Source organism: Orbicella franksi, chromosome 14 (genome assembly GCF_964199315.1).
Source record: "Orbicella franksi chromosome 14, jaOrbFran1.1, whole genome shotgun sequence".
NCBI classification, from domain to species: Eukaryota; Metazoa; Cnidaria; class Anthozoa; order Scleractinia; family Merulinidae; genus Orbicella; species Orbicella franksi.
The window spans coordinates 20,478,026-20,618,329 of record NC_138158.1 but is presented as its reverse complement, the minus strand read 5'-3'; the positions used below and the strand labels follow the sequence as shown (position 1 = coordinate 20,618,329).

General features: G+C 39.2%; 16 protein-coding genes and 1 pseudogene across 18 annotated transcripts in view; 8 read left to right on the top strand and 9 right to left on the bottom strand.

The window, feature by feature from the left end:
• LOC145467510 (coiled-coil domain-containing protein 24-like) overlaps positions 1–2,891 on the top strand; it is a 14,586-nt gene extending 11,695 nt beyond the window's left edge. For both annotated transcript variants that reach the window (XM_081451055.1, XM_081451054.1), the window contains exon 10: positions 731–2,891. In XM_081451055.1, the coding sequence (XP_081307181.1) occupies positions 731–1,079 (349 nt within the window). In that variant the 3' untranslated portion in view covers positions 1,080–2,891. The remainder of the gene's footprint in view (positions 1–730) is intronic.
• A 1,182-nt stretch (positions 2,892–4,073) lies between these two features.
• On the bottom strand, positions 4,074–7,393 carry LOC145467511 (uncharacterized). The gene is made up of 2 exons (XM_081451056.1): positions 6,050–7,393; positions 4,074–5,306 (listed from the first exon to the last, which is right to left on the bottom strand). The coding sequence occupies exons 1-2, from the start codon at positions 7,122–7,124 to the stop codon at positions 4,447–4,449; spliced, it is 1,935 nt and encodes a 644-aa protein (XP_081307182.1). The 5' UTR covers positions 7,125–7,393; the 3' UTR covers positions 4,074–4,446.
• A 20,337-nt stretch (positions 7,394–27,730) lies between these two features.
• LOC145468955 (transcription factor BTF3 homolog 4-like) lies at positions 27,731–36,850 on the bottom strand. Its single transcript, XM_081452673.1, has 9 exons — positions 36,688–36,850; positions 33,914–33,973; positions 33,175–33,288; positions 32,631–32,682; positions 31,267–31,323; positions 30,525–30,562; positions 29,485–29,536; positions 28,954–29,010; positions 27,731–28,013 (listed from the first exon to the last, which is right to left on the bottom strand). Exons 2-9 carry the CDS (start codon positions 33,965–33,967, stop codon positions 27,967–27,969), a joined length of 471 nt encoding a protein of 156 aa, XP_081308799.1. The 5' UTR covers positions 33,968–33,973; positions 36,688–36,850; the 3' UTR covers positions 27,731–27,966.
• Positions 36,851–37,362: 512 nt separating this feature from the next.
• On the top strand, positions 37,363–53,952 carry LOC145467291 (uncharacterized). The gene is made up of 3 exons (XM_081450834.1): positions 37,363–38,994; positions 44,943–45,646; positions 53,127–53,952. Exons 1-3 carry the CDS (start codon positions 38,386–38,388, stop codon positions 53,710–53,712), a joined length of 1,899 nt encoding a protein of 632 aa, XP_081306960.1. The 5' UTR covers positions 37,363–38,385; the 3' UTR covers positions 53,713–53,952.
• Positions 43,067–44,458, top strand: LOC145468954 (uncharacterized). Its single transcript, XM_081452672.1, has one exon. The coding sequence runs from the start codon at positions 43,193–43,195 to the stop codon at positions 43,781–43,783; it is 591 nt and encodes a 196-aa protein (XP_081308798.1). The 5' UTR covers positions 43,067–43,192; the 3' UTR covers positions 43,784–44,458.
• A 610-nt stretch (positions 53,953–54,562) lies between the features above and the next one.
• LOC145467290 (uncharacterized) lies at positions 54,563–56,027 on the top strand. The gene is made up of 3 exons (XM_081450833.1): positions 54,563–54,607; positions 54,708–54,819; positions 55,443–56,027. Exons 1-3 carry the CDS (start codon positions 54,563–54,565, stop codon positions 55,883–55,885), a joined length of 600 nt encoding a protein of 199 aa, XP_081306959.1. The 3' UTR covers positions 55,886–56,027.
• A 32-nt stretch (positions 56,028–56,059) lies between these two features.
• On the bottom strand, positions 56,060–58,934 carry LOC145467788 (uncharacterized). The gene is made up of 8 exons (XM_081451376.1): positions 58,867–58,934; positions 58,671–58,780; positions 58,219–58,314; positions 57,992–58,084; positions 57,705–57,805; positions 57,280–57,432; positions 56,932–57,054; positions 56,060–56,265 (listed from the first exon to the last, which is right to left on the bottom strand). Exons 2-8 carry the CDS (start codon positions 58,735–58,737, stop codon positions 56,119–56,121), a joined length of 780 nt encoding a protein of 259 aa, XP_081307502.1. The 5' UTR covers positions 58,738–58,780; positions 58,867–58,934; the 3' UTR covers positions 56,060–56,118.
• Positions 58,915–60,402, bottom strand: LOC145467787 (uncharacterized; annotated as a pseudogene).
• Positions 60,403–62,036: 1,634 nt separating this feature from the next.
• Positions 62,037–63,418, top strand: LOC145467624 (uncharacterized). The gene is made up of 2 exons (XM_081451199.1): positions 62,037–62,699; positions 62,820–63,418. Exons 1-2 carry the CDS (start codon positions 62,483–62,485, stop codon positions 63,413–63,415), a joined length of 813 nt encoding a protein of 270 aa, XP_081307325.1. The 5' UTR covers positions 62,037–62,482; the 3' UTR covers positions 63,416–63,418.
• Positions 63,419–66,170: 2,752 nt separating this feature from the next.
• On the top strand, positions 66,171–71,442 carry LOC145467623 (uncharacterized). Its single transcript, XM_081451198.1, has 2 exons — positions 66,171–67,768; positions 67,809–71,442. Exon 1 carries the CDS (start codon positions 66,601–66,603, stop codon positions 67,450–67,452), a length of 852 nt encoding a protein of 283 aa, XP_081307324.1. The 5' UTR covers positions 66,171–66,600; the 3' UTR covers positions 67,453–67,768; positions 67,809–71,442.
• Positions 71,443–71,604: 162 nt separating this feature from the next.
• On the bottom strand, positions 71,605–74,240 carry LOC145467146 (uncharacterized). The gene has a single exon (XM_081450684.1). The coding sequence runs from the start codon at positions 73,961–73,963 to the stop codon at positions 73,304–73,306; it is 660 nt and encodes a 219-aa protein (XP_081306810.1). The 5' UTR covers positions 73,964–74,240; the 3' UTR covers positions 71,605–73,303.
• Positions 74,241–74,616: 376 nt separating this feature from the next.
• Positions 74,617–76,656, top strand: LOC145467147 (uncharacterized). Its single transcript, XM_081450685.1, has one exon. It carries the CDS (start codon positions 74,967–74,969, stop codon positions 75,600–75,602), a length of 636 nt encoding a protein of 211 aa, XP_081306811.1. The 5' UTR covers positions 74,617–74,966; the 3' UTR covers positions 75,603–76,656.
• Positions 76,657–78,034: 1,378 nt separating this feature from the next.
• Positions 78,035–91,578, bottom strand: LOC145467144 (histone-arginine methyltransferase CARMER-like). The gene is made up of 17 exons (XM_081450683.1): positions 90,976–91,578; positions 90,760–90,888; positions 89,421–89,527; positions 88,851–88,889; positions 88,628–88,693; positions 88,143–88,170; positions 87,392–87,474; positions 86,663–86,725; positions 86,363–86,477; positions 86,164–86,254; positions 85,559–85,640; positions 84,479–84,564; positions 83,890–83,979; positions 83,022–83,076; positions 82,232–82,314; positions 81,576–81,853; positions 78,035–80,528 (listed from the first exon to the last, which is right to left on the bottom strand). The coding sequence occupies exons 1-17, from the start codon at positions 91,145–91,147 to the stop codon at positions 80,299–80,301; spliced, it is 1,797 nt and encodes a 598-aa protein (XP_081306809.1). The 5' UTR covers positions 91,148–91,578; the 3' UTR covers positions 78,035–80,298.
• Positions 91,579–93,054: 1,476 nt separating this feature from the next.
• Positions 93,055–98,533, bottom strand: LOC145468902 (required for excision 1-B domain-containing protein-like). The gene is made up of 4 exons (XM_081452615.1): positions 98,420–98,533; positions 96,759–96,960; positions 96,303–96,391; positions 93,055–95,276 (listed from the first exon to the last, which is right to left on the bottom strand). Exons 1-4 carry the CDS (start codon positions 98,494–98,496, stop codon positions 95,192–95,194), a joined length of 453 nt encoding a protein of 150 aa, XP_081308741.1. The 5' UTR covers positions 98,497–98,533; the 3' UTR covers positions 93,055–95,191.
• An 18-nt stretch (positions 98,534–98,551) lies between these two features.
• Positions 98,552–103,670, top strand: LOC145468887 (glucosaminyl-phosphatidylinositol-acyltransferase PIGW-like). Its single transcript, XM_081452598.1, has 5 exons — positions 98,552–98,848; positions 99,207–99,768; positions 100,238–100,491; positions 101,241–101,382; positions 102,371–103,670. Exons 1-5 carry the CDS (start codon positions 98,649–98,651, stop codon positions 102,746–102,748), a joined length of 1,536 nt encoding a protein of 511 aa, XP_081308724.1. The 5' UTR covers positions 98,552–98,648; the 3' UTR covers positions 102,749–103,670.
• A 1-nt stretch (position 103,671) lies between these two features.
• Positions 103,672–126,408, bottom strand: LOC145468884 (achacin-like). 2 transcript variants are annotated; one of them, XM_081452596.1, is made up of 8 exons: positions 126,344–126,408; positions 114,120–114,355; positions 108,524–108,592; positions 107,607–107,744; positions 107,195–107,241; positions 105,914–106,665; positions 104,996–105,193; positions 103,672–104,149 (listed from the first exon to the last, which is right to left on the bottom strand). In XM_081452596.1, the coding sequence occupies exons 2-8, from the start codon at positions 114,337–114,339 to the stop codon at positions 103,882–103,884; spliced, it is 1,692 nt and encodes a 563-aa protein (XP_081308722.1). In that variant the 5' UTR covers positions 114,340–114,355; positions 126,344–126,408; the 3' UTR covers positions 103,672–103,881. The 2 variants fall into 2 exon arrangements, with proteins under 2 accessions (XP_081308722.1, XP_081308721.1); XM_081452595.1 differs by lacking the exons at positions 114,120–114,355; positions 126,344–126,408 and adding an exon at positions 110,498–113,262.
• Positions 126,112–139,353, bottom strand: LOC145468918 (uncharacterized). The gene is made up of 14 exons (XM_081452627.1): positions 139,203–139,353; positions 135,318–135,466; positions 134,826–135,077; positions 134,391–134,555; positions 133,901–134,014; positions 131,587–131,712; positions 131,080–131,176; positions 130,425–130,643; positions 129,615–129,991; positions 128,540–128,707; positions 127,957–128,071; positions 127,570–127,679; positions 126,817–126,907; positions 126,112–126,718 (listed from the first exon to the last, which is right to left on the bottom strand). Exons 1-14 carry the CDS (start codon positions 139,285–139,287, stop codon positions 126,270–126,272), a joined length of 2,517 nt encoding a protein of 838 aa, XP_081308753.1. The 5' UTR covers positions 139,288–139,353; the 3' UTR covers positions 126,112–126,269.
• Positions 139,354–140,304: the final 951 nt, after the last annotated feature.

Below are 140,304 nucleotides of genomic sequence, written 5' to 3'. Positions count from 1 at the left end.
TCGATGAACAAGTGTTTTCTCCTCACAAGACCATAACACTGTTCAAAAAACAGGTGATGAGAATAAAGAAACTCATCAATTAGAGGATACTCCCATGATGTGCAGTTGAACCTCTCTAAGCTGACACTTAGTCACTCAGACTTTTTCAAAGTCCTTCGCGATTGTAAGTGGTCCTGTTGCGAAGGTCCTCTCCTCTACCTTACTCTCTTTACACCCCGGGTTTTGACACAAGCCAGGAAATTGTCAAGGAAAAGAATTGGTTTTAAAGTCATGCAGTTTTATTTCGAGTCAGGGAATATAACAAACACCTGATTAATTCAGACACCTTGCTACTTTGGATAGCGATTTTGGTCCTTAGCTTATACCCTCTTTGTAGCAGGGGACACCCTTAATAAAATGAGCCGCCACTCAGCTGTCTTCTACTTGAAATCCACAAATCTGATTGGTTTCTTCATCGTTCATCGTTTTCTTTTCGCTGATAGGCGTACTGAAACTGAGAATTTTTCTTACTTTTAGACTTAAAAATACCCGAAATTGTAGGGTTTGTGCTATAACCCTTTAGAATGTACTAAAACAATTATACTACTCTCCCTCGTTTTCTATGAGCGATAGTTAACTCGGCTACGCCTCGTTGGCTCACAGAAAACTTAGGCCCCGTTAAATAGCGTTTTTTAAGTGTACACTATTGTAATTTCTCATCAAGAGTTACTTTTTTGATGCTCTGTTACAGGCAACCAAGACGAAGACTTTCCGAGTCAAAAAAGCAAGCTTCTTTCGAAGAAAAACCTTCACTCCACAACAGACGAATATCCACAGGAACAGAGGCTCACCCTGTACCCAGACCTCCATCGACTTCGCACGAACGTCATCACCACGGCATGGTACCGAATCGTACACTCACAAGTAAAAGTATTGACGGCAGCAGTCTTCCCAGGGGGAAGTTTTCTCCATCCCCGCCTACATCTGCCAGTCAGAATAGGATTACACCTTCTCCACCCAGCTCGGCGAAAACCGGCCGGCCGAACTCGGCGACGAGGTTTCGGAAAATGGTCGTAGAATGTCGGAACAGCACAAGGTAGATCTTCGGATCGATACAACCGTGACGAAGAAATGAGTTTACACTGGATGAAAATACGACCACGAAGTTTTATCGGCGCTTCCTGTAAATTTACGTTCGTTGTTCGTCTTGGTACTCGAATGTTGATTGTTTGTGGTGTGTGAAGATTTTTGAAGCGTTCGAAAACTTTGAACTGAAAATGAGATTCATTTCACAGTGTGTACTAGAAAATACAATCGTGGACAAAAGTCCTTGGGACACTGGTGTAATGCAACGAATTATCTTTACAACGGAAGTTTAAAAACGCGTTGCTGTTTCCCCTCCCCACCCAATTCCATGATGAAAATTAGGAGAAATTGCAGTTACTAGTTTTAAACAGTGTATGTGGGGTGGGAGGAGAGGTTAGGCAGGTGAAGTTGTATTCGCGTCTGGCGTGTGCGCAAAGGACCAAAAGTGCAAATTTGTCCTAAGACTTTTGTCCATAATTGTAGCTATGCAACAACTTCGAGTGGTATGCCATGGCAGATCCCGAGAGTCACTTGTATTGTTTCGGTATAAAAGCGACAAGTGTAATATTCTATGATATAGCACGCGAAAGTGTAGCATGACTATTTTTATACCATACCATAGAAAAACAGTGACCAGCACAATCAATACAGTGCGTGATGGAAAGATTGTGTTATACCCTCGAATAGAAAACAACTTTACTGTATTCTGATTGGCTGTATTTTCTGTGGCATGGTATAAATCATGATAAAGGCACGAGTGCTTGAAGTAACCGTATGTTTCAAAGAGATTTTAACGTGTCCGCTTGAAATGGAAAATACTTTTATGTATTCCTGCCCTCTCAGGGGAGTGCGACATGCATTTTTGTCGCATTACACAGTATTCCGTGAAGTGTGTAATAATATTGTACGTAGGAAAAAAAACCTGTACATAACATGCTTTATTCACTGGGTATTTATTAAATTTTATTTTATTCACAATGCTGTGCGAAGCTGTGAAAGAGGGTCCGGATAGGCCGGGGATGTGCAAATGTCAGTTTTCAGTTAAGTAAGTGGCTGTTAATAATTAACTTAAAGTCTTAAATGGCCTAACCTCTCCTAATTGACCCCTTTTACAGAAAATATGCATATAGTTAAATACAAAACCCTTATTTTCTTAAAATTCTTTGTTTCCTACATATCATCAATTTACAAAACAAGCATCTCGATTTCTTCTAGTGAAAATTAACGGCCACATTTCATTGTACCTTTAAGGCTCTAAAGTGGTTTGGCTCTTATCAAGTGATCATCAACAAAAGTGTCAGTGGCGAGCTATCTGGAGCGCGTGCTTTTACCTATGGTGCCCCACAGGGAATTCTTCTGGCCCCCTCCTTTTCCTGATTTAATCCTCCTTTTCCTGATTTAATCTCCAGTTTAATCAGCAATAAACACTCAAGTAGCTAACCTTCGTGAATGGCTAAATCTAAATATACTGAGCCTAAATCGGGGTCTAAATATTGCAATATTTAGACCCCCGTCGTCAGTAAGTGGACAGAGCCATGAATTTGTAATTTATGCGATGTGGCAAAGAGCGAGAGCGGACAATTTGTTAAGTTGTTATCGTAAAAAGCAACTTGACTTGAGTTAGCCTGAATAGCACTCTGGTTACCTTGTTTACGGTCAGCTTCCAATGATGGACATGGTAACACAACACACTTAAAAAGTCTGCAGTCTGAAGCCTGCTTTTTACCCCTGGTCTACACTTTGCAGACTGCAATCTGCATTCCACAGTCTTTGTTTTACACTGACCCCTTTTAAAACCAGAAGAAGCAGTTTCCCTTGTGCAATGTTGACCATGGGAATAGTTAAATTCCATTGGCTCCATCAAGGTGTTACTAAACATGTAGTAACGTATAACAAGTAACGAGTAACACAGTAACGAGAAAACGAGTACCGGGAAAAAATTTCAGAGGGTTGGTTTTTTTATTATTGATATATCAATAGTAACTACTTGACCAATTCACGAAGTAAAGCCAACGAGTCGTGGCTTTTCTACGATGCTATTGAATTGACAATCAGGCTTACATAATATGGCGAATTTTTCTCCTATCCTTATTGGTTCTTACTTATGATTAATTGGAAGACAGACGTATGATGACATCATTAACATTTTTTGTTTCCTTATTATATAACAATGTAATAACCTTACGTCTGTTCAGTATTTTACCACAGAAGACATCAAAATGTGGTAAGAACATCAGTGATACTCTCGGCTATCGCCTTATGTGTCACATTTTTGTTCTTAGCGCATTTTGACGCCATCTGTAATCAATTACTGAACAGACACACGACAACATGGAATGCATTTAGTTCGCTTAGAATCTGATTTAACATGAAAGGCAAAACTAGCTTGATTTCATACTGTATTCAAGGCCCGGGGGGTATTCCCAGAAAAATCAGGCGGGGGTGTGCGGCCCATCTCCCAAAACCCTTACACTAGTTAAGACCAAACTCTGTGACTTTCCTTACTCTATTTATGACCTGACCAAAAATTTGATGCCTTATTTAAGACCTGACCCTAAATCAATACCCTGTTTCAGAGCTTTCTTATAATTAGTTTCCTAATTCAGACCGATGTTAAAGGCATTGTAAAGGGCTTTTGTCGATGGTCTCATCGATAATGATGCAAAAGCAGCCTCTTCTACAAGCACACCAAATTCAGGAGAAGAGTGCAAAAACCACACCCTATTTAAGACCAAAATGGCCAAAATCGATCCCCTTTTAATGACCAAAACGGCTCAAAATCATATCTTTTGGGACCACACAAACCTATAAAGTAATTTAAACTAAAATAATTTTTGATGACATTTTTTTTGTCCCTTTAACTATACTTAAATTTGTTGGTGTATGATCGAAACATCTTATCTTCTTTGGAGGTCTTCAGCAATCTTCGGTTATCTTCGGTAATCTTCGGAAACTGTTCGGAAACGTTCGTCTGGCCTTCGGACAAATTTTGGAAAATCTTCGGTAATCTTCGCAGAATCGCCACAAATGTCGTTATCTATCGTGAGTATTTTATATAATAAAAAGACAATTACATTGTCACTTGGAGATACGAAATTTATTTATTTTTCAACGCTCGAAGACAAAATTAATTTCATATCCCCGCGCGGCCATGTAACGTGCCCTATGTAAATCATGATTACAAGACTGATGGGTTCATATCAAACCTTGGCACACGTTTTTCATCAGAGTTACATGCATTGCATTTTTTCTTCCGTTACATGATCGAGAAACAAGAGATTATCAATGTGTAGCGATTGATTTAGCAATAATCTTGGGGTGATCGGTAGGCTGTTCAAAAACAGGCTTTAATCAATGGTGACCTTACTTCCTTCTGGCACTTCAAAAACGATCTGCAGTGTTCAGCATTTCCTTGGGGCCATAAAATTCACAATCTCTCCCCTCATTCGACCCGCAACTCCTAAACCTACCACCTGTAGGACCTTTTTGGTAAAAACAGACAGCCATCTTTTTCCAGGATACGAACACTGTCTTTTCCTCTCCGCAGCAAGGGTCGGGATAGTAACTTACTATCATCACGTTATCTGCTCCTGGCTTTGTGCATTGACCTAAGCGTTTCCCCCTTGGTGCCCTCACATAGGTACTTCCTATCTCATATTTCGTTCTCGCGGGGATTTCCCACGGCAAATTCGTCAACAACTCCTCAGGGGTAGTTATTCCAACCCAATGGCTTTTAATTTTGTTAATTTTCTGATACTGTATTACCAGAGAGTTCCTTTCCTGTCCATCGGAGCCCTTGATCACACACTCATAAGGCCAGTCGTTTACGTTGATGATCCTTTTGCTCAGCCAATCAGTAATGCCTGCCTCATCTTTGGTTATTTGCGTCAAAATTTCATCCTCCAGCTTCAACCGGAGTGCACGACCTGGTTCTGACAACGAAGCTTCCCTAAACACTTCCGCCATCTTCGCAAATTTGTAGAGTTTGGTCATCAAAGCATTGTTGGCTTCATCATCAAGGCCTCTTTTCGAGCCCTTTGTTGCGCCCAAAAGGCTGAGGTAAGTGAAGTGGGATTGCAGACCTGCATAACCATAGTAAATTAACTCTTGTGCAAACTTCTGTACGAGATGTTTTTTGCTACGACAATAAGCCATCATGTACGGTGTGAGAAGAGAGGTTGCTTCTACCAGTTCACCAAGCTCTACGCCGTATAGATCCAAGAGACGGTTATCTACAAAATCTAAAAAGCAAACAAAAATGAGTCTGCATACAAGTCAAGTGGCCCATCAGGCCGAAGCTCATCTCGGTTTCTGCGGCAGCATGAAGCGACTAGGAATATTTCTACTCCCCCCTGGATAGGGATGCTAGTCCATTGCAGGGTTACCCCCAGCATTAAATTCGCCGGTACCCATTTATACACCCGGGTGGAGAGAGAGGCACTGTGAGAGTAAAGTGTCTTGCTCAAGAACACAACACAATGTCCACGGCCAGGGCTCGAACCAGGACCGCTCGATCCGAAGATGAGCGTATTAACCATGAGGCTGCCGCCGCACCTCCACAAGAATAAAACATTGCTTGTTATTTCAACAAAACTTGTGACTAGCCCAATTACAACAATTATTTTTACGTAATACCTTTTTTATGGTTCGTGCCGGCATGACATAGGTTGAAATAAAAGAGCCTTCGTTGCAACAAAAGGCACCTAGCTGGCTACGGCTTAGACGAGCTACGTCACAGTTACGTTTGTGCATCTTGAAGGCTGTAGCCTAAATTTTTCAAGTTCGTCGTTTGTATTCCATATTACTCTTCTCCATCCTTAACCATCCTTGTTCCTTTATTACTTTTATCGCCTTGGGGTTTTTCTATTTAAATAAGCTATTATTTTCAAGTTTCCTTCAATTTAAAAGTATTTTTTTGTGGCCAAAATAGCTCAAAATGCCGAGACTAAGTTCATTTAAGCGATGTTCTTAGTTAAGGACCCACCGTATTGATATTGTCTCATGAACTGCTCTACCTCTGGCGTTTGCGACAATTCTCTTGCTCCACAAACCGGTTTAGCCGAAATGGCATCTACCAAGGCACCATAATTTCTGATGGTATACCGTATCGCGCTAAGTTGATTTGCCATCGCTAACACTCCTCCTTTAGCCTCAATGAGACGGCCCAAGTCAGCTATGTCGGCTTGTATGTCAGTGAGTCGGTTGTTTATCTGTTTGAACTCGTCGTCCAAATATTTTGCTAGCTCATCAAATGGGTTTGGAGTCAGGAACGTTGTCGCGATGGTAGTGATTCCACTGAACACGCTAAACACGGGAGTTATAAAGCTGATGAACGATGTAGCTGTTTCAAAAGCCGCTGCAAATGTGCCCAGTTTTTGCAGAGGGTTAGCCTTCCTGGCCTCTCTGTATTTTTGCCTTGCTGCAGTGATGCTACCAGCGCCCTCAACTAACCCAGCAGCAATGGTAGATGAAGCCTGTAGCATATCGCCTATGATGCCGTATGTGGGAGGCTCGTTTTCCGGTGTTGTTTGTGACCCAGGTTTAATCTGGACGATTTGTTTCTTAAGGAGCAGGTCTTTTAGCTGCTCGGGACAAACAAAAAGTCTTGAAACATCAATTGAGACTCCTAACTGTTTGCAGGGTCGCTCTAAATCTTCGGGGGCCGAGGATGGACAAGTGTTCATGAAATCTGTTGGCTGATCTACCACAATTATCGTGTCAACGACAAGAGCATTGACACAAATTTGATTGGCTGTTGAAGTAACAGTCACAGATTTGATGGTTTTCTGCTCAGATTGGAACTGATATTCACTTCCTTGTAGTAAACTTGCCCCGGGTATTTTCTCCGCGTAGTGTGACTTACTTCCATCTCCATTGATCGTGACCTTCCTACTTTCGTCCTTTTGAGAAACGATGTCGATGGTGATTTGTTTTCCTCCTTGTAAAGGATCACACAAATCAAGAGTTAAAGCTGACTGACGAGTAGACAAGGTTGAGGGAAAAAACCCACTCACCAAGACTAACATCAAAACAGACACGAGAAGATTGCCGTCGGCCATTCTTCCCTCGGCTTTCAGAACGATCTACTTGTGGTTTAAACTGCTTCAAACTAAATTGGAAGCTGTTCTTTTGAAATCTGATGCAAGCGTTGTAGCTACGTTCTTAATTAATGACTTGTTCAAGCTTTTCGTAAAATAGACCAATTAAAATCGGCGCTGCCGTGACCTGAAATGGTTTCATTGACCGCCCTTCGTAGCATTACCTAACATGGTGTTCACTTCTGTCAATGGCTTCGATGCACTTTCACGGACTAATAGCTCAATAAAAACGGACGTTTTATCGATAGAGTAAATGCTTCGCGTTTCTTAAAATGTGTTGCGGCCATGTCCAAGTGCGAGTCGTTGTAGCCAAGCTTTCTGGGCTGTTTCCGGATTGAATAAAGATATGAAAAGGAATTTAAATGCTTTCGAAAAATAGTTAAACAACAGAAGAAAACAATGATTCTGGTATGACTTAAAGAACTCTCCTCTTAGTGCATTATTGATAAAGAAACTTAATTAAGCGTCGACGTCTTTGAGCCGCGAACGGCAGCCTGAATTAAAAAAAAAAATGTTTCTTTTGTTGTTGTTGTTGCTCGACACGTAAACTTTTGAATCCCTTTTAGTTGGCAAATTTCAACTTTGTTAATTAAACTAAATTTTGTATCAAAATTGTGTCAATGACCACCTTTCGTAAATCTGCAATCGTGCTTGATCACATTTCGGAACGCCGCGAAGAGAGTTGCAAATACTACGAGCAGCGGAGTATTTTGACGAACTTGGAGGTGTTTCGAAATATGGTCAAGAACTATCTTTAGTGTTCTCAATCGAAACTAAACTCAAGAAGAAAACAGATAATTAAAATTGTAGAAGTTTGTGCTAATTACGATCAGATATCCAAACAGCGTCACGGTCATGATTTCCTTTGTTTAAACTTGATGAAATAATAATGAGTTTGAGAAGGTACGGGAGAAAAAACTCAAAGCTTTTCGTTCTCGGATTAAGACGATTAAGACGATTAAGAAACTTTTGAACATTGCTTGAACATTGCTAACTTATACCTCTTTTTCTTTAATGGAAGGAAAACGAATAAGTTGAAATTAAGCGTTCCCACTGAATAAGATAAGATAAGAAACTTTGTCACAAAATATCTAGCTTGCCTCAGTGTAAATCACATAATTTGTGAAACGTGATTCTATAACATGTACACTGAATAGAAATAAGAAAACTAGTCAGTAGTGAACGGTGATTAGAGAAATGCGTTCGAACAAAAGGGGCGAGGTACCTTTTACCGGTTAAATTCTGTGGTTTGGTAAGGTGAATTGTTTTATTAAAAAATCTTACATGATCCGTTTAAGAGTTATCTCAGTACCTTTCAGGTTATAAGTTGGAAAATAATATCAGAAAGTATAGTTGTGTTAAATTGGTACCTCTTGGGGTGAAAATGATTTTGAGCCAGACCCACAAAGGGAGATTAACATTAGTTTTCGGTGCCCTTTAAGGATTTCTTTCAAATTTCCGATTATTACTACCGTCAATTTAATATGTGAGTCCTCCCTTACAGGGGTTGGGCAAAAGACGGTCTGCTGAAAACTTGAATTTGTGGAAAGAAAAGTGACAACAAAAACTTGATTTCTTTCCAAGAACAATTTATTAGTTTTAAACAATATAACAATCATTGTTGCTCTCGATATGTGTTAGAGTGTATTAAGAGATTTAATTACAATGGAAAATGAAGTCTTTACGGGTACTTTCATTATCTGTGAAATTTCTACTAATACGCCTCTTCAAAATGGCAACTGGTTCAAGCGATTTTACGAATCGATCGCTTTAATTTGAACCAGATTATAGGACTCAGATAGGTTATGCTGTGTTTGCTGTATGAGACTGCTTCAAACTGCAGTAAAATAATATATGAATTTCTGAATAAATACTGAGTATATTGAACTGGGAATATATCCGCAATATATAGTAGTATAGCGAGGCACCATAAAAAATTCCTAAAACGACACTTCACTACCCAGGACAACAGTCCCTTCAAACCTTCCCTAGACGAGCTAACTCTTCGCTGCTTCTTCGAAAAAGGTTGTCTCGGGGAGTTAGGCGATTTGTCTTATCTCAGCAGGTAGGATAACCCTGACCTGTCAGGCGAAATACTTTTTTCGCAAAATAACACTTTGGTTCGGCTACGCTGAATTCCGACGCGCGGCAACTTACGACTTAGTACAACCAGTGCTGTCCGTTATTTCTTGTACTTATTATAGTTAAACAAAATATGTAAATGCTAGGGTACAAATCAGATTACAAAAAAAGATGTGTTGTTGTTGTTGTGTGTGTGTCGTTGTTGTTGTAATGACTTGCTTTGTGTCACGGTTACAAAATGACTTTTATGTATGTCCGTATTTTAGATTTTAAAGCAGAAATGTGAACTCAAAGAAATAAAATTTAACTCAGAAAAACACACAGTGATCGAATGACCGAAAGAAACTCGTTAGTTGAGGTCTAATCTGCAAACGCAATTAAATATTCGGCCACTGCGACCGCGAGATGATAGATTCTTTTCCAGTGTCATGTGAATGGAATGACATAGGTGGCCGTTACATGAATCAAAAGTATAGCAAAATGCCTTTCCGTGCCTTGTCAAACATGCTTCCTTTACTCTTTGCTTCCATCCAGTTTACGCACTTTTAAAGGATTTTGTAATTTTTAACCCTTTGAAATGTTTACCCGTTATTCGTCTTCTCGTTGCTCTATTGCTCCGTCGCTCTGTTTAGTAACACCTGCTCTTTCATTTAATTCGTTGACATTTGTTGGCTATTCAACCAAGACAAAAACTTCCGTCTGTATCTAGCCAAATTTCAAGTTGTCTGCAATCCTCTAAAGCAGCAGGAGGCAAAAAGCATCAACCCAAGAACTCTCTATTTGCTGACAGAAAAATCTTAACCGAGCGATAAGTAGATTATACCTAATGCGCATTACCGGTTTCTTTAACATTACCATCCACGCAATTGCAAATGTAACTTGGGCCCTTGCCACACTGCACCGGCGGAGTTTGACAACGCAGCTTTATTTCTACGGTTAGGCCTACCGTCCAGACTAATCCGTCACGGAAAACGGAGCTTTCCGAAAAAGCTCTTCAAAACGGAGGAATGTGAAAACGCTAGCTTTGCGGTTTAGTGTTAACGGAAAACAATTTGAAAACGATGACCACTATAATCGTGTGATTTCCCTTCCCGAGAAGCACAAATCCAAAATGACCGGTTACTGTCGCGTTTTTAAATTCCTCCGGCGTAGTGTGGACGGAAAACAGTTCATGCGTTTTCAGAGTGAAATCTTCGTTTTCAATTTCTCCGGCGTAGTGTGGACAGTGCCTCACAGTTTCGAACAGAATATCTAGAGAAATAAACTTTAACTTTACAAACGGTTATGTGTAGCAACCCCACCTAATATCATGAACTAACTCTTTAATATTGCTCTAGTAAAACACTTGAAAAAACTCACAAAACAAATTATAATAAAACCCAACTTGCCACAAGGGCTAAATTTGTTGTTTACTATACCTACGTATTTCACGCCTCTTTATAACAAGATCGTCATACAATTGCAATAATGAACGCTCTTAAATTTTTGCCAATATCTTCCACTTCCGCCAGAAATAGGCGACGGCAAAATCAAGAACTGCAATCGCCCAGGCCGCACGGTTAATAAATTAATTTTCATCCTCTTTTAATGACAGCAGTAAGACCCTCCAGTTCATCAAGTCGACCATCCACTGCACATTCGCCTAGAGATGGAAGGCAAACTCCCATGCGGGCTACGCTATTCAGCTCAGTAGCTACAGTTCCGCGTTAGATTCTGCAACATGACTGTTATATAGAAAAATAAGTTTGTGGTGTCACCCCACCTAGCCTACAAAGCCTATCAGTGCCTACTGACATTTACGATGTAGCTACTTGTGTCTGTAATTTCCACACTGTCCTTCCTACCTTCCTACCCACATATATACCTGCCTACATGTTCTACGTACCTACCTACCTACGGAATGACCAAACCGAGTGACCTACCTACCCACTTATATATAACTACCTACTCCTTCCTACCTCCTTCCATCCTACCTGCCTACCTACACGTACTTTGTTAGTGCCTACCACCCAGCTACTCACATGTACCTACCTACCTCCTTCCTACCTAGCCCCCTACATACTTAATAGTACCACCATTTACCTACCTTTCCACACAGATGTGCCTACTTACCTCCTTTCTCCCTTCCTACCTACTTACCTTCTTACCCGCTGACCGGTACTTAGCCACCCATTCAACTACTTACCAACCAACCAGCCAACCAGGTGGGAACTACCCACTCATTTTACATATACCTCCCTTCCTACTACCTACTTATCTACTCTCTAGCTACCTACTGACCAACCGTTACCTACTCACCCATTCATCTACTTACCTACCTACCTCCCTACTACCTACCTACCTACCAACCAACTGACTGGTACTTACCCACCCATTCAACTTACTACCTTCCCACTACCTACCTATCTACCAACCGACTGACTGGTCACTACCCACCCTTTCAACTACCTACACACCAACCAGTACTTACCCAACCATTCACCTTCCTACTTAACTGACTGACCTACCTACTTTTCCACATGCGGGTACTTACCTCTTAACTACATTCCTACCTACCTACCTACCTACCTTTCTACTGACTGACTGGTACCTACCCACCCATTCACCTACCTACCGACTGACCGACCAACCGACTGGTGCTTAGGCACCCATTCACCTACCTTCCGGCCTAACTATCTAACTAATCCACCCACTCACCTATCTCTTCCTATAACCTTCTGTCTCTTTGTCTGCCTACCTGTCTACCCATCTGTATTTGTTCATCGTGTCTAATGATTTTAACTTGTGATTAAGGTGTACATTTTCTCTCAGTGATCATCTTGGATTCCATGAATGACAAACTGAATGCACTTGAAATTGATAGAATTACTGATCATTTAAGGTATATTGTGCTGCTACACATTTTTCCAATTTATCGCATTTCTCCAAAATGTAACTTCAATCAGGCCATTAAGTAACCAGATCACCAAAAAAAAATTAAAAAAAACTTTTGTATAATTCGCGTGCCTCAGATTTTTGTAAAAAAACTTTTGGAAAAATGCAGATGAAAGAATAATTAGTTGCTTGGCTTCAGAAAGTTTTTGGCAAAAAAAATTATCCTTGGAAGGTATGCAGTGACAGGGTTGCCACAGGCCAGGAAATTGTCAGGGAAAAATTCTTTAAAGTCACGAAATTTTATTTTGAGTCAGGGAATGTTAGAAACACCTGCTTAATTCGGACACCTAGCTACTTCCGTTAGCGATTTTGGTCCCCATCTTATACTCTTTTTATAGCCGGGAACACTCTAAATAGTAATAGCTTATTTTTTAGTGTTCACTATCGTAATCGGTCCTAAGCATTTACTTTTTTCGTGCGCTATCACAGGCAACCAAAACGAAGACTTCCCGAGTCAAAAAAGCAAGGGTCTTTCGAAGAAAAACCTCCACTCCACAACAGACGAATATCCACAGGAACAGAGGCTCACCCTGTAGCCAGACCTCCCTAGACCTCGCACGACCGTCATTACCACGGTATGGTACCGAATCGTACACTCGCAAGTAAAAGTTTTGAGGGAAGCAGTCTTCCCAGGGGGAAGATTTCTCCAAGCCCGCCTACATCTGCCAGTCACAGTAGGATTACACCTTCTCCACCCAGCTCGGCGAAAACCGGTCGGCCGAACTCGGCTACGAGGTTTCGGAAAATGGTTGTAGAATATCGAGACAGCGTAAGGTAGATCTTCGAATCGATATAACTGTAACGAAGAAATGAGTTTACACTGGATGAAAAATACGACCACGAAGTTTTATCGGCGCTTCCTGTGAATTTACGTTCGTTGTTCGTCTTGGTACTCGAATGTCGATTGTTTGTGGTGTGTGAAGTCTTTTGAAACGTTTCAAAACTTTGATCTGAAAACGAGATTCATTTCACAGTGTGTACCAGATAATACAGTCGTGGACAAAAGTCCTTGGGACAGTGATGTAATGCAACGAATTATCTTTACAACTGAATTTAAAAACGCGTTACTTCTACCCCTCCCCAGCTGTTGAAAATCAGGAGAAATTGCAGTTACCAGTTTTCAACATTGTATGTAGGGTGGGGGGCGAGGTTAGGCAGGTGAAGTTGTATTCGCGTCTGGCGTGTGTGCAAAAGCGCTAAAAGTGCCAATTTGTCCCAAGACCTTTGTCCATGATTGTAGCTATGCAACGCTTTCGAGTGGTACACCATGGATTATCCCAGGAGTCACTCGTATTGCGACAAGTGTAATATTCTATGGTATAGCACGCGAAAGTGTAGCATAACTATTTTATACCATGCCGCACGCAATACAGTGGCCGACACACACAATGCAGTGCAGGATGGGAAGGTTGGGTGCCATACCCTCAAGTATACAACAGCTTTCCTGTATTCTGATTGGCTATTACAGTATTTTTTTTTATGGCATGGTATACATCATGATATAAGCACGAGTTCATGAAGAAACGGAATTTTTCAACGAAATTTTAACTTACTTTGAAATCGCCGGACACTGTTTATGTATTTTTGGCCTCTCAGGGGATGAGAGATGCGTTTTTGTCGCATTACACAATATTCCGTGAAGTGTATAATAATATTGTACGTGTGAAAGAAACCCTGTACAAAACAAGCTTTTATTCACTGTGTATTTATTAAATTTTATTTTGTTCACGATGCCTTGATTAGCTGTATAAGAGGGTCTGGATAGGCGGGGGGAGGGGTGCAAATGTCAATTACCAGTTAAAATGTTGTCTATTTGTCAGTTGTCAGTTAAGTAGCTGTTAATAATAAACAGACCTTCATCAAGGGCTATAAAAGCTTTCCTCGTTCAGTCCCCCTGCTCTCCGCTATTCGCAATCCCGCCCATTCCCCCTTGTGTTCCCAGTGAGCTTCCTCTTACCTTCCCCGTGTAATCCCTGTCAGTTCGACGTTTGCCCGCTCATCATTTTACCCCATGCAATGGTCGTAATTTCTGAGTGCGTTCTACCACGGGTATATCCCATGAGTTTCGCTGTAATAAGCAGCGACGTGTGTTTCATCGCGGGTTGCACGTGGCTTTACTACTAACTTGCCCGTGTAATCGCTGTGGTTTCTGCTATTCCTATGCTCTTCTATTACACACTAGGTTCGCTTCATGTTCCCTTTACCCCGCATTTTTTCCAGCTTTTACACTGTGCACCCATTTGAGTTTCCCCGCGGGTTGTCAGTTGATCGCCTACTAAGGTCGTTTCAGCATTCTAAGTCATGCGCCAGTTAGGCGTCCTAATGCGTTTACTCGTCGCTTATGCTTTGACGGTTTAACGAAAAAGCGGACATGGGAGACACAGACTGCGTTGAAAGTGTACTAGTCTGAAATAATTAGGAAGTTAAAAATGTTTGTAAATGTTAAATGGAGGCAAACTATTACTGAGACAAGAAAAATAGTTATTAAAGTATCTTTTCCACTATGTCACCTCACTTTTAAGCACTCGGAGTTGTATTCATGGCACGTTTACCAAAGCAAGATAGGACTGACAATAACCAGCACTACATTGTAAGTGAATATGTGAACCTAATAAACAGATTAGCTCACTAACTTAGTCCCCCGTAGCCCAGTGGTTAGGTAAAGTCTGCATGCGAGCCAAGTGGCCCATCAGGCCGGAGCTTATCCCGGTTTCCGTAGCATGAAGCGACTAGGAGTATTTCTACTCCCCCCTGGATGGGATGCTAGTCCATCGCAGGGTTACCCCCAGCATTAAGTTCGCCGGTACCCATTTATACACCTGGATGGAGAGAGGCCCCTGTGAGAGTAAAGTGTCTTGCCCAGGAACACAACACAATGACCCCGGCCAGGGCTCGAACCCGGACCGCTCGATCCGGAGACGAGCGCACTAACCATGAGGCCACCGCGCCTCCCAGCCCAGTGGTTAACAAGGATCTAAATGAATTTCGAAAGGTCAAGGGTTCAACGTCTCTGGGGAAGCAGAATTTTTTTTTGGCCAATGTTCCTATCAAACTCAATTTTTTTTTTCTTTTTTTGCACTACATCTATCTTTTTTTTCTTCCGTCTGAACTAAGTTAGCAGTAGAAACGCTTTTAAAGAGCAGGGATAAAATCTTAAAGATACCTTTAAAATCTTCAAATGTTTGAAAAATGACCTAATGTGTATATTTGGCTCATACGGGTTCACATAAACAAAGAAAATGCAAAACGCTCTCAGTGCAAAGCGTGCAAAGGATGTTGTCGTTAAAATCTGTGACGTATTTGCTAGCTGATTGGTGTAATCGTATTTTCCATATTCATGATGACTTTTGCTGATTTGAGGTGCTTGTTTGTCATTTTGAGATGTTTGCCGTCGGAGTAAGATGTGTACTGTTCCCTTCTACACGAGAAGCAAATTCTTACTTTGAAGAAGAAATGGCTACCACGTTCGGGAAAGGACAGTCGGTTGACACCTATTTCTGTCAACAGTTAGTACCAATTTCTTTGTATCCTAACTTCGTGAGTAATATATCTATACAAAATACCAGCGCCAAGTCCTACCATGTGCGCTTGACAAGCTCTGTTTATGTTTCGTGTGGACTTGGAACAACCTCATTCTTTTAGTAAAGGAGTTAAACTTACGGAAGAAGCTAGTTCAGGAACCATACGAGACGCTTAAGCTCATAGCGGGTTATTTCGATTACAGTTTGGCTTTCTTCGTAAAAATGGTGTTCCTTTGTCAAACTTTGTCTTGTACCTGTCAACAAGCATTCGCGTTTAATAATTTATTGTTAATTCTTTTATTCCTCGTTTTCTCGTTTGTTTCCACGCTTGGGTTTGTTTCTTACGCAATTTTTATGTATTCTATTTCCAGGGTGTCGACAACTGAAGACAGGAAAGTTATGAAAACACAAGAAGATCAAAAGGATTTAAGCAGGGATGATGAAGACAAAGTTAAGAATACCATTTAAAAATTTGGTTAAATTGAAATCTTTCCGATAAGAAATGGCAGCAACTAGAGAAGATATATTCGAGTCAGTTTGGCTGTTAAAAGTTTTTTTTTTTTTCTTGACTGAAATATTTGCGTTCGAGTGACATTAGGGCGCGGAAAAAAATCAGTTTGCGAGTGAGTGAATGTTGACTAGTTCAGCCATTTTTGTCTGAAGGGTTTCAACCGCTTTCCAGTTATCATTTAGTACATGTTTTCAAATTGTTGGGAGTTTTATTTCTTTGATAGAGCGATCATCAACTTGATTAAATCACATTTTATCGGTCGGCATTTGCATGATTCACTGCATTTATCCTCCCAAAGTCGAGTTTATTTTCTTTTTTTTTTGTCTCAGAATTCCAAATTGTTGTCAATTACTCAATTCTCCCAAGTTTGAAAACATGTTTCTAAGCGATGACATTAGTCGAGTATTTTACGGTGGCGCTGCATGTTGAAATCAAACCGTGTTGGCAACTGACTTTTTTGTAATTGGTTACTGTGATCATGTCAATTATAACAAATTCTGTGAGAATAAAGTTTGGGCAAACAATTCAACATTGAACATTTTACAAAGGCCTAGTTTCAGTTTATTATGTGGTTCTCTGTTGGAGAGCGATGCCTCAAAAACAATATTAAATGACTGGTCGTGGAAAATTGTTTCCGTTTGGAGGCTGATCATACTCGGTTTAGCTATCAAATGCTTTATGTTTTTGAAACTTATTTTTACTTCTCGAATCTTAGCATTTTCAGATATAAAATTAATAAGTCTCGTGATAGATTCTTCCATTTGCAATCAAATATACGAGAACATTTTTAAAATGTTCCTTTATTTCTCATAAAGGTCAATGAGCTTGTACAAGGAGCAATATATTGTGATCTATTTGCGATATGAATTGTGCATATTAAAATAGAACTTTCTTCCTCGAAATTTATTAATGACCCAATTTGCCTGCATGACAATGCAGCTTGAAATTAATTAAAAGTGCTGAGGTCAACTATCAAACAATTGTTATCGTTTCTTCAACGTCGAATAAAATTTTGAAACACTTTAAAACTATTCCACAGACAGGAATCGTTAACAATTCGTTAGTAAATTTAAAATTGTTGGCAACTTCATTCACATTGAATTCCTGAGTATCTGAGAATATTTGTTGACATGATCACAACATATTTATCGCTTGTTTCGTGTTTTTTTTTTCTTTTTTTTCTGTTTTCATACACTACAGTAAAAAGCGCATGCAGAGCCACCTTGATAAATAATTCTAGAAGAGGATATTGGGTTTCTGGATTAAACTTCAAATCCTGAAAATACTCGCTTTGTCGGCATGTATTGTTTCATACATTTCCGTACGGAAAACGGTCGGTTTATATTTCTTCGGAAGGGGACTAAAAGTTTGACAATCAATCAGAAACCAAATATATCCTCTCGTTTAACTTCCAGCGAAGGCTGTATTGAATTATGTCTGGTATCAAGCAACTCTTTCCATTATCACTTTTCAAAAATGTAGGTCTCATTGTGTGATTTTTCAAACTGTTTTGGCTTTCATTTGTACTATCAGATACACTGAGTTTTAGAAATGTAGCTTCAATTGTCTGAATATTCTAATATGTTAAAGCTACTATTTGGATTGATAAACATTTTTACTGAAAATATTAACGAATAGATTTGTTGCTTTTGAAAAATTTGTATAGCTCCAATTGTTTGATTATTTCAAATGAGATTGATTTCGTCCGCAACTGCCCATTTGTACTAAAATTATTCACTATTACCAAATATTTCCTGTTAGTTCTATTTTAAAGCTGTAGTTTCAATTGTCTGATTCTTCCAAAACGTTACTGCTTTCGTTCGCAAATGATTAAAAATATATTTAATAGAAGCCATGGGATATATAGTGATACATTTTGAAGCTCGATAACCAGACACTAATCTTTAACACCTCGCTGGAGGTAATTTCTAGAAGATAACGAAGCAAGCCATGAACACAGTTTTTAAATTGGCCTATAATTTGTCGGGTTTTGCTTTTTCTTCTCGGCTAAAAGTGACAGTAGCTCTAAAAATTTTCAAACGCTAGGACTAAATTGAAGTTTTCGCGAGTTTTTTTATTTCGTAGGAGTATTAAACCGGGTTCATGGCTTGCCTTTCCTATCTTCTTGAAATATATTGCATGATGATATAACGTTAAATATTTATACCGTGAATGACGGCCAGCTAGAATTTATTTACAGAAATGAGACGAGCAAGTTAAAATATCAACAACTGCAATGTTTCTGCACAACATTGAGAAGGTGGCGCCATTTTAGAATCGCTATAGTTAAGAGAGTTCACATAGTTGGGGCGCATGTTACCCGGCTATGTAAACGTTCCTAAATATTTCGATTCAGAAATGTTTCACCTTCTCAATGTTGTGCAGAAACGCAGTAGTTGTAGAAATTTTAACTTGCTCTTCTCATTTTTGTAAATAGGTTTCTAGCTGTTAGTCATTTTTACGGGTGACTATTTTACAAGAAATCATCATTGAATGTACCATCTTGAACACAAACAAATATTTACTGAATTCGAAACCTCTAATCAAATTTTTTTTCGTTAGTCTTTGTTCCAGATGGTATATAATGAAATTTTTTGGCGGGAAAAATTCAAGGGGGTACCCCGTTAAAATTTTTGTCAAAAATGTTGTCAGGGGAAACGCTGTGCAAATTTTTTCCAATTTTCCCGCCAAAAGTCTTAGTATATACAGGGCAAATTTTTTGATGACACCTTTGTAATTAATTTAATTGAATGTCACTTAACTATTGTAAGTAGAAAATTAAAGATGAATAAAACAATTGAAATGAAATACTTGTTGCGAGAACTTTATTGTTTGAAATATTTAATTCACTTGATAAAAGATTACAAGAGAAATACAAACTGGAATAAAATATTGCATTTATTGACTACTAAGTTAGAAATTTAAAATTTTCAAAAAATAATTGGCGCATGCGTATTTAAGGCGCCGTATTTTTTCTAAGTCTTTTGGCGGGAAAATTAAAAATTTTCAAACAGATGTTATCAAGAAGTAATTTTTTTAAAAATAATTGGCGCATGCGTATTTAGGACGCCGTATTTTTTCTAAGTCTTTTGGCGGGAAAATTGAAAATTTTTAAACCTAGTTTAATACGTGAAAGAGCTAAACAAAAAATTTCATCTCAGAGCGAGCAGTAAAAAAAACTACAACTGGTAAAAAAAGGCTGAGTATTTATTGCTCGAAACTTTTTGTATAGATAAATTTATTACAATAAATTCTCTGCAGTTTGCACAGTAATCTTCCAGAAATTCTCTCAATGCTTAATTTTCAAAAGTCTGATGGGAAATTGGCGAATTTTTCCTAACGACATCTTTTAACTAATGTAACTTCTACCTTACGGAAAAATTAATGGTTTGTCTTTGCTTGTCCGTCTTCGATCAATTCTGGCTTGATGGTGCTGAAGAGAAACCCAGGCTCTCTGAAAAAAAAAATAAACAAAGAATAATTAGAACGAGTAGGCTAGATTAGATTGTACAAAAAAGCAGGTTAGCTACGCGAACGGGAAAACGTGAACATTTAAAGCTACAATTAAGGGTAAACAAGAATTTTCACTATACTTATGCTTGTGCTTGCATTTAAACAGTGAAATAAACTTCTCGATTTTAAGTTCCTAATAAATTTCAGCGATGGATGTCAAATGGAAAAGAACATCAATACTAACAATTGCACACTGTTAGACAAAATAATTATTTTCATCCCCGAGTTTCCTTTGTTTACTGTCGACAACTAACTTCTAAATATTATAAACTGAACATTTCAATGTTCGTGCAATCTCCTGAAATCTTCGGAATTTAATTACTATTTCAAAACTCGCTCTTCTTCCCTAAAGAAATTTGTATCCCTTATATCACATTTTGCTGGCAGCTCGAATAAGAAAGAATTGAATTAGCGCGAAAAACAGCGAGAAAAATAGTAAGAAATACTGAGCGAATGATTGCATTGTCGGCCGTGATATGTAAATTGTTTTGTCAACTCAACGGTATTTTGAATTTTACAAAAAGCTTTGACTTCTAAGTCCACTGGTGAATACTAAAAAAAGAGAGTTTTCATGAACTCAATTTGAATTTTCTTCCGATGAAAGTTTTCGGCTTTTACGCGACGTGGAAAACTCGAGCTTTTTTATTCCCCTGCATCACATGTTGGCACTAGTAGCACATCAAATTCGCGTTCTCAAGCTGGAGGGGTATAAATTTAAAAATACATTTGAAAAAACCCTTCCCACTTTTTATTACCTCGCATTTCAATTCTTTCAAGTCAACATTTTGGTGGAGCAATATTTAAATCTAAGCTAGTTTCCAGACACAAACATCACAAAAATCCCCTTGTCAACGACTGAAAAATAAAATAACAATAATATCGTCAAACAAACGGTTTAATGAGCAGAACAATAACCTTGAATCATTATGACAGCTTATCGCACATTTTGACTGACATGCAGAACAACAGATTTTTTATTTTTTCGTGTTTTTATTTTGGTCGAATGAAACGCTATCTTTTGTAGGATAGTAGCGAAAGACTAGTGGAACACATCCAGATAACTACGAGACTCGATCACCGTATAGTGAGTTTTAAGTCCTTTTTATCGGTGTTCTCTGAAGGTTGCCTAGCTAGTAAGAAACTGAACACTGATATGGTCGCAAAATAAATCAGGTTATGATCAATTTGTAATGATCGGCTTGATCAGCTATCGCAACACGAAAATCCCGACCAATCCGTGGCGATCGGTAAATCACGAATAATGACGTATCACCCAGAGATATTTGACGTATAGACCGCTATTATGCATGCAACTAGACTGACGTCAGCTAAGGCCGAAACCATCGTTCAGTATTTGTGTTCATGTGCAGATCATTAAGCAGTAACCTTGAGCACTTAATATTTTTGTAATAAATTCTTGTTTTCTTGAGCATCAAAAACACAAATGATTTTCCAGACTGTCAAATGAGCAGAAAAACGCTTATAAATGTAAAACAAAATCGATCGCACGTGAGAACAATTATTAGTCTTTACTATACACTGCACAAAAAGCTATTTCAGAATTCTTGCCTTGTTTCTGAAGTAATCAAAATTAAAAGAAATATGCAAGCTGTTACAGAAGCTATGTCACAACACTTAGAGTCTTTTTTTCTGGTTTACACAAAATTACTTTCAAAGTGAAGAAATGTCAGGAAAAATTATAAACGGGTAAGACATATTAAAATGGCTACCCCTGAGGGACATAACGACAAATTTCAAATGACTTTTCAAGACACGCCATCTGTAATGCAGTCCCTTTTTACTACTTTAGACCAATTATTTTCACAGGTGTCAATATAACTTGACAGTAGGAGAAACATTTGGTGAATTATCTCAATTCTTAGGTTAGCAAATAAAGTGTATAGGAACAACAATGCTACAGTGTCCTGGATAAACATGTTTCTGGGCCATCATAAAAACGAATCAGTAAATTTTTGTGCTATTTCCTGAGGTAAAAACAGTAACATACTCTACTTCTCACCTAACATTTTATGCTCTCCATGTTCAAACGCTTTATTATATTTTTATGGAGATCAATCAACTTTATCGAATTTTTAGAATTAAGAGTTCTGGTTCGTGATCACCAATTGTTTATCATTTTGTAGCCACCACGTTAGTCTTGTGATTCTAGGATCCGACTGCTCACACGGAGAGTCGTATGACTTTAAGTTGTTTATCTTAGTTTATCAAGAGTACTTAAGCTCCGAACAATACCCCTCGATGGTAATGTTTGGGTTTGTCTACTGGCCTTGGCTCTAAATCTCCCACCAAGATCCTGTTTTTGTTTCTAGTTCACTAAGCTTTAGCTTCTATTGGCTCTTTCAAGAACTTTGTAGTTCGTTTCTGAAAGTCGCGTGAAAGTGTTTGAGTTCGTGTTCTAAAAAAGATGTTTAATCCTCCAAGGTCAGCTCGCGCCGTGTGGCCCACACGTGGCTACCAATAAGATTTTAAGTACGTGTGCATTTGTTAGACAAGTAGTACCAACTTTAGCAGTAGAAGACCGTGCAATAAGTATTAAAGTCCGTGCAATAAAAGCCCCTGAGACCAGAGTCTCGGTACCTCCTCGCTTAGAAGACTGAGAGATATCCAATGATTAAAAACACAACAAAGCTATAATATGGAAGCTTCTTTGTCCCTGCTCTGTAACCTGTAAGATTTCTGATGCTGCTCATGTGAACAAATCACCTTTTGTATCGTTGATGAAACCACCGAAAGAATTAAATTCGCTATTTAGAAAAAAGTCAAACGTGGCATAACCAGAAACAGAAATAATTTACAGATAAATTTTAAACTATTGTCAAAAAAATTTTCAAAAGAGGTCTAAAAACTTCAAAATTTGTAAAGGCTCAGTTATTCTAAATTTCACGAAAAGCTGTGAACGAAATATTTCTTTGCTTCGATCCACCATTCTGAAGCATGAAAAAGAGTTAATCTTACTGAGAAAAACTTACTGAACTATTCGTGGTCTGTAAACTCAAGATAGGCATCATTCAAACTGTTTCTATGCGAGCATTTGATGACTGTAGCGTAGGAAAAAAGTTACTGCCAAGCTTCCAACCGGTATTAAGTGTAATCTTCGTCCGGAGAGGGGATTGGGGGGGGAGGGGGGCGGAAGAAGGGGACGAAAACGCATCCTCCTCTTCTAAATACTTAAGCTATGTCAATGGTACGTAGTGCAAAACATCCAAAGTTGTTCATTTTGAACGACGGCACATTCATTTACGGCATCACAACGAAATTTAAAATCCGCCATCTTAAGCTTCTAAATTATTCAAAGAAGTGCTACAAAAATCGCCAAACTGATTGAAAATTGTAATATAAGAACAGAATGCTAAAACTAGAAATAATGGAGATGCTTTTTCAACTGCTTTCATCAAACCTGAAGACTTCAAATTACCTTTAAAATCAGTTTGAAAAGACCGTATTTTAAAAAATTTAGAAAAGGCAGCTATCGATTTCAAAATGGCAGTTTACAAAATGTGAAAAGCCGTGCACAAGATTTCAAAAACGGCGTCCGCAAGTTTCAACAAAGGAGATACATGCACAAGTTTCCAAAAAGTTGTCTACGCATTTTTGAACAAAAAAAACCAGCACAAATGGGCGAGCTCAAAATTTGAAATAAGTTTCTACAGATCTAACTCAAAAAGACATGAATGAAGTTTAAAGGAGCTCAGTCAGGGTTTGCGCATATTGAAAAGTTTAGCCTCAATTTTTCAAATTCGTCGTTTGTAATCCGTGTTAATCTTCTCCATCCTTAGCCATCCTTGTTCCTTTATGGTTTATCATTATCTCTTTGGTGTTTGTCTGTCTTATTAAACTGTTATTTACAAGTTTCCTACCATTTAAAGGTAATTTTGTATGTGACCAAAATAACCCAGAATACCGTGACTGAGCTCGATCCTTTAAAAACCACACCTACAAATTTCAAACAATGGCTACAGAATTGCGCAAAGATCTCTACCAATTTCAAAATGATGGCAAGAGAATTTCAAAACGACACCTACAAATTTCAATCCGACCTTATAGATTTTAGAAAGTGTCCCCCCCCCCCCCCCAAAAAAAAAAGAAACAGAAAAACCCATCTACATATTCTAATACGCGTCTTCAAGATTTCCTATGAGGCATCTGAAACTTTCCAATCAAACGTGTTAAGAGAGAATCCGCCAGGGGTTCAGTAACGAGCACCAAGATTATTTACATTGTATTGCAAACTTCTGTGCGACTGTTTTAAATATCTTCTCAAAATAAATCATTCCTAACAACACCAAATGTCGAAAAGAAATTTTGACGTTCATATGAAACACTCGAAAGTACTGGCGAAATGAAACTGATGATTTGCACAATTTCTCTGAGCTTTGAAATCGATTTTCTGGAGTTCCCATTGGAAGTTGTTTTTGGTGAAAATTCTCAAGTTTTCAAAAACTTTGCGAGTAGCAAATGCAAAATTATTAAAAGAAGTAATTATGAGTTAATTTATCGCAGGATTGAATTGCTTTGTTGTTCTGGTAAATATATAATCACATTGCCATTGTTCTTTTCTCGAACATCCGAGAGCATTAAACGCACTGTGAACTTCCTGGTGACAATGGTCTCTGATATGACTTCTCAAAATTTACGCAACCGCGTTAATACAGTCTGGTTAAGATTTTAACTCATAGCTGAGAAAATGGCGACAAAAACCCGATAACTGAGATATCAGCAGCCTCTGCCAGGCACTCTTTTTACTATTCTGCTGCATTGAAACAAATCAATCGATCAAACCTACCTATAATTTTCATCATCCAGTTAATGTCATCTTTGTTTCCAATTCTTCAAGCTTTCTGCCCAAAACCGTTCTTCATTTGTCCCTGAAGAAATATAATGTAGTAATTTAAAGATCCGACTGTATATTTGCGGTCTAGTGGAGATAATTGATAAGCAAGTTAAAGCTTAAAGTTGCCTCTTGATATATACTTCGCGTTTTTTTGTATTTTGGTGACCGTTAAATATAGTTGGATGCACGCTCTGGTGCAAATTAGATTTTCCATCCCATTTGTTGACGTTAGATTCTGCATAAGTTTAATTGCGGACGATGGACCTTTTGACTCGGCTTTAATTATTACTTCATCGGGTCATTTAGGCTTTTCAGTTTTTTCTTCACGTTTTTCAAGGTAACTTTCATTGATGATGTGAAACTGTTATACTTCATACTTTTGAAACGAAGCCTTCTCCTTCCAAAGTACCTCCCACTGGGTACAATCCCGCTTCCTACACCCCCTAACCTTCCCTTCTAACACGACGACGGAAAGATCGGTGACAAGAATAAAGAACATAGGTAACTAGAAATAATGTCTTGATGTACCCCCAAAATCTCAGCAATGACATGAACAGAAATGTATGAAACTTAGCAAGGAGAATTTATATTTTAAGGTTGGAACTAAGGATGTTAAAAAGAGCGTTTGATCACAAGTCTGATCGAATGTTGAAGAATTGCCATTTTAATTTAAAAAAATCTCACCATTACCTTGTTTGTGATTGCTTCACACTCAGATGGGGTAGCCAATCTTCGTACAGCGTGTACATCATCCAGGTATCTGAAAATGTAAAGAAAATCGTGGTGAAGTTCTTCATAAATGTCACAAAAAGCTTCTGAAAGATACCCTTAACAAAAAAAACAAATATTCAATCTGAGTTTTTCCTTGAGAAGATTTTTCCAGTCTCAGTTGATAATTTCCCTACAGCAAAGTAAAGTCCTGTTCGATTCCTGTCATTTCTTATGCCAAACTGCAACTTTTGAATGTCTGGAATGAGAAATCCCCCACCTTCCCCGCAAAATTAAAACAGAAAACTAAATGAAGGGATGGTTTCCGAAGTCTAAGAATCAAAATGATTACTCGCCATACATTCCCCTGCAATATATAGACCACTATTGGCAAGGAGATGCTCAGTATAAAAAAAACCTCCAGTCAGGATCAGTAGTGTCTCTATATATATATTATACAGGCTACCAGACATCCTCTATAATATCATTGACAGTCATTCTTACCTCATGGCTGTGAGCTTTTTGCACACAAGTGAGACACAATCCTACTCGGTCCTCTTCAGCCAGTATCAAGAAGCTTAAGATGGTAAATAGTGACATCTTCCTTATAACTGCAAAACAAATCAAGCAGTGACGCTTGAAAACTTCCTTCGTCACCAGTCTCTAAACGTCGACACAAAGCCTTTAACACCCACCTCGCTCCTTCCGCGAAAGACTAACAATAGGAATATGTTACTTACCTATTGGCTTTGAAACTGTTCCATAGATATAGTGAACAATCTTCTTCAGGCTTGAAGAATATAATCAAGAGTGTCATCGCCATGCCAGCTGAAAAAGTAAAATATGTTTCCAAATAACTAAAAGTCCACCCTCGCTTTCCTTTTCCCGTTTCTTAAAACGTCATCCTAAAACACTATAAACTAATGTAAACAATCTGTCTTACCTTACAGCGTTGTGCTTGTTGATACACGAGATACAATCTTGCTTGAGACATCGACAAAATCACTGAAAAAAAGAGATAAATGGATGGTTCGTCAAATTCCTGATAACTTACATCCCCATGCCCGTGCCCCTTGAAATTTTTAAGTCCTAGAAAAATGAACCCAGCTAGAAAGCACGTCAATAATGCACTAGTGAATTATTAACAACTTCTCTGAACAAACACTCATCAATGGGAAAAATCAAGTCACTGTCGGGATATTACATGTTTCACTTGTTGAAAACACTGAATGACTTTAAAATGTAAGAATCTTGCGTCAGATATAGTGAGGAGTGAGAAATTCAGTTTGGGTGATGTAGCAGCTTTCGTAAGGTCTCACATGAATGGCTTGATACCCTTTGAGAGAACAATAGAACAAACAACAGAAACAATGCCCCTAGCCCTAAAACAATAACAGTTGCTAACAATGAAGAGAATTACAAGCTTACGAGAGCCGCTACACTTCTGTTTGTTTTGCGTAACAGTGCAAACCCGATCTTAGAAATGTAACCTTTATGCGGAAAATAATCATTTTAAAGAAATTTATTGTAAAACAAATCTCGTATATGACAGTTTTTCCTTTTTATTACGAGCACAAAATAAAATAAAATAAAAAAACGATTCACCCGAAAATATCAATTCGATTAAATCAGGGTTGTCAAAAAGAACGGAATTATAAATGTACATCTCGCTTCAAGACATTTTCAACCAAGTTATTCCAGGTAAACAACGTTCAAGCATGCAAATATAAACTTCGGTTTCGACGTAGTAGAGAAACCGTTTTGAATTCGCTATTCTATCCGACACGGTGAGAATATTACTGGAGTAAAGAAATAAACCTCTTTAAACAATATGCACAGAGAAGACTAAATGTAAAGAAACTATAGTGAGTTACCTCGACACTGTGGACGGTGCGCTTGAAAGTCTTCATCTCCTCTACCAATAGGTACATTAACCACTTATTCAGGGCCCTTTCAGTGCACGGTAAGACAAAGGCCTCCTTGTTGTCGTTCAAATCAGCCATTTTCAACGCGGGAACTAGTTTCTTGAAGATTATTAACGAAGAATCAACGCAACTTTACTTTCCCTTCACTTGGTAGTTACCGCGTGCGAAGGTGAAGATGAAATATGAATAGTAATGAGTGAACGTGCTTGAATTTCAAAAAAATTCACCAAGCGGCAAATTTGCGGGAAGACTGGAGCTTTTTTTGCTGTTTATCTGATTCCCTTTTTTGAGTGTGTGTGTGATTTTAGAAACCTGCGTTTATGAGTTGTACATGATTCAGACGAATGCGGTTGGATAACTTTTAATTTAGGATTATATTCTCTTTGAGTTTATGGACCTCGACTCCATCTCGGTCCACAAACACGCAAAAAAGAAAAACTTGGCCAAATACAGCCATCTTGACTGAACAAGCTTCGTCAACAACCCATATGTAGCAGAATGTATAACACACTACACATCACAACAAAACAGGAGAAGCAAGTTTCCCATTAGTTTATTGACAACCCAGTAAATTGCTGGTGTATCAAGAACTCAACACCAAAGATCGCACAGGACACCTACAAAATTTGTCTCGTCAACTATGACATATACAATGAAAAAAGGCTACAAGGTTTGTTTATAGTTTTGTAGGCCACAGCACTTGTGTGGTGGCATCAGTAGATGGTGTTGAGTCATCCAAACCACACTCAACGTCTCTTTAAACACCTTCTGCTTTAGAGGGCTCATCAAAATTCTCAACTAATTCTGTGGAAGAGAAAAAGGTTTGAAAATCAGAATACACAGCCAAACCAGTTGAATTACAGCACAAAACAACTATACAAAAACACCGACAATCATGTGCTGTGTGATGTAAACAAAATGATCATTTGGTTTGAATGGAATGGCATTTAACATTTCAATAATGAAACACTCATTTCATGAAGTACAGTGACAGGCTACAGGGTTTCAGAGTCATTTTCTCAGGATATAGACTACGTTCTTAACACTTGAAAGAGTACACATAATCAAAAATGTTTGGTGATTGCTTGAAGAGTCAAGTGTAAAAAAACTTATTTCTCTCTTTTTAATGTTATTCCCTCGCACGAGCCTCCATTGCAAGCTAGTTCCAGCCCAATACCAAAAATACGAATATGGCCTATTTGGTATTTTCCTAAATGTTTCATATAGATTACAATATATTATTTAAGAAATAGAAAACATGTGCCTTGTTGAATCTATTTAGTTACAGAAACACGAGTGGAAGTTTGGGAGAACGAGAAATGCTGTGGGAACACGAGCCGCAGGCGAGTGTTTCTACAGCTTTTTCGAGTTCTCCCAAACTTTCATGAGTGTTTCTATAACTTGATAGAAACATGGAGAACATGTTTTCTATTTCTTTTAGATAACAATGTGATGAAAGAAAGGAAAACAGCTTGTTAACTTTGATTATCAAAGTGTAAATTCTCTTTGCTTGTGCCATCATTACGTCAACAGCTCGTGCTAGTTCCATCGAGTTATAGCAACACAATTTTTAACCAATCAGCGCCAAATTTTCTTAGGACTGTTTTCTAAAATGTATCACAACACACCAAATTAAGTGAAAATACTAAATTTTACCAAGGGTAAAATTGAACCACAAAAAATGGAATGCATGGACATTTTATTGGTTATTTATTGACATGGCTATTTTACAATGCATTATTACCTGGGACGTCATCATCATCAACCTCCTCAGTCAGAGCTGGTACATGGCCAACATCAGCTGTGAAAGAGACAACAATACACCAGTTAAAAGATCAAAACCATTAACAAATTGGTCTTAGAGTGTATTACTTACATTTTATGTACTGTAAATGGAATGTAATAGAGTTGGCCCCTGTTAATCCAAACTTGGTTATTTCAAATTCCTGTTATTTCAAACTCAACCGATTTCCCTTGGATTTGCCCTTGTTTTTTCAGTCACTTACTATCGCTATTTCAAATTGTGTTATTTAAAACTCCCCGCTATTTTCTAACTGTTTTTCTGTTTCCTTGGCCTAACATCACCCTATTTATTTCAAACCGTGAAAAATAAACATTGTCATGATGTCAGACCATGTTAGCAAAATAATACAAAATGTAACTGGAAAACTAAAATTTTGGCTTTTATTTTGGGTGTTCTCAAAAATCCATTCCATCATCTTAACCACTATTTTGAACTATTTTTCTTTCACAGTGGTCACAAGTGTTATCTCACCTGGTGGAAATTTCTCAGCCAGCCGCCTCAAATTGGTCAAGCTATCATTACCCTTAACACAAGAAACAAAACAAGCATTAGTGTCACCTTAAACAAAATAGTTGTACTTTGGGGAGTTGTACTTTTGAGAGAGGGGTGGATGATTTTGAAAAAAAATCCTGAAGCATACTCCCATACCAAAAAATTTCATGCGCACGACCACTGCCAGAAAAAAAATTTACACATGCTTAGTGCGCCAAAAAAAGTAATGCTACATGAAGCACACAATATCATACATAAACAGTAAGAGTAAGAACCTTTGTTCTTACCCACACCTCCCTATATTTTGAGCTTTTTCCTATTAAAGTTTCAGTTACAATTTACAGCATAAATGAGCTCTGGACTGAAAGAATTTGAGCTCTTTACTATTAGTCAGCATTGCAGTTACTTGAAGTAGCCTAATAATGTAAATGTGAACCTTAAAATTTACCCTATTGTAAGTTAGTCAAACTCATTCTCTCTTTTGACGAGGCTGAAACAGTGCTGGAAATAACAGTTGGTTATCAGATACTGTTTGACTAATTTTACAATAAAGTCATGAAGATCTCACTGTACGACCATCTTTGCTTTGAAGCATGACAAAAATTTAACTCATACCATTTTGTGGTTTGTTAAATGCTTTAACAACCTCTCCAGGTTTTTATGAAGTGTGAAACAAATATCAGTTTTGCTTTGAAAATTGCCTCGTAGTGCATTGTTTAAGGTTCTTACTACTTTATGTATAGCTACCGAATGAGTCATCGGATGAGTTGTATACATAAACAATGGGTATGTACCGGTACATGTACATAGAATGCTAATCAATGTCCAACCAAATTTGCGATGTGTCTGAACAAAAGAGAGATTGAATTGACACTTAAGCTGTTACATAATAATAAAAATTATTTCCAGCACTGAAAAGGAACCATGATAAGCTGCAAGCTGCTTTACTGTGCTAAGCAGAAAAGGAAAGTTCATCATCAGTACGTTGAACCACGCATCTTTCAGAACAGAGTACTTACCAACTGATTCAAAATTCCAGGAAGCAATTCAGTGATTGCTAAAAAAAAAAGGACATCACTTGAGTTAGGATACAACAAGCCACACTGCAGTTCAGCCAAACACAGAAATTATTCTATTCTATTGGAATGCTTCTGGTAGAGTGCCCATAGTTCTTAAATAAGTTAGACATCTTTCAGAATAAGACCCCTTTGTCAGGAAGACTGAATACCCACACAATAAAGTTATTTTACCACATGAAACAGGGCTGGAAATAACCACTGGCCACATTGTTGCATTGGGTTGCCTGCATGCCTGGCTGCCATTGCGTTGCATTGCCTAGTCTTTCATTTTGTGACACGATGTGAGATGACACTCAGGTAGAATTTATGTGGCTGGTAATCTTTACAAGCAACCATGTAACCATTATTTCCAGCCCAGAGAGAACAATATGTACAAAAAGATAAAACCTGAAACTAATCACTAATCCTGACTAATCCAATTTGGTGCTTTATAGCCTACTACTTTGGAAATCCTTCCTGCTACAGCAAAATATCTTACAGGGCTGCCTTTCACTTGCCTACATGCAAATTACTGATGCCACTGTGGTTGGGAAGTTAAAATGTCCAACAATAAAAATCTCAATGCCTTAGTAGCTTGATGACAACATGATACTTCTACTTCACAAAAAGATGGAAAGTGTCAAGAAGAAAAAAAGAAGGGCTAATTTTGTTAAAACTATTGAAGTTCGTCCTCATTACTTACATTTATTTTCAGACTGACCAACCACTGCAAAAATGTTAGATCCAAGGGAAGCTTGCACTAAATACAACAGAACAACTCAAAGTTAGGTTAACAGCACAAGGAAGACACATGAAAGTATCACATGAAATGTTAAAACGCTGGAGTGAGAAGTTTGAGGGTTGTGCCATCCCTTATATCTCCTAAAGTGACTTGAAGTATCAAATCTTATCATGTGAGAAGGTAGTCTTGAGGTAAATCAAAGTATTGTAAATCCTTGAATTAGCACCCAGGGTGCTTATTTCAAATTTAGGAGAAGATGGGGGGAGCTTATTTGAGGGGGCACTTAATCGAGGGGGGGCACTTACTTAATTTTTCCCAAATGGTGGCCTGACATAATCATTTTTTTAAAATACATCATCTGCATGTAAACAACATAAGCTGTTTATTGACATAAAAAGTTGATCCTAAAGTTTAAATCGCGACACCATTAGTAAGTAACCTGTTCATTGTGTTCACCTAACCTGTTCGCAAACTGAAACAGTGTACAAATCTAATACTACATGGATAAAACTATACATCCTTTGTTGTCTCAGTACTCGTCCACAAAATGGGGGGAGGGGAGGGGAGGGGGCACTTATTTGAGCGGGGGTGCTTATTTTAAATTTTGGCCGATAGGAGAGGCGCTTATTAGAGGGGGGGGGGGGGCGCTAATTATTCGAGGATTTATGGTATACAGAATGGTTTCTTCTCGGTCAGGATTTTGCCATACAGACCATTTCCAAGGAAACATGTAGTTTTGGTTTTCAAGTGCCATAAAATAGACCACTCCCTGACCTAGTTTGCTCAAGCTGTACTGAGGAATACTGGCCCTCGGTCATGTTTGTATGGACCTTGCAAAGACCTCAGGCCCATATTCCCCAGACTGTACAGCCCTCACAATCAGTTAGTAATAATAATAATAGCCTTGACAATACTGACTAGCACATTTCAATTTTACAAACAGTGTAACAAAATCAAAGAGATGTTAACAATGTACATAACTTGAAGAAGCTGTAAAATAAACTACAAGTCAAATAAAGTGTCTTGCTATCATGTTTCATAACCTTTGTTTCTCTTCCCTGGTGTAATATGACTTAAACCTTCTCAAACTCGTTATAATTCATCACATAAAGGAAACCATGACCATAATGGTGCTTGGATATCTGATCTGAATTAGCATAGATTTTTACGATTTTATTTCCCTGTTTTCTCCTTACAGTTTTAGTTTTGAAGTTCGTCAAAAATACTCTGCTACAGGTCATGTTTTCAACTCTTGTCTCTGTGTTTGGAAATGTGGTCAAACACCATCTTTCCTGTTTGATATATTACTTCTAACAGATACCTACCTTTTGGATTAGTAAAGTGAATGACCGTTCCATCATCCTTGATCATGTTCACCTACAAAAAGAAAGGAAAAAATTATTACTACATTCTGGATGCATGAGCCAGTTGTGTACATGTACTGTTCATAGCTTGTTATAACCTGAATAAAATACAATAATATTACTAAAGAGTTACAAACATGGTTTCAAAGGCCTGTATGAACTTGATTCTACATGTATCACATTTGAATCAAATACCATCGATGAAGATGTGATGAACTGGGGGGAATTGGATAAAAAAAGAAATAAAAAAGCCGCAAGGTTTTATTCAAGAGTTTATGATCAGTTTATGATCAGTTTATGAATGAAATAAAAAAAAATTTTAAATTAAAAAAAAAAGTTCATGATGCCAAACTCTTCTTGGATTCACCAAAATACATGTATCAGTATACGTAATTACCTCTTAGCTCTAGCAAAACAAAATTGTTCCTGTGTTGATACTACGTTTTGCCACCTTTCATAAATGTAACAGGATCAAGAAAAAATCAAAAATAAAAAAATAACTAACCTCTTCAATTCCAGGAATGGTGTTGACTGAGAGCTTCTTAAGAGTGTTCTGCAATTTCTTATCATCTGTTGTTGCTGTTCTGTGAACTACCTTCTTTTTTCTTCTGGGTGTTCCCTGAGATTATTAGAATAACATACAATGAATGACAAGCTACATCCCAAGAGCATTTATAATACTACATGTCAGCACTTTCAAAGAACCTGGGCCAGGTTGTTCAAAGCCCAATTAAGCTAACCCAGGATTGGCAAGAATTGTAATTTATGTTTTGTAACTTTTTGGTGAGGTTTTCTTTTTATATTGTTTTCCCTTCAATTTTGAGTTTGAGTAATCTCAAACTACCCAAAGCATAAGCCGTGAAAAATATTTCTATACCAGAAAAATTAATACTTCTGTTAATACACCTTTCAACCAACCTGCCCCTGAAATCAAATGTGATGCCAGTACTTTCAAAAATCATTTCTCAAAATTGTGTCTAAGATCTCTCCTACAAGAAAATTACTCTTTGGGAGAGAAGATGAATTTGCTTATATTGGTAATGTTAGATTGTGCAGATGTTGGAGTGACAATGTGGGCAGAACACATACTTTTATATCTTAACATCAATTCAAGAATTTCATGAGCTCTCTTCAAACTTCCCAGGCACATCTAATAACTTTTAAATGTATATTATGCACCCTATGCTCAGTCAAAGTACAACTCCAAGTAGAGCTACAGTATAAGCATTAGCAACAAGTCTTACCTTCCCTCCTATTCTAACTTGATTCTGAAGTTTTGATAACTTTTCTTGATTCATAATGATCTGCAACAAGATAGAACAAATTATCTTGATCTGCTAGTAATTGCATTATTTTAGATTATAAATGAAAAATAGGTCAGAGCAACCTAGAGTGTACTGCATTTCAATCATGATTGCGAACACATTTGCAGATAGTGAAACAGAGGTCTAAGCCAAAATGCTTTTTGCTCTCTTCTTTGGAGAGCATAACAGAAAATAAGTTTTTTTTTCTTTCAATGGAAATTAGAACTCAGTCAATCATTCACAAGTGGAGAAAAGGCCAGAAATTCTAAAAACAAAAATCTGTTTTAAAATAAAATAAATGAAACAATCATCAATCTCAGACAACCACTGGCATGGTAAATTGAGTGTTCAAGCCCAGCGCCCTTCACGGTTGGCACTTAATTCCATTTCCATAGCAGGTAGAGACTAGGAGTATTTCTACACCTCCCCCCCCATCACCACCCCCGAATGGGATGCTAGACCATTGCAATGTTACCCTGCCATTAATTTCCCTGGTACCCTCTTATACACCTGGGTGCCCAAGATCACAACACAATGACCCCAGCCAGGGCTGAAGCGTGCGACTACTTCAGGGCTGTCATAAAGTTTTGATTCATCTGTAGCCTAAATCTTCACCCTTGTGACAAATTTGTTACTTTATGGGTGACTTGTATGAACCATAGGCAAGTTCACCAGTAACTTCAAGGACCCATCATGCAGGCTCAGTGGTAACAGTTGCTATGTATTATGGACCTTATCGACAGCCCTACACTTGATTCTGAGTCCAGCGCACTAATTGCCAGGAAACCACACCTCCGCCCCGGCCCCTGACAACCACTGACGCAGGTTAAAATAGCTACCAGGGCTCGAAATTGCAACTCACTGGTCGCCAATGTGACCAAAAATTGAGCACTGGTGACTAAATTTTCAGAACTAGTCGCCAGCCGGCGACTCGCGTTTTGTCCGATAACTAAAGAAAACCACAACACAACTTTTGTTTTTAAATCTTCATATTAGGAAATCAATCGGATATGGTAGCTAGTATACAACTCACCTTTCCGTCCCCAGTAAAATAATGTCTGAATGTTACAAGATAATTGAAAAAATTGAATGTATTTCGACATGTCAATACTGCGCTCACAGCGCGCCATATTGTTTCAGCAGCTTCTTCCAAAACTGGGATCGCAGGTGCACTTCAACACCATGTGCTTTTCATTCGGCGTGAAAATGACGGCACATACCAAGCAGTTGAAGGAATTACGTGAGTTTTTACGTGCGGGGTATCAAGATTCAGCCAAAAGGTCAATCCAAACTTTGAATCCTTCATTAGTTGCTGATGTAGGGAAGGTGGACTTCACCAAACTGTCGACAGCGAAAGGTGCCGAGGAAAGCAAGTAGAAAATAAAGAACGGCACTTCGAAGAAGTAGCAAAGGGAAAATACACAAGGACCCGAGTTTGTCTCACAATGAATACCACGGACTTAAAATGTCTAATGCTTCGCTTCATTTAAAATGACTATAGAGACAACCATCACCTTCGGACCAGAGACATATCACCTGAGAACAATGCTAGCTTTCTAACTAAGTGTTACTCGTGTTGTTTCTGATTGTTTTCGCTCTTCAATTGTGACTTTTGTTGCATGCAAAGTACCGTATCTTGTGTAAGTTATATATAAAATAAGTTGGCGACCAAAATTTACCATCTGGCGACCAAAATTTTTCTGTTAGTCACCAGCTGGCTCCCGAACAAAAAAGTTAATTTCGAGCCCTGGCTACTCTGCATTACACTCAATTACAATCGCAGCCACAATGGAATGCATTTGCATCAAAGCTGGTACTGCATGACCTTTGCCGTGCATCAAAATTGCCATAAATTGCAGCTGTGAGCAAATGCATACATTTCTAAAATCTGGGCATGTTAAACTAGTGTTTATGATCTTCTTTTGGTCTCAAAAAAGTGTTATTTTTGAGGTTAAGCATGAAAATGCCTTAATATATAATTACACCCTGATACTTTTAAAGCGCTGAGAAAAATATTGACAAGGTGTAATTGAAATCGTTAACAAATTTGCCACTTAAAAATTTTCAATATACTATTATTTACATATTTCCAAGTTATAATATTCCAACAGAAGAATTAGCATCCTGATTTCTATAAATCTATAATAATTCATTTATTATGAATGAAAAAATAAAGTAAAACAAGATGCTACTGTAAAGGCGTATTTTCAAGAAATGTCAAAAGAAAACAAGAACTCCTATTTTCAATGCAACGAAATGACATTGTTTCTGATATTGAGTGAAGGTGAAATATGATCAAAGAACAGAAATTAAAATTATTACCCCAAAATGCACCAGCTTATCCAACATCTAGTCATGCCGGTGTTAAATTATAGTATGGAACGCTCCACAAAAAAGAACATTAGAAATTATGTAGGTCTTACCTCCTGATACGATTTCATATATAAGCTTGTTTACATTTTATAGGCATATACACTCTTGGTATTTTCGCTAACAAGGACAATGGTGGAGTTAACAACAAGATTACTCCCATCTAGCAAGAAAGTTTTATCTACATCAGTCCATTCATACTCAACTACCACAAAACGGATACAGCGGGCATGCAGAAACCATGCGTCGACTTCAAGTAAAGTCGCGAGAGTGCTAACTTCGAAACCTGAAGAGATTTTGGACAGTTTAAACGACCTGCGAAAGACAAGTAAACTAAAACTTACCTGTTTGTGATATTTGTAACAACAGAAAAGACAAAGCCCTGCTAAAATGTCATCAAAAGAGTTTTTCCTTCGCTAAACACGAGGATGACTTGATCGGCGCGATGGCGTAAGAGAACGGGACTTCATCGCGCAGGCGCACTATTCCGGACGAAAGAAACTGGGTTGAGTACTTGGAATTCGTACCCAGTCTTCATGATGCCCTCCCTCTTAGCTTTTGTCCCGAGAACGGATTGGACCCTCCTCCCAATGATTAGCAAAGTAATAGACTAGCCACGAGTTGAAAGTAAAAACAATGAAACATAACTAAGTCATATTTTGATGTAGCTCATGAAAACTGTTTATTTCACCACAGAATCATTTATTTTTTATTGATATATTTTTTTGTAGATCTAGAATAAGATAGCAAAGACCATTTTCCCTTCCAAAGACGTATCAGTTAACTCTTTTAAACTGTAATATACGTATTTGATCAAATAATTTTTGCACTATGATACTGATGCCATCATTACAGCGCATAAATTCATTAAAACAAAAAGCAAAAACATGGAAAACCAAAGCAGAGCCTAAAACAGAGCGCCGGCTTTGCCTCGGTCAGGATGCCCAGAAACCTGATAAAACTTTTGCTTCTATTCATCAAGGAGAGACAGTCATACATACATACATACATACATAAATGATTTATTTGATAAAGCAGGTTACAGATCAATTGGCAAGACGTTAAGTCCTGATGTGGACCTGCACTATCTAAGATAATAAATTACAATAAGATCCTACATAATACATGATCCAAAATTTATTTACAATAGCTGAATAAATAATGATAGGTAAAATAGATGAATTGATAACAATGTACAGTAAAAATAAATAAATAAATTAATCAAAAATATTTGAAGTCCAGAGATTTGTTAGTAACGCAGCAGGACGCTTTAGTGAAACTGATAGAATTTAAGAGACTCTTATTTGCCTTAAGTTTTTTCTTGAAAGAATCAAGGTTAGAGCAAGACTTGATGTCATCGGGAAGGAAATTCCAAGATAATGCAGCACGATGTTTAAAAGAAGATCTTCCCACTTCTGTTCTTGGTCTATCCACCTCAAAATTTAAGGATTTTCTAAAGCTATAAGTAGACTCGGGTTGCATCTGTGGAAATGCAACTTTACAACCAGAACCAGCTGACAGGAGATGAGATGATGCTGTTTTGTGGAATAACGCAGTAGATGGATCCAGGAGCGTTGCTCTCCGTGACAAATTCAAATTTACAAAACATCTGGAATGCAATTTCCACACTATTATTGATAATACCATTACACACTCAAGGGGGCTAATTTTAAGTCGCCCCATACCTCCCCCCATTTGAGGCCATATTCTTTGGTATTTCCCCTTCACCGAATCCCACCTAGCTGCTCCCAGCTCCTCCCACCTAATGAAACGGTTAGCAGTTTCTTAATCAAGGTAGGAAGATCTCTACTTACCTATAACTCCAAATATACAAGTAGACTAACAGCTGTGTTACTGATAGACTGATCCCTTTTACCCTTCATTTGTCTCTCGATTTGTGACAATGCCAGACGTTGGGGTGTGTGACGTACGAATGCGTGACGCCGAAACATAAGACTGGTATGAGTTTGGACCCGAGCCAACCACACACACCCTGACAAAGTCTCGTCTCGTCCCACAGTCTCGTCCTCAGGGTTTGAACGATGGCGTCAAAGGCAGAAGTTATTTGCCTTCTCTTCAGCTGTTTCTTTGTGATCGGAAACGCTACATCCTGTATTTTGGACAGTGACTGCGACAAATGGTCGGGAGAAACTTGTTGTTCAGATAGTGTCTGCAGACAAACCTGTTACTACTGTTACTACAGTTACCAATGTGGCACAGGCGAAGTGTGTTGTGATGGCGGCGACTGTAAGTCAGTGTGCACTACTGACATTCCAGGCTATACAACCGTTTGGACCGGAGGTGTTATTGCCGCCGCTATAATCAGCACGGTCGTGTTTTTCGCCATCATTATATCCATTGTGGCTTGCTGTTGTTGTGCGTGTTGCCCGTGCTATCACCATCGTTCGCCAGGGACAGTGATTGTGTCGCAGCCGGCAAACCAGCCGTACGTGACGACAACGCAAATGTCGACGCAGCAGATGCAGCAATACCCTCCGCCAGGGAATTACAACCAGCCCCCACTAGGCTATGCTCAGCCTCCTCCGCCGTATCCAAGCTATCCGCAGCAGCCAGCCCAGTATCCTCCACCTCAAGCACAAGGCCAACCTCCTATGCCTCCACCAGTCAGCGTTGGTGAGCCCGTCAAGTACTAGAATGGACCTTAGGCTGCAGTGCAGGCGTTTTTGTCGGGTGAGCAGTGTTGAATTTTGTTCGGGTATCTGGCGGCCATCTTCGAATCGTAGAACGCAGGACCTCCCCTTGTTTTCCGGGAACGAAGATGACACCCGCCTGATCATACATTCGCTCACTCGCTAAAATACCCCTGCAAATGCAAGTAAATCATAGTTTAGAATGGTCCGAGTAATGTTACGATGTGAACAAGCTAGTGAACTGATCGAATTTGTGTTTTGTGGCGACAACTTAGTTTTTCTAAGTTTTTTAAACTTTGTAATGCGTTTAATTAAAAAAGTAGATTTTCATACTGAGTACAGTTTTAGGAAACTTCGCAAGCTTGATAAGTTTAATCTTCACGTTGACTGCAATAATATAAAACTGAGAAGGATTTTTGTTGTTTTGGAGGTTATTTTTTGCCTGGAAACCTTTACAAATAGTGCACTAAATAATGTACTTTCAGCAAACTTGAGATCATACATCTGGACGAATAACAATTTGCATGCATGAGGGTCAAATAGAATGAACGTGTTCAGTGTCACTTAGAAAGCGAAAGCAAACTTAACTGACGTTACAAAGCTTTCTAAGCGGAACAGTTCTACAGATGTACGCTAGAAACTACCTTTGTTGAGATCGCAATCATTCTTCAGCTGAATTTATTTAGGATTCAAGCTGGCTTTACTCATAATGCATCTGAATTTATTCAGGCTGTACTACTTTCAGCTTTCAAGCTGACTTTAATTTATTCAGCCTTTTGTCAATTGTACCTAAGATGATGCAATCGTGTATTTCATTAGTATATATAGGGTACTCTTATTCTCATAATACGATTTTATCTCGATGTTTTTCGATTTACGACGAAATTGAAGAAAGGAGAATAAACACGTGAAGGTCAAGTTATTTGAGTGTCCTTATTTCAGCAGTTGTAGCAGATCCGACGGTACTTTGGAACCCGTGTCAAGTTCCTCTCCGGATCCCGCAGCAAGCGAGTTGCAGTTGCTATTAGTTACAGTGCGTTTGTAAACGCACTGATTAGGCTCTTCAATGCCTGTTTGCCCCTTTTAGAGTTCAGAGCGGAAAAACCCGTTGTCACAACGGTTATTACCTTAACGCTTCGTACAGTCTTAAATTAATTTTCGCGTCATTGATTAGATGGAGCGTTAATTTCCATTTTTTTATTTTTACGAACATTGTTTGCATCTCTGATTTTTGCACGTTCCTGTTTTCTCGGCATATTCTGTACCTTTGTGTAATAAATCACGTTTATCTCCCTTATTTTGGGATCTTAGTACTTCTTTTGCGTTTTTAATTTCCTTTATTGGGAAGTCGTGTTAATTCAAGTCGCATTAATTTAATTTCCCTATATAATAATTAAATGAACGCGCGCGCTCTGATTGGTCAATCAGCTATGGTTTATTGCGCCAGTAGACTCATGGAAATTTCGCCTGTGTTCTGAATTATTATATAAAACTATCTGTATATAATAAATAAAAATAAATAAAGCTCATCTGATCATGGAGCTCTTTGAAAAAAAAAAAAAAAAAAACCGTCTCCTCCGCTCAACGAAGTTAAGCCGTGTTCGGCGGGCTTGGTACTTGGATGGGTGACCAAATACGAATACCCTGTGTTGTAATAACTTCTTCTTTTTTTCTTTTTTTCTTTCCTTCCCTTTTCAAGGCGATATTAAAGACTGCAGAAATCTCAGCCTTGTGCAATGTCGTTTCTTCTACATCTATTTATCAACTATTTGTTCCTCATTTCGCCATGTTAGTATTTCCGTGTATTTATTTACAATATCGTCAGCGGAGCACGTCTCAGCCTTGTGTAATGTCGTTTCTTCTACATCTATTTATCAACTATTTGTTCCTCATTTCGCCATGTTAGTATTCCCGTGTATCTATTTACAATACCGTCAGCGGAACACGTCGTTCGAATTTTCCTCAATTTTCTTAACTCTTGATCGTCTAAAACATTTAATCACGACTTGAATCATCCGAAAATACATACAGCTCATCAATTTTGTGACTTTCAATGTCTTCTTTTGCGGCAATCGAGTGGAAAATGAACTGTTTATATAAAATGTTTAAGTAAGCAACCGGAACGATGATCCTGCTGGTATACGTTGGACCAATAGTGATCTAATCGGTTTTACATATAAAATGAAGAATACAAAAGCCAACACCGACACAACGTAGGATGATTTTTTGAAGGTGTACTATATTTCGGCTGGCCAAACCAGCCTTCTTCAGGTACAATGAACATTCTACATTGGGACGTGTTTTTATGTAGCCGATATTTACGTAACACCGGCCGGAAATACGTAAAAGTATGTAGTGAATGGACATCAAAACAATTCCTTAAGACCCTATCACTACAGTTCCCAAGAGAGAAATCTTCATTGTTTTACCATTTTTAGGGTTCCAAAGTAAAGTAATTACCCAGCAACTTAAATCTTGTATCTATAAGTTTTATGGTTGTTTTAACGTTAAAATAATTTTCCGAAACACCCGCCGAATTAAATCTTTTTTCCCGTACAAGGACAGGTTCAGCCGTTCTCAGATGTCTAAGGTGGTTTACAAGGCAAGCTGCTGGGACTGTGATGATTTTTATATAGGAAAAACAAAGCGTCGACTACACGATAGAAAAACTGAACATGTTAAGGCCCTTGCTAAAAGCGGTCACACCTCAGCCATTGCGGATCACGTTACTTCCACGGGTCATAATTATTAAATGGGACAATTTTGATATCTTAGCAACTGGTAGGTCAGATATACATTGTAAAATTAAGGAAACATTGTTAATTCGTGATTTAAAGCCAGCCTTGAATGAAAACGTTGGCAGTGAAAAACTTTTTCTTTACTAGCATTTTGTATTGTTATTGTTATTATGGTAATTTTTCTTTTGTTTTGTTTTGTTTTTTTTTTTCTCTCCCACAGACTCATCTGTTTGTTATTAACTATTAGTCTTGTTACATATTATTAGACACCAGTCTTTTTCTTTTTCTTCGCGTTTAAATTTCGATTGTAATCTAGTTAACGGTCACTTCAGAAGATGTATGTTGTACATACGAAACGTCAAGGAAATTAACTTTGTTTAACATGCGTTTTGGTTCCATGTTTATCACCGCGGTTTGTGTTTTGTTTCTACGTAAAAGTAATTGACAGTGTAAATTAATGATAAGCATACGGTAAAAGAACATAATAAAAGAAAACAAATGGAAACAATTAATATGTTTCTTCGCGGATGTTCAGACCATCTGGATCAATTGTTCTGCCTTTTTGGATTAAAAAAGCTTCCCTGGCCTTACGGATAGAGTCTCGGTTCGAAAAGATTTTTTCAATGGGGACTAATTGCATGTCGTTAGCAGTGGCGGGTTAGGAGAGGACAGGAAATGTTCGGCGGCTGTAGTAGGTTTAGATTTGTTGTTAGGGTTATCTATGGTACGACGGTGTTCATTAAATCGGTCTTTTAATCGTCGTTTCATCTCTCCTATGTATTGTAAGATACAGCGGTTACATTGAATCATGTAGATGAGGTTTTTAGTGTCACAGGTCAGGTTAGATTTTATGGGGCGCGTTTCCCCGGTAGAAAAGAAGGTGTATGTAGTAAGTCCGTGAGAAATGTGGGGACAAGTAGCACAGTTTATTCCACAACGGAAAGAACCAGAAGGGAGTTGGGGATTAGAAGAGTTAGAAGAGAGTTTAGCTGTAACTAGTAAGTCACAGGAAGTGACCCAGAGAAGGAGTGAAGGAGTGATGGAGTGAAATCCCTTCACCTCTACAAATTGGAAAATAATATCTTCAGATGAAAATCAGATGACTTCTACGGGCAACCGTAGGTTACGGAATAGCTCGGAGGCCCACCCTCCAGGGGAACATTCACTTGCGGAAGAGAACAATGAAGCAAGGCTATTCGGCTATAGGTTTTGTTCGCGGGCACGCAAGGAGGCTAAGGTGTTGTGTATCTTGACTTCGTGACGAAATGCATCTCCCTACTAAAGCGCACATGAATATCCAAGCAGATTAACAGCCGTGTTCTTGATAGACTTGTCCCTTTTGCCCTTCGCATTCTTTACGCGCGCGTGCCTGACGCTCGAGTGCGTGACGTACGAATGCGTATAAGACTGGCCCGAGTTTGGACCCGGGCCAACCGCACCTCGAAAGCAAAATTTGAAGCATGGCGTCAAAGGAAGTTATTTATCTTCTCCTGGCCTGTTTCTTTGTCAAGTTCTTTGCAATAGGAAACGCTACATACTGCACTGTCGACAGTAATTGTAACTTCCTTCAGTCTTGCTGTTCAGATAGTGTCTGCAGAGAAGAGTGTTACTACTGTTCGTACGATTACGAATGCGGCACAGGCGAAGTATGCTGTGATGGCGACTGTTCGTCTTACGACTGCACTGTTTGGACCGGAGGTGTTATTGCCGGCACTGTACTCGGCCTAATCGTGTTTTTCGCGATCATTATTTCCATCGTGGCTTGCTGTTGTTGTGCCTGTTGCCCGTACTACCGCTATCGTTCACCGGGGACAGTGATTGTGTCGCAGCCGGGGTACCAGCCGTTCGTGTCGACAACCCAGACGTCAACCACACAGCAGATCCAGTATCCTCCGCCAGGGAATTACAACCAGCCCCAACCAGGCTATGCTCAGCCTCCTCCGCCGTATCCAAGCTATCCGCAGCAACCAGCCCAGTATCCCCCACCTCAAGCACAAGGCCAACCTCCTATGCCTCAGCCAGTCAGTGCTGGAGAGCCCGTCAAGTACTAGCGTGTTTTTCGGGTGAGCAGTGTTGAATTTTGTTCGCGTACCTGGCGGCCATCTTGGAATCATGAAGCGCAGGATCTCCCCTTGTTTTCTGTGATCTAAGATGACACCCGTGCCCGATGATACACTCGCTCACTCGCTAAAATACGACTGCAAATACAAGTTAAATGTAGTTTAGAACGGACCGAGTAATGTTAAGATGTGAGCTGAACGTAGTGAACTGATCGAATTTGTGTTTAGTAGTGAGAACTTATTAGTGTTAAAGTTTTTGTTAAGTATCGCGTACAGATTGAAAGAAGTAGATTTTCACACTGAGTACAGTGTATTATACACTAGAGCAAATAGGTAACATACATGTTTTCTAGCCTCTTGTTAAGTTCCTGTTTGGGTTCGTTTATTGTTGCGCATTCCCGGAGGAATATAGTGTTGTATGATGAACGCAAAGTGTTAGTTTTGATTTTGGATTCAATTTGTTTTCCGATTTTGTAGTGACATTTCATAATAATTTAAGGTTAAGACAAAACGAATGATTTTGGTTCGCAATAAGTTGCATTGCTTTCCTTGAACCATGTAGTTAACCTCACACAATGAGATGTAATTTCATATGTATCTTTTACATAATCTTCCGTCGCGTATGTTAATTATTAAAGTTTCTACCTTGTTGTCTAGGTACAACAATGACTGTGCACTTTCTTTGTTCAGCTGTTATCACAACGCCTGTTAGTACGTTTTGAAACTATGTAATTTTTTATATTAAACAACTAATCATTGGCAATATTATCCTCGAAAAACCTGACCATCTCCATAACAACTGCTAAATTACATGTCGGTGTCTAAATTTAGTCACGCATGAATTAAAGGAAGAGACAAAGATCATTTCAATATGGAAATGACGTCTGGCACAGCACGCAACAGTTTCGCAATCACGCGAGCTAAAAAGCGACTCGTTTCATGGTCTTTCATGCATTCAAAAGTGGACTCCCGTTATATAAGAGCCTACTGAGTCAAACTGAACCAAAATATAACCAATTAAATCGTTATCTCCTTGCATGTGGGTATGACGAAGAACTAAGAAATGGAGGAGGTTGGAGCGAGTTTGGACGTGAGCCAACCGCGCCCTACTATAAATATTATGGACTATGGTTAACGACTTCCTGGTTAGAAATCGGTAGCAATGGCGAAGAACGGAGTTTTAGTGCTTGGTTTCATCCTCTTTTTCTTTCGCTTTGGAAGTGCTACCTTCTGTAGCGAAAACACCGACTGTGACCAATGGTCGAGCGAGTCTTGCTGTTCAGACGGTGTCTGCAGAGAGAACTGCTATTATTGCTCATACGACTTCCAGTGTGGCACGGGGGAAAAGTGCTGTGATGGCGGAGACTGTCTGTCGTCTTGCCCTACTCTCGCTACACTTCCGCCCTTGACTTACACAACTGAAGCCTCCAGTTCCTACTGTACCTTTGACTCCGATTGTGAGTTAGATGACGTGTGCTGTGATGGCGATTGCTTGACGGTGTGTCCTTCCTCTTGGTCCGGAGGTAGCATTGTCGGCGCTATATTCGGCACGATCGCGTTTTTCTCGATCATTTTTTCCTTCGTGTCTTGCTATTTCTGTGCTTGGTGCCCGTACTACCGCTATCGTTCACCTGGAGCTGTCATCGTGTCTCGGCAAGTTCCTTACCAACCGTTCGTGACAACAACCCACACGACAATGACACAGAACATTCCTCCGCCGCCAAATTACAACCAACCTCCACCGCCAGGCTGTCAGCCCCCGCCGCCATATTATCCGCAGCAACCGGCCCAGCGTCCTCCTCCGCCGGCAACAGCTTCAGGCCAGCCTTCTATGGCCCCCAATGTCACTGCCTGATGGCCATTTTCAAGGAGCGAACCATTGTGGTGAACGATCTTTGAACTTTGTCTTTTTGCATTGTAGCGAAAATTTAAGCGTAATTGCAGTAAACTTAATCTTAATTAAGTCAAAACAAGAATGTTACATGTAAAAGTAAGGAACGTAGTTAAGCTTAAGGTGAAATTATGTGTACCAATCACTCAGTATTAGAGGACTTTAGAAGCACATTTTCGTAGTTTCCGTCAGTACCGTAACAGGAAAAGTTTGCCAATATAGTTCCTGGTGAATCTTTTCCTCTTTGATTTATTAGATCTCATTTGCAAGTTGTTTTGTGCTTAATGCAGGGTTGTTATTTAAGTAGCAACATGTTGGCAAAAATCGGCATCAAAATCACGATCTCAGTGGGCTATTTTTCAGATTATTTAGAAAAAGATCGCAAAATTAGCCCTGTTTTCCAACAACAAATTGTCCAACTTTAAAACTTTGTGGCAATCCTGTTTCTATTGCATTTTGTTTGTATTATAGTGCCAGGGTGGTTGAGGTTACTCCTTCAATCATTCCCTTCACGGCTAGATAGAGCTTAAGGTGTCTTTAATGTAACACCTTCAAATTTTGTAGCGAATATTGTATGTCTGTTAAATTTATAAGTGGCAATGAGTGTCTGACACTCAGTGTAGTACTGTTATAAAATAACTTAAGTCCAACTTTGAAGATTATTTACACACAGGGGGACTGTCAGTAGCATAGCTATACAGATCCTTATATATTTTGTGGTCATCTTTGTACTATTTTAGAAATAACAATATTATTGTTTTTATTTAATATTATTATTTTTTACTTATTTATGTGCTTTTTGTTTTTCTCATTGTTCATTACTTGCACCTGGAAACCAGTGGTTTCTAAGATGGTGACGAGGAAGGTCTTTCTGAATTCTCTGTTTCTTCCCAGTTGTGGCACTTTTTATTTTTTGATTTGTTTTTGCAATGCTATGATACATTACTAATGTTTTGGTAAATGTTTCGAGTCTTTTGACTTGCGCCAGTGTCTTTTGAATCCCAGCAAAAATGCCCTCCCCCCCTGATTTTCAGTGGCATGTGTACATATTGGAATTCTTCCTAGGTACTTGAACAAAGCATTATGTGTTTGAAGTGATGTAATCTGTAGGTGTACTATGGTACTATTGTATCATTTTAATTTATATTTTCAAGCTTGCATTTAGTTTAACTATGCATAACAATGTTGGGTTAATAAAGAATTCTCGTAGAAAATAGACTAGTGAATTTTTATCGATATCATTTCTTCATTCATTCATTGTTGAGAGCCTACAGGAGGTCCACATGGAGGGGAAGGGGGAAGGCAATAAGGAAGGGAGAGAAATGCTAGTCCCTCTCCTTGATCTGTGGAGGTATAGTGGCCTCATGGTTAGTAGCCGCGCCCCTGATCAAGCGGTCCAAGTTCGGGCCCTGGCTGGGGACATTGTGTTGTGTTTATGGGTACCCTGGAATTTAATGCCTGGGGTAACCCTGCAATGGACTGGCATCCCATCCAGGGGGTAGCAGAATTACTCCTAGCTGCTTCATACTACTGAAACTGCCCCTATGGGCCTCTTGACCTGCGTGGAGACTTTACGTTCTTGATCTGATTGGTGGGGGTGTGCAGCCCTTAGAACCTTAACCCTATTTCAGACCAAAAGCTGTGAGTTTCCATACCCTATTTTAGACCTGAGAGTAAAGTGTAAGATTGACTCTTGCCTTTTGTTTGTCTCGTGAACGAGACGTGACGCAATGGCGAGTGCGTGATGTACGAATGCGTATCGACATGCGACAGGTTGGAAGCAAGCCAATCACACCACCAATTGTCTGTTTCTTTGCAGTCTCTAATTTGCCATTGGAAATGTTACATTATCCCACATTCCTGGCGTGCGCAATTGATGAAAACCGATAATCGATATAATCAATATCAATCAATCTAATCGGTAATAATTAATCGATTAATATCGCAAATCGATGAACAAGAAAGTTGTGAGTAGCGATTTTCATCGAGTTTCATCGATTTTTTTTTTCTTTCATTTCAATTTCAGCGAAAAACAAAATGGACAAGAGATTTGCTTTGTTCACGATAAAAGAAAGGAATTCAAAGAAAAGTTTTAATTGTTGGAGCCCACCTTAAAGTGCACCTAACCCCCAAAATTTTTTTTCGCTAGGACGAATCTACTTATTATTTCAAATAGTTCTGCGAAAAAATTTAAAATAACTTAGCTGTTATTTTTGTCTGACATTAAACATGAGTCTTTGTTTACATTTAAGTGAAAATGATGCTTGACTGACGCGAAAAGGACAAGTCTCCAATGTGTTTGGTACTGGTATGGTTTCAGAATGGATGATATCAGGACAAACGAGACTCGTTAAGGGAGCTCTTTAAAACTCATTAGCTGAATAGTTAATTCAAGCCAGTGCTAGAGTGATCTACACATGATTGAACTTTTTGACAACGTATATTGCAGTTGTTATTTTTTTGAAATGAGGAAGTGAAAAGCCTTATTTTCAGTGACTTTTATTTCAGTTGTAGACTCATTGACCATTTCCGTCTCCATGGCAACGAGACAACCTTAAAAAAATTCCTTCTTTTGCAATTGAATCAATATCATATTCTGCTAGGCCTAAAATGTATAAAATGTTGTTTGAAGAGAATTGTACAATGGACATCGCTCAGAATCTGAAGCTGTTAACCGGATCCGTGGTCATTAGGCAGTTTAGATGACGTCATTTTATCACATGTTTAGAGCAAGAAAGCTACTGATAGAAGCTTGCTATCATACCTTAAAATAGACTTCAGTTATTGCAGATTGAGAAAATACGTGATAGCACTGGTCCCTCCACATGGTACAAAAAAACCACTTTTGGGGGTCTTGGCCCATGGACTAATAGAAAAACTGAACAGTTTAAGGCCCTTGCTAAAAGCGGTCACACCTCAGCCATTGCGGATCACGTTACTTCCACGGGTCATAATTATTAAATGGGACAATTTTGATATCTTAGCAACTGGTAGGTCAGATATACATTGTAAAATTAAGGAAACATTGTTAATTCGTGATTTAAAGCCAGCCTTGAATGAAAACGTTGGCAGTGAAAAACTTTTTCTTTACTAACATTTTGTATTGTTATTGTTATTATGGTAATTTTTCTTTTGTTTTGTTTTGTTTTTTTTTCTCTCCCACAGACTCATCTGTTTGTTATTAACTATTAGTCTTGTTACATATTATTAGATACCAGTCTTTTTCTTTTTCTTCGCGTTTAAATTTCGATTGTAATCTAGTTAACGGTCACTTCAGAAGATGTATGTTGTACATACGAAACGTCAAGGAAATTAACTTTGTTTAACATGCGTTTTGGTTCCATGTTTATCACCGCGGTTTGTGTTTTGTTTCTACGTAAAAGAAATTGACAGTGTAAATTAATGATAAGCATACGGTAAAAGAACATAATAAAAGAAAACAAATGGAAACAATTAATATGTTTCTTCACGGATGTTCAGACCATCTGGATCAATTGTTCTGCCTTTTTGGATTAAAAAAGCTTCCCTGGCCTTACGGATAGAGTCTCGGTTCGAAAAGATTTTTTCAATGGGGACTAATTGCATGTCGTTAGCAGTGGCGGGTTAGGAGAGGACAGGAAATGTTCGGCGGCTGTAGTAGGTTTAGATTTGTTGTTAGGGTTATCTATGGTACGACGGTGTTCATTAAATCGGTCTTTTAATCGTCGTTTCGTCTCTCCTATGTATTGTAAGATACAGCGGTTACATTGAATCATGTAGATGAGGTTTTTAGTGTCACAGGTCAGGTTAGATTTTATGGGGCGCGTTTCCCCGGTAGAAAAGAAGGTGTATGTAGTAAGTCCGTGAGAAATGTGGGGACAAGTAGCACAGTTTATTCCACAACGGAAAGAACCAGAAGGGAGTTGGGGATTAGAAGAGTTAGAAGAGAGTTTAGCTGTTACTAGTAAGTCACGAAGGTTAGGGGAGCGTCTGAAGGCTACAACAGGTAAATGCTGAAAAACGTTTTTGCAGCGGTTAGAAGAGAGCAACAAATAGGTTATTTCGAAGCCAACGCTTTGGAAAATGCCCCATTTCAACCCAACACTTGGCTACTATATATCGATGATATTTTTATGATCTGGAACGAAGGTCCAGACAACCTAAAAATTTTCATCGATTATCTTAACAACATTTACTCCACCATTAAATTCACCAGTTCACACTCTTCTACTAACGTACCTTTTCTTGACGTTAGTGTCTCTTTGACTAACGACGGTAGTATATCTACTGACCTCTACACCAAACCAACAGACAAGCATCAACATCTACTCTATTCATCTTGTCATCCCTTACATATACTAAAAAAGCCATTCCTTTCAGTCTAGCACTCCGCTTACGACGTATCTGTTCTACCGACGCCACGTTTAATACTCGCGCTGCTCAACTTACCGCTTACCTCCGCTTACCTCCGCTTACCGCTTACCTAACCGTAATTTCGTCACCAAACAAATACGACGAGCCGCCGACACCCCCGCAGACTCTCTTTACAAACCAAAGACATCAACAAACCTAAAACATACCATTTATAACTACCTTCAATCCATCACTTCCTCACATCTCTAACATCATCAAAAAACATTACAATTTGTTGCTCTCTTCTAACCGCTGCAAAAACGGAGGGTCCACAATAGGGTTCTCAGATCCCGCTTTCCCGCTCATTTTTTCCTGTTAATCCCGCCATCCCGCTCCTTTCAGCCTGGAAATCCCGATCCCGCCTACTTTACAATGACGTTTCTACGTTAATGATTAATTTGTTACATTAATAATTAGTTTAATTATTAACACAGAAACGTTTTAAAAATAAATATCGTATAAAATATCAAAAAAGAATTCAATGGGTAGCAGTTAAGTAAGCACAAATGATTCTAACGTCTCTTTCTGTAAACGGTTTACTGTTTTGTTTTCTTTTGTTCACGTATTAGTGAAGGAAAAAGATTGTAAATTCCCATATTCAAGAGATGGCCCATAAACGCACTTGACAGTTTCTTTTAAAGCTTTCAGCGTCTTCACTTTCCTTGAAATCCGGGCTCAGAACTTTTCTTTCCGAATGAAGGCATTCCTGCTTGAACATCCTTTTCGTAATATATGGTGACGGAATTCGTAATGCCACATACTTCGTTCGGGAAATCACTATCACCGCCATTCGGTGAGGCCATCCTGGCCAAAACAAGCCATGCGCTCTGGAAAAGGTCGAAAGACTAGAAAAAGGAGAAAGGATCGGGGGGATTACAGACCCAAACATCGAAAATGTCGGAATGGACAGATTTCATTGATGTCAGGGATCAACGCAAATGATGACCCCCGTAGGTTGTCGGTTTAAGCATTTTTTTTTTTTTTAACGCAGCTTTGGCACTCGTTATAGTACGACGTCGCCGCTTAAAAAGCGCCAAGCTACGCAGGCTACACAAATGATCGCAATAGGACTCAAAGACCTCATACAGTCTCATGATACTAACGTGGCAAGCGATAATGGATACGTTTAACAGAACCTGACAGGGTACAGAGCCGTTAATTGCTGTTCATTGCTTGAAACCTGACACAGCTATACGCACAAAAGGTTCGTTTCTGCCAGCTTATGGTTTTTGCGCTGGTCAATAACAATTTATGAGGTCACGTCCCAACTCCCTTCTGGTTCTTTCCGTTGTGGAATAAACTGTGCTACTTGTCCCCACATTTCTCACGGACTTACTACATATACCTTCTTTTCTACCGGGGAAACGCGCCCCATAAAATCTAACCTGACCTGTGACACTAAAAACCTCATCTACATGATTCAATGTAACCGCTGTATCTTACAATACATAGGAGAGACGAAACGACGATTAAAAGACCGATTTAATGAACACCGTCGTACCATAGATAACCCTAACAACAAATCTAAACCTACTACAGACTCACTACAGCCGCCGAACATTTCCTGTCCTCTCCTAACCACACTGCTAACGACATGCAATTAATCCCTATCGAAAAAATCTTTTCGAACCGAGACTCTATCCGTAAGGCCAGGGAAGCTTTTTTTAATTCAAAAAGGCAGAACAATTGGTCCTGATGGTCTGAACATCCGCGAAGAAACATATTAATTGTTTCCATTTGTTTTCTTTTATTATGTTCTTTTACCGTATGCTTATCTTTAATTTACTCTGTTAATTACTTTTACGTATTTCCGGCCGGTATTACGTAAATATCGGCTACATAAAAACACGTCCCAATGTAAAATTTTCATTGTACCTGAAGAAGGCTGGTTTGGCCAGCCGAAATATAGTACACCTTCAAAAAATCATCCTACCTTGTACGTGTCGGTTTTTGCTTTTGCATTCTTCTATTTATATAACTACAGGTTGCTTTTATTTATCAAAAACGTTCGCGCGAAAATTTATTCAATGTAGAGTATTTCTGCGGTGTCAGAAATTCAAAGAATACCTAACTTGACACGGTGCACGAGCGACCGGAAAAGGGCCTTAAACAGGGGATGTTCGAAACCCGGGGAGGGGGGGGAACTCCTATATGAATAGGTCGGGGATGCTCGTCGTCTCGGGCACAAATCAAGGATTCTGGTCTCACTTTGGGTGTTGGCGACGAAACGTCAACATTTTTAGCTGTCAAAGTAACCTTTAGGGTGCACTCGAAGAAATAATAATTAAAAGAAATGCTTTCATTTAATTTCTGTTTTTAGGCTTGATTTCCGCTGATCTCTCGAGTACGCGAGTCGGGTCTACAAGTGCGCGAGGGATCCTTTCTTGAACAGTGGCTAGTAGTCGAACCTATTCCGTTTTAAGTGGTATCTTTTAGGACTTTTAGGGGTCTAATGAAGCTCGAGCAACTCCCATATTAGTCTGCTTTAGGAGTTAAATTCAAATTTCCGACAAGCACCACTGACCTTTTCATATGGGAGTCCCCCCCCCCCCCGGGTTTCAAATGTCTAACAAGAAGTGACCCAGAGAAGGAGTGAAGGAGTGATGGAGTGAAATCCCTTCACCTCTACAAATTGGAAAATAATATTTTCCAAGTTTGAAAATCAGATGCTTAAGTATGCAAGATCCCTTATGACTTCTACGGGCAACCGTAGGTTACGGAATAGCTCGGAGGGCCCACCCTCCAGGGGAACATTCACTTGCGGAAGAGAACAATGAAGCAAGGCTATTCGGCTATAGGTTTTGTTCGCGGGCACGCAAGGAGGCTAAGGTGTTGTGTATCTTGACTTCGTGACGAAATGCATCTCCCTACTAAAGCGCACATGAATATCCAAGCAGATTAACAGCCGTGTTCTTGATAGACTTGTCCCTTTTACTCTTCGAATTCTTTACGCGCGCGTGCCTGACGCTCGAGTGCGTGACGTACGAATGCGTATAAGACTGGCCCGAGTTTGGACCCGGGCCAACCGCACCTCGAAAGCAAAATTTGAAGCATGGCGTCAAAGGAAGTTATTTGTCTTCTCCTCGCCTGTTTCTTTGCCAAGTTCTTTGCAATAGGAAACGCTACATACTGCACTTACAACAGTGATTGTAACGTCCTTCAGTCTTGCTGTTCAGATAGTGTCTGCAGAGAAGACTGTTACTACTGTTCGTACGATGACGAATGTGGCACAGGCGAAGTATGCTGTGATGGCGTCTGTTCGTCATACTGCACTGTTTGGACCGGAGGTGTTATTGCCGGCACTGTATTCGCCGTAATCGTGTTTTTCGCGATCACTATTTCCATCGTGGCTTGCTGTTGTTGTGCCTGTTGCCCGTACTACCGCTATCGTTCACCAGGGACAGTGATTGTGTCGCAGCCGGGGTACCAGCCGTTGGTGTCGACAACCCAGACGTCAACCACACAGCAGATCCAGTATCCTCCGCCAGGGAATTACAACCAGCCCCAACCAGGCTATGCTCAGCCTCCGCCGTATCCAAGCTATCCGCAGCAACCAGCCCAGTATCCCCCACCTCAAGCACAAGGCCAACCTCCTATGCCTCAGCCAGTCAGTGCTGGAGAGCCCGTCAAGTACTAGCGTGTTTTTCGGGTGAGCAGTGTTGAATTTTGTTCGCGTACCTGGCGGCCATCTTGGAATCGTAAAGCGCAGGACCTCCCCTTGTTTTCTGTGTTCTAAGATGACACCCGTGCCCGATGATACACTCGCTCACTCGCTAAAATACGACTGCAAATGCAAGTTAAATGTAGTTTAGAACGGACCGAGTTATGTTAAGATGTGAGCTGAACTTAGTGAACTGATCGAATTTGTGTTTAGTAGCGAGAACTTATTAGTGTTAAAGTTTTTTTTTAAGTATCGCGTACAGATTGAAAGAAGTAGATTTTCACACTGAGTACAGTGTATTATACACTAGAGCAAATAGATAACATTCATGTTTTCTAGCCTCTTACTAAGTTCCTGTTTGGGTTCGTTTCTTGTTGCGCATTCCCGGAGGAATATAGTGTTGTATGATGAACGCGAAGTGTTAATTTTGATTTTGGATTCAATTTGTTTTCCGATTTGGTAGTGACATTTCATACAAATTTAACGTTAAGACAAAACGAAAATGGTTTTGGTTCGCTCTAAGTTGCAGTGCTTTCCTTGAACCATGTAGTTAACCTCACACAATGAGATGTAATTTCATATGTATCTTTTACATAATCTTCCGTCGCAAGGACCCGCGCTATATAAAGAGCCTTGGACTGGGCGAGCAGTCAGTCATTTCACTCTAGACACGGAGCTGTCAACATCTCCGGGTCGCGCGATACGCACGGAGGTCTCATATCTGCTACTAGTGCTGCGCACAGTGCTTACAAGACTAATAAAGGCTGTCATTCCGTAACTATTTTTTTTAAATCGAAATATCTGACGCGTGGAACGAGTCTGTACAATGTTGCGTGCAGCTGAGAATAATGCCAATGGAAAACGGGTGCAGGTAAGTAAATATTTTTTTTCTGTTACATCGATTCTCTCTGTATCGTTTGTTAGCCTCTAGAGCTGTATTTCACGAATGTCTTTGTTACCTTCATACGTAGGTAACTCTTGTGATTGATGAAAGTAAAAAGGACCAGTTTTTTCGTCTCCTTCAAGAAATTCCAGAGGTGGCCTGCGAAGTTGTGTCCGTACGAAGCATCCAAAGTGGAAACGGTTAGTAGACTACAGTTCTAACGCACCATTTACAACTTATAACTTATCATTTACAACCTTCACAAACTCGGCTTCTCGAAGATTGCAGGAAAGACTTCAGCCAGCGACAAAAAGCAGAAAAACTGTTTGATAATAATTTGACCGTTTTGATGGAGCAACAGTTTTCGAATTATGCGCCTTTTCTCAGTGATAACAAATGGAACTTGATTCCTCGGTGTCGGTTACATCATCCTGCTTCCGGCGACACCTAAAACATTCAATGTGGATTTGTATCCGTTCATGTATTTTTATTAGAGTAGTGGGAATCTCTGCTCGGGCGGAATTGTTTATAGCAAGGGAACAGCTTCCAAATTTTTGGTTTAGTTTCCCAAAGATTATGACATGGTCTCCAGTTGTCATAGAGTTGTACCATTGATATGTATCACATAAACTACATATGATCAAGTGGATATTTCCAGGACTGATATGCAATCTTGAACAATTCCCTTCATGTAAGTTGATTTCCCTGTAACAATTTGGGATTATCATAAGAGGTTGTGTGTATGACTCATTGTACTTACCCTTGAGTTGCCCCTGTTCACTTCCATCCGAATTTTTATTCTAAACTTTTTTTTTTTCTACAGCGAGGAAGCGCTTTGCCGTACCAATCGATGAAGAACCACTACGGCCATCACCTCTTCGTCTCTTTCCTCGAAAAAACGACGAGGCCGTTGCTATTTTCGCCAACAATGAGTCCAGCATAGCTGCGCCGCCCCAAGTTCCAGAGTCAACCTGTGACTTCTGTCTCCGAGCTCCGTGCATCACATCTTCTGAATTCAAACCAAATGGAAGATGTGATGCACGCATAACCAACCACACAAAAAGGCGAAAAGACTATAAGTGGTATTGGAAGACCCTCAAGGACAACGGGCTTTGGGACAACCCAACGTATCTTGAAAAAAAACAACAACTGGGTTGCCTTATTGACGACGTTAGAGAGGTTATGCCACATTGCGTGATAAAGGACGTTCGTGATAGGTGGCCTAACCCCCCTAACGTCCCCTATCAAGGGCATCGTCGCTCGTGAGAAGCGACATTAGCAAGCAAGCTCTTTCTTGTGAGCGTCAGTTTCATCATGGATAGACCTCACTTCTCGCTTCCAGCCCAATAAATCAACGCAGTTTAACAGTTAGTTGACATGGTGAACCTTTTTTGTTTTTCAGTACAGTGTCAACAACTTCTGCAAGAGTACTTTTGCACGGCATCTAAAACTACAGCATTCTAATTTTACACTCGTCAGCCTTCAAGCAACGGACTGAGTTACAATGAATTATAAAAAGTTGTCCATATGCCATCCTTGAACTCATAGGTTTTATCTGACAGTACCCTGTGTGGGGCAATTCTGTCCGGTTGGCGACTGGTCTGATAGTACTGTTCAGATGTGGCTTCACGCAGCACATTCTCATTCTAAAAAATTGAAATAGAACAGGAAAATAATACATACCACAGCAACCAAGGACAGGTCATGTACTTCATATGCAACTGTCCATTGCTGCTTTCTTCAGTTAGCTTTAATTTCTATTTTTCAATAAAGGGAGCTAACCTGGGGTGGGGGGGGGGGGGGACTCCCATGTAAAAAGGATGGGGGTGCTCATCATACCTTTTTGGGGTTAAAATAGTAGTTTCGGTTCATCTTAGGGTGTTCAGCCTCAAAAGGTCCACATCGGGAACTTTTGCACTACCTTTTAGGTTAATGAGCCAAAAAAATTTTGACAGGACACAATGTGTTGTCTTACAATTGGTACTTCTTGAGGGTGAAAAGAATTGCAAGCCATGCCCACGACATAGGGTCTTGGTAACTGTTAGGGTTTCTTTTTATGCAAAATTTTCGGCTAGCACTCCTGACCTTTTCATATGGGAATTCCCCCCCCCCCCCCCACCAGAAAGTTGATGGTAAAGATAATGATAACAATTTGAATAATAGTTATAATTAACAATTACTGGTCTATAGTGCAATTTCTATAACAGTGAAAAGAATAAGTGTCCTTGTGTGGACGTTCGTTATCCTCTGTCTATGTTTTTCCACTTTTTGTGAAGATACATGAATACAAATAAAAGTGTTGTGGTACATACCCAGTCAAGAACTGCAAGCTGCATTCTCATTTCATAGGTGTCTTTACGACTGAAATGGATGCGCTTCTGTGCATAAATAAGCATCACCATATGCAGTGATTCTATCCAGAAAGTATCTCGGCACTACAGTAAATGGAGGTAATAAGTTCAAAGTTATGCCATTGAAGAAAGCTTTTGTATTGTAAATAAAACATGTATAGAGCCAATCTCTCTTTCTTAGGTGGGAGTAATGTTGCTGCCTACTCGTGGACTTTCCACATTCAGTATGAAATGTAGTGGTTATTTGTAGATCTGTGAAGTAAAAATACAATTCCATACCATAGATATTGATGTATGAATTATTATTACCAAGGCATAATCTTCAGCAAATTTGTAGATGTTGGTACACACTATAGCCTTCCGGTATGCTGCAATAGCCTGCTCAGTAACAAGAGGTTTTTTGCTGCATACATAGCCTTCTTGATGACACCGAGACTCCTGATGGCAATTTGAATGATCCCCCTATACCACACAGATAAAATGAATAGAAGAACCATTCAATCATCTATACAATTTTTAGTATGTAGAGTCATGGATTCTGAATCAGTAACTTGTACAACCTTGCTAATGACCAGGTGTAAAGGGCTCACCTGTGGGGTGAGGGTAATAGAAACTTACATTGTCACAACAGCCACTAACCACTCATATCTACTTGTGTCCTTGGAAATAATCTCTTGTTGTCAGAAAATTAAGATAACAATTCAAATGTACAAGTTCCTAGTGAACCCTTTTACCTGGTAATGGTCTACAATGTTTACTATGTATCGCCTCAGCTCATCAGCATCACCATTGCAATTCTTCATTGCATAATAGATATGCGTCTTCGTGCACTTCACTGTCAAAACAATGGCATTTTTAGAAGGTTTTTTAACTTCAAGTAACGGTACTGTAATTCATAGGATTTGCACCACACAATTTAAGCAAAGATGAATATGACATACAAACAAGCCACTTCGAATGCAAAGAGGGCCTTTGCAGAGCTTATGTTAGTTTCAGTTTGTATCCTACTATGGAGAATTACCTTTGTCAGACAACTCTGCAAACCATGATCTCTCTGAGTCCCTAACAAGCCCACTGGCAACCTTTTTGATGGCCTTCTTGACACCCTTCCCACCTTTATTAAGGAAAAGGAAAACAAGAACTACCATTCCTTATCACAGAGACTAAAACAGACCATAGCTACTAGCTTGATGCTGATTACAAGCTAATCCTTACTAGCAAAACCTAGTAATTTGGTTGGTGACCTACCATGCCAACTGTCATATGAGTTCCTAATCCCTTTCGTTGCAAGCCACTGCCTCAATGCCGGCACATAGTCATGTGCAACTTCACCAACACGATGACCTACAGGTGTTGCAAGGGTCAATACAAGAGTTTAGCAAAGAAACATAGGCTTTTAGACTTCATAAAACACACAGATTATACATGTGTGAAACAAGTAGTATTTGCATAATATTCATGAAACATTATTCATAAGAAACCAGTGCGAGAAACCCTCCTTTCTATGTGTGACAAACACCTGTTCAAAATAAATATAGTCTTCCAACATCTTGGAGTCACACAATATTTTTGGGATAAATCCTGGCAAGAAATATAGGTACTGTGATCATTTACGAAAAGCCAGACATATCCTGCATCTAATTATGAAGTGGTTATCATTTATGAGAAGAGTGCACTATCAAATCAACATTACAACTTACCAAGAGCTGTTAGAGAATCTATCACTGCTTTAGTCATGGGTACTTCTCGAGATGCTGCAGACGGCATATCTTCTTTATCCCAATTTAGGCAATAAATAACTTTCTTGTTTCTGAAAAAAAAAATTAAGAGAATTATCAACAATGCCACATGTTAGGTTGTATTCAAGCAGAGATGGTTATAGTTCAAAGTCCCCACCGATAAGATAAAGCAGAAACTGTGGTGTGCTGCGCAGCTCGCCTGGAATCATGTCTAGCATCTGTTATGATGATCTAAATTTATGAAGAAGGAAACAAAATTCCATGAAATTTAATTGAATCAATAGTTCACAAACAAAACAAAAAAAGTGCAGAAATTCCCGGAAAGGCTGCATCATGCCTTGGAAACATACATCTCCTTGGAGAAGATATTGAGCATCCTGCTGTGCTTCCGACCTAGCTTCCTGTAATTTTATCTCATACCAGGCTTTCACAGCATTCTTGTATCCTAAAGAAGTGTATACTGGAAAGAGGGAAAAAGAACAACTGAAGTATGTTCACAAGAGAAAAATAAGCTGCATAACTGGTTCCCTCATGGCAAGGAAGAAGGCAATGAAAAGAAATAAACTCTATGACACTTTTTCTAGAAATTGCATGATCACTGATGAGTATAGGGAATTTTTGTGTAGTACACCAACTAAAGTATAACAATACTGCTATTGTCAGAGAGGATTATTGTATTTCAGAGAAATTGTAATACCGGTAGTAATGTATCTCTCGTCCACATTTCCGATGTGAGCTGCCTTACAAGCACTGACATACTGGGTCTCGGTAAGGCCAGAACTGATAAATCCATGTAAAACCCTAAACAAAAATGACAGCAGTGTTAGCTTACACAAATGTCAAGTTCAAAATTTTCGGAAATTCAAATATAAAAAATTACTTATACTTTTACCTCAAATTGGCTGTGTACTTTCCGCCGATGATACTGCTGGAATTCCATCGAAGGGAATGACCGGCCACGCAGCCCACGCTGACGAGCGCCACATGTCCATGCTTTATCGCATCGAACGATGGCAACTCTAGAGGATAGCCACATAAGGGACACCTTCCGCCATATTGTGCCATTGTAGATATGAGGTTTCGCACCGCATCGTTGGATGAAAGAAAATAGTCTTCGTTCTCCGTACTTTGGGTGTGGATATCGAACTTTCCGGTTGTATTTTCACCGTAACCCAAAATATACGGATCAGAGATATCCGTTTGCGTTTCTGCATCTATTTTTTTCGAACACGAAGGAAAAGGTTGTGGCGAAGGTTGTGGCGAAGGTTGTGCCGAAGGCTGTTGTATCGTAGACAAAAACAAAGATTGACTGGCTGTGATTACCATCTGACTTCGTTCGAACTCTTCGAATGAGCTCAGCAATCGTTCCATCATCAAAAAGGTTACCCATTGGTGTACGACTGGTTATACGTAAGGCACTTTTAACACGTTGAATTTTAGCTTTCAATCCCTCCAAACGCTCCTCCATACCCGCTTCAACCTCAAGCTGTATGCTGTACCTACTCCGTTGTGCACGAGGAGGCATTAGTTTGGGCTTCTTGGAGAAAGATTCCGCCATGAAAAATCCAAAGCACCGAAAAATAGTTGATAAGATAAAATAGCGCCTAAGAAGCAAAGACAATGCGTGCAAACTAGCTCGATTCAAAGTGGAAGTTGTGGCACCACAGCACGACAGCTTCCGCCATGAACCGAACCGTCATTCTCAAAAACGCATATATTACATCATGCCCTTTTTTTGAGCATGCCAAATATTGCATAGAAGATGACATAGGCATATTGAAGGCTCAACAAAGCAACGAATCGTCTGCGGCGTCGACAAAACCAGGATCGGACCGGACCGGACCGGACCGGACCGGACCGGATCACGGATCGGATCACGGACCGGATCACGGATCGGATCACGGATCGGATCACGGACCGGATCACGGATCGGATCAAGGAAAAAAATTCAAAATTTTGTTGAGCAAATTGCAGTAAAGTGACTACTGTGAGCAGAAAGTTTTATTTAATTCAGGTGTGATATTCCTTTATTCTTTTATAATATCAAGCCAACTGGGAGCTGGTCACAGATGAATTTTTTTCAGGCTGTTGGGTTTTGATTGCGATGATCAATCATGTCTTCATATCTTTCTCCGCAGTTCAGATAAATGATATTTCGTGTATTCACTTGCATCAAACTGTCATAAAACGAGTCAGCATGGTAATAATAGGACGAACGTATGAATAGAAACACAAAAACTAAAAACAGTAAAAAATTAAACACCTGATGATTTCAAACAATTTCCGTTTTTGAGACAAGTCTATACTTTTACAAGATGTGAGTTTGGAATACGATATTTCGCACTGGAATAAAACGAAACAAACCATTTGTATTTCAAGGAAATATAGCTGTTTTACAAAAAATTCTAGGAATGACATCGATAGTGTGAACGATAACGCAACCCGAGAATAAACAACATTTTAGGAGTTACGTCACGTAGCTGAGAATTAGCCACTGATAACAATTTCAAAAACGAGAATGGGAGGTTCACGCAAGCTTCGAGCCAACTAACGTTCAAATATAACTACATCTGCCTGTTCATTACAATTTAAATTCGTCGTAAATTAGGCGCTTATGTGGCTTTTTAAATGACCTCTTGTCATTCTCTGTAATTAACATGTCATTGCGTCAAATTCGGGATTCTTATTTTCATTTAACATATTTTAGTTTTCCACTTTTATTTTTTATTTATCATTATCTTATAAACGGTTTGATTTTAGTTTTTGATTTTTTTTTCTTTAAAACTTTTTTTTTTTCTGTGATCCGATCCGTGATCCGATCCGTGATCCGATCCGTGATCCGGTCCGTGATCCGGTCCGTGATCCGATCCGTGATCCGATCCAGGTTTTGTCGACGCCGGAATCGTCTGCGAGGAGTCTGTGAGCGGGTGCGTATGTTCAGGAATTGACAGGGACGGTTACAGGCGGGAAATTCAAATTTCCTTCGCTAAATTCTTCAATTAGCGTTAGAAGGATCAGGATTTTAGTACATTTCTGACTTAAATTCACAATTTGGGTGGTTCTACACTCGCATTAAGTTCTTAATGTGTAGGTTTTTATTTGTTCCATTGCAGAGTGGGTTTACCGCATCTTCCTCACTGAGTCCGCCATCTTTGATTAGGACTACGAACAAGGATTGCGTGACAAAGAGGGGGAGGAGCTATGCCTTTTATAGCGCGGGTCCTTGTTTAATTATTAAAGTTTTCACCTTGTTGTCTAGGTACAACAATGACGGTGCAATTTCTTTGTTCAGCTGTTATCACTACGCCTGTCAGTACGTTTTGAAACTATGTAATTTTTTATATTAAACAACTAATCATTGGCAATATTATCCTCGAAAAACCTGACCATCTCCATAACAACTGCTAAATTACATGTCGGTGTCTAAATTTAGTCACGCATGAATTAAAGGAAGAGACAAAGATCATTTCAATATGGAAATGACGTCTGGCACAGCACGCAACAGTTTCGCAATCACGCGAGCTAAAAAGCGACTCGTTTCATGGTCTTTCATGCATTCAAAAGTGGACTCCCGTTATATAAGAGCCTACTGAGCCTAAAAAGTCAAACTGAACCAAAATATAACCAATTAAATCGTTATCTCCTTGCATGTGGGCATGACGAAGAACAAAGAAATGGAGGAGGTTGGAGCGAGTTTGGACGTGAGCCAACCGCGCCCTCTTATAAATATTATGGACTATCGTTAACGACTTCCTGGTCAGAAATCGTTAGCAATGGCGAAGAACGGAATTTTATTGGTTGGTTTCATCCTCTTTTTCTTTCGCTTTGGAAGTGCTACATACTGTAGCGAAAACACCGACTGTCACCAATGGTCGAGCGAGTCTTGCTGTTCAGACGGTGTCTGCAGAAGGAACTGCTATTACTGCTCATACGACTTCCAGTGTGGCACGGGGGAAAAGTGCTGTGATGGCGGAGACTGTCTGTCGTCTTGCCCTACGACTTCGCCTTGGACTTACCCTACTCTCGCTACACTTCCGCCCTTGGGAAGTGCTACATACTGTAGCGAAAACACCGACTGTGACCAATGGTCGAGCGAGTCTTGCTGTTCAGACGGTGTCTGCAGAAGGAACTGCTATTACTGCTCATACGACTTCCAGTGTGGCACGGGGGAAAAGTGCTGTGATGGCGGAGACTGTCTGTCGTCTTGCCCTACGACTTCGCCTTGGACTTACCCTACTCTCGCTACACTTACGCCCTTGACTTACACAACTGAAGCCCCCAGTTCCTACTGTACCTTTGACTCCGATTGTGAGTTAGATGACGTGTGCTGTGATGGCGATTGCTTGACGGTGTGTCCTTCCTCTTGGTCCGGAGGTAGCATTGTCGGCGCTATATTCGGCACGATCGCGTTTTTCTCGATCATTTTTTCCTTCGTGTCTTGCTATTTCTGTGCTTGGTGCCCGTACTACCGCTATCGTTCACCTGGAGCTGTCATCGTGACTCGGCAAGTTCCTTACCAACCGTTCGTGACAACAACCCACACGACAATGACACAGAACATTCCTCCGCCGCCAAATTACAACCAGCCTCCACCGCCAAGCTGTCAGCCCCCGCCGCCATATTATCCGCAGCAACCGGCCCAGCGTCCTCCTCCGCCGGCAACAGCTTCAGGCCAGCCTTCTATGGCCCCCAATGTCACTGCCTGATGGCCATTTTCAAGGAGCGAACCATTGTGGTGAACGATCTTTGAACTTTGTCTTTTTGCATTGTAGCGAAAATTTAAGCGTAATTGCAGTAAACTTAATCTTAATTAAGTCAAAACAAGAATGTTACATGTAAAAGTAAGGAACGTAGTTAAGCTTAAGGTGAAATTATGTGTACCAATCACTCAGTATTAGAGGACTTTAGAAGCACATTTTCGTAGTTTCCGTCAGTACCGTAACAGGAAAAGTTTGCCAATATAGTTCCTGGTGAATCTTTTCCTCTTTGATTTATTAGATCTCATTTGCAAGTTGTTTTGTGCTTAATGCAGGGTTGTTATTTAAGTAGCAACATGTTGGCAAAAATCGGCATCAAAATCACGATCTCAGTGGGCTATTTTTCTGATTATTTAGAAAAAGATCGCAAAATTAGCCCTGTTTTCCAACAACAAATTGTCCAACTTTAAAACTTTGTGGCAATCCTGTTTCTATTGCATTTTGTTTGTATTATAGTGCCAGGGTGGTTGAGGTTACTCCTTCAATCATTCCCTTCACGGCTAGATAGAGCTTAAGGTGTCTTTAATGTAACACCTTCAAATTTTGTAGCGAATATTGTATGTCTGTTAAATTTATAAGTGGCAATGAGTGTCTGACACTCAGTGTAGTACTGTTATAAAATAACTTAAGTCCAACTTTGAAGATTATTTACACACAGGGGGACTGTCAGTAGCATAGCTATACAGATCCTTATATATTTTGTGGTCATCTTTGTACTATTTTAGAAATAACAATATTATTGTTTTTATTTAATATTATTATTTTTTACTTATTTATGTGCTTTTTGTTTTTCTCATTGTTCATTACTTGCACCTGGAAACCAGTGGTTTCTAAGATGGTGACGAGGAAGGTCTTTCTGAAAATTCTCTGTTTCTTCCCAGTTGTGGCACTTTTTATTTTTTGATTTGTTTTTGCAATGCTATGATACATTACTAATGTCTTGGTAAATGTTTCAAGTCTTTTGACTTGTGCCAGTGTCTTTTGAATCCCAGCAAAAATGCCCTCCCCCCCTGATTTTCAGTGGCATGTGTACATATTGGAATTCTTCCTAGGTACTTGAACAAAGCATTATGTGTTTGAAGTGATGTAATCTGTAGGTGTACTATGGTACTATTGTATCATTTTAATTTATATTTTCAAGCTTGCATTTAGTTTAACTATGCATAACAATGTTGGGTTAGTAAAGAATTCTCGTAGAAAATAGACTAGTGAATTTTTATCGATATCATTTCTTCATTCATTCATTGTTGAGAGCCTACAGGAAGTCCACATGGAGGGGAAGGGGGGAGGCAATAAGGAAGGGAGAGAAATGCTAGTCCCTCTCCTTGATCTGTGGAGGTATAGTGGCCTCATGGTTAGTAGCCGCACCCCTGATCAAGTGGTCCAAGTTCGGGCCCTGGCTGGGGACATTGTGTTGTGTTTATGGGTACCCTGGAATTTAATGCCTGGGGTAACCCTGCAATAGACTGGCATCCCATCCAGGGGGTAGCAGAGTTACTCCTAGTTGCTTCATACTACTGAAACTGCCCTGATGGGCCTCTTGGCCTGTGTGCAGACTTGACGTTCTTGATCTGGTTGGTGGGGGTGTGCAGCCCTTAGAACCTTAACCCTATTTCAGACCAAAAGCTGTGAGTTTCCATACCCTATTTTAGACCTGAGAGTAAAGTGTAAGATTGACTCTTGCCTTTTGTTTGTCTCGTGAACGAGACGTGACGCAATGGCGAGTGCGTGATGTACGAATGCGTATCGACATGCGACAGGTTGGAAGCAAGCCAATCACACCACCAATTGTCTGTTTCTTTGCAGTCTCTAATTTGCCATTGGAAATGTTACATTATCCCACATTCCTGGCGTGCGCAATTGATGAAAACCGATAATCGATATAATCAATATCAATCAATCTAATCGGTAATAATTAATCGATTAATATCGCAAATCGATGAACAAGAAAGTTGTGAGTAGCGATTTTCATCGAGTTTCATCGATTTTTTTTTCTTTCATTTCAATTTCAGCGAAAAACAAAATGGACAAGAGATTTGCTTTGTTCACGATAAAAGAAAGGAATTCAAAGAAAAGTTTTAATTGTTGGAGCCCACCTTAATTGCTTTCTTGACCGTCTCATTATATTCACGTTTTTTAACCCCGTATGGCAGTAACATCGCACGGTTAGTAAACTATTTAACTTCTCAACAACAACAGTACACGTTCATTGTGTCATTCGCTTAGCTATTCATAAAGCCACCGCACATTACTAAAGTTAATGGTGGAAACTTTTGCGTGAGCTACTGAAGGGCAGATTTAATTCATGTGCCTTAACAGTCACATACACTAACGCCTCGACAAAACCAACTCACACATTAAGGACAATAACAAGTTACACATGTAAGCCCAGTATAAACGCATCCAAGAAACTCGGAAGCAAATCAAAAATGAAAAAAATATCCACTACGATAATCAGTTTTCTTTCCTTTCTGTCATCAAGGTAAAATATAACTTCTTGAACCCCTTTATAGACTTGCCGATGACAATCGATGGCAACCGCTATAATCGATAGCAATTACGAGGATTTGAATTGTGAGTATCGATTTTCATCGATTATTTGAGGCAATCGATAATAATCGATTAATTATTATCGATTATATTGATCATATCGATTGCTTTCCGATGATCGATTTTTATCAATTGGGCACGCCGGGCACATTATCTCGAGGTTTGAACAATAGTATCAAAGGAAGCAATTTGCTTTCTAATCCTTTCTCTTGTAAATTTAGCCGGAAATACGGCCTCGTAAATTTCTTGAACCGGTAGACTTCAGACAAAGAATATGCAATTTCAAATTCATTTTCATGATCCCCTGTTTTGACTGTTTTTTTGGCATGTAGGGAGCCTTTTTGTCCTAAACTGTGCAATCTCCTTTTTGTCGTTGCCTCGGTTAGCACTAAAACTTTACAAGGATAGAAAATCATTTGCAATATTTGCAATAAGTATTATACGTAGCAGTGCAAATTTGGAACAAAAGAAAGTGTTTACATAAGAAAAGAGTTCAACTCCAACAGGATTGGTTTAGTTAGGTATATATGAGTATTTAATCATGGTGGATACGGTAAAGTGAGTACGTAAAACCTTCTTTAACAATGGCGGTCGAACGAGCAATTTACATTGTTATCCTGTGTTTCTTTGCTTTGGGAAGTGCTACAATTTGTCGTTATAACAGTGAATGTAACCAATTGTCGGGCGAGTATTGCTGTTCGGATAGTGTGTGCAGAAAAACCTGTTTTTACTGCTCCTTCGATTCCGATTGTGGCACGGGGGAAGAGTGCTGTGATGGCGGAGATTGCTTGACGTTTTGTTCTTCAAGTGACTCCTCCAGTTCGACAGGAGCTAGCGTTGCCGGCGCTGTAGTCGGCACGATTGTGTTTTTCGCGATCATTATTTCCATCGTGGCTTGCTTTTGTTGTGCGTGTTGTCCGTACTACCGCTATCGTTCACCTGGAACTGTCGTCGTGTCTCAACCAGCGACTCACCAAACGTTAGTGTCGACCACCCAGATGTCGACCATGTCTTCCCAACAAGTACAGCATTACCCTCCGCCGGCAAATTACAGCCAGCCTCCACCACCAAATTACAGCCAGCCCCCACCGCCAAATTACAGCCAGCTTCCACCAGTAAATTATAACCAGCCTCCGCCGCCAAATTATAACCAGCCTCCACCGCCAAATTACAGCCAGCCCCTACCGCCAAATTACAGCCAGCCTCCACCGCCAAATTACAGCCAGCCCCCACCAGCAAATTATAACCAGCCTCCGCCGCCAAATTACAACCAGCCTCCACCGGTAACTTACAATCAGTCTCCACCGCCAGGGTATGACAAGGCTTCGCCGCCGTATAATCCAGAATACCCGCAGCAACAAGCCCAGTATCTTCCAGTACAAGGCCAGCCTCCTACGGCTCCTCCACTCAGCTCTGGAGAGCCCGTCAAGTACTGATAGCTTGTTTTGAGCGTGTTTAAAACATGAAATGGCGAAATAACGAAATGGCACTACGGTTAGGTTAAGGGGTTAGCCTTAATAGCGTTCCGGTTAGCCTAGATATCACTCACTCGAGAGAGATTAGCTCTCAATTATTGTAAGAGTCAACCTTTACAGAAACCTGTGTTCCACATTGATACTTACCAGTAGTGCCATTTCGCCTAAGTGACTGCTGATGTAATGTCAAACTCTCCTTGTGTTTTACAAGGGAATACAAGGCAATTTGGAAGGGGAATCTAGCAATTTATCAGAAGTCACTTAGAGCTTTTTCCAGGCACCCCTTCAAATGTTGTAGTAAATAGAGCTTTTTCCAGGCACCCCTTCAAATGTTGTAGTAAATAAATACTGTGCCTGTTTAGTTACAAGTAATGGTAAGTGTGTGACATTCAGTGAAGGTATAAAATATAACTTCAGCGGACCAATTTTGAATATTTAATATTTATACATTCAATTGGATTGTCAGTTAGCATAGCTATACAGACCCATATTTTAGTCGACTGGTCAGTATTTGCAACTGGAAAGGCAGTGGATTTTAAGAAAATCTAAAAATTCAAAGTTTTTTCCACTTGGAATTTTTTTGATATAATTTTTTGCAATTTTTTTATTCTTTTGTTATTAAGTCTTAGGTATATTTAAGATAGTCCATTACATAAGCCTTAATGGCTTCCCTGGGCTTCCTTGCCTTATAGATTGATATTTTATAAACGTATTTGTAACTGGAATTTTTTGATATAACTTTTTGCAATTTTTTTATTCTTTTGTTATTAAGTCTTAGGTATATTTAAGATAGTCCATTACATAAGCCTCAATGGCTTCCCTGGGCTTCCTTGCCTCATACATTGATATTTTATAAACGTATTTGTAACTGGAATTTTTTGATATAATTTTTTTGCAATCTTTTATTCTTTTGTTATTAAGTCTTAGGTATATTTAAGGTAGTCCTTTACACAAGCAATTTATGGCTTTCCTGGGCTTTCCTGCCTTATACATTGATATTTTATAATTGTATTTAAAATTGGAAATGTATTTATATAATTTTTTGCAGTTTTTTATTCTTTTTCGTGAACATCTTAGGCATATTGAAGGTTGTCCTTTACATAAGCCTTATTGCCCCGCCTGGGCTTCCTTGCCTTATACATATTTAATATTTGGTAAATATATTTATAAGAAGCAAAAAATAAAACAAACAAACAAATATACTGATACATTGCTAGTTTCCTGGTCAATATTTCAAGTCTTTAATTCCGATTCCCAGCCAAAAATTGCTTTTCTTCTTTGTAAGCCCCATGCTTTTCAGTGGAATATGTGCATATTGCATTATTTTTTCTAGGTTCTTACACAAGTGTTAGCGTGTTAAGGAGTGATGCAATCTGCAGGTCTATTAGCGCCAATGGAACATTCTTGCACCTGCTGTCTTGAATCAACTGTTTCTAAATTTTAAAAGAATGTTTATTTTGCGACGCTTTAATTTAGCGATTTTTCGTAAATTTTGGGACATAAGTCACTTAATTTTCGCGATTTCACGAACTTAAAGGACCTCAGTCACGGTATTTTGAGTTATTTTGGCCACATACAAAATTACCTTTAAATGGTAGGAAACCTGAAAATAACAGTTTAATAAGACAAAAAACCGCCAAAGAGATAATGATAAACCATAAAATAACAAGGGTGGCTGAGGATGGAGAAGATTAACACGGATTACAAACGACGAATTTGAAAAATTGAGGCCAAACTTTTCAATATGCGCAAATTTGTGACTGAGCTCCTTTAACTTTGGCGAATTAAGGTATTATCCAACGCACGTCATAATAGACCGTCAAATAGCATGATTGTGTGAAATTGATCAGATGGCGGAATTTAATATTGTAGTCACTTTAAATTAGCCACTATTTTAATTTAGTGACACTATTTTGGTGCATTTTAATTTAGCGATTTTCAAAAATATCGCTAACTTCGCTGAATTAAAGTGTCATCAAAATTTCCTGTAACAAGTTACTTCATTTAAATTAACAAATAATTTTTGAAGAAAATCAAAATCGTTGGGCAAATTATTTGAAGATTGGAAGGGCAGATTTTTTTTACTTCAAGAGTACAAAAAGAGCTCAGAGTTGTTTCCAAAATAAAATGACCGGTGATTGTTGCGTTTTTAAATTTCTACGGCGTAGTGTGGATAGGGCCTGCAGAGAATTGCGCGCCTTGAATGACTATTAATAACATTTTCATTTGATTTTTTTTGTCCAAAAGACAAACGATCCACCAAAGCTCTAAGGTTCCAAGAATATTTTACTGAAACAAACATCGTTTAGGGCCAACACAGTCGCAACAAATGAAACTTCCCTGGGCAGCTCCCATGTAAATGAGTGAATGATGTTAATTGAAAAATGGATGTTTAAATTTTTTGTGCACCCTAAATAAAGTCGATGTTTTCAAATTCCGAAAAGCTCTGTTTTCATGACGAATTAGTGTGGACGGTACTGAGGCCTAACCGAAGAAACAAAGTTGCGTTTTTAAGTTTCTCCGGCGTAGTTCAAGCATGGACGGGGCCTCAAAAGGGATTGAGTGGCCAACGTTTGTAAACTGCTGTGTTCATAGGGATACGTTCTTGAGTAAAGCACGTAACTCTCACAGTGCACCTCTGTTCTTTCTACGTGGGAGTCCCCCCGGGTCTAGAACTTAGTCGGCGAGCAAGCTCTCTTGGCAGCTCATAGAGTAGAGGTGGGGATGACACTAAAATAACTGAAAAGACAACTTGCCAGCATGCAATCTAGAACACAGTTTCAGGCCATCAGGACTGTCTTCTTGTTAAATTGTGCCTGGGACCTCCAGGAATGACAACATTTCACTTTTTGTCCAAGAAAAATTACCTCCCTTTTTCTTCTCCCCTACCCTCCCCCTTCTCAAATAAAAAAAAGACGGGGGTGCTTGCCCGAAATTTTGAAAAGAATCCCTAAGAGGTACCAAGATTCTCCTTTTGTGGGCGTGGCTTGAAATGTTTTTCACCCTTAAGGTACTAACTCTAAAATAACACATAAATTGACATTGACTTTTTTCAGATTCTGAACCAGTCCTGAAAACATTAACACTTCTGCAAGTATCTAGAAAAAAATAATGGAAACTGGCAATGAATCAGTAACATTTGTTTGCTTGTTTTATTTTCTTGCTATTTATAAATATATTTACAAAATATCCAATATGTATAAGGTAAGGAAGTCCAGGGAAGCCTATGCTTACATAAAGGACTACCTTCCTACTACTTTACAGTTTGGCATATTTATTGAGGGACACATAATACTGAAAAGTTGGAGGCTCTGAATAAATGCGTACTATAAGGTTTATTCTTAGGGATAATTTTATTTACAGCTCCCCTTATGACCAGTTACTTGACACAGTTAACCTCACTTTGTTATGTGCCAGAATATGCTGATTTTACTATAATTGAAGGGGTACGTGGAAAAAAGCCCCAAGTGACTCTTGATCTCATGTTGAATTTTCCTTTTTTCATATCAGGAAGTGAAAAGCAATTTGCTAGGAGAATCTTGCAGTCTATCAGATGTCACATAGGGTCTTTTTCCATGCACGCCTTTAATTATAAAAGTCTGTTTGTTTCATGAAAGAAATGTTTACTCTTTGCTCTGTAAACTACAAGCTATGGGGTAAAAATATCCTAGCTGTCACTACCCAAGCCAAGAACAACGACTAATGGTCTTCACTGTTTTTCATACCTAAGTGCTAAACTGTGGAATTTCCTCCCAGAAGCCTTGAGAAGTTATAACAAGATAAATGAATTCATGAGACCTGAACATTCTTAGTTTTATCAATTTTATTATTTAAATAATATGTCAAGTATGTACTTTGATATTAATTTTATAGTATACTGTATTTTAAATAATTTTTAACAACTTTAATATTTTTAGGCATATCTTTTAAAAATTTGTATTTTTATTAACTTGGAAAATATTTATGGTATATTAATTATTTAGCTCAAAGATATTAGTGTTATAGCTAGTTTAAATAAAATTTATGTATGTATTTACCTTAAAGATACCGAAGACTAACAACAAAAGGAATGAAAAATGTAAAAACAAATCTTATAAAAAGTTTCCAAAACTGGAAAAAACTTTGACTTTTCCAAAAGACCTTCATCTTTCCTTAGACTAAAATCCACTGGTTTTCAGCTGCAATAATACTGAACAGTCGACTAACATATGGGTTTGTATAGCTATGCTGACCGACAATCCACTTGAATGTATGAAAATTAATTATTGAATGTATAAATATTAAATATCAGTGAAGTTATTTTATAATTTTACTGAGTGTCAGACACTTGTCATTACTTATAACAGCTTACTTTAACAGGCATGCAGTATTTACTTCAACATTTGAAGGGGTGCCTGGAAAAAGCTCTAAGTGACTTCTGATAAATTGCTAGATTCCCCTTCCAAATTGCCTTGTATTCCTTTGTAAAACACAAGGAGAGTTTGACCTTACATCAGCAGTCACTTAGGGCCTTATACTTCACACCCCTTTGTTTAATACACCCCAAACTCTTGGCTCCCTCTTAGTGTAGAAGACAAGGCACGACATAGTAAAACATCACCCCACAAAACTATTGTTTGTATCATTTTCCTCATTATTTTGTCCTTTTGTTCTCTATTATTTTTGGCCAGCTGTGTCACCTACACCAAGTAATAGCTAGCCAAACTCTATCTAGCCAACAAAAGGTAAGAACTGTACTCCTCTACTCACACAGGCATGATGCATGCCAGAGGATAACCCAAAGAACAAATATGAAAACGCCTTGCAAATAAGATATAAAGAATTCAGCGTTCAAAATTCATCCACGAACTGATGAATTGGCCAACTTCCCCTGTTGTATTGTTTTTATCAAGGATCAAAGAAGTTAATTTTTGCTTGATCAGACCTTTGGAGTTTCAGACTTCCTCACCTTGTGCTCCATCTGGCTAGCCCAGCAACATTGTAATTTTGATCCAGCAAAATTTACCTACAGTAGTAAGAAACCAAACTTCTATTTAAGTTCTCAAATACTCTATAGGTTCACGCTACAAAAGCAGTCAGTGTAAAACACAGACTGCAGACTGCAGGCCAGGGGTAAAGTGCAGACTGAGGGTAAAATGCAGACTACAGACTAGGTGTAACATGCAGGCTACAACCTAGACAGACTTTTATAAGTACACTGAGGTCATACTATTCCATTATCAAGTGCAGGAGCCCATGCCATGGGCTTCTGTCAAGTGCTATACATAAACACACTTACCTGGGTGTTATTCAGGCTAATCAAAGTGGAAGCCTACAGTCAGGTTAGCCTGAATATCACTCAGGCCATTAGCCTCAATAACGCCCCTGTTAACCTGTTTATGGCGAGCTCTCAGTAATGGAAATGGTATCACAATACACTTGAAGTTTGCAGTCTGCATTTTACCCTCAGTCTGCATTTTACCCTCAGTCCCTATTTTACCCCCAGTCTGCAGTCAGCAGGTCTAAAACACAGGTAACATTCCAGAGGTCAAGAGTACAAATCCCTACTCTACTGATGAATAACTATCCCCAAAACAACAACATTTTCTAAAACAACATTTTGTGATTATATATATTTGGGCTAGGAGACTGAATCTTGGTGCTGTTTATTTATTTTTAGCACAGTGACCTGTACTCTTGATCTGTGGAATGTGACCTGTATTTAATTTAGACCCGTCAGTCTGCAGTCTGCGTTTTACACTGACCACTACAAAACACAAAATTATTCACATCCTTGGTAACACTGTTGCAAGGTTCGCTCCTTGAAAACAAGCTATAAGCAGTACTCGAAGAGCTCTCTGTCCGTGACTGGAGGAGGCATAGCAGGTTGGCCTTGTGCTGGAGGAGGAGGATACTGGACTAGTTGCCGAGGATAATCTGGATTATACGGCGGTGGGGCATGATCATACCCTGACGTTGAAGGCTGGTTGTAATTTGGCGGTGGAGGCCGTTGTGGAGGATGCCGGTTGTAATTTTCCGGTGGAGGCTGGTTGTAATTTGTCCCTTGTACTTGTTGGGCGGTCATGGCCATATGGGTGGTCGACACGTACGGTTGGTGAGTCGCTGATTGAGACGTGACGACAGTCCCAGGGGAACGATAGCGGTAGAACGGGCAACATGCACAACAACAGCAAGCCACGATGGAAATAATGATCGCGAAGAACACAATCGTACCGACTACAACGCCGGCAATGCTAGCTTCAGTCCAAGTCCGACAGTCCGACGAACAATCTCCGCCATCACAGCACTCTTCCTCCGTGCCACAGTCGGAATCGAAGGAGCAGTAAAAACAGGTTTTTCTGCACACACTATCCGAACAGCAGGACTGGTCGTCAAGACATTCACCGTCATTACTACAAATTGTAGCACTTCCCAAGGCAGAGAAACAGAGGATAACAACAACGTAAATTGCTCGTACGCGTTCGAGCGCCATTAATTGCTGACTAAACGTTTATACGCACTCGACTCACTCTATTAAACCCACGCACTGTAGGGGGGAGGGGAGTCGAGTAGGACGGTTCCGTTGATCCCTTGAAAATTTCACTTTTTCTCCTTTGTTCCCTATTTATGAATTCTGCTGTTTCCCGACGTTTTTTTCGTCAAAGTTCCCTGCAATAGTAGGGATATCCCTTGTTCCCTCAGATTAATCTCAAAAATATCCCTTAATGACCATTTTCCCTTGGGTCCCCAGTCCCTGGGAGGTCCTCCCCTTTCGTAAGCACAAGGTGCAGTGGAGGCCTCCTCTATAAATATTACGTTATCATTATTATCATTTATTATTTATTACTATTAATATTATTTATTATTTATCATCATCATCATCATCATCATCATCATCATTATTACAGTCGAACCTCCGGTTGCGACCACCTCTCGTAAGCGACCGCGACCACTTCCAGAGCTAAAAGTTTGAAACTGTCCTTTGTTTTTCACCTCCCGTAAGCAGTCACTTGACAGATAATGGAGCAAAAAATGGATAATAAGGTGTTGTAACATCATTGTATTCCTAGCTAGTACAAGAAACGACATTTCTCAATGGGAAGAACCGGATTTTTTTTTCTCTTAATTGACTTTTTGCATGAATAAACATTGCATCGGCATTGGCGCATGGGGTAAGTCTCGGCAGTTACCATATTTCTTAATCTTATGAGGCAAAATTGTAAACACTCTGGCCACATGAGTGACCTTTGTTTATATTTTTGTGTTCCCTTCCACCTGGGTCCCTTCTTTTAGTTCACCAGTAACCTGGGAGTAACGTAAACCTACTGCACTGATAGAAAAGGATTATTAAAGAGTTGGTTTTGTTTCAGCAAAGACTGCATAGCTTTCATGACCCACCCCAACCCACCTATATAAACACCACAGTAGCCTCCATTTGGCGCGAAAATGGAGAATTCTCCCTGCAGTTGTGCGTAACGTACGTAATTTCGTCAGCAATGGCGCTCGAAAGGGCAGCTTGTGTTGTTATTCTCTGTTTCTTGGCCTTGGGAAGTGCTACAGTCTGTCGTTATGACCTTGAATGTGGCAAATGGTCGGGTGAGTCTTGCTGTGCGGATAGTGTGTGCAGAAAATCCTGTTATTACTGCTCCTTCGATTCCGATTGTGGCACGGGTGAAGAGTGCTGTGATGGCGGAGACTGTTTGTCGGATTGTCCTTCAAGTTCGAATAGGTCTTGGGGTGTCATTGTCGGCAGTGTACTCGGAACGATCTTCTTTTTCGCAATCGTTTTTTCCATCGTGGCTTGTTTCTTTTGTTCGTGTTGCCCGTACTACCGCAATCGTTCCCATGGGGCCGTCGTCGTATCTCAACCAGCAACTCAGCAAACGTTCGTGTCGACCAGTACCCACATGTCGACCATGTCCGGCCAACCAGTGCAGCATCACCCTCCACCAGGACCTCCGCCGGCAAATTATAACCAGCCTCCACCGCCAAATTACAACCAGTTACCTCCACCGCCGTATAATCCAAGTTATCCTCAGCAACCAGCCCATTATCCTCAGCAACCAGCCCATTATCCTCCTCCTCCAGTACAAAGCCAGCCTCCTACGGCTCCCCCACTCAGGTACCATTAGCTTGGTTTCAAAGAGCGAACCTTGCAACAGTGTTAACAAACGACGTGAATTTGCCAAGTTTTGTAGCGTGAACTTTTAGACCCTAAAGTATTTAATAAGAACTTTATTAGAAGCATGATTTAATTCTTACTACTGTTGGTACATAACAGCAGGAGTTGGCCAATTCATCAGTCTGTGGATGAATAGACCATTTTACAGTTGTCTGCTCAGTGACCTGGCCTTTGTATGGCAGCGAGGCTAGAGTTGACCTTGTTTTGATACAGACCTCACTGCTTTTGTTGTGTAAAACAAGTTGTTCTGATGCTAACTAGGTGCATTTACATGACAAAAGCAGTGAGGTCTGTATCAAAACAAGGTCAACTCTAGCCTCGCTGCCATACAAAGGCCAGGTTACTGAGCAGACAACTGTAAAATGGTCTATTGTCAACTCTGGATTCTTTATATCTTATTTGCATTTCATTCTCGTTCTTTGGGTCAACTTATCCTCTGGCATGCATCCTGCCGGGGGAGGAGACTCCCATATGTAAATGATGAGGGTGCTTATCATACCTCCAAGGGGTTAAAACGCAGTTTTGGGATCCACAGCAGGAGCTTTTACAGTACCCTTTAGTGTACTGAGCCAAAAAAATGTTACGAGAGAATGTGTTGTTTCAGAATTGGTACCTCTTAGAGGTGAAAAAGATTTCAAGCCACACTCGCTGAACAAGATCTTAGTACCTCTTAGGGGGTTCTTTTCAAAATGTCTGATAAGTACCCTGCCCTTTTTGTATGGGAGTGCCCCCCTGCAGGGACCATCATGCCTGTGTGAGTATAGAAAGAATTCCTACATTCTTTCCTTTTGTGGCTAGATATTAGTTTTAGGTGTATTAAATCTTGTTGTTGATAATATACATGAAAAAATTACTCGATTCTGATTGGTTGAGAGCAGTGCAGTTCAAGTGTAACACCAGTGCAAAAAGTGTAACACCAGTGCAAATTAAACATCGTAATTCTGGATTATGATCGGCCGAAATGCAATAGGAAATTGTCTAAGCCAATGATATCACGTAAAATGATGACGAGAATTTTGTGCTGAAACTTAAAGTTTTCTCAATGAGAAAAAATGGCTTCAAGAAAGATTTTCCAGCACTTCCTTCACGGGAATTTTTATATTATCAAATGCCGCATACCTGTTGAGGTTACAAGTGATGTTGAGTGTCTGACACTCAGTGACCTTATAAAATAATAATTCTTAATATTTATACATTCAAGTGGATTGTCAGTTAGCATAACTATACAGATTGATATGTTAGTTGACTGGTCAGTATGACTGAAGCTGGAAACCAGTGGATTTTAGGAAAGGTGAAGCTTTTTCCAGTTTTGGAAATTATTTGATATAATTTTTTGCAATTTGATTTTGCAATTTTTTACTCTTTTGTAAAGACTCAGGTATACATTGATATTTTGTAAATGTACTTATTTAATAGAAAACACGTCCCATGTTTCTATCGAGTTTTAGTATAAATCTACTAGCGTTCTATCACAAATGCTGTTCTCTTATTGGCTAAGCTACTCACTATCTATTCTGTGATAGAAAGTGAGTAGCATAACAGTGTACCCTTGTTCACAAAATGACAGCTGCTTCTTGGCATCTTCGAAGTGTCTGTGGAGGGGTTTTAGATAAAGTTTTGAATGACTAGTAGATTTATACCACAATTAGATTATTCGCTCTCGATTGCTATGCGTGATAGTTGACTCGGGCTGCACCCTCATCAACTATCACGCAATAGAAATCTCGACCTTATAATCTAATTGTTTAATAGAAACACAGTTTTTAACCAATCAGCGTGAGATTAAGAATTTGGTGGTCAGTCAGGGCTAAATCCCTATCTTGGTTTTGAAAAACAGGAGGCAGAAAAAGAGGGCTGTTCTGAGATTCCAAAATGGTAACAGTGTTCACCCACCAAAAATCTGAAGACTGATTTCTTACATGTGGATATGTGGTGACCACATAGTGCGCTCATCTCTGGATAGAGCTGTCTGGGTTCAAGCCCTGGCTGGGGACATTGCGTTGAATTCTTGGGCAAGACACTACTCTCACAGTGCCTCTCTCGACCCAAGTGTATCAATGGGTACCAGCAAATTTAATGCTGTGGGTTAACCTGTGATGGAGTAGAGGAGGGATGGAGGGGGAAGTAGAAATACTCCTAGTCACTTCATGCTACAGAAACCAGAGATAAGTGCCAACCTGACATGTTTGCTGCCTGAAAACACAAACAAGCTATCATCAGATGGTCAATATATGTCCCCTTGCAGTCAGAATCAGTCATGGAAATGTAACCCATCAATTATGCAAGCAGCCTTACCAGAAGTACTTAAGTACAGCAACCTCCCTCTCCACCTTCACCAGATTAACCACACTTGCAGGACACTTACAATTTACTATATACACATCACATCACAAATAATTTAATAGGTAGATGTTTAAAGCATAAAACTAGAATAATTAGGTATAATCCTTGCCTGTTTCACTTACAATATTCTGTACAAATGACACTGATATTACTACAAAATGCTACTCATGCAGCTTACATAAAAATAATGAACCTTTAAAATGTTAATGTATGGTGTCAAATAACAGTCAGAGAAGCTGACATCCCATTTTAAAAAAAAGATCATTACTTTCATTAATTTGGAGCAGGTTTGATATTTTGATAGATATTTCAAATGTTCTTGTAAATAATGCAGATCAATCAACTATAATGTCCATTGACTAAAACATTATTATGCAGATTTTCAAGATGTTGCATTGATGAACTTTTGCTTTTTGTTTGATGAGGTATGGTATGGTCTGTATGCATTCATTGGTTACTACAGTCCATACTGTTCAGGTGTTGATATGAGTAGGTACTTACTGGTGATCAAATCATTGCTTCAGCCATGGCAACTGTCAACAGTTTATTAATGGCAAACATTGCTCAAATTAAAAAAAGTCTTGTTGTTAATCTGCAAACCATAGCTAATACTTATAACCCAGCAGCACTAGCTTCTAGTTACTCTCCAAAACAATATTAGGGAAATAGTAATGTAAACAATAATTATTGGCTTCAATATGTACTGCATTCCCCTCCCCCTGCCAAAAAAGACTTGTCTAATGTATGATTGTGCTCAAAAATATATACCTTACAATGCACTCCACTACCATCAAGGGAAAGGCCTGAATAAAACACATGCCACAGGAAGGTAGCAGATGAGATAAAGAAAGAAGGCTAAGATGGAACATGCTTGACATCTGTGCTAATCTGGCTAAAATCAGGCAAGCAAGTTATGTAATGTAAAGCAGTTCCAGTACAGTTACATTCCTAAGATGCATTGTTCCAGAAAACATCCATCCCCTCCCATGGAGAGCTTTTTGATTTCGCACACATCTTTTTTAATAGAAAGTATGGAATTTAAACTTTGGAATTTTCAGGGGGGTTGGATAGAGAAAAAGTGGGGGTTAAACAAACAGACCCAGGGGGAACCCCCACATCATAAGGTTGGGAATGCTTGTCGTCTCTCTTAGGGGTGTAAAGTCAAGGATTTTTGGGTGCACTTGAAGAAATTAAAATAAAAACTCAGCTCTTATTTCTGTTTCTAGGCTCGATTTCTGCTGGTCTCTCAAGTCCGGTATAATGACATGGGCTAATTTGCTGAACAGCAGCTGGTAATGGGGCCTATTCCGTTTTAAGCGTTTTAAGCCGTATCTTTTAGGGGTCAAATTAAGCTTGAGCCATACACCCAGGCTGGTCGCCTTTAGCATCCCCGACCTTTTCATGTGGGAGTCCCCCCCTCCCCCCCCCCCCCCAGGGCAAATAGACCCTCTGTTTCAAGGGTATGGTTATTTTCTGGAACATCCCTTGGCACAAGACAAGCCTATATTGTGTTACACCAGCAGGATATGGAATTTTAAGTTAAATCTTGTGCCTCCTTCACTAGGGATTGAATGAGTGTGTAACAGGTCAAGGGGCATCTGTGTTCACAGGCTAATAACAACATTATAAAAGGCCAGAGCGTTGTGACAAGTAGATATCTCACTTACAATGACAAAAGAGCATTCACCGTAATGTTTTCCAATGTGGACAAACCAAGAAAATATGTCCTCTTTCTCTCTATATTATTGTCCAAAATGCTTATTCTAGACTCATTCGAAGACAAAGATTTTTCTCTCTCTTGCTTTTGGTAAAAGCCTAGTACTTTGTGATGGAAGTAAAATGATCAACTAAGTTGAGTGGTTCTACATATTCTGATTAAGCATTAACATATACAAAAATGTGTTCATTGCTACAGACACTGTCCTCAAGGAGAATTAATCCATTTAGCTGCACACTTTAGTAGTTGTCCAAAGTCAAGTCTCCAGTGCAAGTCTTGACAAACCTGGATCTGACAGATTAGCAGGCTCAAGATTTAGAACAAACTGTGAGCCAGTACGTCATCTTCTTAAGATCCCCATCCATTAATCCTTACACCAACCTAAAATGTCCCAATAATAATATTCGTCTCCACTGTTTGTTAAATTAATAGTCAATGCCTTGGTCAAGAACAGACTCCACGCTATTCATTCTTGCTGTTCAGATGTCCAGGGATGGCAAACCGGCATGTCTACCTCAAGAACTTGCAAGCAGCCTAAGATATTTACAATCACAGAGGATATATTGAAGATCTTCACATAGGCAGTCTACCTAGAGTACACCATCGAGTGATGCGAGCCTTTATTGCTGACATATTCACCACAGCCAGCCCCAGTGTAACCATGAATGATAGCTGCTTGATTGCCGACTACATATCTGCTACTGACGTAGTGACTAGAGCTTCCTTCCAGCGTTGATGCATTGGGAACAGCACTGACTATGGGAAGACCACTGGGGATTCCCCCAAGGGCATAGGGACTGGCACCTAAAATACCCCCTGTTGGGACAAAATGCTCCATTTAATGGAATGCCCTATTAAGGACATTCAAGTGAAAATTTTCCAGTCTATAGATTTTTTTAAAATTTCTACTGCAGTCAGATATGAGTTACTTGTGTAAGAAATGCAAAAAAAAATGGGGGTCACCGACTTTGTTTCAGAGATAAAGCATGTGGAAAACTACCATGATTTTGAAAAATTGGCGCACGTAATTCAGCATGGTCTACAGGAGTTTGGAGTTAAAAATATAGAAGGTGAGTCAATGTAGGCAAATGATCTTAGTCAAACTTTGTAGAAGTGGGTCTGTTGCGTAAATAATTCCCAATGTTACCAACGTTTTCACAAAACTTAACTCTTCAAGAGACATTTGAAACTGTCACAGAGATAAACGAAGAGCTAAAAAGAATGGAATTTAATGGCGCATTTTGCAAAAAATTCAAACTTCTAGTTGATAGATTTTATTTTCTCCCAAAATGTAGAAAATCAGTAGAGAAAATGATCCATCAAAAGAAAAATAGGGGTCACCAAGTGTCCAAGATTGTTAAATCCAGGCAAAGCTATAGCAAAGGCCATCTGCCCTATCATTGTTCATTTGATTACTTAGCACGCGCTCTCATGCATGACATGGCGTGTGAATTTGCCTGCACATTAAGGATGAGCAGAAACAATTAGCGCGAACATCCACTGTTAAGTGGCCAGTAATCAAAGTCCCGATGAGGGCTTTTCTATTGTTTTTACCTTTATTAAGTGGCACTATCCATTTTCCCAATGATGGCTGTTTGATAGGGGTTGAATTGTATTTAGGATTAAAATGCGGGAAGGCTGAAAACGGGGTGGTAATTATAAGGGAGTTATGCAAGTCTGGAACTTCTGACAGCAGCTCAAATCAAGGCAGAATCAAAGGGGCACCTCTGTCCAAAGTGTTTGCCTTTATTTCTTCTTTATTTCTTTTAATTTTTTGCTCCTCCAAAGAGGGGGCAGTCCACCCCGAAGTGATAATGATACTAATGCTTTTCCTTAATGCTGTTATAATTGATAATCAAATACCTCCATTGTAAGCTCCAACTGTGTTAACCATAAGTCCATTACCCATGATACCTCCGCAGGCACCATCTAGGCCATTCTCAGTGGCAGCATTCACACCAGATGCTGTAGAGCTTGCCATGTTCCAGTAAAGATCTGTTGGAGACACTGTGTTGGTACCAGCAGGAATGGCAGCTTGGGTACCAGTGTAGCGGAAATAGGGGTTTTTGAGGTCCAGCGAGTTTGTTGATCTGATGCTTGTTCCATCTACAGAGACTTCTATTTCAACGTCATAACTCTGTCTGTGAAATTATGTACATTACTGTCAGTATGAAACAAGGACAACAATTCATTTTGTTTGCCATCATCATCCTGATTCCTCCTTTTCAAGTGCCAAGGAATAATGCTACTTCCCTTGGCATTTATTTTGCATTAATTGTTTTAATTTTTTTTTTACAGTAATTCTTGGACACAGTGGAAAGTAGTGTCATTGCCAAGAACATAATAACTCTGGCTAAGACTCAACCTAAACCACTTGAACATACAATTTTAAAGTTATGACAAGGTGACTGCACTTTCCAGAGCTTTTTTTTTATTCTTTTCTACTGAACAATAATTTGTTATTGACCTTCCTTCTCTTCATTCACAAATACATTCACGTACTGAGTTCATTAACATACCTCCTGTTTGAGATGAGCACCACTTTTCCAGACAATGCCTGCCCAACTTTTACAAATATTGGAGTGTGAAGGAGACATCGAACCTGCAAATCAGATAAACTGATCATGTACATTTATATGATGTACATTTTGCTAAAAGTAAATCTGGGGTTCTGAAGAACTGCTGTCTGCATCGATGGACAAGTGAAACACTAAGCTATTAATTTATCAACTTGAATTTGGTTTAAATTAACAGCAGCAGGGAGTTTGCGAATCTGACATTTTGAGAATAAACCCTTAATCACTTTGCTCTAATGAAAGGCAAATGCTCAAATGTCAGTTTCACAAGCTTGCTGTTGCTATATTTACCAACAGTGGTTGGTTAATCTACCTTTATCAACTTCACCTTGATAACTGGCTTAGTGCAAACCCTTGATTACCCAGATTAAAACACAAAATTAATTATAACAAATGTAACATATAGCAGCGAAATATCAGGCTCACAGCCTGAGACAAATCTGAATAACAGAAAAGTCTGGGAAATCAGGGCTTGGAAAGCAATATTTCATTTTGATAGTAAAATTGTTACTAACAAGTTAAAAGACTTCTGACTGAGTGAAAATTGTCCCTGATCATTGTCATAAAGCAGGCCCATGTGTTACTACTACAGCAATGTAAAAAGCCTTATTTTACTACAGCACATTGATTGTGCATGACATTGTGCTTATGTGAAGCTTTTTGTGATGTTTCCGTTACCAAAGACAGGAAGTTACATGTGTGTTGACAAGATCTTGATGATATACAAACATACCTGATACCAGTGAGTAAGAGGCTCTTGAGGAGCCGTGGACAGCCACACTGGAATACTGTCAATCAAATAATCAGTGATGATGTCAGTTAACCCGATAACATTAAAATGAAATGTTTAAGCCAGATTAAGCAAACTTTTGAGACTTCTAGCCAGGCATATTGAGAATCCTGGAATTTCTGTCTCACACAGGACTACCTAAATTATAACCTGACTGAAGTGCAGGGTACTGCAAGCAGCAGGCCAAATTTGATAAGGTAACTGAGGTACCATGAGACCTTAGGGTTATCTCTGGTCCCATATCATATGTAAGGGTCATGAGACCAGATTTGGGTCCTCTGCTATGGAGCCCAAGCTATAGGGACCCTGGCCAGCTGCCTCTATCCTTTAAAGGATCTCTGACATGTAAGGAGCTTTAATCAAGATTTCAGGAATTACTGGTAGTAGTACCTAATGCAAGTGTACCCCAGGTGCAAGTCAAGCTAGTGAACTTGACCCTTATAGAGATATAGGGAGTTATGCTGGAAGGAGTCAAATTCCTTCCTCCAGTAGACCCACCACTGACATACGAAGTGGAACAGAGCCCATTTGAAAGAAAGGATGGGTAAAGCTAATGACTGAACACAAGTACGCTAGAAATCTTCACAATACAATCTCACACTATTTGGGGTTCTTTCCTTTTCATGTTAACCAAAACAAAGTAAGAAAACACTAAAATATCAATGAGCAAATTAAGACTCTGGATTAAAAAAAATATCTGGATTAAACAAGCTTGGTCAGTAAAGATGCTCAATATTTTTGTAATCAAGAAAAGCTATTCTCTAAAACTGCCCATGTTCAGAGCAGAAAAATAACAAAACACATTGCTTACTTGCTTCCTTGAAATAAAACATCAAACCAGAATGCCAGGCCATGAAGAGTTCCTGCAGTGTGTACTGTAAAGTGCAGAGGGATTTCTATCCTGTTAATGTAACAAATGCATAAGAATGGCTAAATGTCTAATAGTAATGATTATCAAAAACAAACAAAGGATATAATCAAACTTTCCAAAAAACAATTAAGGAAAACAAGAGTCTGATAATCATAAATGAAACAAAACAATACTTAGAAAAAAACAGGTTTTCAAACCAGTGAACATTATGCTAAGTAATTTTTTTATTAAAAGTAAACTGCTACAAAATATTTTATCAAGCACACACAGAGAACTTTTACCTACAGTCCGGTATGTAGTGGACTTAAGCCTAAATCATGCCTGGAAATACTCTGATAAATGGGAAAGGTCAAGAAAACTAAGAATAATATCACTTCTTATTCTATCATGCCGTACAAAAAAGGGATCTTATGACATCAGTGTACATGTTTACCTTTGCAAAGTTTAAATAATAAAAACAAGTATCTAGCAATATTGCTCTAGCTGTTCAAAAATTATTGAAAACTGGATTTCCGTTATCTTGGTGTACCTGTGCAAATCTTCTTCAGCTGCACTAAGAAAATTTACAGTGTGTGTCACAGGTTTGGCCATCAGAATCCGCACATCAAAAGTATCCTACAGTACAGAGAGTCTTAATACACATGTGACCCTACACAGCTAAAATGTCAGTGGCTCATTTAAAAAAAAAAAACTTAAGTCTACAGCATACTGAAAAATACTATATCAAATTCTGTCAGTATTCCCTTGTTAGTTAATAACCTCAGGCATATTTGAATTAGTTTTGTTCAAAATAAAATTATCATTAATCTGTATTGATCATTGTGACCATAAACTCATTGTGTGAGAAAAAGTGGCTTATAAATGGATAGCATGGCAGACTCTCGATTAATCAGTCCGGATTCAAGCCCTTACTGGGGTCATTGTGTTGTCTTGTTGGGCAAGACATTTTATTCTCACAGTGCTTCTCTCCACACGGATGTATATTAAATGGATACCAGTGATTTTAATGCTGCGGGTAACCTGAGGATGGACTAGCATCTCATTAAGGGGGGATTGGATGCAAGTACTGGTATACTCCAATTCACTTAATGCTACGGAAAATGGGATAAGCTTCGAAACAGTAGTACAGACCACTTAGCCAGACACAGGCTTCACCTTTTAACTACCATAAAAACCCTTGTGTAAGAACTTACTGGCAAAACAGGTCCCTGTGCTTAGAGGTAGTTATTGCTAATTTAGGCTAAGTATATTCTTAATTAAATTACTAGGTTCTTAATTTATACGGAGGAGATATATGTATACATGTAGTTGTTAATTACCAGAAAAAAAAAAAAACTTGAGTATAATCCTTAAATATACAGTATTACTTTATTCTCAACTGTATTATGTATTTTCTTGTTATAAATATAGATTTGCAAACTCAAAGTCACACTCCATGGTTAAAATGTTTATATTTTTAGCTGTAACCCAGATATAAGAAACTGTTTGATCTTGCTTATCTAGACAGGTTGTTATATTTTTGGTTCTTAAACCACTAGGTTCTTACATTCAGGGTTTTCCTTTATTACCCTTTATCAAGTAAATATCCTATTGTTAACTTGAAACTTACCACAATTGGTTGTCTGAAATACTCTTCCAGAGCAGGCTCTCTTAAATTTGACAAATCAACTCCATAAAATGAATTTTGATACCTGAAAGCAAAATGGTTTTAATCAGATAAGGAACACTATATATATGCATTATACATTACTTGCAAAAAATTTTTGACACTAAAATGTCGCATTTTTTACTTTGGATGTTTAATTTTTGGACACTTTTTATCTCATTTCAGGCAAGTTTCGGACAAAAATTTTGGTCATGGATAAAATAAATTTAGGCCTACAAGACATAAATTACACTGAAACAAAATCTGTGAAAATGATAGTTTTACTGCACCCTCAAGGTTTTCTAACAGATGTAATGAGGAGAAAATAACACAAATTCTACTAAGCTGTCATGTGTCTCAAGCAGTGCCTCAACTAGGGTTTGCCTTATGAAGGAAATTTGGAGCTTTGGAGTTATTTAAAAATTTTTATTGTACTGTAAATATTTCAGATGCTTAAAAATTTCTGACAGTTTAATTTTTGGACATTTTTTTTGGCCAAACAACACTTTGCAATGACTAATCTTACACCACTGAATAAATTTCTTATTTACACTACACACATTACTTACCAGAAGTTTGCTTTCGAGAAGTGCTCCATATAAAGTGCGTCATCAAAAAATGGCGCAATATGTAGATCTCCTGTGGTTGGGAACATTTTCCCTTTAACAAAAGACATAGATGTAACGCATTAGGCATTGCTCCAAGTCAAAACTAGACAGCACTAAAGCAAAAGGTTTGAGAACAGAATAAACATCTTATAATGCATACCATCAGGTTTCAGCCATTTTTTAGCATGAAGGTAACTCTCTAACATTCTCTCATTATAAAGCATATAACCCATTGGCTCGGAAATTATTACATCTACCATTTCAGGGATCTCTACCTGCAATGAAATAAGGTAAAAATGTGTTAGATAAGAACGGCTAAAAATCCACCATCTCATTATTTTGTGTCATTGTGTTAGACAGTTTCGATGTCTGACATGAAATACAAAATTATCCTATCTTACATGCAAAGAAATGTAAGAAAATTTGTCAGGAGAATAAAGACTTTGAACCCACTCCATACCTCTTCAACTTTTCCAGGAATCACAATCACTTTGTCTGAAAGGTTATTGAGTTTAACTAGAGCCTGGATAAAGATATTGAAACATGTATGTTACATTCAGGTAACACAGTAAATAAAAGCACTGTAATACTAATATGGAAGCATTATGATGCAGGTCAAGTAACAGCTGCAGTAGGTCTGTAACATGAGAATAAATGTATGTCTGCCATGCAGTTGTGTGCATCAATTTATTAATTCAAACTTAATATTGCTTTAATCTAATTCAAAGACTGCTTCAAAATGGATAGGTCACACACCAGCAGGAGACCGCTAAGGCATAAATGAAATGACACAGAGAGTTGTAAAAATTGCATTTCACTGCACATTCTAACTCATATTCTCATTCTACACTTCAGATTAAATCTATAAACCATCTTCAGTCTGTACATCTTTTAAACAGTCTTTTTATCCAGCTGTTTCTGTTAACTTAATTAGCCTGCATAATAACATTCCATCCATGGATTTCATCAATATTTGGCTCTCACCCCAATTTTTAAGTGGTCAGAAAACAGAAAAAGCTCTTTGTTCATAATTTTATGGGTACACTTGCTATGCAGGCTACTGTTAACTCAAACCTGATACACAAATCTAATAAGTTATTTACCAGCAGACTCATAACTCTGCGTAAAATATGTAGAGCTATATAATATTATATATTTTTTAAACATTTATTTATTTTCTTGATCTTACCTCTGCATGAGTTGCCATAGAACTGGCTTCTATAGCATACACTTTTCTAGCTCCAGCTTGTACAGCAAAGAATGATAAGATCCCTATACCATAAAACAAAGTATAATCAACAAACAGATTTTAATTAAATTCTAATATTTATTAAAAGCAGTCTGACCAGAGCATGTGAGGCATTGAATTAGCCCTATGTAAGCCCTGTATCAATATAATTATAAGCTTTAAGTACATGTACAGGTCCTACATTAATAAATTACTTTATGTCACTAACAAGCTACAAGCATGAATGGCACTCAAAGCAAACTGCATGTTCTTACATTACACAGCCAGCAAGCGAAACACATAAGCGCTGCAAAACCCGTGAGAAACCCCACAGAGCATGGTCGCCATGGAAGGCTGCTGACCAGCACTGGCTCGAGTCACCTAAATTTCATTTAGCCATGTTAAATTCAGTTGCTATATATATAAAAGCAGGCTTTGAAGCCTGTTATGAAATAATTAAATAATAATTTGAAGGAATTTAACAAACAATCATGACAGACAACAGTAATGCTACTCTAAAAAACATGATTGGTTCAATCACAAACAAACTCAGATTTTTTTCTTTCAAACTTGCATTGTGATAATTTAGCTAATAGTTCACAACTGAAAACTCTTATGTCACCACAGACAGTTAAAGTAGCTTATACATGCATGTACAGGATATCTTCCAAAAACATCTGGAAAACACTAACAGTTGCAGTACATGACATACCTGATCCAGCCCCGACATCAATCACTACCTACAGATAAAGAAGAGCATGAAAATATTCAACAACGAAGTTCAAAAAGAAACTAGTAGATACTGAGAGTAAGAAGAATGCTGATACAAGAGCACTTGGTAGTATAATGTTGCTTGTAACCTCATAATAGCACATTGTCTTCCACTTGACATGTCGTCACCAAAATGTTTGTGACCCTGACGAATACTTCCACAAGAAAATAAACTTATATTCGACATGGCAATCAAAGTAGACAATGCAGAGATCCAGAAACCCAGACATCTAGCATTTCAATGGGGCATGATTAGTAATGGTTTCTTAAGTTGTAACCCTGGCAGTAAATAACATGGGAAATACATTTCTGTGTTCTACATGTAACTCTAGGTAAATTAATTTTAAGCAAATTGTGGTTTTGGAAAAACTAATATTGTTAAGATTATCTTCCACTGTTTATATTTCACTGATTAGTTTTATGTACCTTGTCCTGAAAATCTGAGTGGTTCTGTAGCATGGCTCTTTGATATGTCGAAGTTCGGACATAATCCTGAGTGTTGGAGAAAGGACAAAAAATTAAAACTAATAACTAAAGAACTTAGAGTAAAATATACCAATATTGATTTTTACCCTCCGTTGGATTTCTCACACGCAGAAAGCTGGCTTCCAACATAAAAATGATTGATAAAATTAATGGTTACTTTTACCTGCATCATGTTTTGCTGCTGGGATAAATATCCATAAAACTGCCAAAAAGATAAGAAATTTTATAGTTTACTAAACTAGAAAGTTACACTTCTTTTGATAAAGGAAGTACATTGTGCGGGTCCAGAAAATATCCCTAACCAGACCAACAATGGTCATTTGAAATTCTGAGGGGGTGGGGGTCTCAATAGCCACATTTTTAATGGGAAAGTATCAAGTTAAACTGAAAATTCCAGGGGGGCAGGGAGGGGGCACCATCCTTGGTAGAGGTATGGGTATTTTCTGAAACCACTCAATCATTGTTATATAGTTGACTGAATGGTAGATTGATTTATTGATGGATCAGAGATTGATTGATAGATATATCAACTGATCAATCGATCGATCAATAATCATCCACAGGATTTTTTAACTAATAGTTTTCACACATAATTGTTAAAAAGCATGAAATACGACTATAAAGCCACCACAGATAATTGACAATTGTTATCTTTAGTCAAATTTTGCTCTTAACTTTTATTCGGTACCAATCTCTGTCTTTGGTATGAGCCCATTTACAGTAATATTCTCACCTGAAAGTATTGACTGGCTGAAGCCTTTTCTGTCCTTTCATTGAAAACTGAACGCTTTTTCATTCGACCAGAGGCGGTGTTTAGCATCTCTTTAAAGTCAATGACATCTAAAAAAGTATCGTAGATTGTACTGGTGTATATAACATCCTAAAATGAATTAAGGGTTCTGGTTGTATGGATACTTTCCAGATTGCTGCTAGCAAGTTAGAATGATACACCTCAACAACAACTTGGCATGATACATGACATCTGGAAGACCTTTAGTATTAAAAGATTTCCCCAACCCAAGGGAAAAGTTCCAGACAACCATGGGGATACCCTTTCCTAATCAAAACCCCTATCTACCCTTGGGGCAACCACCTGTGGGAAAAACCCCAAGTCAATCTTGGAGATAATCACCCCTAGAGAGAAAAGGGGAATAGATCACATGACCCTGAGGGGTGAGCTAATAAAATGGCTAATTTCTATAGCGCATAGCCCTAACTGTGAGATGCTAAACCTTCCATATACCAGAGACCCGGCACGGGTAAGGTGTTAAATACAAGATTAGTTGTCTGGAAAATGATGTACAGATAGGTAAACGAGAAATAAATAATTTCTGATAAATAATGTCGTTTAGTTCAAAGTTCATTTCTTTTTCTCCTTCAGCCTTTTCTTCTCATGGCATTTAGCTCTCTTATCCTTACCTTTACTTATCCCTAAAAACAAAACATGAGGTATGTGAACCACTTTCAGAGTATTCAATTGCTGAAGGCATACAATAATAAACATCTCTGAATGTGCTTTTACAAAAGCATGCAACACAAACCTAATCCTTTGAAACCTGAACATGAATATGTAGATAAATTGTTGCAGGCAGAAATAGCTTTTTACCCAGCCAGTCAAAAATAATCCATTCTATACCATCATCTTCAACCTTGCTTTTAAAAATGTACGTTTATATTAACAAAAGCAGTAACTCCAGCATTCCCTAGAGAATTTTACCACTAAATTAAACTCATAGTGAAAGAATTTGGCCCAGACGAAACCCAAAGAAATGCAATTTCACCAAAACCTTTCACAATAAACAAGTAAATAAAGCGTACGAGAAGGCTAATCGCTGTTTCAATTTTCTCCACGTCTTCATTCCGTGTTAGCAAAACTAAAAGTATTTAGGCTTATAAGCTTAACAACCCACAAAGAAATAAAGACTTAGTTGATATCGTTGACTCAATACCACAAACGTATTTATTATGCATGAGTTTGTTTTGCGATATTCGACATTCCAAAAAAAAACTACTTTCAGTTCACTTTCATTGTTATACACTTTCATCTATTTTATATACTTTCTAAAACTTACCCTCTCTGTGCGTAAAACTAAGCAGAATGCTAAAGTTTTGCTCTGGGAGATCGATGAGGTATCGGAGCCGTCCCATTTGGCAGTGGTCAGTGTCTTTGGTCACTCTAAAACTAGGCATATATTCACTGCCTGGAGAAGATAAACCAGTCAACAAATCAATCTCTACACGGCTCAAGATTAAGGTGTTTGGCAATACACACAGAAGTGTTGACTTACCGTTTCGTATGCGAATATCAAGCGAGTGATTTTGTGGATCTCCCAGTACATCTACAACGCAATCGCCTCCATCTTGTGTTTGCAGTGAATGCTCTCCTTTGAGAATCTGAAGTCTGCAGTTCCGAAACGACTGCGTCTTTACCGCCGTTTTGGCATTCATAGGATAGTCCATGGGAATTTCGTGCCGTTAGACTCTGCGCTAGGAAAACAACTTTAATACACGTGCGATTTGTCAATGAATTTATCTCTTCATCGCTTATTTCGCGAGCCCGCGTTATTTCCTTCGTTGAGAAACAGAGGTTATTTTCATCGAATCGGGTCCAGTCTTTGCGGTGTAAGTTTGTCACGTGCTTCACGTGGTGACGCGCGCCCACGCGTGTATAAAAAAACACGAATTTGGAAACTTCAAAATGGTTATGAAACCCGACAAAGTTCTTTGTTGTATGTTTTTGTTCGCCTTTTTGGCCTTAACCGTGCACAAAACACAACAGTTGTTTACTCTGTACTGAGGAACTAACCGTTACGTAATACACGCATAGTGTATGGGGATATGAGCGCAAGGTCGTGGACCTTCCACCATAAATCTTAATATCATTGTTTGCTCCTTTGATGTTTGCCGGCCTTCATAACTAAACCCCTCGATTAACTATGTTCAGATGTACCAACAACCATGAAGGACATTTTTTTTTTTTTTTAGAAGAATTTCATTGACCTTCTTGAAGTCTCTTAGCTACCTGTTTGGATTTCAAAAAAAATTTGATGTAAATTTGTCACGCAATCTTAATTTATATCACAAAAACCACTATATATAGCTTCCATGATCCAGTATTCGATCTGTTTGAACTTTAACTTGGAAATGATGTATAAAGTGAGACTATGAGGAAAAAAGTGAATTGATGGTCAGAAAATCGATCTATGTACGCTTGATTATGGCTGCCTAGCTATCATTCTATCCATTTATTTGCCACAAAATATGGAATCGATAGCACAATGAATAAAATTGGGCGTGTTCAAAACACGAAATGGCGAAATGACGAAATGGTATACTTTAACAATTAACGCATACAAAGAAGAGAGCTAACTGTCTTCAAGTCAGTGATATTTAGGCTAACCTAAGCGTTGTTTAGGTTAACCAGAGCGCTATCGTGGGCTAACCTAGGCATTATTAAGGCTAACCAGGGCGCTATTTAGACTAACCAGAGCGCTATTGAGGCTAACCTGGGCACTATTTAGGTTAACCTGAGTGCTTTTTAGGCTAACCATAGTGAGATTTGTCAGTTCGCGCGCCATTTCGTGTTTTAAACACGCTCGATAAAGGTATCTTGATTAGGCGAAAAAACCACTCAGAGCAGGTCACAAAAACATCACTACATGTGTTCCCAGCATTCAGCAACAAACTGCTAAATAAATCGCGACGAACAAAGTATTTTTTTTTTACCCAGTCTCTGCTAAAATTCTTTCCACCACTCTCTGCTCTGATGACCCAGTCAATTGTTAAAGACTAGTTTTACTAGCTGAAATATTGGCCATTAAAATTGCCTTTCATCATCTGCTTCGATATTACAAACTGGTTTCATTAATTTTGATAAAGTATGAGCGAGTCCTATGTCCGGTAATCAAGTGAGGGAGAGATCTTGAACTAAATAGTCCCAAAATACGAAAGCCGTGCGGTAATCTCCTTTCCGGGTCTTGTTTAACTGTTGTTGAAACAGATGTCGTGGTATTAACGAAAAATCGATTGAATGGTTATCTTGTAGACAGACAGACTCCTAGAATTTGGCAAACAGCTGTTATGCTGTGTAAAACATCAGCTATCAGGCGCTTCTAATAGCCGTTCAGTAAAACGCATTTTCAGAAATGGGAATCAGATGGCATTAATGATCCATCCATTGCAATTCTCCCTCGTAAGTTGTTAAAATAAGTGAAAACAAGGAAATATGGCCTTTTAGCCCAGTTAAAAAAAATAATTTAAGTTCAGTCAAGCAGCGGACCCCATATTTAGCGGACATCCTCCATTATGTGGACAGCAGTGCAAGTCTTTTAAGCTTCCCGACAAAGAGCTGTCACAGAAATGCGGTATTTTATTATTCGGTTCTGGTTTTACAAAAAACTTTTGTCCTTGTTTGATTTGCGAACTTTCACATATTTCGATCAATATACATATTGTGAATTAAATCGCCTTACCTCATATACTTGTTATTGTTTATGGAAATAAGGTATTTCAGAGTTATATTATCGACCTTTCACGAGAATACTGAGAATGCTAATTGCCTTTCAACGCTTTTTAATACTGACGAATATTAATATGACCCTTTTTAAGACGACTTCTGAGAGAACCTGTTTTCAGCGGACACCCTGTATTAAGCGGACACTAACAGGGTCCCGATGGTGTCCACCTAATACAGGTTTGTCTGTGGGCTTTTGGCTGTAAAATGTTAATCAGCCAAAATGAGAAGTTTTACAGATGAACTCCGCATAAAATTAAACAGAAGTTCTATGAAATCGAATATATATGCTAATGAAAGATAGAGCGCAAACGATCTTTCTGGCAGGGAAGTCTTCGCGTCTGTTCTAGCAAAGCGAGCATTTCCTCAAATTTGGAGACGCGATGGATAACATGTATATTTGGTCCAGCCGTTGAAACCACGTAAGGTTTTCTGGAAAGAATTCAGGAACACAGAAATATTAAAATCGCTTCCAGGTAGAAACGCTTCCAGGATTCGAAGTGTAACAACTGTAATTACGACGTTCAAGTCAGGGAAATGTTCTAGTTGTCCTGACAACAGAAATCGTATTTAAAGATATTTGAAGATAATCTCAATTTGTACCAACTTGGGCAACTGCGGAATTTAAGTCTGAAAACAAGAATCAGGCTTGAACGGGCTTCGAACCCCTGACCTCTACAATACTGGTATCACAGACGCAATTCCAAAACAAATGATGGATTGGCTTTACTCGCGCCTCAGAAGTACGTACAATGGTTGTAATATCATTTGAACCCTTTTTAGCACTAACTGGGTGTATAAAACTTCTCTTCTCCGCAAAGAACTCTTGTAGGCTGGTAGTTCGGAGGTTGGGGAGAAGAAATAAGGGAAGTGCGCGGGGAACGCCGGAAAAGAGGAAAAAGAGAAGACGGCCGCAGAGTTCACCGAAGTCTCCCGCCTTTCCCTCTTCCTATCGTCCACCGCGCACCTTCCCACTCTTAATTCACTTCTCCCTTCTGTCAGGGGGGTGGGGGAGAGACGCTAAATTATTTTTGCCCCTGGGTACTTGACTAATGATTCGATCTAGGACGTTAACTTGCATCTTACAATTGAAGGGAGGTCGGCTCCTTAAGACAAGGCAAAGCTGTAACCTTCTCGTTTCTCTGTTACGTTCGATCGCACTCAGCGTTCTATGAGCCCGACTAGAATATATCAAATCTCCGCTTATTCAGTGTGGAGCTTTTGTTATTGTTTTCTCTAATCTGATATCTTAGATTGAAAACGGCACTAGGCAAAAAATAATGATATAGATATTACAGTAGAGAACTTAGAGTTGCGTATTACCAAAAAAAACACCTTTAGCTAAAGTCGCGTGTTGGAATAAGGGTAACGAACCGGTTATTCCACTGAACCAAGTTATAACGGTGTAAAAACCCCTTCCACACTAAGACGGAGGAATTTGAAAACGGAGTTTTCACTCTAAAACGCATCAAATGTTTTCCGTCCACAGTACGCTGGAGGAATTTGAAAACGTAACATTAACCGGCCTCGTTTTGGATTTGTGTTTGAAGAAAACGGGGGAAGGGATCTAAATCACGTCATCATCGTGATGTCATCGTGATGTCATCGTTTTCGAAAAGCTCCATTTTCAAAATGTTTTCCGTCCACACTAAAACGGAAAGCCGAAGTTTTCAAATTCCTCCGATTTGAATAGCGTTTACGAAGAGCTCCGTTTTCGTGACGGATTAGTGTGGACGGTAGGCCTAACCGTATAAATAAAGCTGCGTTTTCAAATTCCTCCAGCGCAATGTGAACGGGGCCTGAGTTTTTTCTTTAAGCTCTGGTTGGCTTATACTTTTCTCCGCTGTATTGTAGGTGCCTCTTTCATTTTAACACCACAGCTATCCGAAATCTGCTTTCATGTGCTTTACCAAATTCATTTCACCATGATCTTTAGGACAAGAATTGGAATTAAGATAGAAAAGTTCCGCGTAGGATGTTCTTGCGCGTTCCTATGTGCTTTCCAAAAGAATGTCCTCAGCTTCATATTTCAATTCGTCCAAAAGTTCAACAATGTGATCCACAAGCTTCTGTAAACTGAAAGAAAAAAGATCATTCTCGATATCAGAATAAAGCCATAATTCTTTTTTTGCAAGTCTCAAGCCTTCTTTTTTTAGAACACAGGAATGCCAGTAAAGGTAAAGATCTAATCCTACCAGTGTCTGGGGCAGATCGGGGGGGGTTCAGGGGGTTCGGTCGAGCCCCCTAAATTAAAAAAAATGAGACATAACACGCTGACTTGACCTCAGAATGCCGTAAATTCCATAATTTTCTGAGGACCTCATTTTAATCAATTTTCCGTTGGAGGATGCCCCCAACCCCCTATAGGAGACCACCTTTGGTGTTCGATATCTTGAACCCCCTTTCTCTTAAATCCAGCCCAGAACGTCACAGCCAACACATCTGCCAACAATGAAATGACAGTCAACGGGCAGTCGGCTGTCAAGATGTAGTACAAGATGTGCTTGTGACGTGTTGGCAATGCATTGGTAGCCTACGAACGCAGACGTATTTCTGGCTCTAACTTGGTTCTGCCGAAAAATAACGTCTGCGAACCCGAGCCAGGAAACGATTTTTGTGACGTAATGACTTTTGTTTCTCCTTGGCCAATCAGATTCCATGATAGAATGAAACTCGAGTGCTCCTCACAGCGAATACCTCGCGCAGAGTCGCGCAGTAGTTCTGGGGTCATTTGAGCTAAACTGTGATTGGCTTAGAATTTCTACGTCACAGAAATTGTTTTCTGGCTCGGGTTCGCAGATGTTATTTTCGGCGGAACCAAGTGACAGCCGGAAATACATCTGCATTCGCAGGCTAATGCATTGGTGGCATGGGGATGACTTATTTAGGTCTCATTTTTTTAAAACTCTTAACCATTGCAATGGATGAGCAAGCTAAACCTACCTTTTCCATACTAAACTTTAATATCTTTTGTTTCAAGTTATCAGAATGCAGTCTCTACCACCACATTATTACTCAGCCTGACTGGGTACTAGACAAGTTATTTTTTATTTGTATCTCTAACACTCTAACTGACACATTGACCATCAAGAGCTTAATTACCTTAACTTGATGGCAGCTGCCTCTTCTACTTTTTCGACATCAGAGGGATCAGCAACAGCATTTTGTTTTGCTATCTGGAGCTTTGCTGTCTGATTATCACGTTGCAACAATATTAATGAAAATATTTTCAAGTATACATTTCCATTAATTAATAATATAATAAATGTATTGATGCTTGTTTGTATATTTATGCTGCTTACAACTTATAGGAAGAAATGAAAAGAAATGAAAAAATAAATTAGTACAGTCGCACCTCTATTAAGTGGCAACCTGTTAAGCGGCCACCCCTCGAAGTCCTGAAATTATTGCCAGTGAAATACTGTAAATAAAACCCCTATTAACCGGCCAGTTCATGCCACAAAAACCAGGTATAATCACTGAGAGCTATGAGCCAATTGGCTTTGAGAGGTTTTGCATTCTGAACCTAAAGTTGTCTTTCAACTGAAGATAACTTACCATTTCTAATTTCTCTTTTTCTTTGAGTTGAATATTTCTGATGATATCCCCAATGCTGGTCTGACTGCTCTCCCTTAACTTGGTTTCAATTGCAATGACTTCATTAGAAATGTTGTTAAATGTCTCTGTTACATCATGTACCAGCTGTCGATACGATGGGAAATCATATGTGGGGGCAGTTTCAAGGTACTCTTTAAAGCCACTGGAAGATAATGTCACAAACTTAGAAATTTAATTTCCTAACTGTGTGGATTAGCCTGACTGGAATATCTGTACACTCCAGCCAGGTCATGGATGCAGGCCTACCACTGGAGGTTTGTAATGCTGGTATTGACTACCTAGGTGATTTTTGGTCATTTGTTGCATTATTTTTCTGTTTTTCATAGCTGCCAGGTTTGAATGTACCCTTGACCTCAGGAACTTTGGATTTATGATCCAATATCCCATTTGCTATCATGGATACCACCCGGGGGGGGGGGGGGTACTCCCAGAAAAATTTGGTGTGGGTGTGTGGCCCGCTTCCCAAAACCCTTAAACTATTTATGACCAAAATCTGTGATTTTCCCTACCTATTTATGACCAGACCAAAATTTCAATACCCTATTTATGACCATTGCAGCTGACACAGTTGCCCTAAGCATAAGTTTTGAAGGGCTTTTGTTGATGGTCTTATCAATAATGATTGAAAAATAGCTTTTCCTAAATAACATGCCCAATTTAAGACTTGAGTATTTAAGACCAAAATGGCCAAAATTGATACCCTATTTATGACCAAAAGAGCTGAAAAACCATACCCTTTGGGGCGGCACATACCTATATAGCCCAGTTAAGGGAGTACCACCCCCCCCCCCCCCAGGGATACAACTAGTTCATACTGGTATGATCATTGACAGAAGTTTCCCCTCACCTTTTTTCTGCTATGATCTAACCCCTATCTCATTGCAGGAGGTCCTTAAATCACTTCTTGTTGTTAGCTGGGACATTACGTTTTAAAAGACCCCGATGGAAAATCAACTTTTGGATACATTCTTCCTGAGAGCTCCCGTAAATCATCGAATTAGAGCCCCTCCTCAAATAAGTGTCCCCTTCGAATAAGCGCCCCTCCTATCGGCCACAATTTAAAATAAGAACCCCCCCTCGAATAAGCACCCCCTCCACTTCCCCCATTTTTTGGACAAGCAATGAGACAACAAAGGATGTATAGTTTCAATTTGTGAACACGTTAAGTTTGGGGAAAAGATTACAAGTACTAACAGTGCTGTGATTTAAACTTAAGGATCAGCTATTTATGTCGATAAATGGCTCATGTTGTTGTTAGTGCGCAGATGATGTATTTTAAAAATGATCATGTCAGGCCACGGGAAAATTAAATAAGCGCCCCCCACCCCCGTCTTCTCCTAAATTTAAAATATAAAGCGCCCCGGGTGCTAATTCGATGATTTACGGTAAGTGCAGAACAGCTAAAACTTACCCCCAAAAGAAACTAAATAGTTCAAACAGGGCTCATCTGTTGTCTACTTCTTGCGGATTATAATCCTAGATGGATCCTGAAAAGAGCTCGTTGAGTGCCTCTCAAAAGAACCGTCCTGAGGAAATTTAATGCACTTCGGACATGTAGCACTGGATTCTAAAACGGCACTGAGTAGATCCTACAGACTCACCTGTCAAATGTTTTGTAAGCCTTCACCCTTTCTTCTTGCAACGTAAAAAATTGCTTTATCAATTCCCTGTGGCTCATGACTGAAGTAAATACATATGCAACGTTCTAGCGGAGGCGAAAATGTCGAAAATCGTCAGGCGTTACTTCCAGTAACAGTCGGGAGATCTGGACACTGAATTGTTTTAGCCTAGGCCCAGGGTTTTCTCGGCCAATTCCACAAAAATAAATAAATGGCGGCCGAAATGGGCCTTCATGCGAACATCAGTTACAAACAGCTCCACGAGAGATTTGTTAGCGATTTAAACGGAACATCGCTATTTGAAATCAACGCAGTTACTCATTCTGCTCCAGCAGCCGTTTTATTAAGGACAATTTTATTTAATGTTTTGTTTACAAAGGAAGAAAAGTTCTCAAAGTTAGTCTTCTGTTGGTAAGTTTCTATTAAATGCTTACCTAAAGTTGCAGTGGAGTATTTAAATCTTTCCACTGTTTTATAAGACACCAGCTAAAACAACAGCAACGACAACATCGGCAGTGTTTTTTCAATACATCCATCCTCCCCCAATGACTTTGTCTCCAATAAGGACACTCCCATTTCAGGACTTTCCACCCCCACCCCTCGTGGATAAGAGTCAGACCATAAATGGAGCGTCCCTACCCCCCTTGCAGTAAAATCCAAGTAGAAGCATTTTACCTCATAGAAGCAAACTGTTAATTACTTCAATTATAATCAAATTTAGCATATTTGTTATTTCTCTTATGTGTGCTAAAATTATTTTCTGTTACAGCATGGTCTTTGTGGTGGATTACTGCTCCTTAGTCATACCTGTGTTCCTGGCATTCACAGTACTAGCTGATCACATACATTCTTTGCTAATAACCTGTTTGTGTCTGTCTATGGGAATGCTACTTCTGCAATTAATGAAGAGCAACGAAGTGCAAAGTCAGCATTTCCGAACCCTCTCATCTGCTGACATGTCAAGGAAACGGCCCTTCATTGGGGGCTTTAGAGCATATGTTCTGATCACTACAGCTATCGCCATACTTGCTGTGGATTTTGTCATCTTTCCTCGACGTTTTGCCAAAGCCGAAACCTATGGAAGTGGGTTGATGGATATGGGAGTTGGAGCATTTATAATTTCTAATGCCATTGTATCTCCAGAAGCAAGAGACATTTATTCAAGTGATACTGGTTTTATTTCAGCGGTCTTCAGGTCTTTAAAGTCGTCTTTGCCACTACTAGTGCTTGGTGTCATGCGGTTTTTATCTGTGAAAGGTACAGATTACCAAGAGCACGCTAGCGAATATGGCACTCACTGGAACTTTTTCTTCACATTATTTGTTGTAAGGGTGAGTGACCCTTATTTTCTTTTAGATTCGGTTTTCAGCCTGTCGGCTCATCAACCCAATGCAGAACTCTGGATGTTCAGTATTGGCTCTGGATTAGCCTGCAAGCAGGCTCTTTACGTTTGAAAGTAGGTAAGGAAAAAGGGGGTTCCCCTTTCCCCACCTTCTTTCTCGCCATGCAAAGAGCCTGCAAAGAACTCTCCCTGTGCTCTTTTCCCCAAGCATACTTTCTTTCCTTTAAAATCATGTACTTATCTTTGGCAAAATGAGCACTGACAAACTAAAAATGTTGCAATTTCATGTTTGTTGGAACCCTGAGACAATAGAATAGAGCTCTTTATAGGTGGAACCCAAGATCTTAAACCTCTGTTGGAACCCCAGAACCTCCTATAAAAACAAGACTATTTATAAATTAAAATACATTACTCAAGAGAAACTACCCATGTTGCCTGTCATATATTACTTTTTTTAGGTCATGTCAACAGTGTTTATCAGACTTATTCCAGGACGCATTTTGTATGGTATATCAGGAGTTCTGATAGCATTGCTGTATCAATACCTCCTCAGCAGTGCAGGTTTGAGGGCATTTATCCTGTATGGTAGCCATGGAAACGGTTCACGCCAAGGAGTTGTGGATGCAAACCGAGAAGGTCTTTGTTCTTGTGCAGGATATTTAGCACTGTACCTGATTGGTGTTCAGTTAGGAAGGTTTCTCTTTCAGAAACGGTGAGAGTTAATATCAAGTTAGCTGTCAACCTCAGTCATATTTGAACTTAATCAGAACTTCCCAGTTCAGCACTTTCAAAGAGCCAAAGAAATAGGCCATTTCCAAGTTACCTTGTGCCTCTGTTTCAAAACGAGTTCTCGTGCAAAACCTTTCATTTTAAAATGAGTTTGATTTGTATGAAAGTGAACCTGTAGGCAGAACACATTTTCACATGAATGGTTTCACACAAAGACTTGTTTTGACACAGAGGAAAAAAGCAACTTGGAAATGGCATATTAAGTTTACTTTCAAATTATATTTTATTATTCTTATTATTGGAATTTTAATGACTAAAAAATGTAGACAGATTCTGGAGTGCAAGTGCTTGAAAAGGCTTATGACTTCAACACTGCATAGTATACCCAGCCTACGAAATTTTGGTGGCTTTTTTTGTTGGTAGACCTGGCCGTAGAAGCCTTTAAGTAAACACTGATACTGAAATATAGCATGTAAATGTTACTCATAATTGCTCTCTGTGTGTTTAGATTCAGGTGTGACCCTTTGGTGTAACAAACTCAAGTTAATAACGAATATATGTCAATGTATCTGTGGTCCGTGACAATCTCAGACTTTTCAAGTCTGAAATTTGAGGGTACAATTTAAGGGCTTTTGGATATAAGGGGGAGGGTTGTTACAGTGTATGCATGTGCGTGTACGGTCACTCAGTGTAAATGGAAAAATAATGTTGTGTTCTTTTTCTCTCTTATAGAAACACTGTGGGGCAATGGATCAAAGCCTTATTTATATTAATCACAGTAGATGTCTTGTTTTACCATTCCGTTTATGCATCAGAACAATTTATCAGCCCTATTTCCAGAAGAATGGCAAATTTATCATTTGTACTCTGGCAGGTACAGTTTACTTATGTTGTATATAGCTTAATAGTTCTTCTGGACATCAAATTTTCTACAGAACTGGACAGGTATGTCTGTTTCAGTGGACCATAAATCCTCAATTAGGCCCCTTGGAAAATTATTCCTCCATAAAAAGAGGAACTTTTATGAGAAATGTGAGATTAATGGTTTAAGATTTCATGGATAATAATTGTTCACCAATCTAAAGATAGGGCAATCAAGTATGTAGGGTGTTCATGAGAATCCTGTAGCAGATAATTATAATAAAAATCATTATTTTTAAGAGAAAAGTCTTATTTGTAGAGTTGTGAAATGTCTATTAAGCTAAGATGCCTGATGAGTGGTTCAACCAATCAAATTTGAGGAAAGTAGTTGGTATTAGTGCTATCTTTTGGAAAATTTACTTGATTTGATGCAGTCTCGAACTCAAAGTACCCAGTTATGATCATCCAGTTACAATCTAACCAAAAATTATTTGACATGGAATTGTGTGGTTCCAGAAAGTTTCCACGTTCTCCCCCCCCCCCCCCCCCACAAACTCTCTACCGATATCATACTCTCCTACAAAGTCTGTGGGTTTCAAAAACCCCCAGCAGGGATGGTGCAGTGGTGAGAGCACTTGCCTCCCACCCAGATTCGATTCTGGCCTGATGCTACATGTGGGTTGAGTTTGTTGTTGGTTCTCGCTTTCCTCCAATGGTTTTTCTCTGGGCTTAATATTGTAACTTATTTTTTCAATTCCCTTGCCCCTTTGGAATTCCAATGACCTCCTTTATTTTATTCTTCTCTTTTTTGGGGGGGCGGGGGGGGGGGGGGGAGAGACGGGGGTGGATATTTCCTTGAACCTCACATTTCCCATTAAACAATTAATTTCATTCCATGTTTGTAAGTACTTTCAAACTGGAGGCCTCAAAAGTGGTGTTCTCTATTGTCCTCATCCTTGCTACACATATGGTAGTTCTTGACCTTACTTTTTCCATTTCAGGTGGCATACAACATCCAGCTTCTTTCAAGTTTCTTGCTCTGTGATATTCTGATAACCGCTGCTGACCACATAGGCTTGATTGAAGGCGCAGAGACAGGAGGCTGCCAAGCGTGTTATCCAGGAAAAGTCCCGGATGAGAAAAGCAAGACATCACGAGCAGGACCAAAGATGCCATGCGCATGCTTTATAGCGGCTGTTAACCGCAATCAACTTGTGTATTTTTTGCTCGCTAATGTGTTGACTGGACTCGTGAACTTTTGCGTTCAAACTATCTTCTGTTCTCCCTTGAAAGGTTTTCTGGTCGTTGGTACTTACCTGTTATTATTAAATTTATTGATTTCTGTCTTACATTTGCTAGAGAAAACGTTGAAGTTTTAGTGGAAAATAAAGAAAAAGCGTTTTATTAAATACAAAAAACACTTCCCACATCTCACAGTAACTGGCGAGGGTATAGTACACTTACGTTGCATTGCGTTTTCATGGCCCTTTGCAATACCTTTGAATAACACGTGAACTGCTCAAACAACGGTTACATTATTCGCTACTGTCAATCATCTTAAGGGACCTCTCAAGATAAGACTGGTTTTTACCAGCAATGGAGTCGGTAGCAGAATACCGATTCATCCCACGACGCTGTTGCTTATGATCTACTGTCCAATCTTTATTAAGCGACCACCCTCTAATTAGCAGCCATTTATCAAAGTCCCGCAATACTGTAAATAATATAGGGTAAGTAAGATTTCAAAATTGGAGATTTGGCCTGCCAAATATTAAAAATGCAAGATTTGGGAATTCAAGATTTGGCGATTCAAGATTTGGCTCTTTAGGATTAGGCAATTCAAGATTTAGATATTCAAGATTTGGCAACTCGAGTTTTGGCGATTCGAGATTTGGATATTCAAGATTTGGCAATTCAAGATTTGGCGATTCTCAGGAGTTGGCAATTCAAAATTTGGCGATTCAGGGTTTGACAAATTTCTAGCACTGTTCTGACAATTCTGCTTTCCGGCTCCCACAAACCGAGAATCTAGTTTTCACTGATCATAAGTGACGGAGTCGTCAAAGGGGCTCAGTCACGGTTTGCGCATATTGAGAAGTTTAGCCTCAATTTTTCAAACTCGTCGCTTGTAATCCGTGTCAATCTTCCCCATCCTTGACCATCCTTGTTCCTTTTTAGTTTATCATTATCTCTTTGGTGTTTTTCTATCTTATTAAACTGTTATTTTCAGGTTTCCTACCATTTAAAGGTAATTTTTGTACATGGCCAAAATGACTCAAAATATCGTGACTGAGCTCCTTTAAGCGACGTTACGACTCCGATTCCGTCGCTAGTAAAAACCAGCCTTCAGAAACATATTTTCACGTCAGTGGGTTCAAAAGATCACGTTTGTGGGTTGTGATTGGTTGTTCTCGATCCAGTGTGCGTCTTTTATTCACGGCAGCAAAAAAAAGAAAAAAAAAACACGTGTGACACTGTTTTCCAGTTTCCAGCTGTATATTAACGCTACTTGTTAATGGTTCTGCAAATCTCTTGAAGGATCTCGCATAAGCTCACTCAATGAAACAGCTAAGTTGTACTTTTTTTGTGAAGAACTCTTGCCCTGAATCTGCCAACCTTCCAACAATGCATTGTCGACTGACGTGATAGCGCCCTGTGTCCACCCCCTGTAGGGATTGTACGCGTCTCCTATGACAAAGATATCTTGCTCTGGAAAAGGTCGTTTTGCCCAGTTACTGACTTCCGAAAGAGTTATGTTAGAACGAGGCTTCTGAAAATGCCTAAAGTACAAAAGAAGTAACATTATTAGTCAAAATTATTTTGAGTTTGGGATTTCTGAACTCAAAGGGATTGCAGGAACCGGTTTTGTAGAATAACGCGACGAGGAGAACCTGGCGTTAAGTTCCAAACGCTTAATAAGATCCTCGTTTCCATGGGATTTAGCGGAGAAAGTTTTTAATGTAGAGAGGGCTAAAAAAGCGTACACTTGATTTCAATGTTTGTCCATGTAAAGTTAAGTTGGGTCGAATTTGCTAATATCTACGTACTTTGGCTTCATTTTATTCTTTTCATATAGAATTTGTGGGCTAGGTCACGCACTTTTAGGCAATTTTTAGCACAGACGTAACTGTTCATTATCACAATATCATATAGTGGCCAAAAACTGTAGAATTCACAAGAAACACAGAAGATCCAAACAGAGGCGTGGGTGGGCTATGAAATGGTTATTTATAACGATCAGAAATCATTCTTGTATAGAAGACTAGCTCTGCCAGTTTGAAGTTTGGAGCTCTCGACTACCGAAAATCGATTAACAGAATTACCTAAAATACCGTGACTCAGCCCCTTTTACAGACAGAAACAAGCGATAAAACACGGTTTTTATGTGATACACTGATAAAACGGCTCTTTTGTCCAATAAGATACAAACTATGGTATTACACTACTATTTTTGGGCATGACCGAGGAGTCGAACTAGGGTCTACCGAGAAGCTTAGTGATGAGAGCGGGGCTTACACTCACGACCTCCGGATTTCAAGTCCGGCACCCTCACTACTCGGCCACGCTGCCTCCAAATCAAAGGCATTGTCAAGGCATCAATCCCTAGATCTTATTTTCAGACTCACCAGGCTCCCTCCTCCCAGTATTGATAAACTGTATCCAGGGGATCTGGCACTGCTCCCCCAAACTTGTACTCCAAAGCTCTTTTTAGCTCTCTGTCCACAGCTGACTTAGAGATACTCAAAATATCTCCCCACCTCCTGCTGCATGCTCCATCAGTGTACATTGTGTGGAGGACGGCTTCACCGTTAGGGCCACTCCCTCTTAAAAAAAGGTAGAAATTTGTTTTTCAGACATCACAGTGATTTTCATTGGATGTCGTAAAATCAAAACCAAAGTTAACCACTAGCCAATCACAAAGGACGCAGACAATACAGTGAGCTGACGCCAAGCGCGCGAAAACGTATGCGTACAAGTCACGATTGGCTATTATTTTACTTCTGATTGGATGAAAAATTAGTGCGAGTTTTTTAAGCCAATCGTGAGGCGTGGTAATGCAAAAGCAATTACTTTTCAACACTTAATTGAAAACCGCTCTAAGTGAAAGCTCGCAGGCTCTCTCATAAGTTGTTTTTGATGTCTCGTTTATAGGCCATTTCCGAGTTACCTTGAGCCTCTGTTTCAAAACGAGTCCTTGCGCAAAAACCTCTCATATGAAAATGAGTTTGAATTTCATGAAGAATCTATAGGGGGAATACACTTTCATATGAATTGTTACGCACAAGTTTCGTTTGGACGTAAAAGGCAACTCAGAAATGGTCTTTAGCAATGAATTTTTTTGGATGCGTATAAATATGCAATTGTATTTTATGCAGTTTGTTAATTTTTGATACCTGCACTTATCAAAATCACCTTAAACCGATAAGTGTTCAGTCACTTTCCTTCAACGTCTATTATTAATATAGTAGAATCTCGCTATTTTCCTAAATCACACTTGTTGAGGAAAATATTATTATCGTGAAGGCAAAGAAAATTACAATTACCCATAAGGCAGTGTAACTCCTAGGCAGTTGCTGTTAGAAATAAATTTCTGCCTCGGTTCCAGGGTGAGGTTCGTGACCATGCTGTTGTTCCACCACGCTTCTTTGTATACCGCTGCCCCCTTGAACGCGGGCATGCTAAAGATTGACTGGAACGCGGGCTCACGATGAATTTTTTCCGCTACTTCTCCTTTGATCTTCATGAAAGCAACAGGATGTGTCGCGATGACGATCTTTTTAGCAGAAACAGCCAGCTTTAAGGTTGTTATAATGTACTTTGTTTCAATCTTTTCGATGGAAGACACTTCGCTATTCTTATACAACAGTCCTCCATGAAGTTGTACTGAAGACACCAGTGCGTCTACAACTTCAGACATGCCTTTTAACGGTCGCTGATGTTTGCTTGAAATAGGCAGTTTTAAATATTCTATATATTGTGCAGGGTTTATGGGCTCGGTATAGTCTCCTTTAAACCCGTATGCGTCGGATAAAAATTCTGCCCCCTCGGGGGAGAGATAGTACGACATATACGAATCCACTGAAGCGAAAGACGGTGCAGTGGACACATATTCGTCTCTGAAAGCATAGCTTGCCATTTCGTTTCTTGTCATGTTCTTGAATTTTCCTTTGTTCAGCGTAGGAAAGGCTTGGTTTTTGATTGTCATACTGTTAGTAGAAAATACCCCGCGGGTTTCCTCGATACTTGGGTAATGATAATCCCACTTGATGGTCGAAATGTTCAATCTCTGAATAAGCTTTCTAAGAAGAAGAAAAAAAATCCGACGTCACGTTTTTGAAAAAGCTACAAGGCTATATGATATTGAGACATTTTTAGGAGGGGAGTAGCCTGGCCACAGAACCTCTATTTTGTCTTGAGTTCGTCAAGATCGTAAGCAAAAGTATTAAACGCAGGGGGTTTAATTGAAAAATAAACGTCTGCGGACTGACCAGAGGGTGAGCGACATACGTGGCCATAGTTTAGTAGGTCACGCTAATGTCACGCCATGTCGAGAACCATAGGTAACGCTAGAATTACCTAAGTTGGTCACCTTTATCAATATTATTCTGCGAAGAAGCTGTACTCTTAATATCATTTATGATATGGGGTAAGTGGTGGAGAAGGACTGTACAAAATCGACAGAGGCAAATTTTTCTTGGTAACTGATTCAATGGCTTTATAACTTTGATGCAACCAATTAATTTTTTCAAGAGAATAAACATTTTAAGCGACGTGTAACGGAATATCCATGAAGAGCACATCAAGTTAACTGAAACAAGAAATACTTGCATCATGTCCGTAGCATCACTAACAACTCGCCACGCTCCTAATCCTGAACAGGAAAAAAAACAGTTATTGGTAAGAATTATCAGTCATGTAGCTAAAGGTCCAGATATCGGGGTCTCCTATTTAACCAATAAGACAATTTGGATGTGGGACACTCAGACCCCAACCCCCCCCCCCCCCCCCCCCACTCTCGCACGTCGTGCTGTTTTCTGCATCAAAACACTTTTGTGTCTCACAAGACATCGTTCGTTCGTTCGTTCGTTCGTTTGGTCGGTTGGTCGGTCGGTCGAACGTTCGTGCGTTCGTGTGCCCACTCACTCGCTCTAGCGCTCGTTCGTTCCTTCCTTTGCCGGCCCGCCCACCCGCTCGCTCGTTCGTTCTTTTGTTTCTTACTACTAAGTAGTTCTTTACCAACACTTATATCAGGGGCTTGAGGAAACCAGTAATCAAATATCCTGCCACCAAATCGATCCTCTTTCTCAAAAACACAAACGCTTGTCTCTTTCTTTTTTCTCAAGAGTGTTTCAGCCATGTACAATCCTGATAAACCTAAACAAGGAAGACAACCAGAACAAATCAACAAATAATATGCTTGGATAATCTCCAACTCAAACAGGCTTAAATGTTTGGAACTTTCGGTGGAAGAATCAAATGGTTGCAGAATTTTCCGGAAAATCTGGAGTTCTTGCCTGGTTTGTTTTGCTATCAGACTAATCACGTGTTCAATGATGGCATAGTTTTTGTAAACCGTATGAGAAGGAGGGGAAGAGTATAACAAATAAGGGCTTCGTTTCAATCATAAATTGGCCAACGCATATAAAACAGACATAGACGACTACTTAAATCATTTTTTTGTTGACTAACGTACTTTCTTGACAAGAAGTAACAGCAGCAAAAAAGAATGATAGCGACGGTGGACACCAATAGCATATAGTTGTTTTCCCGATTTGCAATTTGGAAAGGGGGGCTTCAGAAAGAGAAGAGAGTTTGTTTAAAATTTGAAATTCCAGAAGAAAGAATGCCTGCTAGAGGAGGGAAGAGTGGTGACTTTAATAACGGTATTGAGCGTCATACTTTCCTTTAGACGGCAGAAACTCTCTTCTTCCCGTACAGGGCAGAGGTTAGGAAGAAGGTAGACGCTTGGAGCGAGGTTGTATTGTGTCAACAGACCATTTTCGTATTCTCGGTATTGGGCTGGAACGAGCTTGCTATTAAGGCGAGGAGTCTTTTCAAATGCAACTGTCTTCATAAGCCTCAGTTGCAAGCTAGATCCAGTCCAGTACCGAGAATACGAAAATAGCCTACTAGGGTGGGATCTGGGAACATACCTCCTCCGATAATGGCTACGTCGCACTGCAAATTACGTCTTGAAGACTGTACTTTATCCTTCTCTGTTCCTGTTCATAAACCAAGCAGGTGAAACAATCACTGTTTACTTAACTACCTTGCTACGCTCCCATCTGGTGACGGGGAAATATAACGCGAGGTTGTGGTGGAGGGGGCGGGGGGGGGGGGGCGGGACGGGAAGCTAGGAGTGAGGCGAATATCACATGGGTGTTAGCCATGGTGCATGCTTACAGAAACTCTATTTGAAAATCTTCGCAGTTACTACAGTAACAACAGCACAAACCTAACTACCTGGAGTTGTTCAAAATGACGGGAAAATCCAGGAGCTGAGGATGCTTCGGGAAAATCGTCGGAAAGCAATCGTGCGTTTTATGAATTCATGATATACAGAAATGTACAATAGCAGACAACAAACAATACAACATGCGTGAAAATCAGCGCAACATTTTCCTGAGTTGAGGTTGAAAGTCAGTTAATTTGAAACTTCGAGATTACGTTGAATATGGATTATAATGATAATAATAACTTTATTTAAGTGTCAAATGTATTTAGCACTATCAAATGTGCTAATTGGGGACACTGTAAATAAATAAACAAATATTTCAAATATAACATAAACTATTAAGAATCCCAACTGGTCGGAGGCCGACCAGTTGGCTATTTACACAACGCGATCGTGGATTTGAACTCGGGGCTACCGAGAACAAACCCAGATAGCGGTTGGGTAGATTAATCTCATTGAGGCCCAAGTCTAAAACAAATTCATTGAGTTTTATTTAATTCCCGCCCAATTTAATAATTGTAAGGGCAATTTTTGATAAAAAGTAAAATAAAAACTCATGCCAAATGATATTCAAGCTAATGTTTCTGAAAGTCAAGTGGAGCGATTTCTCTGAGATTTTCACCTGAGTTAATTAGATGTTATAAGATTCATTTAAAACCAGAGAACCATTTATTTACTAATCAAGTCTTGTGGACATAGTTTGCAATAACATCTTAAAACAGCTTTTGTTGCTGTATTTTGACACCTTGAAACTTCACCCGCAATTTCCTAGAAAACGTTCTCGTGCATTTTTTTTTAATTTTTCCATCGTTTAGGTCTTAGATCCCGAGGTCGTATTTCCAAAATTATCCCTTGATGATAAGTTATTCGGCCTCATGTAAAATTGGGTATGACGTCATAACGTTGCTATGGTAACTCAGATCTTGGTAAAACGTACCTCAGTTGAAACTTTCATCTTTCTCCAACGCATCACTAACATTTGATTTTCTGTTGGATTGATAATGGTGGTGCTCTAGTCGCTCAAAGTTAAACAGTATCGTCACTCAAAAATCCGATCGAGCCACCTTAAACTCGTCCGCGCAAAGTTATTCATGTAACACGCACAAAAAATGTTAATTATGTTTTCCGCTTGATCAAATACTTTTGTCACCTCGATATTTTCACTCTTGTCTTGCTGATGATGTTAGGGGCGTCGAAACGTCGGACTAATATAGTTCTACTATTTGATTAATAAGTCGAGTTAATTTCCCTCACGTTGAAATTTAAATACCTCTTTCGCGTCAATAGCTAAAATTGAGAAGCAATTTTCCCTCCAATTCTCGTTTAAAATTTATAAAGTCGCTTTAATTTCGAAGTATCTTATTAACACGAGGGTTAATTCTTTCAACAACAACAACTACTACTTTGTTCGCTCTTGTACTTTAAAACAACTTTACGAAGAAGGTCGAAAATCTGGTTCTGCTTAAACACAGGTCAGAGAAACTAAGGAAACTACAGAACACAAATTTAATCAAGGGTATTCCTCCTCGACGACTGCGAAACCGTGACATCGTAGATAGATACCTCAAATTATGAGTCTGGGAAATTCATATCAAGAACTCCTTGAGTTAAACTGCGCTTCATTTCAATCTACTTTTCTTGTAACAAAGCATCAACTGCTTGCTCGGCTTACCTTTACAGCCTTCGCGGTTGTGATACTTCAAGTCTTTACTTCCAGGACCAAACATAGCCATTAGAATCCCCATAACAACAAGCAGTATCACCACAACGAGAACACAAAGAACCCACCGCCATGACAATACCGTGCACTTTGCTCTACGAGCGTGACTCCCTGACTGTGCGCGATGTCCTTCAAAAATCTCCAGTTTATTCTCCGGAGTGTCCGGGTTAGCCATGATTGTGCTCGACTCACAAGAAAGTCAAGAAACAAGCTAAATGTGTATTAAAACCATTAGCAGTACAGGATGTCAACATTTACTGATACCCTTTCTTTCGAGCGGAAACTTGTTTACATAAATTATCGTTATACTGACACGTCGCGTCCAGCCCGAAACATCCCATTGCAACGATTTGTGCTATGAAGTGGTTATGGAAATGTATTTTAAGCCTTCATGCCGATAAAAACTTACTAGTCATGACTCGGCTTTTTCGCTTGCTAGCATCTTATTAACATCGGACTTCATTCGGCGGGCCTGTGTCTCCACGAATTCAAGCGCTTGTTTTGATAAGGTTTTCCATTTCACCGGCTATAAATGCAATATGCAATCTGAAGCGATTTATACAGCATGCATGGCACTAACACCCAAACAGATGCAAGCGTTAGACACTTTTACGGCTGTTCGCACCAGTCCATTACTAAGCGAGTATAAACAAGAGCTCTGCATCTCATTTTGGCTCAGTTCACGTAAGAATCCTTCGCTTCGTAACCTCACGTGTTGTACCTTGTGCCGGATGATCAAGTTCTTGTCCATGCTGCTTGCGCTGTCCCTGATTCCTTCAACTGAACTAATCGCGTACAGCAGGTCCTGTTTGTGGAAACCTAAATCCGGTACAACAGAACAAAGTTGCCTCTCTTTCAATTGATGTCAATTTAAATGGAAATTCTATTGAGAACGTCACCGATTTTAAGCTTCTTGGCATAACGTTAGATCAAGACGTTGCTTTTGATCGTCAGATTGAGGAGTTGAGCAAAAAAACTGGTGAAAAGGATAGGTCTCTTTCGTCCTATAAGTCCTTATTTAAAACGGAATCAACGTGAAATATATTACTCCACGATTATAAAACCTGTGTTCCTTTATGGCAGTTCAATATGGACCTCTTGTAGTAGGGAAAATCTTCCGAAACGTCTTCGTCCTCAGAAACATGCGGCTAGAATTATTTTGAATGCTGAAAAAACGGCCTCTTCCGTTCATTTATTCAATACCAGAAACTGGAATTCCTTTCTATGCCGAGTCGTATGTAAATCGATGCACTTTAACCTACAAAAGACTAAATGGTAATACTCCAGAATATGTAAATGATTTACTAATCAAAAACGCTGACATGCATAATAAAACATTTTGCATTTTTACGAGATAATTTGGTTTTATCAACTGAGTTGATAATGTCAATTGGCCACCGTAAAGGGATTCGAAAGCTGACGTTTCGAGCGTTAGCCCTTCGTCAGAGCGAATCGAGGAATTGTGGGTTGTGTGGTTTATATGACTGAAGAAAGATGGAGCTACGCTATTGGTTGGTGCATGGTAACGTGAAAAACAACAGAATAAATTAGTTGAATGAAAAGCGTTCGTTGATACCGTGAGGATTAAGAGTGCCGATTTGAGAAATAATTTTTGCTCAAGAGTTTTGCGGCTTTCCGGTCCGTGCTTCCTTGATGTAGGGAAGGCCGCAGACTGCCATATGTTACTTAGAATGATTGGGGAGATTAAAGTGTCTCGCGACCGGTTTAGATGCGTTTTTGTCGTCTTTCTCTACGTCACGAGGGTATTCTCGGAATCGGTCGCCTAGTCGTCTCCCGGTTTCGCCGATGTATAACTTTTTGCAAAGAGTGCAAGTCATCGGCGAAACAGGGAGATTCTCGCGAAACAAAATTCACTGTTCCCCAAGGGACCAGTCATTAAGTGCTAATTATTTTCGCCACATATTCTCGATACCATACCAAGCCAATGACGGAATTGCACGACAGCCTTGGAACAGAGAAAGGAAAAAAAATTATTTTATCAGGCTTAAGGTGGCCAGAACGTTTCGCCTCTAAACCCTACGTTTCAGCAGAATTCCTCAAGCATTGAAACAGATTTGTTCCTGTTCTCGATCGCAAGAGATTCCTGTCCTTTGTGTAATAAAGAAGGACTAAAGGGTTTGCTGAGAAACGTCCGTATTTCCGACGGTACGAGGAAACAGCAACAGCCCCTTGTCAACAGAGTCGGAGTAAGTTAATAACCCGTGCTTCCGAAAAGAGGAGCCGAAACTCAAGATCGATCATCGGTCATCACTGCGTCGAGGACTATTTTCAATGTGGTTCATGCGATATAGACTGTGTTGGTTACACTGACCAACATCTGCACAACCGTGTTGCAGAGCATAGTTCTTTAAGGTGGCTCGATCGGATTTTTGAGTAACAATACTGTCTAACTTTGAGTGACTGGAGCACCACCATTATCAATCCAACAAAAAATCGAACCTTACTGGTGTGCTAGAGAAAGATGAAAGTTTCAAATGAGGTAAGTTTTACGAAGATCTGAGTTACCATAGCAACTTTATGACGTCATACCCCGTGTACATGAAACCGAATAACTTATTATCTTCCCTCCTTGGGCGCTATTGCGCTGCTACACGTCACGCAACGCACCTTGGTCTATTTTTGTTGCTTACAGTATTAGGTTTCAGTTTTGTTAGAGCTGTCGTACCGTGTACAGTGTTTTGTCAAGTGGTGTTGTTTTTCCCACCCACCCACCCGTTTGTTATTAGGGTCTTTTCGCTTCCTTGTTTGTTAGTCGGTCCACGTTTTATTATTCTAGGAAATAAACTTCTCTCATGGCCAAAAACAGACAGTGTTGTCGTTGTTGTATTGTTGGCGGGGGGAATTAAGAGATAATTTTGGAAATACGACGTCTGGACCTAAGACTTGACATAGTTGTCTAAACGATGGCAAATTGAAAAGAGTGTATGAGAGCGTTGTCGAGAAAATTGCGGGTGAAAAAGGTGTCAAAATGACGCGCAAAGTTATTCATATATTAACACCTATAAAAAATGTTAATTATGTTTTCGGCTTGATCAGATACCTATGTCACCTCGATATTTTCACTCTTGTCTTGCAGGTGATGCTAGGGGCGTCAAGACGTCGGGTAATGTAATTGTAACATATATTTGATTAATAGGTCGCGTTAATTTTCCTCACGTTGAAATTTAAATACCTCTTTCGCGTCAAACAATTAAAATTGGGACGTATTTTTTCCTCGTTAATTTCTAAAGTCGCGTCAATTTCGAAGTATCTTAATTAACACTGAGTAATTCTTTCAACAACTTTATTCGCTTTTTACAACAATTTTACGAAGAAGGTCGAAAATCTGGTTCTGCTTAAACGCTGGTTTGAGAAACTAAGGAAACTACAGAACACAAATCCGAAAAGGTCAACTCAGTCGAGGGTATTCCTCCTCGACGGCTGCGAAACCGTGACATCAGCTCAAATTATGAGTCCGAGATATTCGTATCAGGAACTCCTTAAGTTAAAATACGCTTCATTTCAATCTACTTTTCTTGGTACAAAGCATGCATCAATTGCCTGCTCGGCTTACCTTCACAGTCCTCGCGGTCATGATACTTCAAGTCTTTACTTCCAGGACCAAACATAGCCATTAGAATCCCCATAACAACAAGCAGTATCACCACAACGAGAACACAAAAAACCCACAGCCATGACAATACCGTGCACTTTGCTCTACGAGCGTGACTCCCTGATTGTGCGCGATGTCCTTCAAAAACCTCCAGTTTATTCTCCGAAGTGTTGTTAGCCATAATTGTGCTCAACTCGCTAGGAAGTCAAGAAACAAGCTAAACGTGTATTAAAACCATTTGCAGCACAGCATATCAACATTCACATGCGGAAGTAAAAAAGTCATGTCATACCGACACGTCCAGCACAAAACATAGCTTTGCAACGCTTTCTGCTATGAAGTGGTCATGGAAATGTATTTTAAAGCGCTTGTTTTGATGGTGATGAAGTAAATCGTCAATAAATTTTCGTGGGGACATGGACCTTTTTCTGAAGCGATTTATTGAACTGTTATACATGTAGTTAAGAAATAGAAAACATGTACCGTGTCTCTATCGATAATTTTAATAAAACAATTTAGAGCTCGAGATTTCTATGACGTGATGATTGATGAGGCCCAAGGCCGAATCCACTATCAACTCATAGAAATCGAGAGCGAATAACCTTATTGTGCTAGTAGAATTCTAACTAAATTTCGCTCAAAGAGCGATTTCCAATCATTTCTCAATGTGGTCGCGCGGATTGAATTGTGTTTTGAAACTTACGATCAGTTACCTGTCTTATGTATTCTTCGGAATTAAATTATCCCGAAATATTTTTCAGTCTTCCGCGAAACATTAGCGAAACCATAAAACGTTGCCATTATGTGGACGGCTTTCAGCCACTGCACTCTAATGGCTGATAGTATACGAGTAGCTCAGCCAATCAGATCGCAGCATTTGCATTAGTATGTAGAAACACGAGTGAAAGTTTGGGAGAACGAGAAACGCTGTGGGAACACGAGCCAACAGGTAAGTGTTTCCACAGCTTAAGCCCAGTTCAGGCGTGGTGCTTCTGCCGTGCCGAACTAAATTCAGGAATTAAGGTCGACAAAAGCACGGCAGAAGCACGGCGTCTGAATCAAACTTTTGAATTAAGTTCGGCAAAGCAATTAAGTTCGACAAGCTCTGTCGTGCTACACGACTCTGGCACGGCAGCGATTCAAGCGTCGTGCCTCTGCCTTGCCAGACAAAATTCATAAATTATATTAATGTATTTTGGCGAGATTGCGTTCGCGCGAGGAGTTACGAGGAGACCACGAGGAGACTTCTCCTTTACGAGTATGCGCATTGAATGTTACCAGAAGTGACACCAGAAGTCAAAACATGGCGGCCTGGCGAAGACGTGTAAATGCGAACGAAGTTTCCTCCGCCGAGGAGCAAGCGGCTGATGTATCATAGAACGAAGATGAACCTTAAATGCTGGTGGAACTGGATCTTAATTCTGCGACAGTGTCGCGTTGCAAATCGTGCTCAATGCGGCCAAAAATAAACCTGAAGGTTGCCTTGGGCACATGGAATGTCTTCTTGAATCTGGCATCACTGTACATATTCCGCAAATGTTCAGAAACCATTCGTAATTCTGTCGGGGTATTCGTCGACAGGATCGAACAGCAATGGAGTTTTCGGAAGAAAACAGGAGTGTAGTCAGGAAACAGACTTGAAATAACAGTGTTTTGCACGAAGTTATATAAGTCCTTGCGGGATTATGTAAGGTCCCCAGGGACACATGCCTCTATAAAAGGGAACGTTATTTCATTAAGAAACTCTAAGCCGGACCGAGAAAGTATCATAACTTGCGCAAGGTTTACGGCCGGGAAAAGTTTACAAGAATTGTAAGTATAATTATGACATAATTTTCAGTTTGTATTTTTGTATTAGTTCAAGGTCAATTACGACAATTACGGCTCAGAGCCTCAAAGTAATTGTAATTCATTTCTTTCAGTTTGACTCTATACTTCTAAACAGAAGGAGTGCAAAAATAAATCTAATAATTCCCAGCTGAAGAGGTCTATTTCAAGTCCAAACCAAACAGCATTCGCCTTGCTTGCGAAAGGTGAAGTATTTTCTGCAGGTTTTCTTTCCGTCTTCTTCTCGAGTCTTGCAATAATTTTATAAGCAGGAGTCTTCTCTGCAATTTCGAAAACGGCGCCATTGTTTTTGTTTCTTCGCCGCTGACTAATTGTTCGTGGCTTCAGTAAATCCCGAATTTGGTGCGACTATGGCACGACGTCTGAATCAAAGTCGTGTTTCTGCCGTGCTACAGTCGAACCTAATTGTAATTAAATTCGGCACGGCAGCAGCACGACGTCTGAACTGGGCCTTAGAAATCACATAGCATAGAAATCAAGAGCGAATAATCGCTACTAGTCGTTCAAAACGTAGCAGTGTGCAGTGTGCCATTGTTAACAAAATGACGTCCGCTTCCTAGCTTTTTCGACTTGTTTGTGAAGAGGATTTGGATAAGTTTTGAACGACTGGTAGATTTATACTAAAACAGGAGCCATAATCGGGGACGGAGACCGTAAGCACGCGCCATTTCTAGTAATGCACGACCAGGGCACGCTCATTTGAAATTAAAGTGACTGGAGAATGCGTTGGAAATAACGAAAAAAATTGAAGGAAAATGGAATGAGGGGTGATTAGTGTGCTGAACGTCGGATCTAGCGATCGGGTCTAAGCTGAGACCAGGATAATTGCTTGAGTCGCCTATTTTCATAGGCTGGATACTGAACTAACACGGCTAAGTGGTTAAGCCCCGGCCAAACTTTTTCCATACATTTGTCAGTAAAACCGAGTCGGAAATCGCGGGAACATTTAGAGACCGATGATTTGCGTGAAAGATCAAAAGTGCAATTCCTTGCCTCACAGCTAATCTATAATTTTCAAATTTAACCAAAAAATCCTTCTGCTGGATATCTTTTCTTTGTAACTCAAAGTACTCGGAAAGTCCGACTTTTAAACTAGGTGTATATGTAGATGTAAGTCAGTCACTCTCAACTTTATATCGGGTATCGAACTTTTAACTCTTCCCACACATTCACAGCAATTTTTGCTCTCCCCCAAAGTAAGGTGGTGTCAGAAACCGTGAAAAGGTCTTATTAACTTGGAGTATCCATCTTACAAGAGTACTATCTCAACGCATAATATCGGTTATATTCTCAAACACTTTATTAGCTCATTCTGAGATGAAATCTAAAAACTTTTATATAATAACTTAGAATTTCTAGCGCTTTCTTGGTACGAATCATAACACAAACTGTTTCCCAAATATGGCAAATTACGTATAGGTATTATAGGATATCTGTTTTGAGCGGACCGAACATAGTTTACCATATTTCGAAGTGAGGCTACCGTAGTTTACACTGACTTGATGACCATATATGGACATCTTGACATTTTGTTGCATAATAGCTGTTACCTTAACTAATAGTACATTTTGGACAAACTTAGAAAAAGGTGCAAAAGATGCAAACTCGCTTTAGTTTTCGCTTGCAGAAAAAATCGCACAATTCCGGTGACCTAACTGTTTGTCGCCAGTGAGGACCTTTCTTTTTTTACCTCAAAAAGAATCGCTTTACAATCCTGTTTTGACTTACATTAGATATTCGTTTAAGTTTTGGGGGAAGCGGGTTTACGACTATTATTACAATCTACATTACAACTGTTAAATCGTTTTTTCTTTCCCTTTGAACATTCTTTTCTCAAAAATCTCTCCGACTAAACCCACTTATTCCTGACCATTTCTTTGTAGTGTTATTAATAAAGTGTAAAATCTAAGTTCCAGCCCTCTTTTAAAGCATCCAGTGATGATTTAATAGTATCATCCAGCCATCCGCCGAAACTATAAAATGCTCTGTCCACCAAGAATACGTCCTGTCCGGTCAGCGGTCGCATGGCCCATCGTTGAACGGTGGATAAGGGGAAGTTGGCACCAGGCTTTTGCAGAAACCTACGTCATTAAATAATAAGTTGTTACATTCTCGCTACATAAACAAGGGGACCCCAGGACCTAGTGGGAGGGGGGGGGGTTGGGGTAAGAGGAGGGAGGATGATTTACTCAGATACTAACCAAACAAACTAGAATTTTATACATTTCTCCTTGAAATTTGCGCTGGCAAATGAAACTGACACAATTGTCATAAAAAAGAAAATAAATAAAAAACAAATAAAATTAAATAAACACTGATTGACATAAGCGGCTGATAAAGAGGCATAGCATAATGTAGACAGACATGACTACACTTCAAGCCACGTTAGGTGACACCTGGCGATTTCCAAACTATTAAATGCAGTCAAGAGAAACTGATCTGAGAGAACACATCCTCCATACATGGGTCTCTTCCAGTGATAATCTTTTCAATCTAATTTAAGCGCGCGGTCAAACTACGAGGCTATTTTAGGAAGGACATCTGATTGGCCAATTTCTCGAAATGTCCGATTTTTCGAACCAATTTTCGTTTCCCTTGGAGGTTCAAAAAATCGGGATTTCACTGTACCACCGCTGTTGTCGGCTTCAGAAAAGGCAGAGTCATGACCTAGGATACGCGAGGGTCCATTAGTTTTAGCAGAGGAGAGGGGAGGGGAAAGAAGACTCTTTCAGATTTTACTTACCAAAATCCTTCGTCCCAATACTTGTACTTAGTCTCCAAAGGATCTGGCACATCCTGTCTTTGAAACTTGTACTTCAGAGCTCGCTTCAGTTCTTTGTCGACTTCTTTGGCAGAAATCTTCAGGGTTTTCCCCCACTTATCACTGCATCCTCCATTGTTAGCTATCGTATGCAGCACAGCTCTTCCATTAGGACCAACACCACTACAACAGTAACACATACAGTCCATATCAGTAAGCAGGAAAAGACACACCCGGCCAAAAGTGTATTTCAAGAGGGTACCCTGAGATTTTTTGGTTGGATGACGGTAAAAAAGGCCAAGCGGATTGCTAAATCCTCCTCCAATTTCAGCCCTAAATATGTCATTTTCCTGTGCTCAATGGCACCGAACGATATTGTTTTAAATATTTTTCTTTATCTTTGGCTCGATCTCTAGAAGGAAATCTGTTTACTTTTCGTAAATATGCTCTCTGCTTTGAAGAAGAATTCGATGTTTTTGACGTCACTTTCTCCGAGAAGCTTAAGTTACCTGCCGATTTACATCTTTCCCATAATTTTACGAAATTCATAACAGCCTCGACCTAGATGTTTAATCATTTCTAACCAAAACAGAAAACACTTATTGCAAAACTTAACCCTGGTCAGATTTCAACTAAATGTATAAATTATAACTCTGAACGAGTTCTTACTTGTAAGGCATGGTAATTCCCAGGCAGTTGCTGCTTGATATGAACATCTCCAAAGGTTGCAGGAAGTTATTTTTTTGAGCAGCGATTGAGTCATTCCACCATGCTTTTTCATACACCGCTGCTCCATGGAATGCGGGCACGCTTACGATGGACTTAAAGATGTCGTGACCTGTGATGCTTTGCATGACGTCACCGTTTATCTTTTTGAGAGCCGTTGGTCCAGCGGTGATTACAGTCTTGTTGGCTTTTACAGTAAAGTTGGTAGTTTGAAGAACGAACTTGTCCTCTCTTTTATCAATTGAGGTTATTGTCTCTTTGAGGTAGATTTTACCACCGCGTTCTCGCACTTTTTCTGCGAGGGTTGTGATAAACTCTGACATACCTTTCCTCGGCCGTCTGTCGTCGCTTCTCGCATGTATAACGAAATCCTTTTTCTCGAGATATGTCCTGTAACTGAGTGGGTTTATGGCTTGCATGTAGTCACCCATCAACCCATAGGTTTCTTGCATCAGCTTGGCTCCCTCGGTTGATAGTTCGTAAGACAGGAAAGTTTCCGCTGTAGAGAACTGTGTGGAATTTCTAGCAGCATCATAAATGAACTCTGCAGTTTGCTCAAGTGTTTTATTATTCATTGGAACACGATCCAGCAAAGTTGGAAAGGCCTTTGATTTAAGAGAATCAAAGCTGTCTGCAAACACACCGCGAGCTTCAACACGATGCGTTTTTCGGACCCAACTATCAGCATGAATACCGAGATGGAATTCGAGATCCCTGAAAAAAAATAAAAATAAAATCGAAGTTTTAGTGGAGCCAAAATTAACCGATCATGACTACCTATTCAACAGTCGTTCAATTAAAGGAACTAAGTCACGGTTTGCGCATCTTGAATGTTGAGGCTAAATCTTTCAAGTTCGTTGTTAGCAATCCTTGTTAATCCTCTCCATCCTTAACCATCCTTGTTCCTTTTTAGTTTATCATTATCTCTTTGGTGTTTTTCTATCTTAGTAAACTACTATTTTCAGGTTTCCTTCCATTTGAAGTTCATTTTGCACGTAGCCAAAACAACTCAAAATACCATGACTGAGTTCCTTTAACAGACATAATTGTTTTGTAATAACCAACATATTATACGAAGCATTAAGGTAGTGCCACTTACTGCTCGACATAGTTATCGCCGTGAATGTTCCACTCTCCAAGACCTAAAAAAACAAAAGTAAAAAGTTTTCTTAAAACGTTTTATCCAGTAGACATCTTAGAGGGAAAGTGGTTACGTCTCAAGTTAATCTTTTGCAATGCTGTATATATATATAAAACGATGTACTATTCTTCAATTGATAACACGCCGCCATAGTTTGTGTGTGTGCACCAGCGTCTCCGGTGTCAAGAGCGAGCCTAGCTGGTCATCCTTGTAAACTGTACCTATAAAAACAAACCCTTCTCCTGTTTTCCCGTACAGGAAATCAGCTACTTACACTGGAATCCCCCCTTGCAGCCCTCCCGTTCAAACGACCACCTCGTTATTACGGCCACTTTTTTCTGGCCTGAGCAAAAGCTTAGTAAGTCATTTTCTTATTTAAAGCACTTCTTTAATTCGACCACTCCTTTCATATGGCTAGATTTTTGTGGCTCGTTGGTGACCGGATTAATGGGTTTCCACTGTTTATGGGTGACAGTGCTCTCTCAAACTTAATAATTCCCCTGGCGGATCTAGGGGAGGGGCCCGGGCCCCCCCTTATTTTGGGTAAAAAAAAAAGAAATGACCGAAGGAAGAAAAGCCGGCAGGGCAAGTAAAACACAACTGCCACCCCCCCCCCCCCCCCCCTTTAGCTCAAGGTCTGGATCCTGGATCCGCCACTGAATTCATCAAGGAAATCATAATAGTGACGGTGTTTGAATATCTGATCTCAATTACATGTAGCATAGATTGTTAAGATTTTATTTCTCCGTACTCTACTCATTTTTAGTTCATCGAACACTCAAGACGGTCGTTTATACATTTCCAAACACAATGATGTTCGCAAAAATACTCCGCTACGTGTCGTAGTTCAGCTCTCTTTTGAACCTTGGAAATGTGGTTAAACACGGTCTTTCGTGTTTAATATATAGATCGTTTTCACGTGACGTCATCAAATTCCAAAATCCAAAATTAAAAAAGCCACGAAAGTTTTTATTCTCATCAGGCATAAAGGGATCGAAATTTATTTCGGTTTACAAATTTTCAGCTCAATAGCGTGCTTGGTTTGGAAACCAGCGCATTTTGAATTTCGGAGTTATGGCGGTGCGTGAAACAAAGCTACGATCGCGTTTGTCGAAAAATATACACTTATCTCGTGACTTTTAGCCGTTTTAGTATTAAGTATTAGGAAGAGTGCTTGTGTAAATGTTTGTTGGTTCAGTTTAGACAATCAGTTGCCTAAACAGCCAAATTTAAGTTCCAGATGTTTACACTATTCTCCGGTCGCCATATGGGTGGACCACGGAGGTCCACCAACATGGCGGCTCCATACTGGGCTCTGTAAATTTTTGCATTTCGACGAATATCCGAGGTTTGGGAAAACGCAGAGACGTAAAACTTAGAGAAGCGTCTTCTTTACTTATCTTCTATAACATTGCAATTTCTTGACTTTATCCACTGAATGGTTTTTGATTTACTTTTTCGTTACGTGACAGTGAAAACGTTCTTTTAATTACCTAAGAGATAAGAATTGACCGTCCCAGAATACAACAGGGATAAAACAGTTCTTACACGAAATATATGGCGACAGAGGACTCGTTTTGGCTTACCTACTGCAACGTCTGGTGCTTGTGTAAACTTGAAATCAAAGATTTTTCCTCCAAGACGATCTTCTCTCTCAAATACACACACGCTTGTCTCGTTTGTTTCGTCTTTTTTGTCAAGAAGTGCATAAGCCATCAGTAGACCCCCTGTTCCTAAGAAGTAATAGAAATTGAGTTATAAAACAACAACAACAATAACGATAGCTATATTATAGTATTGCAGTCTTTATGTATAAATTTCATAATAGGCGTCTACCATCTGTGTTTGATACTTTCTTTACACAAGTCAATAAGACTATAATACAAATGCTTCGAATATGTTCTATACTTTACCAAAAGTCAGAACAAATTATGGAATATTCAACATAAGATTTAAGGGCCCCAAAGTATGGAACTGAATTAGTGAAAATTTGAAAACCTTCTCTATTTCAAACTTTAAGGAATCAGTAAAAAGCGATCTTGTGAAAGATATTTAGTTCCTTGTGTTCTTATTAGCAGTTGTGTTGTTTCCCAATTTACCTGTAAATTGGTATTTTGTTAATTTCTGTCACTTTTCCAAGTTTTTTTAATAGTTTAATGTTTAGCTTGCTATTAGTTGACATAGCGATTGCGTGCACTTCTTATATTTATGTATTGTATTCATATATAAATTTAACTATTTTAGACTTCCTTCATAGCGTAGAAATAGCGTTTTTCCTCCTCTTTCTTTCTTTCTTTCTTATGTGTGCATTTGTGCTTCAGTTGCCTTGCTGACCTGTACTTTAATTGTATTTAATGCTGATCCCGGGGGTGGGGGTGCTCCCTTATATGGGCCATATAGGTATGTGCGGCCCCAAAGCGTAGGGTTTTTCAGCTGTTTTGGTCATAAATAGGGTATCGATTTTAGCTGATTTTGGCCAATTTGGTCATAAATAGGGTATTGTTTTTGCACTCTGGTCTTGACATGGGTATTTTTTTTTAAGAAGAAGCCACTTTTTCATCATTATCGAAAAGAAAATCAACAAGCCTCTCACAATTATGTTTACGGTAATTTAACATTGGTCTGAACTAGGGAACTAATTATAACGCAGGTCTGAAACAGGGTTTTGATTTAAGGGTTAGGTCATAAATAGGGTTTCGAATTTTTGGTCAGGTCATAAATAGGGTAGGGAATATCGCAGATTTTGGTCATAAATAGGGTAAGGGTTTTGGGAAGCGGGCTGCACACCCCCACCCGATTTTTCTGGGAGTACCGCCCTCCCTCAGGATGCTGATGTTGACTGGCTGCCTGGCTCCGCTAGTCCCTGTGGTTATACCAGGCAGCTAGTACTCAATTTTTACTTTTAATATTTTCATTGTTGTAATTTCTTATTTTGAGCAAGAGTGAGTGCAAATAAAGATTGATTGTCTGATTGATTAACAATATCTCTGGTATCAAAGCAATTTCATTTCAAAGAAAAATCGCATCCCACAAATATATAGAAACAACTTATCGAAACGGGAAGTGACAAGGACGAAAAGTAGACACAAGACATTAGGCACAAAATACGGGGTGATATATGGATTAAAAATGAGATACAGACTTCAAATTTTCAACAATTAGCTATGAATTAACCAAGTTATCATTAATTAAAAAGTAATGTCCAAAGCTGTTATAGCGCCAACTCTCTATGTAGCCTGCTTTCTTTCATGGTAAATTAAAAACAAAACAATAGTTTTCTAGCATAATGTAGTTTTTCTTGTGGAATGGTCATCCGTGACGTTGAAGTTAGAATCGTCTTGTATGTAGAGCATGCTGTAGTACCATGTCTCATGCTGTACCTAATGGAAGTACTTCTCAATAGGACCCACACTGGGGCTGCTTAATAGCTTTGGTTTGAATTGTCACACACTAGGATTTCATCCACAGACTTAAAAGTCAGAACCACCTTGTACAGCTTAATAAACAGTAGCACATGAAAGTACTGCTCAACAGCTTTCATTTGAATGGTCACACACTAGGGTTTCATCCACAGACTCAAAAGTTAGGACCACCTTGTACAGCATAATAAACAGTACCACATAAAACTACCGACTGAAAGTACAGGAAGATCACACATCTGCTGTTATATAAGTTAGAACACCCTAGTCTAATTCTTACCTCCTCCAACTATAGCTACACCGCACTCTAAGAAAGTCTTGTCACTGGGGACGATGGTCGTGGGTGCCTGTGCGGTCGGTAATGCGGTAGTTGTTGGTGCTTTAGTGGTCGGAGGAGCTTTAGTCGTCGGAGCTGCCGTTGTTTGACCAGTCGTCTTTCGAGTGGTAACAGGAGTTGTCACCTGACTTGTAGGTTTTGTAGTTGTTAAGGGTGGCTTCGTAGTTGTAGGTTTTGCAGTTGTTAAGGGTGGCTTCGTAGTTGTAGGTTCTGTAGTGGTTGTAGGTTGTTGAGTGGAAGGACCTGTCGTGGGTCGAACAGTTGTCTCCTGAGTTGTCTGTTTAGTTGTACCAAGAGTTGTCTGTCGCCCAGTTGGTTTGCCTGGAGAAGCAGTGGTTGCCCCTTTATTTGTTGTTCCAGCCTCAGTAGTAGCTCTTTTTGTGTTTTCATCACCTGGTGAAATTAACAGAAGCTCCTAGTTTAAAATCCCTATATAAGGTCTTACTCCTAAGCAGGAGCCATAATCTGTCCTAAGTAAATCATTCTCAAGTTATTTTTGGACATGGTATTTGGTTCTCCAGCGGATAATTTTAACACGTGCGTTTAGCCGTACTAACTGCCATAAGTCGGCTCAGTTAGTTTGACTGACATTGTTTCTTTACCAGAAGCAATAGATTTCTCTTTGGTTTTTGCTGTTGTTGTTGTAGCCTTAGCACTTGCCGATATTTTTTTGTGTTCTCGCCACCTGGTGGAGTAAACAGAACCTCCTCGATATAAATGCGATATTTCTTAGTTGCTCGCTTTCCGTCACTCTCTCGAGTCTGGTCTACGTTTCTTCCTTTCACGAACAACGGCTGGCCTACAGTCCAACTGGGTAATTAAGCAAGTAAGTAAGATCCTAAATTTAAACACGATGAGAATAAAAGCATTACATGCTTAGGTACAAGCTAAGTTCCTGGCAAGGGGATGTGAGAGTTCAGTAACTTCTGGTCAGTCTCGTGAAAAAGTGCCTCGTGTAATTAGCCAATCAAATTCTAGGATTCAGGAGTCCGGACCGCTGAGATGCTTGAATAAAAATAAATGAAGCGTATTGTTTCACTCTTGGGTTATCATATTTGTTGCTCTTTTTATTTCTTAGTTTTCCCTGCGTTCATCTCCTATGTTTTAATTTCATCTCTTACTTTGTCCATGCATGAGACTCGCTATGACAACAAGAGCATGGTAAGCATGTGGAATCGGTTATTTACTTCTATATTTCAGCGAAAAAGTAGCCCTTACGTGACATTTAATTTCAATAAACCATGATTGGCTAATTTAACCCACAGAAAAGACAGATTGAGGCCATTTAGGTGAAAACGCAGAGGTTAAGCATGTCTAAATTAGTGCCGCGAAATTAAATGTCACGATCAATTTAAATTTAGCTTTGCTTGGCTCGTTGGACTCATTTGCAGTGACTTCAACGGCTTGTACAAGCATGTTATGGCTTCTTTTAAGGGTACACGAGGTAGATAGCACTCTCAGTACCACGTGTGTGTGTTAAAGACTTTGCACAAAAATAGCGGGAATGTTTTTGGAAAATCGGTAAGATGTGTAAATTGTGAAAAAAGGATAAACCTTGTTTTTGTTGTTGTTCATTTTTCTGTTCACGGATGTTAAATAATGCACGGTTGTGATAAATTTTCAAATTGATCCTGGGGGCTCATCTCTGTATCTCTCGGTATTAATTATTTTTTCTTTTATTTTAGTGCAGGGCCCCGTAAGCTTATAGCTTTAATCTTTACCGTGGATAAATAAAGTCTTGATTTTTGATTTGATTTGTATGAAAGTCCTGGTCATTTTATGTCCGATTATAAGGTTTGCAATTATTTCAAGCCTACCTTCAAGCAAAGCACAAAAGATTACAACGTTGAGGACCATCTGTAAGTCACCTAACGCATCCTTAAATCGAAATATTTAAACATTCACTACTGTTTACGACTTCGGCCAGGCTAATCACAATGATTCCTAGTTTACCTTTCTTACAAGTGTATGGATGACAATCACTACACCGCACGTCATTCCATTCGTAGTTGTATTTGACACCAAGTGCATGCACACAATCTTCTCCTCTGAAATTATTTGGTTGATTTTTGGCCCAAGCTGTAAAGTTTCCTTCTCCTCGATCCACCCAAGTAAAGTTGCCTTCTATGGTTCTATCATTCAAGCCCAGCCAAGATCTGGCGCCATTATGTCGACGTTGTAAATACACATTCTCTTCATTGCTGCTGACATCAACAAGGACCGAGTCTTCTTGTCGACATTTTTGCACCGCTGTGGTCCAGTTTGTACAAGTTACACTTGTGAAGTAGCAGTAGTCATTAAAGTAGCTCCAACCAGGATCACAGATGTCTGAGAAAAGAGTAAAAATTGTGAGCGCTTTATGTTTAATAAATGGGGAGGGATTATTTCTTGTTCAACTGGGCATGGTAAAAAATATATTTTCTAACCTGTTACGACCGCATAACTAACTGACAGTGGATCATATCTTGTTGCATACAGTTCCTTGACACAAGTTCTGAATCCAGACGTATTCTTGTTCTGCAAGTATGAAAACAACATAGTGCTCTAGTTATTGATACTGCTAAAAATGATGACGATGATGATGATTGCAACATTCGTCTGCACGTGCAGGACGTGTAATAATTTTAAGGGAAGTAAAATTTTCTAAATAATGATGTCTTGTTCGCACCACAACATTTTATATACTGGCAATGAGAAATACACAAAAAAACTCAAGTAATTTTTATGACTCAGTAACTAATAAACAATTACAATCGATTATGAGCTCGAGATTTCTATCGCGTGATAGTTGACGAGGGCGCAGCCCGAGTCAACGATCACGCATAGAAATCGAGAGCGAATAATCTAATTATTTTGGTATAAATCTTCTAGTCGCTCAAACTTCATCTAAATCCTTTTCACAGACACTTCGAAAACGCCAAGAAGCGGCCGTCATTTTGTTAACAAGGGCACACTGCTACGCTACTCACTATCCATCACAGAATAGATAGTGAGTAGCGTAGCCAATCAGAGAACGGCCTTCATGATAGAACGCTAGAACATTTATACTAATATGTGACAGACAATGATTGAAACACCAAACAGCACATAGGTAACAATGAATTTTCCCATGAGGGGAAGAATTTTTCAAAAGCGTATATTTCGTAATTGGTTGTAAGTAGCAATGTATTATGTGTTACCTCAATCCATGCTGTGATACCGTTATGCACTGGTGCCAGGTTTCCACTTGCTGTTGTGCTGTGATTGGCTGATATCAGGACTGATGGTGTAATGTTATAACTTCGTGCAACTGAACTGCACAAACTATAACATGAAAGAACCATTGAACCTTTCCATAACACTGGTTCTACACGGCATTATCTCTACATTATATTCTTGACTGTAAGCGCATTTTACACCGCAAATGCGCGCCATATTAGCAGCAAGTCATATTGTTAGTACACATATGGAAACGTAGAGAACTTCTTAAACGCTTAATTTATTTTCATCTAAAGCTACATCTAAAGACAAAATTCCGCTTTCTCTGCTTCTCACATCGGTAATTAACTTTGAATGCGGCTGTAAACTTACCTGACAAAACGCGTTGTTGTTTTCATCTGTCGGTGGGTTTGTGTTTGGAAACTTGACAGAGCCATGTTCAGTGAAGGGCGGTTTGTGAAGTTTAGAAAACGCCAACCAGTTCTGTAATAAAATATCAGGGATCCAGTATGGCAATTAAAACAAAATCTCCTAGACTTTCCTGGGCAAAATGTTTCTGGGAAAGCCTAAGAAAAGCTCTGTCCAACACACACAAAAAAAACAGGCTTTTTCTCAAAACCGGTCCCCAATGAAATTTTATCACTTGGATTGCATAACCAATTAAAGAGACTTGACACACTTTGCATTAGAGAGAATCATTCTACAGATTCAAAACTTAAATTTAGTCTTGCTTGACCTATCCGTGTTTTCTGAACATCGGCACTACATTAAAACCGTTCCGACGCAAAATTTTGAAGGGGTGAGGGGTCTAGGTGTGGGGTTTTCAGGGATAGTGTCCCAGTATTTTCAGCATTTTCCAAGTAGTTGAAGGTGGATAAATAGATAATCTCTCTCCGCGCAGCCTTACTTGACTGAAACGTTTGTTGTGTTATTTTGTTATGCAATACGTACCACACTAATATCTTCATGTTTTCCATCAAAGTTTTGCAATTCTCGGAGGCAGACTTTAAATGAGTCCTTGGTTACATCCTCTGTCCAGATCAGCGCGGCATCATACTCCTTACCAGTCCTCAGATGTTCTGCTGTTGTGAGTACTATAGGCTCATCCTTAAACTTGTTCTGAAAAAGTGCAAGGAGTAAATGTGAAATCAAACTGAAGAACGTAACATCACTTTTTAACAGTATTCCTAGCTGAAAATGCGCTTCATAGAATCGACCCAGTCACCATGAGATGTACATGTCATGCTGAACCAAGACCATGGCGAGGACTTTCACTGAAAGGTTCTTCACATTTAAGGCGTGATTGCCGTAGTTTGAATGTGAACCAAGGAAAAATGCTATTATCAACTTTTTCACGTAGACAAAAACGTTATTTACCAGGCAAATCTATATACGCGCGCCAAAGAGCGAATGACTGCTTTTTACTTTGAGTGAAAATATATATAAACAATAGTTTCCATTTGGCGCGAAAATATGGTCGGATATTTGTCTGCGGACATTATCTGTTCCGAGAAGCGAACAGTTTTCCGAGAGCGTAGCTCGAGAATAACACTGTGAGCTTTGAGGAACAGATGATGTCCAAGGACAAATCTCCGAACATCTTTTCACGCCAAATGGAGGCTATTGTGTTTATAACCCTTCAAATCTTTTTCGCAACACGCGGGTTTTGAAAATTGGGGAATATCCGAGGATATTTCCCAATTTTAGTTGGGGAATATTCGGACACGTGACGCGTTTAGACCAATCGCGCGCGAGCGAAAATATTTGATGGATTACAATTCTCGTTAGAATGTCATAAAGTTTGGGAAATATCCGGTAAAGTAGGGTGCAAATTTGTTTGAAAACACGACAACTTCACTAAAAGAAGAAACTTCTGTGGTAAAATTACTTAGCATTGTTTTGTAGGTCACGGCATTTTCATTTTTATGCAGTTGTTAGCTCGTTTCTGACCTACAATTGCACAAGAATTCCACCAGTCATGAAAAATTGAATTTAATCAGGAAAAGGAATAGGCTGCTAATCTTACCTTAGGAAAAGTCACATCTTCGCACTTTGTTCCAGACCACCATTTCTGCATCTTGATTTCTCCCGTCATTCCTTCGGGCGGTGCTCCCTGATACGCCATCCAATCAACAGTCGCGAATGGATTAAAGTTCTTGCTCTTTCTCCCAGATTGCATTGCGCAAACTGTAAAATTCTTTGTATTGATGTTTTCAGTCCAAGAAGTAATGACGTCGTGCACGGTTACAGAATCGTTTAGATTCATGTGATTGACGGTTATCTGCACGTGGACCTGTTTATCTGGATAAAATCGGTAAGGCGGAAAAACAACCGTCTGACAGCTTGAATCGGACCACTCTGGAACACGAAGAAGTTTTACTCGACCATGCACAATTGGAAAACCTGTTAATAAATTTAAAAAATTAGTCATTCCATCATTTGCCAATTGTCAAATCTTATTTTAAGTGACTAACCCATAGAAAGAATATAAAGACAACTAGGATATCATCAAAGACCTGATATCTTTAGATTTTAATTTAGAAAGACTGCCTTATATGTAAATCAGCGAGCAAGCAGTGAGTATGTCAGTGAATAAATACTTCATTGCGGTGCGAGTGTCTTCTTGGGTTATACATATTACTTTAAAAATTTCTCCGACTCTCCAATTTGAAATATAAATGTTAAGAGTCCCTTTCAGGTACAGTTGCCCAATTAGTTTCAAACTACAGAAACCGGAACCACATGCGCCTGGAACCGATAAGCCAACCGCCTCTTGCGATACCAGATTAGAACAGACAAGTACATTGCTGAATTTAACACAAAAACCCTTCCTTACCCTCACAGCTTCCTGGGTGATACACGCGATTATTCTCCAATCCTCTACAGTAGTACAGCTCATGCCAGCATTTGTTGTCGTATGTTGTCCCGTTCGCGGTGCACACTGGGTCATGATAGGAAGGGCAGTTTTCGTAACACACACAGCGAGTTTCATGGACGCTGAAAGTCTTACACACTCCAAATGATGGACAATGGACGTCAAGGCATGGGTTCAGGTCTGCAAAACAAAATAATATTTTGGAGTTGGTTTGTGTATAATAGAGAATATCACGTGGAACACTAACCGCTGTTTTTCTGATTTGCTAAACACTTTTGCCTTTACTACTGTTGGATGGATCTGGCTGCATTTCAATTTGATTTCATTACCGGGGAGTATACCATGACAACTAGTGATATCAGCAAGTGATCAAGTTTGAAAGATTTGTTCCTAACTAACCCAATTTATTATTTTAATAGTCGTTCAAAATTCTAGTACTGAAGGCTAGGTACAGTCGCTCAAAAGGCTGTCAACCGGCTTCTGAACATCATTTTTGAACACATAAACTGAAAGAATTAATTGTGAATTAGTAAATAATTGAACCGTTCTCCGTCAGCGTGACGGAGTGTGTAATGATGGAATTTAGTTTTATCCAGAGTAAGATTACAGGTGTTACCTCCAATTACAACATAGCTGACAGACAGAGGGTCGTGTTTACTTCCTGATCCACTCAAGTCTTTGACGCAAATCCTCATGGCTGTCAGACCAACTTCCTAAAGGAGAAGTCAAATATTAAACGTCATGTTACCTTTTTGTAATAAACGATTATTATTAATAGGCTTAAGACTATTCTTTTGATAACAACAACAACAACAACAATAATAATAATAATAATTGTGATGATGATGATGATAATAACTGAAAATATTTATACACCATAACTATTTCAGTTATAAAACTAATATCAACTTGAGCCCTGTAAAAAAAACAAAGATGAAATGAATATATTGAAATAAGTAAAAAGTGAATTTAAAATGCTTAAAATACTAAAAAATACCTAAAATTTAATTAACAGTTTAAAATAATTACATTCTTTGTTTACTGTGTTTACACACCAGTTTCGAAGAGAATAACGAGGAACAAACTGCCGTTGATAGACATGCAATAAAGAGTTATGTCTTACCTCGACCCAGGTTGTTATTATGTTGTATTCTGGTGGAATGTGGTTCTTCACTTTACGATCGTAATCATGATGAACAGACACAAGTACAACTGGTGACGCGTAAAAGGTGGTGTTGAACTGCACTTGCTGTGAAGAGAAACAGAAAGGGCGTTAAAGGACGGTGACTACTTTTTTTTAGTACGCACACGACATTGACACAACTACGATACCAAGTACACGACTAAAATGAAAGCAAAATTTTCCTACTGTGACCAAATCAAGGTTACTTAACCTGTACTTAATCCAGGAATACTAGAATAGCGGCATATCGGTAACCACTAACTGTTAACATCTTCCAGCTGAAAAACTAGTTGTTATCTGTCGAAAATTATACTGAAATCCAGCTATAAACATGTACGTGCAGATGGTGTAGTGCGCGCGCAAAACAAGTGCGAGATACGCAAATGTTTTACTTACAGGGAAGGTGACAAGAAAAATATAACGGGCACCGTAGAAGTTTTCAAAAAAGATCAATAACTTTAAAAAACGCGTGGTTAGCCCTATATTTTATGTTATGAAATGGAAGTGGCAAGCCTATTCAACACGTGATTAGTCTCTGGTTGTGAGCAAAAGGTATTTTTACCACAATTGCTGCTAATCTCGCAATCTGATTGGCTAATTTGCCGTTGTCGACAAGAGTCCATAACACGCTGCTCGCGTCAATGTGTCGCGCAATGCATTTTTCAGCTCGCGCTCTGAAAAAAAAACATTTTCTTTGACGTTGATATTGTGGTAAAAAACAAATCGAAATGTGGTTTAGCGTGGTCTGTACTCTTATCGACAACGAGTACGCGTCATTACTCTTTCCCAAACAATTTTTCTTATTGTTTCTGCATGTTGAGCGAGTTTGCAAAACTTTTTGAAAGGAAAGTCTGACGCGTACAAGTAGCTAGCTCATTTGCATGGTGCAGCGCGTGTACTTTCAAGTCCGAGTAGGTGTTTTCAATTGTCAACAAATTTTGACAAAGATTTCTTTCGTTATCTTTTATATTGTGGTAAAAAAACAAATCGGATGTGGTTTAGCGTAGTCTGTAATCTTATCGACAACGAGTACGCGTCATCGCAGTGGTCAAAATTTGTTGTGGACTCACTCGGCTGTGTCTGGTGAGTCCACAACATTTTGACCACTGTGATGACGCGTACTCGTTGTCAATAAGAGTACAGACCACGTTAAACCACATTCGATTTGTTAATTAGACTGTATTTTAACTGAACCAGAGGAAGACTCTCAGAGACGCTAAAAGCGCTGTTGCGACGATTTTATTAATCAAAACAATTACAATTTCCTCAAATGTGATTGGTGCATAAACTGCTGTATTTTGCTCTAATTAATCTGCAAAGTTGTAATCGGACACCTGTAATCGGACAGTTAAATGAGCCAATCATTACAAGTCTTCTCCACTAAATCCACCAATCACAGCATTGATTACAATCACTATAGTAACCAATTCAATAGACTGACTGTAAAATTGTGGAGGTTTAGTCTTTGGTGACTGTTTTGACAGAGACTTGACAGCCATTTTGCAAGCTGTTCTCCATATTTTATAATTATGATATTCAATCATGACTATTAAAAGCTCTTTTTCAAATGAAACTTTTACTTTTGTGGGAAATTGTAATTGTTATGATTAATTGGTAACAGGACATGGTGTCGTCCAGTTCAGTCTGTAATCATACTCGTGGTTAACAAATCGGACTCCCGTTTCGCGGTCGTCCGATTTTGTTCATCACTCGTATGATTACAGACCGAATTGGACTCCACTCGGTCCTATTACCATCATTAAAAACATACCAAAAATGGTTTTTATGTTACCACTTACCATACAGTTTTAAGATCTTTTTGAATGTGTTTGCTTTTCAGTATGTAAAGGCGAATTCTAAGGAAATCAGTGAAGGAATATCCTGTCCTTCGTTTTTCAGAAAAATGCCGATGTCAGCATTTTTGTTGACTCAAGGCTAATTATCTCGACAAAATGCTACCCCAGTTTTTCTTTGTGGATTTCAATAGCCCTTGCAAATATCTACGTTTTCCGCGTGGTCCTAACCTAGTGCAAAAACCTTTCTATTTAGTAGGTTCCGTCCTTAAACCACTCAAATTGCAATCTGCCTCTGCAATAAAATTTAATACGAAGGAGGTATCAGAAGATAGTCTTGAGACAACCACTCCCGCAATTGCCATTTTGTTGAATGTGACAATGTGTTTGCTGGATCTCCCTTCAGCTGAGATGAAAAACGTTTACGAGATGACTGACACCTGCCAATCAAATACACTCACTTGACAGAAGCCATAGTTATCGTCAGCTGTTGGGTTTCCAGCGTTGGGAAAAAACGCTTCTCCTACCAACGTAAAGTTAAACTTAGAACCATCGCCAAGGAAAGCAAACCAATCCTGTAAAGGAAAAAGAAAATACTTAAGAAGTTGTCAACAAAGACATTATAAATTCTAAAAAACAAAAAACAACGAGGCAGCAAAGCTAACCAGTATTGACGAAACAAAAGTATATAAACGGAGAGAATTAAGGAAAACAAACAAATTGTAAGACATAAATTTAAATTGTAACTAAAGTATTAATTTTTAAAAATAATTATTTTGGAAAATATAGTGTGTAGTATTCTAGCAGCAGATAAAGAAGACCTCTTTAAAGTGGAGTGGTCTATAATATGTTGCGATAAAAAAGTGTCCTGGAAGACAATGGTTGCAATTGTAGCAAACTCTCTAATGTTTGTTCGTAATCACAAAAACACGTTAAAAAGATTTCACGTACCACAATTGTGTCTTGGTGTTTTCCATCAAATGGCAAGAATTCCCGGATGCAAACTTCGAAACTTCCAGAATTCACGTTCTCCAACCAAACATACATTGCGTCATCAGGCTTGGTACTACGAGCGTACTTAGCTGAGACAAACACAGAAGGTCTTCCACCAAAGTTCTGTAAATTACACAAACTTATGTTACAATTGATCCATTGGTAGTTCGCTAAAATGAGAAGTTCAGTTCCACTTGTTTTGTAAACCATGACGTCAGGTTAGGTGTTTGCAAACTACCCTTTTGAGGTTCTGTAACTACACTTGTTTTTAACTTTGCTTATCAAAACAGAAAATTAAATTGAGATCAACTCTCATCTTAACAAGGACATAAGTTGATACAGTATATGTATGGGTTTCTTCTTGAGACACTCTCTGTCTGTTTAGTGTCTGACCTGTGAGAATGTAACTTTGTCACATTTGCTTTCTGTTGTCCACATTCCTTGAAAAATCACACTGCCATACATCATTTTTGGATGACTTTGATAGGCCAGCCAGTTAATAATTCCAGTTTTATTTGATCCAGTCCCCGTTTCACGTGAACAGACCTCAAATCCACGTGTGCTAATGGACTGAACCCACACTGCAGAAGGCGAGTGAACACGTGAAAACTCCTCACCGTGGCTTATTGACACGTGCACTTGAACCTAAGAAGCATACAATTTTAATATATCAGTAACAAAAATATTATAATTAGTAAAATAATTGAAACTACACTTTAGACCTGAAACTTCTTGTCTGACAACTGCAAGCCTACTGGTTGAAGTTTCAACGTGCTTTAACTTTTTCAGTAAATTAAACCTGCACAAGCAACATTAATACTTTAAAGTTTTGTCATAAAACAGCGTTTAAATATTACATAATGTACAGTCATTCTACACACTTACTTTTGCCGATCCACTGAACGCTTGAGGAAATGCAACGTTCGTACAAATAGCCAGTCGACAATTTAGAGGAGGTGAACATCCACTGCTACAACTCCAATCTTGAAAAGTTTGCGACATGTTGAGCTTGCCAGTTTGCAGCACAGAAATTCCTGAACATACAAAACGATGGACCTCAGTCCATTGACTAAGATACTAACGAAGAAACGCACATTAAGGTATTTTAACTGAAAAGTGAATATCAATCTTGTTTTATTATATTTATATCTGAGTAGATCTTTACAAATATTCCATCCAATCCTGAAATCAGTCGTCTTACAGCAAAAGAAATCTGTGGCGTTTGATCTCAACTCTATGAACTAACTTGCAAGCACATAACTAAATTACCTCAGAAAAAGAGACCCAAAAATTAATGGTACAAAAAAGACTTGAACACAAATTGACTCTCACTCGTAATATTTAACTCGCAGCTAGCTGACTGTAGCCCCGTCCACACAACGCAGGAGGAATTTTAAAACGGAGATTTCACTCTGAAAACGCTTCAAATGTTTTCTGTCCTCAATACGCCGGAGGAATTCGAAAACGCAACAATCACGGGTCATCTTGGATTCGTGTTTAAGGAAAACTCGGTCAGGGAAGTCACGTGATCATCGTGACACCATCGTTTTCGAGATGCCTCGTTTTCAAAAAGTTTTTCGTCCACACTAAAACGCAAAGCCGGCGCTTTTAAATTCCTCCTGTTTGAAGAGCGTTTTCGAAAAGCGTTGTTATCATGACGGATTAGTGTGGACGTTAGGCCTAAACGTATAAATAAACCTCCGTTTTCAAATTCCTCCTTTGTAGTGTGGACCGCTGGGCCTATAAAATGTGTTAACAGGTACGGTCGGTCGCCGATAAAATCACTTTGAGTGCGAGCTAGACGAGTTTCTTGTATCGCGCTGTCAGCAAGTGCAGCTTTCTGTTGACGAATGAAATTACAAAAAAAAAAAATGTCACTGTCATCTGCAGCGACACAAACAATAAATTGTCACAAACTGAGATGCTTCAGATCTTTAGCGTGACAACACTTGACGTGACGACAGACATGCGTACTTTTAGTCAGGGTGATTTTACTCAACAGTTAGTCGTTTGCATTTTACGAGACCCACTAAATGGGGAAATAACAGGTGAAAACTATTTTATGAAGTCCAGTTTACGAACTTAAAAGAAAAGCTGCCTACACGTATTAAAATTGGAATGAGATCAAAGAAAAGCAAAGCGCAGTTAAACCCTCTTTTCAAAAGTTGAAGAGGATTTACTGATCATGACATAAAGGAAGTCATTCATTGAGAGAAGTGAAAACGCATTTTAACGCGTTTTCCACTAACATTTCCACTAAGAGACTATGAGACCGTGGAGACTATTATCTATGATCTATGATGATCGTCTCTTGTTTCCACTAATCCAAATAACTTCTTCTAAGATTCACAGCAAGCTTGGACATGTTACATAGTTTTCTATGTTTGTATGCACATGATGACAGTCCGGTGAGTTTTTGCACGTTCATGGAACTTCGAATCGATTTCGATTCCGAAAATGTTTAAAAGTGATCCTTTTACCTCCAAAACGCTAAGATAGGTCAGATCGTACAGTTCTCTACAATTAACTCGTCCCAATCCTCGCCGTCCTTATACCCTGCATAAAACATGATGTGACCGCTTATCTAGCCTTAACAACTTAGAAAGAACTAACTACTGTGTTGTGACAGTCGAACCTCCGGTTGCGACTTTAGTTTTTAACCTCGTGCATTAAAACGACCACTTAACAGATAATAGAGCGGAAATTGGATAATAAGGTGTTGTAACATTATTGTATTCCTGGGTGGCAAAAGAGACGGAAAATTTCTCAATGGGAAGTACTGGATTTTTTCCTCGAAATTGACTTTTGACATGGATAAAACATTTAAACATTTAAAGAAAAAATTGCTCGTACACTGTACTCTATCAGTCTCTAAAAAACGACCTTAAATGTCTTAAATAATTACAAACAATAGCGAAGCGCGCCAGTGACGTCATAACTCAGACAAACAAACCGGAATGGTGAAAGATTTGACGCTTTTTCAAGCACGTAAAAGCAAGTGTTCCTTAAAACAACGTTTAAAATGAAAATTTGGCGTACATTTTCCTTCTATTTCTCTCAGAACAAGCTAATGTTGTGTGACTCTCGCGGGGTTCCAATAATTTGCATTCTACTTTTAGACTTCGCGCGCTTGGCTAATCTCTCAAGAACCCTGAGTCAACGGTTAAACGGAACTACGCTCTAAAAATCGAAGAACAGTATTCGGCGCGGTCAACACATTCCCTATCAGTAAAAATCATATCCAATCACGCTTTTTAAGCTTTTAATTGCGAAGGTATCGATATCCTGTTGTTTCCGTATTCAGCTGTATTAAATAGCGAAGCGCGCGAGTGACGTCATAACTCAGACAAACTCAGACAAGCGAAACGGAATGGTGGCAGATTTGACGCTTATTCGAGCGGGTAGGCAAGAGATCCTAAAACAATTTTTAAAACGAAAATTTGGCGTTCGTTTTCCTCCTATTTCTCTCAGAGCATGCTTATGTTGTCTGACTCTCGCGGGGTTTCAATAATTTGCACTCTATTTTTAGACTTCGCGCGCTTCGTAATTTGTAATTATCATGAGACTTGTTCCGTTCGCCTTATTAGGTAGTTTATCAGAAGCGAACCATCATAATCTGAATAGATACTTTGGAAAGCTTGAAAATTTTTGTCGCTACTTAAAGTTATTATATGGGTTTAGATGGGCATGGAGTAAGTCTTTGCAGTACCATATGCTAATGAGGCAAAATTTTGACCCAATTCTCGTAAGCGACCATCTCCCGTAAGCGACCACATTGGCTTGACATTTTGGGCGGTCGCTTACATGAAGCTCGACTGTAGTTAAATTATTCACCGAAAAATAAAGCAGCTTAAAACAAACCAGATTGATTTATCTTTGAAAGTCTCTGGCCGTTCTCTGGTGGGATGAGCAGTCAAACAAACTAAGATGCACTGCTTCTGACCTTTGAAAATGTCTCCAACTTTCAGAGGTCGTGTAGAGAAAATTAATTTGACGCAATAGAGACGGGCAAGTTTTAAAACATTTTGGATCGACTTCTAACGATGTTATTACAGATTTGTCCTTTCACACGAGACTAGCGAGTTTTTGTCAGTAACAGGAATTGTATGCCTAAGGTCTGGTTTCTTGACAGAAAATAAACCACACAACTCTATATTCGAAAACTAAACCAGTAGAAAAACAACATGCGTTCCATATTTTATTCCAATTCACAACTGATAGAAAAAGAAAAAGTTTTCCTCGGTAAAGGGGGCATGGCGCTGTAAAGACTGCTGCAAATAATGTTTGAAGTCGGTGATAAAAAGTCCTATATTTATAACGCTGTGGTAAGAAACAAAGTATGCTTTTTAGTGCCCGAAACGGCACGAATCAAATGCTGCTCGATAAAATGATGGCATTTACCTTGCACATTTGACGAAAAACCAAGATTTTGGTTCACACGTGTCTTTGAAGGACGCGAAGGCTGTACAACGGCATTACTCAGTTGAATTGTGCCGAAGGTAGTGCTAACTGAAGAACCTCAGGATCAGTGCAGAAATTTATTACCGTAGATTTTAGCAAAGTATGCCCAAAAAATTAAACTTGCAGTATCTTTGATGATAGATTTCGAAGCTTCGTTGAGACCTGATATTCATTGCAACAAGGAACAAAGAACGAGGAAATTAATTAGGTTGAACTGAGAAAGGAAACATCGGGTCCTTCTTCGAAGTTTAATTAAAATACTTTTTTTCTAAGAACTAAGATATTTGATGGTGGACATGGTGGACTTACCTTTCACCGCTAAAGTGATATTTCCAAGAATTGCCAAAAACAGCAAAAATGACGGCGAAAGCTGAAGACACATTCCCAAGCGCATCTTGTCGAGTCTTGAGGTGAACTGTTCTTTGAGTTTACCAGAGTCTTATTTATCACAAATCTTTAAACTGACGTCATACAGTACGTAATCACAAATATTACGTTTCTTCGTGGAGAATAAATGCATTGTTTTCAACAGGAATTTTTACAGGTCAGGTTAAAATCAAACTGAAGTTGCCAGGTATTAAAAAAAATTTCTCAAATTGTGACACGACTCTTGTTTCCACTAATCCAAATAACTTCCTCTTAGATTTACACCAAGCTGTGACATGTTACATAGTTTTCTATTTTTGTATTCACATGACGGCAGCCCTGTCAGGTTTTGCACGTTCGAAAAGTTTTCATCATGGCACATCGAATGGATTTCTGGATACCAAGTTTGATTTAAAATGCTTGAATGCACAAATGTAAATTCCACCATAACCTCTTGTCACATTGTTGATTGTCAGGGTTCCATTCGTCACGTCGGTTCTGTCTTCGGGCAAGCTACCAACTGCTTTGTACCACAAGATGGCTGACCAATAGCAGTGCAGGCGATGGTGACGTTTTGATTCTCTTCAGCCATCTTTTGACTGACTGACAATGAAGGCTTAGGAGCGACTGTCGAGAAATAGATCTCGCAAAGCCTTGGCTTGCTCGGCTTTCCGTTTTTTTTTTTTTGCGCTTTATCTCACAAGGGGCTTATTCAAAGACTATGTATATTGCAGTGCATTATTTCCCAACCAAAAAAAATTACCTTGCGTATGAAGGGTTGTCAAGCGCTTTCATTTCGCCGCTGGCGGTCGTTCAAGTTCCTCCCTGCTATTCCTTACACAATTGTAAAAAGTGGTTGAAAAATCGAAGAATCTGCAAAAGCCTTTGACGGCGCCTTTTAGAATCATTGGCAGAGGTCAGAAAAATATCAGCAACCTTTGGAAGTCCTCGGAAACCTGCGGTATTAATCTTTCGTGGTCCAGAGGCCAGCCAACTTTCATCAGGAGTTTCATTTGGAATTTTTGGAAACTTTCGCTAGTATTAT

Bases quoted from the DNA above. Each gene is read 5' to 3' on its own strand.
- LOC145467624 (XM_081451199.1), top strand. From the start codon at position 62,483: ATGGCGAAGAACGGAATTTTATTGGTTGGTTTCATCCTCTTTTTCTTT. The intron at 62,700-62,819 runs GCCCTACGACTT...CTTGCTGTTCAG, and splicing joins CGGAGACTGTCTGTCGTCTT to ACGGTGTCTGCAGAAGGAAC.
- LOC145468954 (XM_081452672.1), top strand. From the start codon at position 43,193: ATGGCGTCAAAGGAAGTTATTTATCTTCTCCTGGCCTGTTTCTTTGTC.
- LOC145467144 (XM_081450683.1), bottom strand. From the start codon at position 91,147: ATGGACTATCCTATGAATGCCAAAACGGCGGTAAAGACGCAGTCGTTT. The intron at 86,726-87,391 runs GTAAGATCAAGA...ATCTTTATCCAG, and splicing joins CTATGGCAACTCATGCAGAG to GCTCTAGTTAAACTCAATAA. The intron at 86,478-86,662 runs GTATGGAGTGGG...ATTTCATTGCAG, and splicing joins TTCCTGGAAAAGTTGAAGAG to GTAGAGATCCCTGAAATGGT.
- LOC145468918 (XM_081452627.1), bottom strand. From the start codon at position 139,287: ATGCGCTTGGGAATGTGTCTTCAGCTTTCGCCGTCATTTTTGCTGTTT. The intron at 135,467-139,202 runs GTAAGTCCACCA...TTGTATGTTCAG, and splicing joins TATCACTTTAGCGGTGAAAG to GAATTTCTGTGCTGCAAACT. The intron at 131,177-131,586 runs GTAAGACATAAC...CTTCTCCTTTAG, and splicing joins TAATAACAACCTGGGTCGAG to GAAGTTGGTCTGACAGCCAT.
- LOC145467147 (XM_081450685.1), top strand. From the start codon at position 74,967: ATGGCGCTCGAAAGGGCAGCTTGTGTTGTTATTCTCTGTTTCTTGGCC.
- LOC145468902 (XM_081452615.1), bottom strand. From the start codon at position 98,496: ATGAGCCACAGGGAATTGATAAAGCAATTTTTTACGTTGCAAGAAGAA. The intron at 96,392-96,758 runs GTAAGTTATCTT...CGTGATAATCAG, and splicing joins AAAAAGAGAAATTAGAAATG to ACAGCAAAGCTCCAGATAGC. The intron at 95,277-96,302 runs GTAATTAAGCTC...TTTTTCTTTCAG, and splicing joins GCAGCTGCCATCAAGTTAAG to TTTACAGAAGCTTGTGGATC.
- LOC145467623 (XM_081451198.1), top strand. From the start codon at position 66,601: ATGGCGGTCGAACGAGCAATTTACATTGTTATCCTGTGTTTCTTTGCT.
- LOC145468887 (XM_081452598.1), top strand. From the start codon at position 98,649: ATGGCGGCCGAAATGGGCCTTCATGCGAACATCAGTTACAAACAGCTC. The intron at 98,849-99,206 runs GTAAGTTTCTAT...TTTCTGTTACAG, and splicing joins TCAAAGTTAGTCTTCTGTTG to CATGGTCTTTGTGGTGGATT. The intron at 99,769-100,237 runs GTGAGTGACCCT...TACTTTTTTTAG, and splicing joins TCACATTATTTGTTGTAAGG to GTCATGTCAACAGTGTTTAT.
- LOC145468955 (XM_081452673.1), bottom strand. From the start codon at position 33,967: ATGAATCAAGAAAAGTTATCAAAACTTCAGAATCAAGTTAGAATAGGA. The intron at 30,563-31,266 runs GTAAGTAATGAG...TTTTTTTTTTAG, and splicing joins TGGTCAGTCTGAAAATAAAT to CAATCACTGAATTGCTTCCT. The intron at 29,537-30,524 runs GTAAGTACTCTG...TCTTGTGTTAAG, and splicing joins CTGGAATTTTGAATCAGTTG to GGTAATGATAGCTTGACCAA.
- LOC145467146 (XM_081450684.1), bottom strand. From the start codon at position 73,963: ATGGCGCTCGAACGCGTACGAGCAATTTACGTTGTTGTTATCCTCTGT.
- LOC145467290 (XM_081450833.1), top strand. From the start codon at position 54,563: ATGTTGCGTGCAGCTGAGAATAATGCCAATGGAAAACGGGTGCAG. The intron at 54,608-54,707 runs GTAAGTAAATAT...CTTCATACGTAG, and splicing joins CCAATGGAAAACGGGTGCAG to GTAACTCTTGTGATTGATGA. The intron at 54,820-55,442 runs GTTAGTAGACTA...TTTTTTCTACAG, and splicing joins AAGCATCCAAAGTGGAAACG to CGAGGAAGCGCTTTGCCGTA.
- LOC145467291 (XM_081450834.1), top strand. From the start codon at position 38,386: ATGGCGTCAAAGGCAGAAGTTATTTGCCTTCTCTTCAGCTGTTTCTTT. The intron at 38,995-44,942 runs TAGAATGGACCT...CTTCCTGGTTAG, and splicing joins TTGGTGAGCCCGTCAAGTAC to AAATCGGTAGCAATGGCGAA. The intron at 45,647-53,126 runs ATGGCCATTTTC...CAAAATTTGAAG, and splicing joins GCCCCCAATGTCACTGCCTG to CATGGCGTCAAAGGAAGTTA.
- LOC145467788 (XM_081451376.1), bottom strand. From the start codon at position 58,737: ATGCCGTCTGCAGCATCTCGAGAAGTACCCATGACTAAAGCAGTGATA. The intron at 58,315-58,670 runs GTAAGTTGTAAT...CAACACCTGTAG, and splicing joins AGATTCTCTAACAGCTCTTG to GTCATCGTGTTGGTGAAGTT. The intron at 57,433-57,704 runs GTAAAAGGGTTC...TGTGTGGTATAG, and splicing joins ACATTGTAGACCATTACCAG to GGGGATCATTCAAATTGCCA.
- LOC145468884 (XM_081452595.1), bottom strand. From the start codon at position 110,720: ATGGCTAACCCGGACACTCCGGAGAATAAACTGGAGATTTTTGAAGGA. The intron at 108,593-110,497 runs GTAAGCCGAGCA...GTTTATGAACAG, and splicing joins CAACCGCGAAGGCTGTAAAG to GAACAGAGAAGGATAAAGTA. The intron at 105,194-105,913 runs GTAATTGTAATT...CCTTTTTTTAAG, and splicing joins GGAGTTACACTGCCTTATGG to AGGGAGTGGCCCTAACGGTG.
- LOC145467511 (XM_081451056.1), bottom strand. From the start codon at position 7,124: ATGGCCGACGGCAATCTTCTCGTGTCTGTTTTGATGTTAGTCTTGGTG. The intron at 5,307-6,049 runs GTGGGTCCTTAA...TTTGCTTTTTAG, and splicing joins CATGAGACAATATCAATACG to ATTTTGTAGATAACCGTCTC.